Source organism: Leopardus geoffroyi, chromosome D4 (genome assembly GCF_018350155.1).
Source record: "Leopardus geoffroyi isolate Oge1 chromosome D4, O.geoffroyi_Oge1_pat1.0, whole genome shotgun sequence".
In the NCBI taxonomy this organism is placed as follows: Eukaryota; Metazoa; Chordata; class Mammalia; order Carnivora; family Felidae; genus Leopardus; species Leopardus geoffroyi.
The window spans coordinates 22,024-151,709 of record NC_059342.1 but is presented as its reverse complement, the minus strand read 5'-3'; the positions used below and the strand labels follow the sequence as shown (position 1 = coordinate 151,709).

The following is a 129,686-nucleotide window of genomic DNA, read 5'->3' as shown; positions in this document are numbered from 1 at the left end:
TTTTTTTTTCTTTGTGTCTTTTCTTTTTTTTTTTTTTTTTTTTGTCCATTCTGACCCCCTATCCAATGTCTTTTGATTGGAGCATTTAGTCGATTTACATTCAGAGTAATTATTGATAGGTATATATTTAGTGCCCTACTAGTTGTTTTGCCATTGTATCTTGATGTTTTCTCTGATCCTTTCTTGTCTGTAACAATTTTGGTCTTTCATTTCCACTCAAAGAGTCTGATTTAAATATTCTTTTCTTTTGACTGGTAGTACATTTCTTTACTTATTTTTAATATTTCTTCTTTTTTAAAATTTAAGCCCAAGTTAGTTACCTTATAGTGGAATACAGTTTAAGGATTAGAATTTAGTGATCCATCAATCACAAAATATATCCAGTACTCATCCCAAGTTCTGTCCATAATGCCCATCACCCATTTAACCCTTTCCCCTATTCAGTAACCCTCCAGGAACTCTGAGCTTCTTCCCTCTATTTACGGTGTCTTATCATTTGACTCCATCTCTGTTTGTATCTTATTTTTTGCTTTCCTTTCACTACGTTCTTCAGTGTTATGAATTCTCTCATCTGTGGAATTTAATATATGTGTCTTTCTCTGACATATTTTGCTTATCATAATGAAGTCCAGTTCACTCCATGTTGTTGCAAATAGCAACATTTCACTCCTTTTGATGGCCAAGTAATATTCCATTGTATGAATATACCACATCTTCTTTATCCATTCATCTGTCAATGGTCATTTGGCCTCTTTGCATAATGTAGCTATTGTTGATAATGCTGCTATAAACATTGGAGTTCATGTGCCACTTCGAGTCAGCGTTAGTGTATCCTTTGTGTAAATACCTAGTAGTGCAGTTGCTGGGTCCTAGTTCAGTTCTATTTTTGGTTTTTGTAACGAATCTCCATACTATTTTCCAGAGTGGCTCCACCATTTTGCATTCCCACCAGCATTGCAAAACCTTTGCCTTTGCATCCTTGCCAACATCTGTCGTTTCCTGAGATGTTAATTTTAGCCATTCTGATAGGCGTGAGGGGATATCTCATTATGGTTTTGATGTGTATTTCACTTATGAGGAATGAGGTTAAGCATCTTTTCAAGTGTGACCAATCTGGATGTCATGTTTGTTAAAGTGTCTCTTCATGTCTTTTGCCCATTTCTTCACTAGATTATTTGGTTTTTGGGTGTTGAGTGTGATAATTTTTTATAGATTTTGGATACTAACCCTTTATCTGATATGTCACCTGCAAATATCTTCTCCCATTCCATTCACTTGCCTTTTAGTTTTGCTGATTGTGTCCTGTGCTGTGCAGAAGCTTTTTATCTTGATGTCCCAATAGTTTATTTTGGTTTTTATTGCCTTTGCTTCTGGAGACATGACAAGCAAGAAGTTGTTGCGGTCAGGATCAAAGAGGTAGGTTGCCTGTTTTCTCCTCTAGGATTTTGATGGTTTCCTTGCTTATATTTAGATCTTTCATCCATTTTGAGGTGTGTGTGTGTGTGTGTGTGTGTGTGTGTGTGAGAGAGAGAGAGAGAGAGAGAGAGAGAGAGAGAGAGAGAGAGAGAGAAAAGAGAGAGAGAGAAGTTTAAGAACATAGTCCAGGTTCATACTTCTCACTGTCCAGTTTTCCCAGTACCATTTGCTGAAGAGACTTCTTTTTCCTTTGGATATTCTTTCCTGCTTTGTGAAAGATTATTTAGCCATATGTTTGAGGCTCCATTTCTGGGTTCCCTATTCTGGTCCTTTGATCTATGTGTCCGTTTTTGTGCCCGTACCATACTGTCTTGATGATTGTGGCTGTCTAATGCACCATAAAGTCCAGAATTGTAATGTCTCCATCTTTGTTTTTCTATTTCAACATTACTTTAGCTCTTTGGGGTCTTTTCTGGTTCCATACAATTTTAGGATTGTTGTTTCTAGCTCTGTGAAAAATGCTGGTGTTATTTTGATAGGAATTGCATTGAATTTGTCGATTGCTTTGGGTAGAATTGACATTTTAACAGTATTTGTTCTTCTAATCCATGTGCATGGGATGTTTTTTTCATTTCTTTGTGTCTTCTTCAACTTCTTTTATAGACGTTGTATGGTTTGTTCTTTTAATTTTTTTAATGTTTATTTATTTTTGAGAGAGAGTGAGCGAGCAAGCGAGAGAGCATGACCAGGGGAGGGGTAGAGAGAGAGAGAGAGGGAGACACAGACTCTGAGGCAGGCCCCAGACTCTGAGCTGTCAGCACAGATCCGTCGAGGGACTCAATCCCACAAATGCAGGATCATGTCCAGAACTGACGTTCTTAACGCACTTAACCAACTGAGCCACCCAGGAGACCCTCTATTGTTTTAGCTGTATTGATCTTTTCCCTCTTTGGTTGGGTTTATCCCTGGGTATTTTATGGTTTTCAGTGCAGTTATAAATGACATCAATTCCTTGATTTCTCTTTCTGTTGATTCATTACTGGTGTATAGAAATGCAATCAACTTCTGCATATTGATCTTATATTCTGATACTTTCCTGAATTCCTGTATCAATCCTAGAAGTTTTTTGGTGGAGTCGTTTGGATTTTCCATGGAGAGTATCGTGTCTGTGAGCAGGGAAAGATTGACTCATCCTTGCCAACTTGGACACCTTGTATTCTTTTTGAGGTCTGATTGCTGAGGCTAGGACTTCCAACAGTATGGTGAATAATAGTGCTGAGAGTGGACATCCCTGTCGTGTTCCTGACCTTAGGGGGAAAGGTCTCAGTTTTTCGCGATTGAAGATGATATTAGCTGTGGGACTTTCGTATCTGGATATTCTCATGTTGAGGCATGATACTTCTATCCCTCCTTTCATGAGGTTTTTTTTTTTCAGCAAGAAAGGATGCTGCTGCATTTTGTCAAACGTTTATTCTGCATCTATTGAGGAGATCATGTGGTTGTTATCCTTTTTTTTTTATCAATGTGATGTATCACATCAGTTGATTTGCAGATATTGAATCTATTATGCATCCCAGGAATAAAATCCACCTCATTGTGCTGAATAATCCTTTTTATGTATTGTTGGATCCGGTTTGCTACTTTTTGTTGAGAATTTTTGCATCCAGGGTCATCAGGGAAATTGGCCTGTAGTTTTCCTTTCTGGTGGGGTCTTTGTCCAATTTGGACTCAAGGCCATGCTGGCCTCATAGAATGAGTTTGGAAGTGTTCCTTCCATGTCTCTGGCCATGACTTTATCTTGTTCTTTCATTTGGGATGCCTTCCTCTTGTCTTGGCATTTTGGTTGAGTATTTGCCTTCTCTGTTACCAAAGCTCATTATGTTCCCTCCTCTGAGATGAATGGCTTTATGAAGAGGAGATCATCTAGTGTCCAAGGCCTGGCACATCATGGATTGTCTTTGGTGTGTGTTGCATGCACTGTTCTGTGTTCTGGCTGCACTATCCTTCAAGCCAGTTCTATGATCAATGTATGGTCCTTGGCCAGAATGTGGTGAGAATTACCTAGGTCTGCTCCGATTTGCTTGTTAAATGAGACATGAAATGATTGCCACTAGAAGTGAAGCAGAACTGTCTGGTCAAGAGAGGTGGTATGGTCATGGGCTTCCACTGGTGTTCTGGGGAATGGGCCAGCTCCATTGGGACTCTGGCAAGCTTCAATGACCTAGGCCAGTCTCTCCAGAACACAGGAATGTGGGGTTGGTGTAAGCAGCTTAGGCACCCAGTGTGGGGATTGCTTTGTTTCCAGCAGATGGCTCTTTGTGTTTTTTTGCTGGGAGGGGGGTGTGCAGAGCAGTGAAATGGCGCTAGGCAGCTCTTCTGTCCTAGCTCTTTGTCCCCTCATTGTGAACACTGCTTCTCAGGGATGTTCTCCATGATGAGTGTATAATCTCCCCAGTGTGTGCACCAGGCGTTGTACAGATCACTGTTTCAATGCCAGCTGCCTGCAAGTTGTTTGCGCCTTCTCTTCAGGAGTAGGCCAGTGCTATCATGGCTGTATCCCAGCCAAGACTGCTAACCTTTGAAACTCCACATTCTCGGGGTGCCTGGATGACTTGGTTAAGTGTCTGACTCTTGATCCTGGCTCAGATCATAACCTCTTGGTTGTGGGATTCTCTTTCCCTGTTGTCTTGCCCCTCCCTTGCATGTGCTCTCTTTGTCTCTAACTTGAATAAACTTAAAAAAAAAATAGTGGCATGGAATACCTTATTTAGGTAAGACTACCTCTGAGGGGAATCGAAGGGATCTAATCGTTAAATTTCCAGCACTGACTAGGAAATTCTTTGCTGACTGGTTAAAGGTTACATTCCTGCAGGAATGAAATTAGGTTTAGTGACATGTGGCCTTAACATAAGTAACTCCATGATGGGCCTGTGATTTTTCCTAACATTCCAAACCCAAGTTTTTACACATGCATTTTTCATTCAATGTATAGCCCTAAATAATATTTTAGCCATCTACTTCTGGCCCAAAGATCATATCCTGTGAAACTGTGACCATCTCCTAATCATAAAAAAGATCGACTCTGTGGCTCTAAGATCTTCGTGGCTCTAAGCTACTTTGACCTATGTTACTAAGATCTTTGTGAGTATAGGTTACTGCTGGCCTTTTGAAGTCTTTGACGCAGGGACCCCCAGCCAGGCTGCTGAGCCATCACTTAGGCACAGAAGCACCCTTTCCAAGTCACCCCGCCCTAAAGTATTGTCTTTCCCTCTGGTACTTCTGGGACTTACTCTTTGGCAAGTCACATATCCTCATGCAAACATGTCAAATGGGCCCGGAGAAAGCTGCTTGCCTGTGACTCCCCCTTCATGGTCACATCTTATCCTTCTGAAATTCTTTGAACTCCCTATCGTTCTTCCAGTCTTTGAACAGCTCTTTGATTTGGAAATATTTGATTCTCTTGTATTCCTGCTAAAAATATGCGTGAAAATATTAAAGCAGGGGTTCTTAACAATAAGTGAGCCAGTCACAATGCTTCACCTGGCCACGTGTATGTTTTTATTTTTGACAATGTTCAGGCATGATGTGACATACATCCTGTAAAATCTGAGTATCATTCATTATCTAGCATAACCACCTTTATGGAAAGCCATTCAATGACATGCTCGTTCAAGATCAGAAAAACACTTAATTTACGTACCACATAATAGAGTGGTATATACATACGTTATTATCTTAAAATATGTAAAGTAGATGTTTCTATGAAGTGTTTATCATGCATTCAGTTTTCTGTACCATGAATGCTATTATTTAAATTAAACAATAGTAAGAACAACAAGAGTAGGTACATGTCCATCACTAGTAACTAATACTGGAACTAGTTATATAATCTTATGTGTTGAAAAACCATGGTTACTAACAATCTTTTCTTTCATGATGGGTTTCTAGTTACCAAAAAAAATTGGGAAGATAATACTGAGTATCCACATACATTAGACTGTTTTCTCACTATTGATGTCATAATGGTTGGTGCATGATCACAATCAATGTATCAAAGAGATATGGTAGTATGAAGTAAAGTTTATATTTGTATTCAGATTGCTTTGGTTTTAAACTCTCCTAGCCCAGACTCATCCCACCTGGTACATTACAGTCATCCTGTCTCCTTAGGCTCCACTTGGCCATGACAATTTTTAGATTTTTCCATATATTTCATAATCTGCAAAGTTTTGAGGGTACGTTTGTAGAATGTATTTAGTAGAATTATCCTTGGTTGGGATATGTCTAACGTTTGTTCAAATGCTTAAGCCAGAGTTATTGTGTTTTGGAGCAGAAGATCCAGAGGCATAGTGCTGATATGCCCAAATTCGAAAGACCCCCAAGAACAAACCACCAGAGTCCAGAGTCAAAGCCAAGTGGCAAGGGTCGTTTATTGCAGGTTCGAACCCGGACCTCCGCGCACTCGTTACCGGTGACGCTAAGAGGTCCCGAGCAAGGATCTTACAGCTTCTTTTATAGACAGGCACAAACAAGTTAGGGATTTTTTTTTGCGGTTACAGAGCTGTTATTGGTTGACATTTAAATTTGAACACTCAGCAGAACTTGATTGGTTCCCACCTTTTTTTCAAACCACTCAGCAGAACTTGATTGGTTCCCGCCTTTAGGTCAGACCACAACAGGGCACACCCTGGCTGGTTCCAGGAACAGCGGGGCGGGGGGGAGGTCTTTTCTTTGCAGTTGTGAGTACACCTGGTAATTTTTCTCTTAGTCTCTCATTCCCCCCTTTCTTTGGTGCCTTAAGAGCCAATCTTGGATCTTATGTGTCTGACTCAAATGTTTCGGTAATGATAGGTTGGTATTGGGTCCTAAGGACCATCAGTTGGATCGTGTTAACTCGGTCTTTGATAAAGGCAACTAGTTTATTAATAATATAAGGCCCGAAGGTGAGGAGGAGAAGGAGGAGTATAAGGGGCCCAGCTAGAGCAGAAAGGGTGGCTAGCCATGGGGACTGATTGAACCAAGACTCAAACCAGCCTTGTTGTTGTTCTCGTTCATGCTTCCTTTTGGCCAGGCCTTCTCTAACTTTAGCCATGGACTCTTGGACTACTCTGGTGTGGTCAGCATAAAAATAACATTCTTCTCTTAAGGCTGCACATAAACCTCCCTGTTGGAGGAAGACTAGATCTAGCCCCCTTCGGTTCTGTAGGACCACTTCAGAAAGGGAGGTCAGAGATTTTCGAGGTGCGAGATTGAGTCCTCAAGTCTGGCTATATCCTCATCATTGGCTGCCCTTAGGCTATTGAACCCTCAGTGCTGGATGGCTAGTGATGAGATCCCTGTTCCTGCCCCTATGGTACCGAGGCCAAATAAGGTGGCCAAGGTTATGGCCATAAAGGGTTCCTGTTTTGTTCTTATTGACTCTCTCGCTTCTGTCCCTTCTGTCCACAGATCATATACAACATTTTCTCGGTGGTAAATAACCTTTGGAAATACTAATACCATGATATAATATTCGGTTGACGAATTAAAAACATTTCTGCTAACACATGGGGTGAGCCCTGTCTTAGAACAAATCCACCAACTGTCAGGAGCTGGAATTATCCATTTAGATTCATCTATAGAGTAATTAGTCGGGGCACAGAGCTGGATATGGCTAGAGGGGACCTTTCCTATACAAGTCCCATTGCCAGTGACTGCTTGCAGTGTGAGGCCGGGGCCCTTTCGATTCCACTTGCAAGCTGCCGGCGACTCTTCTCCTGATTGTGAAAAAGGGGCAGCTAGACCTCTGGCTTCGTAGAAGGGGGGTTTTATATCATAACATAGCCAGCAGGCCCTTGTTGCCTCAGGGTCCGATCGGTTTAAGGCCTCATACGCTGCTGTTAGCAATTTCCATAGGGAGTCTATGCCTTCTGGGTTCTGATTTTCTTGGACAGCTTGTGCTTTTACTCCTGGGGTAAGGATGGGGGTCTTGCTGGAGGGAGTAGTAGAGATCTGCCCAGGGATAAGCTTATCTGTTTTTTTTTTTTTTCTCCAATACCTGATTTGGCCCCACTGGTTGTACAAGAGGGGAGACTTTTAATTTTATTTGAATGGAAGTCCCAAAGAGGGGATATTGATATAAGTAGAGTCCCCAAGTGAGTCCTGAGACCCATCGCCTGTCTTTTTTTCCTTCCTCTGTAAATCTTACACGAATAAGGTTACAGTTTTCATCATACCTGGTGCAGGTACATGGTCGGACATAGGACATTTCAATAAATTGGGGTTTTACTTCCCACTTCCATTCCCCATCATTGGAGGTGATGCAACTCCAGGCTGCACAATAGAGGGTTTCAAACCCTCCACATGTGCGCCTCATCGCCCCCGTCCTAAATCCCGGACATGCATAAAATCCATTTCTACTTATTGATACCCTCCTTTGCAGTTGCCTCCATTTACCTCCTTCCATTTCTTCTAATGGACTAACTTTTTCTAAATTAAAATATAAATCTGGCCACCAGGTATTTAATGGGGCAGTTCCTAGGGTTTTGTTGTAGATTTCATGAGTCTCTAAGTTAGTAATTTCCCATGTCAAATTATAGGGGGTGTGGGGGTTTGGATTTACAGACAGGATTTGCAGAACAATCAAGAGGAAGGCAAGTACCATAGTTACGGCTCAGTCTGTTGGCGGCGTAGGGTCAATTTTAAAGGATTGTTCTTAGTCCAATCAACAGTCCAGGTTGTCTTTGAAGGTCCGATGAGGTCTGAGAATGGGTCCACTGGTTTGGCGTGGGCGAAATGGATCCAGGTGGCGATTCCATCTACTTTGATGGCAGTAGGTGTTGTCAGGATGACCTGGAAGGGTCTTTTCCACCTGGGCTCCAGAGTTCCCTGCCGATGACATTTGACGAGGACCCAATCCCCTGGCCGGAATTGATGTGGAATAGGTGGGGGTCCAGTCTCATAGAGTTCCTTTAATTTGGGCCATACATCTTCATGTACCCTCTGCAAGCCTTGTATGGAGAACAAGAATTCAAGACTATTATCGTTCTCAGCTTTGACAAGGTTATCTTTTAGGTTAGGGATGATGGGGGGTGGTCTACCATGTATTATTTCATAGGGCGTGAGTCCCAGTCTGTATGGGGTATTATGCACCCTGAACAGAGCATAGGGGAGAAGGACCACCCAATTAGCACCAGTCTCCATGGTCAATTTGATTAGGGTCTCCTTTAATATTCTGTTCATTCTCTCTACCTGTCCTGAGCTTTGGGGTCGGTACGCACAATGTAATTTCCAATCAGCCCCAAGTATGGAAGCCAGTCCCTGACTTACCTTAGAGACGAATGCAGGTCCATTGTCTGACCCTATCATTCCTGGAAAACCATACCTGGGCAGGATTTCTTCTAGGATCTTTTTGGCTACAATCTGCGCCATTTCATTCTTGGTTGGAAAGGCTTCAGTCCATCCTGAAAAGGTATCTACAAAAACTAGCAAATACTTATATCCATATTTTCCTGGTTTTACCTCAGTGAAATCTACTTCCCAATAGGTCCCCGGTCTGCTCCCTCTTTGTCTTACCCCTGTTGTCTGAGGATTGCTACTCGCATTGTTGAGTTGGCACACTGTGCATTTAGTGACTACTTGATCGACCTTATCAGAGACATTTCTGATTTTTAGTCCAGTCTGTCTCAGTAAGTCCAACATTCGCTGGGAACCTAAGTGGGTGCTGCGATGGATCCGCTCTAGAACTTGCCATCCTAGTTTATCTGGGAGTATAATGCTGCTTTTGGAGTCTCTCCACCAGCCATCTTTGATTCGGGTCATAGGAAGTTTACTCATCCATTGAATGTCGCTTTCTGAATACTCAGGGCTGGGGGGCAATTCCCGGGGTCTGGGGTCTGGCAGCTGTAGGGTCAGTAATTGCACAGGGGGCCGAGCTATGTTTTTTGCAGTCTGATCGGCCAAATTGTTGCCCTGGGAAACTGGATTGGTTGTCTTCTGGTGTCCTGGGCAATGCACAATCGTTGGCTTTTTGAGTTCCCATAGGGCTGCTAGCAGGGCTAGAATCTCTTCTTTATTTTTGATGTCTTTCCCTTCAGCTGTGAGAAGCCCCCGTTCTTTGTATATCGCCCCATGTACATGAGCGGTGGCAAAGGCATATCGGCTATCAGTGTACATGGTTAGCTTGCAGTCTCTTCCTAATTTTGGGGCCTGGGTTAAGGCTATTAGTTCAGCCTTCTGGGCCGAGGTTCCAGGGGGTAGGGCTTCTGCCCAAACCACCTCAGTTTCTGGAGTTACGGCCGCCCCCGCATACCTTTGTCCTTGGTAAACGAAGCTGCTTCCATCGGTAAACCAGATGGCGTCCGCATCCGATAATGGTTGGTCTTGCAAGTCCTCCCGGACCCCATAAACTTGAGCCAGTATGTCGGCGCAGTCATGAAGTGGGGTTCCCATGTCTGGGTCTGGCAGCAGTGATGCTGGGTTCAGGGCCATTGGGGGGGGGTGAAGATGACCCTCTGACTTGCAGATCTGAGCCTTCTTTGCTGAGGCGTGGTAGCCTAAGGTTCCCAGAGTTTGCAGGAGACCTTTGGTTCCCTGGATGCAGGCTTTGGGCATCTTGGCAGCTATTAAGAGATCACCAACATACTGTAGAAGAGTTATATTAGGGTGTTGTTGTCTGTACTCAAATCTTCGTGTAGAGCCTCATCGAACAGGGTTGGAGAGTTTTTGAATCCTTGTGGCAGTCTGGTCCAAGTGAGCTGGCCATTTATGCCCCTGGATCTGTCCACTCGAATGCAAATAGCTCTTACTTTTAGGCGCTAGTGGTAAAAAGCTGAAAAAAGGCTAGGCTGAAAAAAGCATCTTTTAGATCCAGAACAGTATACCATTGTTTTTCTGGGCTGAGGGCGCTCAAGAGAGTATAGGGGTTAGGAACGGTTGGATGTATGTCCATCACCCGCTTATTGACTTCTCTCAGGTCCTGCACTGGTCTGTATTCCCCGCTGTTGGGTTTGTGCATGGGCAGCAGGGGGGTATTCCATGCTGAGTTGCAGGTGCGTAGGACCCCGAAGTCAAGGAGGCTGCGGATATGCGGTGTGATGCCATTTTTGGCTTCCGCGGGCATGGGGTATTGGCGCACGTGGACGGGGTCCGTCCCAGGCTTGACTTCTATAAATAGGGCTGGGTGATGTTTTGCTAGCCCCATGCCACCCGTTTCTGCCCACGCATCTGGGAAGCGTTGAAGCCAGGGCTCGATGCCCTGATCCAGAGGAGTGGGTTCCTGATGGAGCCTATTTCATCTTCCAGTTTCACAGTGAGTACAGATATGGGTTGGTTGTGGAAGTCAGTCACTGTGGGTCCCCCCGGTTGGAAATGAATTTGGGCCCCCATTTTGGTAAGCAAATCACTCCCCAACAGGGGGCCGGGGCTGTCGGGAATGACCAGGAAGGAGTGGGTTACCTTCCCAGTTCCTAAGTCCGCAGTCCTCTGAGTTGTCCAGGGGTACTTCTTTATTCCAGTGGCCCCTTGTACCCAGGATGATTTTTCAGATACTTTTCCATGGGGCTTGACCAGAACTGAGTGCTGTGCCCCGGTATCAACTAGGAACCGGACTGGGGTCCCCTCCACTTGCAATGTTACCCTAGGTTCGGGGAGGGGATCCGAACCCCATCCTCCCTATTCTGTATCTTGGGTAAACAGTATGGGGGCTATTTTAGGCTGCCATTGTCCTTGGCTGGGGCGGGGTTGTTTCTTCTTGGGGCATTCTCGTATCCAATGGCCTTTTTCTTTACAATAGGCGCATTGATCTTTATCTAAGTGCCGCCTGGGAGGGCGTGTTGTTTGAGTGCCTTCTGGGGGTGGCTGTTCTTTCTGGACTATAGTGGCCAGGACTTTAGTCATTTTCTCTGTGGCCTTGATCTGTCTCTTTTCTGGGGCGTCCCTGTTGTTGTAGACCTGTTGTGCTATACGGAGCAGATCCTGGATCTGTTTACCTTCTAAATCCTCTAGCCTTTGGAGTTTTTTCTTAATGTCAGGAGCTGCTTGATTTACAAAGGACATAATGACAGCAGCCTGGTTCTCAGGGACTTCTGGATCCATGGGGGTAAACTGCCTAAAGGCTTCCATTAATCTCTCTAAGTAAGCAGCTGGACTGTCTGCCTTTCCCTGTATGACCAAATATACCTTAGCCAAATTGGTGGGCTTGCGAGCTGCAGCCCAGAGACCCCCCCATCAGAGTCTGGCGATAAATGAGTAGCCTTCCCCTGCCTTCTGCCGTGTTGTAGTTCCATTCGTCCTGTGGAGGTCTGGTTAGGGGGAAAGCCACATTAATGAGGTCAGGGTTAGATGTCGGCTGACTGTCGTCTCCGGGAACCAGCTTTCTTGCTTCTAATTGGATCCTCTCTTGCTCCTCAGTAGTGAACAGGATGCGGAGGAGCTGCTGACAGTCGTCCCAGGTAGGCTAGTGGGTGAACATGACACTGTCTAAAAGAGCTATTAGGTCTTTAGGGTCATCAGAGAATCGAGCGTTCTGTGTTTTCCAGTTGTAAAGGTCACTGGTGGAAAAGGGCCAATACTGGAGTCAGGGGTTGCCTGTTTCACCGGGGGATCCTATTTCCCGCAGGGGTAGGGCTACAGTGGAGTCGGGGAGGTGAGGGTTTGGCTCACGCTGGGTGCGCCCTCGGGTTCGGCCGGCTGGCCCCTCGCGGTTGGTTTCGTTTTCAATGGGGCCCCGCGCAGCTGCTGCCTCCCGTCCTCCTGGTCCCAGCGCAGCTGCCGCTTCCCGTCCTCCCAGTTCCCCTAGGGGGGCAACTAGTGGGGCGACTGGTGGGGCGGCTGCTGTGGGCAGGGCCTGGGGTACAAGGGGAGGGGGATGATAGGGTGGAGGGTCTAGGGATAGTAGGTCCTGACTATCGGGCAATATGGGATACAAGGGCGCGGCTGCCGTCCTTGATTTTGGGGGATCTGCAGGCCGCATGGCAAGGACCTTACACGTTCCCGAAGATAGGAAGGGGGCCAACCAAGGGGGTGGATTTTCCACTAAATTCCGCCATACAAGAATGTAGGGAATCTGATCTGGGTGTCCCTCGCGACCCGGTAGAAAAATCTTTGATTTCACCTTAGCAATTATAGGGAGGCAGAAAGTTCCTTTGGTTGGCCATCCAACGCCGAAGATTGGCCATTCGGAGCAGCAGAGGGTTATTAATTTTCCCTGCCAGATGTCTAAACTCAAATTCTGTCCTCTGGTTCTAACATCCCTGAAGTTAGCAATGAGGAGAGAGAGAGGAGTGCTTTGAGATTGGCCCATCTGTATCCTGGAGGTGGAGGAAAGGATTAAAAGGAGAAACAGTAAAGTTATGAGGATTTCTGGCTGGGCGAGGCCAGGTCACCTGTGAAAGAGAAGGAGTTTAACACTTAAAGGTTATAGAATAGAGAACACAACACTTAGATTGCTAGCGCATTTCGGGTGTCCGCCACCCGAACAGAAGAATTCTGATGGGCCCAAAAAGGTGCCCCAGACGGGTGCCAGTGGACGTCTCCTACTGGACCTGACTGACTGCCCTATAGCGCGTCCACCAGGGCTGTGTCAGTCATCGATACAGATCCCGCGCGGGAGAGCCAGAAACGAACAGACAAACAGAAACGGACAGAGCCGGCTCACTTACCGATCGGTCTCAGGGACGACCTGTTGACTTGGGGTCTGGTGGGCTTGGGGGGATCCCGGATGAGCCCCCAAATGATATGCCCAAATTCAAAAGACCCCCAAGAACAAACCACCAGAGTTCAGAGCCAAAGCCAAGCGGCAAGGGTCGTTTATTGCAGGTTCGAACCCGGACCTCTGTGCACTCGTTACCGGTGACGCTAAGAGGTCCCGAGCAAGGATCTTACAGCTTCTTTTATAGACAGGCACAAACAAGTTAGGGATTTTTTTTTGCAGTTACAGAGCTGTTATTGGTTGACATTTAAATTTGAACACTCAGCAGAACTTGATTGGTTCCCGCCTTTAGGTCAGACCGCAACCGGGCACGCCCTAGCTGGTTCCGGGAATGGTGAGGGTGGGGGAGGTCTTTTCTTTGCAGTTGTGAGTACACCTGGTAATTTTTCTCTTAGTCTCTCAGTGCCATCCATAATTATCACTTCACATAAAGTTTGTTTACTCTGAAGATTGGGCTCTTTTTTGGTTCCATACAAATTTTAGGACTGTTCTCATTCTGTGAAAACTGCTGTTGGTATTTTGATGGAAATTGCATTAATTCCGTCAATTGATTTGGGAAGTATAGACATTTTCACTATATTTGTACTTCTGATCCGTGAGTATGGAATGGCCTTCCATTTCTTTGTGTCATCTTGAATTTCTTTCATCACTGTTTTATACTTTTCAGAGTATAGGTCGCTCACCACTTTGGTTAGATTTATTCATAGATATCTTATTTTTGGTGTACGTCTGTAAATGGGACTGTTTTCTTAATGTCTCTTTCTACTGCTTCTGTATTGTCTACAAATGCAACAGATTTCTGTACGATGATGTTGTATCCTGTGACATTGCTGAATTCATTTATCAGTTCTAGCAGTTATTGGGTGGACTTTTTAGGGTTTTCTATATATAGTGTCATGTAATCTGCAAATCGTTTTGTTTCGTGTGTCTGCTGGCTGTGGCTAGGACTTCCAGTAATTTGTTTACTAAAAGTGGTAAGAGTAAACATCCTTGTCTTCTTCATGACCTTACAGGAAAAGCTCTCAGATTTTCCCCATTAAGGTTGATTATAACTGCAGGGTTTTCATAGATAACCTTTATTATGTTAATGTATGTTTCCTATAAACCTACTTTAGGGGGTTACATGCATGAACGGATGTTGTACTTTGTCAAATGTTCCTTTCTGCATGCATTGAAATGACTGTATGCTTCTTTTCTTTTAACGTTTATTAATTTTGAGAGAGACAGAGCGTGAGCAGGGGAGGGGCAGAGAGAGAGGGAGACATAGAATTCGAAGGAGGCTCTTGGATCTGAGCTTTCAGCACAGAGTCTGACGCAGGACTTGAACTCAGGAATCATGAAGTCATGACCTCAACTGATGTCAGACTGTTAAAGGATGAGCCACCCAGATGCCCCGATCATCTGGTTCTTATCCTTTCTCCTGTTGATGTATTGTATCACATTAATTGATTTGCAAATATTGAACTTTTGTAGTTGGGAATAAATCCCACTTAATTGTGGGATATATTTACAGTTGTTATATCTTCTTTTTGGATTGTACCATTTACTGTTGTATACTGTCCTCCTCTGTCTCTTGTTATGTGCTTTTTTAAAGTGTATTTTTTCTGATACAAGTATTGTTACTCCAGCTTTCTTTTGACATTAATTTGTGTGATGTTTCTCTAGCCTCACTATCATTCTTGAGGTGTAAAGTGAGTCACTTGTAGGCATCTGAATCTGTTTTGTTTTTTCATCCATTCTTACTCCCTACATCTCTAGATTGGAGCATTCACTCCATTTCCTTCAAAATTGATTGATATGTATATGTGTATTGTCATTTTATTGCCTGTTTTGTTGTGGTTTCTAATGATTTTCTCTTATCCTTTCTTGCCTTTCTTTCATGTATTGCTTATTTTCTTTAGTGATATATTTTGATTTATCTCTATTCTTAGCATATTTATGACTGGTTTTAATATATGGCTACTGTTAGGTGTTTATATAACCTCTTCTGCATTTAGCAGTCTGTATTAAGTTGATGGTCATTTACCTTTTAACCCATTACTTTCTCCTCCCTAGGTTTTTGGTAGATGTTATTATATTTCAAATCCATTTCTCTGGTTCTTTAACTCATTTTTTCCAGAAATGTTCATTTTTTACTTGAATTGTGTCTTCTACCTCTATACTGTCACTGTTGGTCTCTCCTTTCCACTCAAAGATCCCTCCTAATATTTCTTGCAGGACTGGTTTAGTGGTACAAACTCCTTTAGTTTTTGTTTGGGAAAGTCTGTGTCTCCTTCATCCTGAAAGATAGCCTTGCTGAATAGAGTATTCTTGGCCGCTGATTTTTCCATTCAGCATTTTGAATATGTGATGTCACTCACTTCTGGCTTGCCAAGTTTCTGTTCAGAAATATGTAGCTAGCCTTATGGGTCTTCCAAGTTAAGGACTGTTTTGCTGCTTTTACGAGTTTTCTTTATTCTCACCCTAATTTGTAAGTTTGCTTACAATAGGTTTGTGTGTTGGCCTGATTTTGTTGATTTTGATGGGATTTCTCTAGTCTCCCGGATGTGGATGTTTGTTTCCCTCCCCCTATTAGGGACGTTTTCAGCTATTATTTCCTCAAATAAGTTATCTGCCCCATTCTCTTCCTTCTGGGACCCCTACAATATGAATACTATTATCTTTCCTGTAGTCACTGAGTTCCCTTCGTCTCATCTCACGTTGCAGAATTCTGTTCTCTCTCTTTGGTTCAGTGTGATTAATTTCCATCACTCAGTCTTCGAGGTCACTAGTTTGTTCGGCTGCTTCTTCCATCCCTCTGTTCATTCCAGCAAGCATGTTTCTCCTTTATTGTGTCCTCAGTGTCTAACTGTGTTATATCTTAACTCTGTCAGGGGTCTCACTCTTCTACTCATTCCACAACTCCAGTGAGTATCCTTATGATCATTGCTTTAAATTCTGTATCAGGTATGTTACTTATATCTCTTTGGCTTAGATCTCTGGCTGTGGCTTTGACTAGGTCTTTCATTGTGGATACACATCTCTGTGTGTCCATTTTGTCTGTCTCTCTGGCTCTATTTCTCTGTGTTAAGAAAGTCAGCTGTGCCTTCTGATCTTGAAATTAATGCCGTTATGAAAAAGAGGTCCTGGAGTCCTCAGCAGTGCACGTCTCCATTTATAGGCCCTGGACCTTCAGGAGGATATTGTATGGGTATTGCTCACTCCCTGCTGTTGTGTCTGGGTTACTTTTCCTTTCAGTGCAGGGGTCTGCACTGATTGCGTGTCTGTTGTGGGCTCTGCTTGCTCTCAGTGGTGTCAGTGGGACCCAGGCAGGCCAGCTGAGTCAAGAATCAAGAATCAGCATGAATACATGTGTCTCCTGTGGCCTGGGCATTGTGTAAAATGCCATGTTTACGTTGCCTCTCTACACAGGCAGGGACCTGGCTCTCACTCATCCTTCTGGATCACCCAGTGCTGAGTCAGCTGACCTCCAAAGCGCCAGGATCTAAACTCAAGGGAATTCAGCCCCCCTGGGTTTTAATGCCCAATGTTATGGAGATTAGTCTTCCCTATGTCAGCTCCCTGGTGTGAGGGCTCACTTTCTCTGCTCCTTCTGCAGCATCCAACCTCCACCTTTCTGACTTTCCTAACCTTCCTGCTGCAGCTTCTATTTAGCTGTGGAGTTTGTTGTGCCAGTCTTGGATCCCTCTCTGGTTCATGGACTGGGATGTGGAAGTTATATAGTTGAAAACATGGGACAGGGTGAGCTCAGGGTCTGCTTATTCTGCTATTATTAATTTTTTAAATGTCTTATTATTTTGGATTTTTGAGACATGGGCAGACAGACTCATCTCACCCATGCACTTCAGGATTTGAAAGGAACGTTCCCACATTTGCTTCTAGTATTTTGTGCTTTGAAACTCTCTTTAATGAGGTATAATTTACATATAACAGAGAGCCTCAAATTAAAGGGTATAATTTGATGAGACTTGATCTCATGGATACAGCACCATGAAGTCATATGGCTGCTCTCTAAACCTTAAATCATGATCCCTTTGTGTCTAGCGCTAATGTTGCTTTTGAAGTAAGGACTTTTTTTTTTTTTTTTTTACGTTTTCAGATATTGCCCAGGTGTCTGAAGGCCTGCACTAGGGTACCTACCTCCTTTTCTGATAGACTTTATTCCCGAAAGATTGCAGTCAGTCTACCTTTGGACTTTATCCTACATTGTATCTTTCAGTCTGTTCACTTAATTTTGTTGGAGTACTTTAATGCTGAGGGATGCATAATTGGATTGATTTTCACTAAATGGTACGAGCTGCAGTTCCAATCATGACAGAAAGCACATGCTTCCTGTGTTAGGTACTCAAGAGCAAGGCAGATACCCTGGGCACTTGAGCTGAGTATGTCACTCGGTGTCTTGCCAGCCCTCTTCCCTTCCCTGGCAGACAAGGGTCTCGTTTTGGTCACACAGAAATGTAGGTGAAGTCAGCAGAGAAGGGTCCCTTCTCTTCCGTTTGTCTCTCAAACTCCCTGTCACTACCTTCTGCCTGGCCCTTTCCCTGACTCAATCCCTCAGGCCCACTGCTCCACTCCAGCCATGATCAGGGTGTCCTCCAGCTGCTGGCCTCGGCTCTGGCCATCGCTCAGTGAGGAAACTACAGGAGGATTATGTAGTCCATGGGTCTGATCAAGAAATCTCTGCTCATCAGAGTCCTCCTACACTTGGTGCTGTCTGTGGAGACCTGGCATCCTGGGCGTGGGTCTGACCCTCACTCCTCTACCACAGTCACTGCTGGTCCCTCATCCTTCTCCACCATTAGAACTCAGCCATTTCCTAAGGACAGATACCTCTCTGTCTGACCCCAAGACACCATGGAGTCAGGGAATATTTCCAAAATAATTGATCATAAGCACCCCATCAATCTAGATATAGGAAGTTCCCATCACCCCGGAAAACTCCCTCAGGCTCCTTTGAAGAAAGGGTGATCTTGCTTCTATCCTCCATCACCACCATTTCTGCCACTTTGTTACCTGTGTGTACAGGAACCCCACTGTGTGCACTCAATGGGGAGCGAGAGTAGATGGCCCTAGAAGCAGACGCTGACACAGAGACAAAACGAAAGGTAGATTAGGGGACAGTAGGAAGGACAAAGTGGAGGGGATAGGATGGGCAGGGAAAGCATTCAAGTAGATCTGACACCTTCTTAAAATGTATATACAAACACGATTGTCTGTCACCGTGCACGGTCCTCTTCCAATTTCAAAAGAGTTGTCCTATAAGGCAAAGAGATTTTGGTTTATTTCCCTGTGATCTTATGTTTTCCTACATGCATTCTGTCTTCTGTAGTTTATCTGTGGCCTCAGATGAACACTGCAGTGTGTGGCTGCATCTGTGAGATTATGTGTAATAGAAAATGGTTGTCTTCAGATCTAGGTCTCTGAATGTACACATTCTCATAATTATCTTTTTTTTCATTGTGTGACAGGGCCCGAATTCTAATAGAAAAACGAGGGACATTGTCTTATTTTTTAAAACAGTGATTCCCACTCCCTGGGCTGAGTTGTTAACAGTCTTAGTTTAATGAACTCCCGTGACCATCTTTTTTGGAGGATCATTGTGTGGAGATATCTTAATTGAAACTGTGAGAAGCGTGTTCCCAGAGATTTTGCAGATGCTTTATACACTGAATGTCTTCTTTTTCTCTTGTTCTTAGAAACAAATATTACCCCTGTTTTCACAGATAACACAGCTGAGGCTCTGTGTAGGTCCCACTGAGAACTGTATTAGGGCTGAGACAGCAGGAACACAGGCAAAGCCTCAGGATATTGTGTGAGAAGTTTGAGGAGATGCAAAGCTGTAGTCAGGGTGATGACAGGGGTCCAGCAGTGGTGGCATCTGGCCAGCCCTGAATTGTAGGATGTCTCAGCTGATCTAGACCCTGTCTCCACTTTTAGTCTCACCGAAGGATATGAACTTGGGCATACAGCATTTTCATAACACCAAGTTAAATTCCCATATCTCCAGGGCTCTTTTGCCCCACAAATATCCAGAACCTTCAGGAAAATCCAGGGAGACAACAATCCTTTTAGATGATTACCTGCATGCACTTTGGCAACACACTGACATTTTGGAGTCTTGGCAATCCAACTACAAACTGCCTGAGGACACTGTAGCATATCTCAAGTTTCTCAGGACATACATACAATGGGCGGTGTCATGTCCCCGTAATACAGTGAGCTATACGTTTCTCTTGTGAAATGAAAGAGGATTTTTTACACAAAAGCAGACGTATCAGCAGGACTGGTGCATAAGTTAGAGACACAATGTTTTGGGTTCTGTAATGAATGAGGTGCACCCCTAACTTTTAGAGCATCAGGTGTCCTGTGTGAAAGAGGGACATTCATTAAATGATGCAGACCTGTGATCACCAAAATGGAAACACCAGTGAAGGATCCAGTTCAAAACCGGGGGAACCTTGAATCATACAGGAATAGAAGAGAAGTTGAGCACAGTACACAGAGTTTGAGGAGGTGCAGAGGGGAGGGTGTTGGGGTCAGTGAGATGCAGTTGGAGGTCATTCCTGACCACAGCCTGAGCAGGGAGTGTGAGGCCCATAAGGAACTGCTATTTGGGATCACTCTCAGTGACCTCTGGGGAGTGGAGGATGCCTGGAATCTTGCAGGGGAAGGAGAGTCGTCTGTGAAGAACGAGTTACTTGTGGTGAATGTCTACAAAGCTCAGATGTGTTCATCTTAATTCATAGGGAATTCTGACTTTAAGCATACTACAGGACACAGAGTAATTATGTGCAACAGAAAAAAAGAGGGAGAAATTCACATAACAGATTTCATGCAAGTGTTTTGGTATAAAACTCCTGGTATGAGACTGTATCAGCTCTAACAGTGACTGGGGACACAACCAGAAACTGCTCATAGAAACACAATTGAAGGACACAGTGTTCAAACTAGTTTTACCTAAGGTATAGCTGGAAGGATTCTGGGCAAGTCATTTACTAACAAAGACAGGAAGGTGATGAGTGATTACATTGACTTTATCTAGGACCACTCTAAATGGCACAGGGCACAAAATATAAAGTTGGAGTCATGATGTCGTTTCTAACAGGTTCATCTCCTAGCCAGAATCAAGAAAGGAAGACACAGCAGCCACACTGTTCCCGCAGAGGTGAGGTCTGGAAGGGGTCACCCAGGCCAGGAGACTTCTGTTTGGAGTGTGCAGTATCCTCCTCTCATTATTTCTTGAAACTCACGGAAAAACCTTAAGGCACTCAGTCTCTAAGTGCTTTTGGCTTCTAAACTTACCACAGAAAGCTGACAGACTAAAAACTGAGAAGTCTGTTGGCTCCTGGGTTATGAGTATGCATTTCGAAAACAAAGAAGAAACAGACATATCACACAACACGCAAAATGAGACAAGGCCGGGAGAGCGTGCTGTACATAAAGATGAGGGTTTCCCAAAAGAGTTACAACTGAGAATGGCCCTGGCATTTACCTTGTCCTTGTCTGCATTCTTGGTACAGCCAGAGCCGCTGTAACTCACAGAGGTTTCAGCAGTTTCTCGATCTACTAAAGACCCCAGAAGGGACAGAGGTTTCAGCATTTTCTCGATCTACTAAAGACCCCAGAAGGGACAGAGGTTTATTCTGCTTTTAGAGGACTGTGTGGGACGAAAATCATTCCTCAACTCATTCCTCAAATATCTTAAACTTTTCCCTACAGTGAAGTCCCTGACCAGAGGCAGAGGGTATCCCACATGCCTCAGGTGACCCCCAAGAATAAGGGAGAGAACCATCCCCTCACCTTGATAAAGACCTCACGGTGCCCTAGTTCATGTTGTTTTGTAATTAATCACATAACTGTGAACAGGTCAGGCACAACTAGCAATTTAGAATTCATCAGTAAAACAGTTTTCTCAGTATACATCATGGGAAATCACGATTTCAATCCAGATCAAGAATAAATATGAGGATGCTTGGATTCAGCATCCGACTCTTGATTTTGGCTCAGATCATGATCTCACAGCTTGTGAATTCAAGCCCAGTGTTGGGTTCCTCACTGACAGTGTGGAGCCTGCTTGGCATTCTGTCTCTGCCTCTCTCAAAATAAATAAACTTAAAAAAAAAGAATACTGGTTTGGTGTATATCCTCAATGAGTCCTCAAGAAGGGTGCATTTCTTCAGACTTCAGGCAAATTGTTCAATCTCTCAGCTTATCTACAAGCTGCCTTCCACATGAGAGCAGTTAGTATATGACGAAAGACTAATTTTACACTATTGAGAAAAGAAAAACTGTGAGAAGTTAGCAGTGAAGCTGCAGAGTTGCACTGATACCATCAGAGGACTAAGCTAAGCTTTATGGAACTTGAATTGAGGGATGTAGGGCTACAGTTCCCAAAAACAAAAAGAAAGACCGTTAAAACTAGTGAATAAATGACCTTCTCCTCAAACTAGTCTTCATATTGAGTCCGGGTGGGAAGAAGGATGAGGCCCGTGTCCTGTCATCCTTTCCAGGCTCTTCAGACAGGGGGATGCTAGAGGAGGTGGGAGGGTCACCATCAGAGGAGGGGCATGAGGTCCACCAGTCACAGGGACAAGTGCCTCACTGTCTGCGGCACCAGAGGAGAACACCCTTCTGTCACCCCTTCAGACCACCTGCCGTCCTTAGTGCGTGTGATTCTTTCCAGACCACACGATGATCACCCACAGGAACAGGCTGCACAGCAGAAATTAGACTGCGGCACATCACAACGTGCTCCTTACCTCTCCTTGCAGGGTTCTGCGTCTCTGGTCTTGCAGCCATTAGTTTCTGCCTCGTGTATCCCTCAGGCAGCCTCTTTGCTTCCATCCCATCCAGTCTTGGATACAGAAAAATAATGGACTTCTATAAGAGTTGCAACACCACGTCGTCTCCTAGACAACAAACAGTGCAGGCGTCATCCCTGGAAACACCCATAAAAACACAAGTCAAATGACCACATCTGTATTTCAAGTAAGCGACCTCCCTGCCCTGCTCCGCCATCTCCCTGTCCCAGATCTGAGTCTTGATCTGAGGGAGAAAAAACACATCCACCTTCAGTCGTGCCAGACTGTGCACCAAAGAAAGAGGAGGAAACAAGAAAACACTTACCTAGTTGTCCTGAGCATTCTTCTCATGAACTGCGATCTGAAAAAGCCAACAATGAAAAGCCCGTGTTTAGGGATTCCAAGGGCGACTACACTCACCTGCGTGAGGTGCTAAGAGTTCAGTATGTCAGGAAGAACGCAGGTTACCTGGTGTCTAAAGGGGAGCTCTGCCTGCTGTTCCCATGTTTGTTCAATTTGTTGCCTGTGAGTTACAATTGCTCTTGTCAGATAAGGCCCAATATTGGGTATGATTTTAAATAAGCTGCCCGTGTTCCCAACAACCTCATATCTGTCCCCTGATACAATTTATTATTACACATGAAACACTTTGCACATGATTATCAATGTACAGTAGGATCAAAGCTATTGTTACATCCTTTCATTACTCATTCCATGCCTGTAGGGTTCAGAATTCATAGAATTCCTTCCCATTTTCAATCTTTGCCTAACTCATCATGTGACAAGTGTCTTTTATCATAAAGCTCTATTCTTCTATAACTTATATCGTCACCATGTTTCCCAGGGTTGCAAAGACGAGGGCCATGAAATGGCACTACCACGTTGATGGGTATGATTCATTGTACGACACACTGCTTTCCTACAGATTATGACAATTGACACCACCCCCGAGGAATGTTAGCATGGACAAAGTTTCCACACAGTCTGGCCACTACTTGATATCTGTAAATGTTTAGAATCTTAATTGTTTTATTCTTTCTAAAACTGACCTTTTTTATCTGTTAATACTCTATGCATATGTTGACTTTAAACATTGCAAAAAGATTAAAAACCAAAAAATGAACAGCGGTTTCATGAGCTGCTGGTAATTACTAGCTGAACTCACTTGTACTTGTTTATTTCTTCTGTAGCTATTTTTTTCCTAATGTTTATTTATTTTTGAGACAGACAGAGAGTGAGCACATGCATGAGCGGGGGAGAGACAGAGAGAGATGTAACAGAATCCGAAACAGGCTCCAGGCTCTGACCTGTCAGCACAGAGCCTGACACGGGGCTCAAACTCACGGACTGTGAAATTATGACCTAAGCTGAAGATGCACGCTTAAACGACTGAGCCACCCAGGCGCCCCTTCTGTAGCTATTTTCAAATTTTACCTGCAGCTGCCAGCTGATTCTTTTTTGCCGCCAGTTCACAGTGTCATTTTCAGCTTCCTAAGATGGGAAAGATACATACACAGTCAGGAACAAGGTCCAGAAGTTCCCCCTTTTTACCTCCCAGCACTCTTGAAGGCCTATGCAAATATCCCTTCCCCAACTTCTCCCATAATTGCACAGACTGACAACCCAATCAGAGAAATGAAGTGAACACTCCATTTAAGTCCAAGAAAATTCAACTTCTGTCTGCTGCCACGTCTCTGCTATTGGAACTGTCTTTCTAGTTCTCTTGTTTCCTCTCCTTTATCATAAAGTCATCAAATAACATTGTACTCTGTGCCTTCCCAGAGTTGGTCTTTTGTTTGAGATGGTGAAGACTCATTTCATCAGTGAGTGAAAAACCATATCTGACAAACTGTACCCATTAGGATGAAGCAGGGGATCATCACTAGTCTTACATCTCCATGGGGAGCCCTGATTCTCAGGCCAAAAGTTGTACCATGACACAGACAATCACCTGAAAGACGACCTTCCAGAATATGGTTTCACTAACATTGCAGCTCACTCCCAGACATCGCTAGAGTTCAGGACTGCAACCCCTGCCTCCACCTTCAAAAGGCCAATCTTAGAACAACATCATCTCCTGAAGTACAACCTGATAAGAACTGTCACACAGTCTGGGTTTACTTCCAGGAAACAGATTTCAGATGGAAAACTCCCAACTTCATGGAGCCAAATTTACTTTAACAAGACTCATTCCATTGATAGTGAAGGCAGCAAAAAGCAATGCTTGGCAAGGCTGGGTGGCTGTGTTGCCCTCAGACTATTCTCTTTGTGGTGTTGATTGAGACGGATTCAACTTGACACTTGATGTACTCAAGAATCACATGCAAAATTGAAAATCTCTTAGAAAATGACACGAAAGCACTAGACAGAGAAAGGCACATGCATTTCCTTCTGGCCTCTCAGGCAGTCCTTGGGCAAATGCTTGCTGGAGTGGTTGTAAGGTAGTGGCTCTGTTGTAAGGGGTTGAAGATAGGTGGTCAGGGTGCTGTACCCACTCACAGAAAGAGCTTACCAGTTAACAAAAACAAGATGCCAGTGAGACAGAGCAAGCCCTAACCCCAGCTGTGGGAAGGACAAACATAAGGAGTCTAAAGTCCCCCATCTCCTCCTGAGAACAAAAGGAAATACTGTACAAAGAAGGAAACATGATTGAATGCACCAAATATCTGACAACCCCACGAAGACACACAAGACCAAGATGGAGAAGAAGGAAGCCCAGGACAAAGCCAGGCTGGCAGTTGAACCCAAACTCCCTAGGACTCATCATTGATGTGGGGGGCATACATTTGAATGGTAAAGAAGCTGATCAACTTTATGGGCACAGACTTACAAGTAAACAAGTATAGTTCAGGGGTGGCCAGCAAAGATGAGCCCTAGTGAAGCTGCGGGCTTTGGCCAAGACTCAGAAGAGTTACACTTAAAAAATCAGGGGTCAGGAAACAACTTGACTTTCTTAGGGATTGGGCCTGCAGTGAGCAATCTCACTGGCAGAATGGATGCAGGGATCCAGTACTGCTGGTACCCCTACCCATTTTCCAGAAAGCAACTTCCATTGTTTATGCAGCAAGATAATTCAATTTTTTCCCCACACATTTTTGACCCATGTCTGGTCCTGGACAAAAATTACCTAATTGCTGGGTGACAAAACAGTGTGATGTGATTGAAACCTATAGGACAGTGTAGGTGGATCCAGAGTCATCCAGGTATTAACGTTATTAATGATGATACCTTCCCTCTGCCGCCCCCAAAACATGGCACAATGTGTGACAAGCACTTAGGACAGAAAGGAAAATGCAGGTTACATTACAGAAAGCAAGGTAGGAAGGGAAGGTGCAATTCTACCAAATGCATTGGGCAAAAATACTCTCGACCCAGTTCCAAAAGAAATACAATTATCTCTACTGGCTGCCATGTTCTCCCATACAATCCTGTCCTTGTGACAGTTCTCACATGAACATCTTACTTTTCTAAAATTTTTTTTAACATTTATTCATTTTATGATAGAGACAGAATGCGAGTTGGGTAGGGGCAGAGGAAGATATAGAATCCAAAGCAAGCTCCAGGCTCTGAACTGTCAACACAGAGCCCGACACGGGGCTTGAACTCATGGACCGTGAGATCATGACCTGAGCCGAAGTTGGACGTTCAACCAACTGAGCCACCCAGGCGCCCCCATCTTACTTTTTTGTAGGCACTTATCCTTGTTCATAGAATTCTTCCAGGTTATGTGTTTTCTCCTTCAGCTGTTTGACTTTTGCTTCCTTTGTGGCTTTCACAGACCTCAATGCATCACACTTGTCTTCCAGGGCGTTTTTATTTTCTGGATAAAAAAAAGGTGTTTTCTCGATAAACGTGCACATGACCTGAGTCTTGATTTTGGTGAGACACAAAAAGCGCAAGAACCGTGAAGGCATGAAAGTATTCTTTCCCTTACCAATGCAAAGTCATTGCCATCATATGGGGATTTCTCCCCAACAGAAAATATAACTTCTAGTTGACAGTTATTGGACCTCAAGGCTCTTAGCTCTACATCCTCGAATTCAACATTCGCATCTTGTGGTTAAGGCAGATATGAGGAAAGACTTTCATGGAAAACTGATCACACAACAATTTGTACCTCACACAGCAAGATCGTGCATTGCAATCAACAAACACTTTGAGGCATGAATATAACTATAAGACAGAGATGATGGAAAATAGTTCATGTCTAACAACTCATGGCTTTCTTAGTGGTATACATATGTATGTATGTATGTATGTATGTATGTATGTATGTATGTAATGTATGCCTGTTTATCCCCCCATTCACGTTGAAAATTTACTATTCAGCATTCAGAGAGAAAGAGACTATTGAGCACCTGGGTGGCTCAGTCAGTTGAGCATCGGACTCTTGATTTTGGGTCAGGTCATGATTGTAGGATCATGTGATCCAGACCTGTGTTGGGCTCCTCACTGAGCGTGAATCCTGCTTAAGATTCTCTTTCCCTCTGCCCTCTCCCCCACTTGCATGCCCCCTCACTAAAATTAAAAAACAAAATCATAAAGCATAATTTAAACATATTTTTAAAGGGAAAGGATTATACACTTTGGCTATCACCCTTTCTCTCTCAACTATATTTGGGTATTTTCTACATATCTTGGAGGGCAGAGTTGAATGATGTGATAATTACCTAGTTGTGAAAATAAAAGATAACTCCTAGTCCTTGAAATAGCAAAACTCATCTTGGCAGTCCTAGTAGAATTCCAGCTCATTGGTCAGAAAGAGTTTTGGCTCCCAGAGGCCCACTGTCTACTGTGGTAAATGGCAGGCAAATATGCTGTGCTCACTTCACCCAATGAACAAAAACCCTCCAAAGCCAAATTACGGTAAAACTCAGCAGCCAACTCTTAACCACTTCCGGATTCTTCACATTTCTTTCTCTCTGAGTTTGCAAGGTAGCAAGGGCACTTTGAACGGTGTCATTTAAAATTTCATTAAAGTGGGTGCCTGCGAGGCTCATTCAGTTAAGCATCTGACTTCAGCTCAAGTTGTCATCTCACGGTTTGTGAGTTTGAGCCCTGTGTCGGACTCTGTGCTGAAAGCTCAGAGCCTGAGGCCTGCTTTGGATTTTGTGTCTCCCTCTCTCTCTGCCCGTTTCTCTCTCTCTCTCTCTAAAATAAATAAACGTAAATAATTTTATGTTTACTTGTACTCAACAAGTACAAAAAGATAGAGATCATACCGTGCACAGTTTCAGACCCCAATGCTATTAAACTCTAAATCAACCACAAGAAAAAATTTGGAAAGATAACAAATACTTGTAGACTGAAGAACATCCTATGGAACAATGAATAGTGGAATGCAAGCTGCTACAGCCACTCTGGAAAACAGTACGGAGGCTCCTCAAAAAGCTAAAAAGAGAACTATCCTACGACACAGCAATTGCAATACAAGGCATTTATTTAAGGGATACAGGTGTGCTGTTTTGAAGAGACACATGCACCCCCATGATTATAGCACCACGATCAACAATAGCCAAAGTATGAGTTGGCACTACCTGGATTCTAAAAACAGACAAAGATCCCACTAAAAAGGAGCAGTATAGACCAATTTTCATGATGAACATGGACGCAAAAATCTTCCACAAGATATTAGCCAACCAGATCCAACGATACATTTAAACTTTATTCACCACGACCAAGTGGGATTTATACCTGGACTGCAAAGCTGGATCCATATCCACAAAATAATCAATGTGATTCATCACATCAATAAAAGAAGGGACAAGAACCACATGATGCACTCAATAGATGCAGAGAAAGCATTTGACAAAATACAGCATCCTTTCTTGATAAAAGGATTCCACCAAAAAACTGCTAAAATGATCCATGAATTCAGCAAAGTGGCAGGATATAAAATCAATGCACAGAAATTACTTGCATTCTTGTACACAAAGAAGCAACAGAAAGAGAAATCACAGAATCAATCCCGTTGACAATTGCACCAAAACCCATAAAATACCTAGCTATAAATCTAACCAAAGAGGTGAAAAATCTGTACACTGAAATCTATAGAAAGATTATGAAAGAAATTGAAGATGACAAACACAAAAATGAAAAACATTCCATGCTCATGGATAGGAAGAACAAATATTGTTAAAATGTCAATAGTACCCAAAGCAATCTACATATTCAATGCAATACCTATCGAAATAACACCAGCATTCTCCACAGAGTTACAACAATCCTTCAATTTGTATAGAACCAGAAAAGACCCTGAATAGCCAAAACAATCTTGAAAAAGAAAACCTAAGTAGGAGGTATCACAATCCTGGACTTCCAGCTGTATTACAAAGCTGTAATCATCAAGACAGTACGGTACTGGCACAAGAACAGACACTCAGATCAATGGAACAGAATAGGAACACAGAATTGGACCCACAGATGTATGGCCAACTAATCTTTGACCAAAAGAAAGAAGATCCAATGGAATAAAGACAGTCTCCTCAGCAAGTGTGCTGGGAAAACTGGACAGTGATATGCAGAAGAATGAGCCTGGACCACTTTCTCACACAAAAAGACACTCAAAACGGATGAAAGACCTAAATGTAAGATAGGCAGCCATCAAAATCCTCAAGGGGAAAGCAGGCAAAAACCTCTTAATGTTGGCGTCCACAACTTCTTACTCAACACGTCTCCAGAGGCAAGGGAAACAAAAGCAAAACTGAACTATTAGGACCTCATCAAAATAAAAAGCTTCTGCACAGAGAAGGAAACAATCAGCAAAACTAAAAGGCAACCAACAGAATGGGAGAAGATATTTGCAAACGACATATGAGATAAAGGATTAGTATTCAAAATCTATAAAGAACATACCAAACTCAACACCCAAAAAACAAGTAATCCAGTGAAGAAATGGGCAAAGACATGAGCAAACACTCCTCCAAGGAAGACATCCAGATGGCCAACCGACACATGAAAAAATGCTCAAAATCACTCATCATCAGGAAAATACAAATCAAAACCACAATGAAACACCCCCTCGCCCCTGTGAGAATGGCTAACATTAACAACGCAGGCAACAACAGATGTTGGCGAGGAAATGGAGAAAGAGGAACTCTTGCACTGCTGGTGCAGCCACTCTGGAAAACAGTATGTAGGTTCCTCAAAAAATGAAAAAGAGAACTGTTCTAAAACCCAGCAGGTGCACTAGTAGGTATTTATGCAAGGGATACAGATATGCTATTTCGAAGGGACACGTGAACCCCAAAGTTTATAGCAGTACTATCAACAATAGATAAAGTATGGAAAAAGTCAAATGTCCACCAATAGATGAATGGATAAAGATATGGTATATATACATACATATATATATAGTATGTATATGTATGTGTGTATATGTATGTATGTATGTATATATAAATATGTATATATATTTATACACACACACACACACACAATGGAATATTAGCCATCAAAAAGAATAAAATATTGCCATTTGAAACTACATGGATGGAGAGCCTCCTGGGGCCTAACACTAACCATAACCCTAACCCTAACCATAACCCTCACCCTACACTTAAACCTATGTAGCACATGAAATGTAAACCAATCCACAGCCGCACATGTGCCCTCACTTCAGCCCTCCATGGAATTACAACATTGGTGTCGCTTCGGCTTTAGCGACTTCCCTATACTGAACCCTTACCCTAGCTAAGTGTCTATCTCCATGGGGACCTAATTCCAAAGTCTGACAACAGCACGCAAATGGGTTCGAGAATCGGTGCAACAATACTCGGCATGGAACGTGGAACATCACCATGTCTTTTGCAAAGTGTGATTGCAGCTGCATGACAGGATTCCTGAGGCCTATTCCAAGGGTGGCCCAAACATCTCTCTGGCCTTGGATCCTAAGAAGTGATACTGACCAGCACACTTCCTTCTGTACTGCTCTCAGCCCTTCTGGGAGACAACTGCACTGTTGTGGGTTCAGTGCCTGGAGCCTCCTGGGACCTAAACGTAACCCTAAACATAACCCTCAACTTACACCTAACCCTATCTCTAACTGAACCCTATACTTGACCCCCACCATTGCTAGGGTCCTCAACACAGCCCTCGAGGGAGATAATGAGAGTGGAGTCGCTTCAGCCCAGCCAACATCGTTGGACTGAACCCTAACCCTAGCTAAGGCTTTCTCCCCATGGGGACCCAGTTCTAAAATCTGACAATAGCACCCACAAAGGTTTGAGAATCGGTGCAACAATACTCAGCATGGAACGTGGAACATAACCATGTCATTTCAAAAGCGCGTCTGCAGCTGCACAAGAGGATTCCTGAGGCCTACCCGAAGGGTGGTCCGTACATATGCCTGGCCTTGGAACGCAAAGACTAATCTTGACAGGCACCCTCCTTCTGTCCTACACTCAGCCCTTCGGGGAGACAATTGCTCTGCTGTTTGTTAAGTGCCTGGAGCTTGCTGGGTTAGGACCTAACCCTAAACCTAATCGTAACCCTAATCATAAACTTCAACCTACACCTAACCCTATCTCTAACCCAAACACTACACTTGACCCGCACACTCACATGGGTACTCAATTCAGCCCTCCAGTGAGATCACGAGAGTGGAGTCTCTTCAGCCGTGGCCACACCGCTGGAATGAACTCTAACCCTAGCTAAGGCTCTGTACACATTGGAACCCAATTCCAATGTCTGACAACAGATCACACACTGGTTCAAGAATTGGTCCAGAAATAGTTCACATGGAACTTGGAACATCACCATGTCACTTCCAAAGCGCGACTGCAGCTGCATGGGAGGATTCCTGAGGCCTACCCAAAGGGTGGCCCATACATTTATTTGGTCTTGGAACCCAAATACGAAGACTGACGGGCACCCTTCCTTGTGTACTATACTCAGCTCTTCAGGTTGACACCTGCTCTGTTTGGGGTCAGTGTCTGGAGTCTCGTGGGACCTAAACCTAAACCTAACAGTAACCCTAACCATAAATGTCACCCTACACTGAACCCTATCTATCTCATTAAGTCTACACAAGACCCACAGCTTCGCATGTGCCCTGACTTCAGAGCTCCATGGATTTACAACACTGGAGTTGCTTTGGCCCTGGTGACATTCCTGGACCAAACCCTAAACCTATCTAAGTGTCTCTCCCCATGGGGAACCAAGTCCAAAATCTGACAATACCATGCACAAGGGTTCGAAAATAGGTGTAGAAATACCTGGCATGGAATGTGAATCATCACCATGTTAGTTCCAAAGCACGACTGCAGCTGCATGACAGGATTCCTGAGGCCTATTCGAAGGGTGGCCCATACGTCTCTCTGCCTTTGGATCCTAAAGACTGACACTGACCAGCACCCTCCCTTGTGTATTCCACTCAGCATTTGGGGATACAACTGCTGTGCTGTGGGGTCAGTGCCTGGAGCCTCCGGGGACCTAACCCAAACACTAACTGTAACCTAACCATAACCCTCACACTACAACTAACCTTATCTACCACACTAACTCTAAACCAGATCCACAGCCACGCATGTTCCTAATTTCAGCCCTCCATGGAGTTCACAACAGTGGTGTCGCTTCATTCATGGCCACGTCCCAGGATTGAACCATAACCCTAGCAAGGCTCTATACCATGGGAGCCCAAATCCAAATCTGACAAGAACATGCACACTGGTTCGAGAATCAGTGCAGAAATACTCGGCATGGAAAGTGGAACATCACCATGTCATTTCCAAAGCACGAGTGCAGTTGCACAAGAGGATTCCTGAGGCCTATGGGAAGGGTGGCCCATACATTTCTCTGGACTTGGGCACAAAGACTAATCCTGACTGGCACTCTCCCTTGAGCACTCCAATAAGCCCTTCATGGAGACAACTACATTGTTGTGCGTTCAGAGCCTGGAGCCTCCAGGGACCTAAGCATAACCCTAACCGTACCCCGAACCATTACCCTTACCCTACACCTACCCCTATATATAATCCTACCCTACATTGAACCACACCCTCGCATGTGCTCTCAATTCAGCCCTCCAGGGAGATCATGAAACTGGACTTGCTTCGGCCCTTGCGACTTCCCTGGACTAAACCCTAACGCTAGCTTAAGGCTCTCTCCCAATGGGGACCCAATTCCAAAGTCTGACAACAGTACGCACAAGGGTTTGAGAATCAGTGCAGAAATACTTGGCATGGACTGTGGAACATCACCATGTCATTTCCTAAGCACGACTGCAGCTGCACGAGAAGCTTCCTGAGTCCTACATGAAGAGTGACACATACATTTGTCTGGCCTTGGAAGTTAAAGGCTAATCCTGACCAGCACCCTCCCTTGTGTACTCCACTCAGCCCTTCGGGTTAACACCAGCTCTGCTGTGGGATCAGTGTCTGGAGTCTTCTGGGACCTAAACCTAACCCTAATCCTAAACATAATCCTAAGGCTACACCTAACCCTATTAATCTCAATAAGCTACACCAGACCCATAGCCACGTACAAACCCTCACTTCAGCCCCCCATGGAATTCAAACACTGCTATGGTTTCTGCCCTGGTGACGTTCCTGGACCAAAACCTAACCCTAACTGAGGCTCTGTCCCCATGGGGACCCAATTCCAAAGTCTTACAAGAACACGCACAAGAGTTTGAGTATCGGTGTAGAAATACTCGACATGGAACGTGGAAATTCACTATGTGATTTTCAAAGTGGAACTGCAGCTGAACGAGAGGATTCCTGAGGCCTATGTGAAGCTTGCCCAATATTTGTTTGGCATTGGAACCCAAAGACTAATCCTGATTGGCACATTCCCTTGTGTACTCCACTCAGCCCGTCAGGAAGACAACTGCTCTGCTGAGGGTCAGTGCCTAGAGCCTCCTGGGACCTAACCCTAGCCCTAACATAACCCTAATCATAACCCTCACACTAACCTCACCCTAACATTAACCCAAATCCTACACTTGACCCGAACTCTCACATGAGCCCTCAATTCAGTCCTCGAGGGAGATCATGAAACTGGAGTCGATTCACTCCTGCTGACTTCCCTGGACCTAACCCAAACCCTAGGTAAGGCTCTCTCCCCGTTGGGACCCAATTCCAAGTCTGACAACAGCATGAACACGGTTTTGAGAATTGGTACAGAAATATTCGACATGGAATGTGGAATTTCACCATGTCATTTCAAAAGCGCGACTGCAGCTGCACGAGATGAATGCTGAGGCCTACCCGAAGGGTGGCCCTTACATTTGTCTGGCCTTGGAACCCAAAGACTTGTCCTGACTGACACCCTCCCTTGGGGACACCACTCATCCCTTCATGGAGACAACACCACTGCTGTGGGTTCAGTGCCTAGAGCCTCCTGAGACCTAACCCTAACCCTAATCATAACCCCAACCGTATCCTTCACCCTACACCTAACCCTATCTAGCACACTAACTCTAAACCAGATTCACAGCCGCGCATGTGCCCTCACTTCAGCCCTCCATGGAATTCAAAACACTGGTGTCGCTTCAGACTTGGGGAACTCCCTGTACTGAACCCTGACCCTAACTATGTGTCTTTCCCAATGGGGACTCATCTCCAAAGTCTGCAACAGCACATACATGGGATTGAGAATCAGTGCATAAATACTAGGCATGGAACGTGGAACATCACCATGTCATATGAAAAGCACGACAGCAGCTGCACGAGAAGAATCCTGAGGCCTACCTGAAGGGTGGTCCATATATTTATCTAAAGTTGGAACCCAAAGACTAATCCTGACCACACCCTCCATTGTGTACTTCACGAACCCCTTCGGGGAAACAACTGTTCCCTGTGGATCAGAGCCTGGAACCAGATGGGACGTAACCCTAACCCTAACTGTAAACCTAACCATAAACCTAACCATAAACCTAACCATAAACCTAACCATAAACCTAACCATAAACCTAACCATAAACCTAACGCTACACCTAAACGATCTCTAACCATAACCGACACTTGACCCGCACCCTCGAACAGACCCTCAAGACAGCCCTCGAGGAAGATCACAAAACTAGAGTCGCTGCAGCCCTGGTGACTTCCCTGGACTGAACCCTAACCCTAGCTAAGGCACTCTCCCCATGGGGACCCAATTCCAAAGTCTGACAACAGCACGCACATGGGTTCGAGAATTGGTGCAGAAATACTCAGCACGGAACATAGAACATCACCATGTCATCTGCAAAGTGTGACAGCAGCTGCAAGAGAGGATTCCTGAGGCCTAACCGAAGTGTGGGCCATATGTTTGTCTGGCTTTGGAACCCAAAGACTAATGCTAACAGACACCCTCTCTTCTGTACTGCACTCAGGCCTCAGGGAGAAAACTGCTCTACTGTAGAGTCACTGCCTTCAGTCACCTGGGACCTAACCCTAACCCTGACGGTGAACCGAACCATAATCCTCACCCTAAACCTAACAGTATCTAGCACACTAACTCTACAGCAGACTCACAGCCACACATGCTCCCTCACATCAGCCCTCCACTGAATTTACAACAGTGTTGTTGTTTCAGCCCTGGCGACATCCCTGGATGAAAACCTTACCCTAGCTAAAGCTCTTATCCATGGGCACCCAATACCAAAGTCTGAAAACACCACACGCCTGGGGTCCAGAAGCAGTGCAGGATCACACGGGATAGAACCTGGAACCTCAGCATGTCTTTTCTCAGGCCCAGCTGCAGCTGCCCGAAAGGATTGATGAGGCCTACACTACCAATGGCCCATACAGTTGTCTGCAATTGGAACGGAAAGACTAAACCTGAATGGCATCCTCCCATCCTGCCCTCAACTCAGCCCTTCGGGGAGACAACTGCACTGCTTTGGGCTCAGCACCAGGAGCCTCCTGGACCTAACTCTACCCCTAACCAGAACCCTCAACCAAAACCTAACCCTATGTCGAAACCTAACCCTACACTTGACCCACACCGTCATAGGCCCTCACTTCAGCCCTCGAGGGAGATCACCAGACTTGAGTCACTTTGTACCTGGTGACATCCCTGGACCGAACCCTAACCCTAGCTAGGGCTCTCCAATGCCTGGGGTCCAGAAGCGATGTAAGATCACTCAGCATAGAACCTGGAACGTCACCAAGTCATTTCCAAGGCCCGACTACAGGTGCTCGAGAGAATTCCTGAGGACTAACCAACAAGTGGTCCATAGAATTGTATGGTCTGGGGCCCAAAGACTAATCCTGACTGGCACCCCCCTTGTGCCCTCAACTCAGCCTTTCGGGGAGACAACTGCACTGCTGTGGGTTCAGCGCAGGGAGAATCCTGGGACCTAACCCTAACCCTAACAAGAACTCTCAACAGAAACCTAACCGTATCTCGAACCATAACCCATGACTCACACCGTTGCGTGGACCCTCAATTCAGCCCTTGAGAGAGATCACGAGACTGGAGTCACTTCGGCCCTGGTGTCATCTCTGGACCGAACCCTACCCTAGTTAAGGCTCTCTCCCCATAAGGACCCATAGCAAACTGACAACACCACGTGCCTGTTGTCAAGAAGCAGTGCAGGATCACTCAGCATAGAATCTGGAACATCACCATGTCATTGCCAAGGCACAGTGGCAGCTGTCGAGAGTATTTCTGAGGCCTACCAGAACACTGTCGCACACTGTTGTCGGGCCTTGGAATCCAAAGACTAATCCTGAGGGCACCCTCCCTTGTGCCCTCAATTCAGCCCTTCAGGGAGTCAACTGCACTGCTGTGGCTTCAGCGCCTGGAGCCTGTTGGGACCTAACGCTAACCAGAACCCTCAACCAAAACCTAACCCTATCTCGAAAACTAACCCTACACTTGAGCCACCCTGTCGCATGGGCCCTCACTTCAGCCCTCGAGGGAGATCAGAAGACTGGAGTTGCTTTGGCCCTGGCGATGTCCCTGGACCAAAACCTATCACGAGCTAAGATTCTTTCCCAATGGGGACCCAATACCAAAGTCTGACAACACCAAGTGCCTGGGGTGCAGAAATGGTGCAGGATCACTCACCATATGATCTGGATCATCACCATGTCGTTTCCAAAACCCAGCTGCAACTATCTGAAAGGATTCCTGACGCCTACCCAACCAGTGGCCCATAGAGATGTCTGGCATAGGAACCCAAAGACTATTCCTGACCATCACCCTTCCTTGAGCCGTCAACTCAGCCCTTTAGGTAGACAACCACACTGCTGTGGGTTCAGTGCCTGGCGCCTCTTTGGACCTAACCATAACCCTAACCCCAGCCAGAACTGCCAACCAAAACCTAACCCACTCTCGAACCCTAGCCGTACAGTTGACCTGTACCATCACACAGGCCCTCACTTCAGCCCTCGAGGGAGGTCACTAGACGGGAGTTGCTTCAGCCCTGGTGATGTCCCTGGACCAAACCCTAACCCTAGCCAAGGCTCTCTCCCCATGGGGACCCAATACCAAAATCTGACAACACCACGTGCCTGGGGTACAGAAGCTGTGCAGGATCACTCCACATAGAACCTGGAACATCACTATGTCGTTTCCAAGGCTGGGCTTCAGGTGCTCAAAAGTATTCCTGAGGCCTAATTGACCAGTGGCCCATAGAGTTGTCTGGCCTTGGAACCCAAAGACAAATCCTGACCGGCACCCTCCTTTGTGCCCTCAACTCAGCCCTTTGGAGAGACAAGTGCACTGCTATGGGTTCAGCGCCTTGAACCTCCTGGGAACAAACCCCGAGCCCTACTCCTAACCCTAATCAGAAACCTCAACTGAAACTGAAACCTAACTTGAACCCAAACCCTACAATTGCTCCGCATCGTCCTATTGGCCCTCACTTCAGACCTCGAGGGAGATGAAGAGACTGGTTTCGCTTGGAGCTGGTAACATCACTGGACTGAACCCTAACCCTAGATAAGGCTCTCTTGACATTGGACTCAATAACAACGTATGACAACACCACACGCCTGGGGAACACAAGTGGTACAGCATCACTCTGCATAGAACCAGTAATATACTATGTCCTTTTGAAGGACCGGCTGAAACTCCAGAGAGATTTCTAGAGGGCTACCCGCCTAGTGGCCCATACAGTTGTCTAGCCTTGGAACTCAAAGACTAATCCTAATCAGCACCCTCCATTGTGCCTTCAAATTAGACTTTCGGGGACACAAATGCACTGCTCTGGATTCAGCGCCTGGTGTCTCCTGGAACATAACTTTAAACCTATCCCTAAACCTAACCAGAACCCTCAAGAGAATCCTAACACTATCTCAACCCTAACCCTACAGTTGACACGCACCGTCGCAGGGGTTCTCAATTCGGCCCTGGAGAGAGATCACGAGACTAGAGTCGCTTCGGCCCTGGCAACATCCTGTAACAAACCATAACCCTAGTTAAGGCTCTCTACCCATGGGGACCCAATAGCAAAGTCTGACAAAACCACACACCTGGGGTCCAGAAGCGGTGCAGGATCACTCAGCATAGTACCTGGAACATCATGATGTCAATTCCAAAACCTGGCTGCAGCTGCCTGAGAGGATTCCTGAGGCCTACCAGACCACTCTCCCAAAGAGTTGTCTGGGTTGGAACCAAAAGACTAATCCAGACAGGCACCTGACCTTGGAACCTCAAATAAGCCCTTCGGGGAGACAACTGCAATGCTGTGGGTTCAGCCGCTGCAATGTCCTAGGACCTAATCCTAACTACTAACCCTAACCCTAACACAAACCCTAACCTTAATCCTACCCTAAATCCTATCCCAATCCCAAACCATGACACTAACACTACCCTAGCCCCAACACCAACCGCAACCATAATACTAAACCTAAACCCTACACTGTAACCCTGAACCCTAAACCCCAAATCCTAACCCAAATCCTAACTGTAGCCATAAACTTAAACCGTAAACCTGAACACTAAACTCTAACCCTAATCCCTAAACCATAAATCCTAAACACTACCCCTAAACCAAACACTGACCCTGACCTAAGCCTAAATCCTAACCATTGACACCAAACCCCGAAAACGTAACCCCTACCCCAAACCCTAAATTCCAAACAATAAACCTTAAATCCTAACACCTATCCCCTGACCCTGACACTACCCTGACTGTGACCCTAACCCTGAAGCTAATACACTAACCCTAACACCTAAGCCCTACCCTAACCCTAACCATCACCCCAACCCTAACCCCTAAACCCTAAACCTAACCTTCACCATAATCCTACCCTTTTAACTCTAACCATCTAAACCTAACCCTAACCCTAACCCCTAACTGCTAATCCTAACCCCTAACCCTAACCCTAATCCCATGGACAGTCCTTCATCACCAGTCCTGGGCTATGAACCACCCCCCCCCACCTCCTCTTTTGGGTAGATAACCTGAAGTGGACTAGGGATTTGTAAAGCATATTCATCTACTTCGTGAAATACTTTGTGGGAAAAATGTAGAGATGGTTGTTAGAGCTTGGAATTCAACTGCAAAACTGCCTGAGGACTTTGTAACATATCTCAAGTTTCTCAGGACATATGTTCAACGGACTGTATCATTTCCCTGTAATGAGGTCAGCTTTAGGTTTCTCTTGTCAAAAATAAAGAGGATTTTTACACAAAGACAGATGTATCGGGCGTACTGGTGCATATTTTACAGACACAGTGTTGTGAGTTCTGTGAAGGATGAGATGCACCCCTAAGTGTAGGTGCATTTGGTGTCCTGTGGGAAATGGGGCACATGCATTATATGACACAGACCTTGTGGTGACCATAATGGAAGCACCAGTGAAGGAGTGGGGGAAACTTGAATCACACAGGAATAGAAATTTGAGGAATTTGAGGACAGTAAGCAGAGTTTGAGGAAGTGCAGAGGGGAGGGTCCTGGGTTCAGTGAGATGCAGTTGCAGGCCATTCCTGACCACAGCCTGAGCAGGGAGCATGAGTTCCACATGGAGCTGCTATGTGGGATCACTCTCAGTGCACAATGCAAGGTTCCTCTCCAAAATGTCATATTTGTCAAAGTGCACCTAAGTGATCATCTAAAAAGTTCATTGTCTCCTTGCTGAAGGTTCTGGATATTTATGGGTGAAAAAATGCCCTGGATATATAGGAAATTTAACTTGGTCTTAAGGAAATGCTTGTCTGCCTAAGTTTATATCCTTTAGTGAGACTAAAAGTGAAGACAGGATCTAGATCAGCTCAGTGCCTGCATTGGCCTTCAGCCTGGGTCAACCTGCAATTCAGGGATGCCCAGATGCCACCCCTGCTGGACCCCTGACATCACCCTGACTACAGCTGTGCATCTATCTCCTTAAACTTCCCTCACAATATCCCGAGGGTTTCTTTGTGTTCCTGCTGTCTCAGCCAGGATACCAATTCTCAGTGGGACCTACACAGAGCCTGAGCTGTGTTATTTGTGAAAGAGGGGTAATATTTATTTCTAAGGACAAAATGAAAAGAAGACATTGAATACAGAATGCATCTGCAAAATATCTGGGAAATGTCCACTTACCCTTCTCACAGTTTCAATTAAGATATCTCCACACAAATGATCATCAAAAAAAGATGGTCACAGAAGTTCATTAAACTAAGACAGTTAACGCCTCCGCCCAGGGATTGGGGATCACCACTTTAAAGAAGAAGACAATGACACACTTATTGTATTAAGATTCAGGCCCTACCAGACAAAGAAAGAAAAAGATAATTACGAGAATGTGTATATCAGAGTTCTACATCTGAGATCTGAAGACAATCATATTCCATTACATATAGACTCGCAGATGCATCCACACTAAAGTGTTCATCTGAGGCCACAGATTAAGTACCGAAGAGGGAATGCATGTAGGAAAACATAAGACCATAGGGAAATAACCCCAAATTTCGTAAATCTCACTGCCTTATATGACAACTATTTTGAAATTTGAAGAGGACTGTGTGAGGTGACAGAGTATGGTGATTATCTATCTTAAAAATGTGTCAGATCTGCCTGCATGCTTTCTCTGCCCACCCTGCGCTCTCCACTTTGTTTTTCTTAGTATCCCTTAATAGTACTTTCACTGTTCTCTGTTTCAGTGTTTGCTTCTAGGAGGACCTACTCTCACCCCCCATCGAATGTACACAGTGCGGTTCCTATACACACAGGTAACAAACTAGCAGAAATTGCAGTGATGGAGGATAGTAGCAAGATCGCCCCATTTGCAGAGGAGCCCGAGAGAGTTTTATGGGGTGATGGTAACTTGCTATATCTAGATGCATGGGGTGCTTGTGCTCATTTATTTTAGAAATATTCACTGACTCCTGGTGCTTGGGGTCAGATAGACAGGTACCTGGCCCTAGCATATGGCTGATTTGTAATGGTGGGTAAGGATCAGGGACCAGCAGTGACTGTGGGAGATGAGTGAGGAGGCCACACATGGAGTCAGATCCTCCCTCAGGATGCCATGTCTCCACGGACAGCAACCTTGTGCAGGAGGTCTCTGAGGAGCACATATTTCTTGATCAGTCCTGTGAACTGCATAATCCTACTCCAGATTTCTCACTGAGGGATGGACAGGGCAGAGGCCAGCAGCTGGAGGACACCCTGATCATGGCTGGAGTGGAACAGTGGGCCTGGGAGATTGAGTCAGAGAAAGGGAAAGGCAGAAGATAGTGGCAAGGATTTTGAGAGATAAAGGGAAGAGGAGAGAAGGCAATGTTTTCTACTGACTTCACCCACATTTCTGTGTGAACAAAAGGAGATTCTTGTCTCGCAGGGAAGGGAAGAGGGCTGGCAAAAAGACAGAGTGACATTCTCAGCTCAAGTGCTCAGGATATCTGCCTTGCTCTTGAATACATATCACAGGAAGCCTGTGCGTTCTGTCATAAGTGGAACTGCAGCTCATACCATTTAGTGAAAATTAAAGCAATGATGAAGACCTCATCATTAAAGTAGTGCAACGAAAGTATGTGAACATACAGAGAGATACAATAGAAGCAAAAGTCCAAAGGTAGACCGACTGCAAAACTTATGGGAATATAGACTATCGGAAAAGGAGATACCCCAATGCCAGCTTTCAGACACCTGGGCAATATGTGAAAACGTGGGAAAAAAAAGTAGTCCTTACTTCAAAAGCAACATTAGCATTAGACACAAAGGGATCATGATGGAAGGTTTAGGGAGAAACCATATGATTTCATGGTGCTGTACCCATGGTCCTGTACCCTCAATCTCATCAAATTATACCCTTTAACTTGAGGCTTTGTTATATGTAAGTATACCTCATTAAAGAGAGCTTCAAAACATAAAATAATAGAAGCAAATGTGGGAAAGCTCCTTTCCAATCATAAAGTGCATGTGTGATATGAGTCTGTCTTCCCATGTCTCAAAAATCCAAAATAATAAGACATTTAAAAAAATAATAATAGCAAAGTAAGAGGACCCTGAGCTCACCCTGTCCCATGTTTTCAACTGCATAACATCCACATCCAAGTCCAGGAAGCAGAGAGCGATCCAAAGACTGGCAGAACAAACTCCACACCTAAGTAGAGAGAAGCTGCATCAGAAAGGTTAGGAATGTCAGAAAGGTGGAGGCCGTCTGCCTGCAGAAGGGGCAGAAAAAGTGAGCCCTCACACCAGGGAGGTCACACAGGGAAGACTAATCTCCATAACATTGGGCATTAAAACTTAGAAGGGATGAATACCTTTGTGTTCAGATCCTGGAACTTTGGAGGTCAGCTGACCCAGCACTGGGAGATCCAGGAGGATGAGTGATAGCCAGATCCCTGCCTGTGTAGAGAGGCAATGTAAACATGGCATTTTACACAATGCAGAGGCAACAGGAGACATATGTATTCATGCTGATTCCTAAGTGTGTTGGAGGACTTCTCTAACAATGAGGGAGCTCACAGGCACCATTCTTCTCCAGCTCCCAGAATAAGCATAGAAGCACCCACAAGAGGGTGAGGCTGCACAGACACTTGCTAACTAACCCGTTAGCAGTGCGCCAGTCCCAAGGGTTCACTAGGGGACTCACCAAACCAAGCCTGCTGGTCTCAGGGCAAACAATTTTCAAACCACAAGGGCACCCTGTCTGACAAGCTGCATGCATAGCTGCCACAGCAGACTGTGCACATCTGCACCTCACCCAGCTGTACATATCCAGGCACCCTCATCTGTCTCACTAAGCCACATGTCCCCAGGCACAGACATGCTCTGTGCATATCCTCAAGCCCCTAGCTTCCACCGCTGGTCCACAGCCCCCAGGCACCAAAGGACATAGGGAAATCTGGCATAGGACTAGTAGCCCTGTGCAATTTTGCTAACACTCCTGTCCTGTGCCCAAGTTATCCAGCGGGCATACCACCCCACAGCTGGCCTGCCTGGGTCCCACTAACACCACTGAGACAAAGCACAGCCCACAACAGGCAGACAACTGCAGTGCAGGTGCAGACACCTGCACTAAAAGGAAAAGTAACCCAGACACAGCAGCAGGCCGTGAACAACACCTATACAATAGCCTCCTGAAGGTCCAGGTCCTATAAACGGAGACGTGCACTGCTGAGTTCTCCAGGACCTCTTCTTCATAACGTTATTAGTTTCAAGAGCAGAAGGTACAGCTGACTTTCTTAACACAGAGAAATAGAGACAGAGAGAAAGACAAAATGGACACACAGAGATGTTTTTCCACAATGAAAGACCTAGTCAAAGTCACAGCCAGAGATCCAAGCCAAAGAGATGTAGGTAACATACCTGATACAGATTTGAAAGCAATGATATAAGGATACTCACTGGAGTTGTGAAATGAGTAGAAGAGTGAGACCCCTGACTAGAGATAAGAAATAATACAGTAGACATTGAAGACACAATAAAGGAGAGAGAAGCATGCTGGAACTAACAGAGGGATGGAAGACGCAGAGAAACAAACCAGTGACCTCGAAGACTGAGTAATGGAAATTAATCACATTGAACCAAAGAGAGAGAACAGAATTCTGCAACGTGAGATGAGACTAAGGGAACTCAGTGACTGCAAGAAAGATAACAATATTGATATTGTAGGAGTCTCAGAAGAAAGAGGAAAGGGGGCAGAAAATTTATTTGTGGAAACAATAGCTGAAAAATGCCCTAATTGGGGGAGGAAACAAACATCCTCATCCGGGAGGCTAGAGAATTCACATCAAAATGAACAAAATCAGGCCAACATTCAGACATATTGTAAGCAAACTTGCAAATTACAGTGACAATAAAGAAAAACTCTTAAAAGCAGCAAGACAAAGAGACCTTCACTTAGAAGGGAAGACCTATAAGGCTAGCTACCAGATTTCTGAACAGATACTTGGCAAGCCAGAAGCAAGTGACATCACATATTCAAAGTGCTGAATGGAAAAATCAGCAGCCAAGAATACTCTATCCAGCAAGTCTATCATTCAGAATGGAAGGAGACACAGACTTACCCAAACAAAATCTAAAGGTGTTTGTACCACTAAACCAGTCCTGCAAGAAATATGAAGAGGGACTCTTTGAGTGGAAAGGAGAGACCAAAAGTGACTCTATAGAGGTAAAAGACACAAATCAAGTAAACATGAATATTTTTGTAAAAAATAGTTAAGGAACTCAGAGATATGGATTTGAAATATAATAACATCTACCAAAAACCTAGACAGGAGAAAATAATGGGTTCCAAGGTAAATGACCATCAGCTTAATACAAACTGCTAAATGCAGAAGAGGTTGTATACATAACCCAGCAGTAACCATATATCAGAAACCAGTCACAAATATGGTAAGAATAAAGATAAATAAATTAAAATACTTCACTAAAGAAAATAAGCAAAACATGAAAGACAGACAAGAAAGGATCAGAGAAAATCATTAGAAACTACAAGAAAACAGGTAATATAATGGCAATACATACATACATACCTGGCAATCATTTCTTTGAAGGTAAATGGAATGAATGCTCCAATCTAGAGACATAGGGTGTAAGAACAGATGAAAAAAAAAAAAACTAGAGTAGCAATACTTGTATCAGAAAAAATACACTTAAAACAAAGTACATAACAAGAGACAGAGGAGAACGTTATATAACCGTAAAGGGTACAGTCCAAAAGGAGATATAACAACTATAAATATATCCCACAATTAAGTGGGATTTATTCCCAAGCTGCAAGGGTGGTTCAGTATTTGCAAATCAATCAATGTGATACAATATATCAACAGGAGAAAGGACAAGAACCATATGATCGGGGCACGTGGGTGGCTCAATCCTTTAGCAGTCCGACATCAGCTCAGGTCATGACCCCATGCTTCGTGAGGTCAAGTCCCACATCGGACTCTGTGCTGAAAGCTCAGGGCCAAGAGCCTCCATCGAACTCTGTGTCTCCCACTCCCTTTCTGCCCCTTCCCTGCTCACTCTCTGTCTCTCTCAAAATTAATAAACGTTAAAAGAAAAGAACCATACGGTCATTTCAATACATGAAGAAAAAGCATTTGACATACTACAACATCCATTCATGATTATAACCCCCTAAAGTAGGTTTACAGGGAACATACATCAATGCAATAAATGTTTTCTATGAAAATCCTGCAGCTATAATCAACCTTAATGGAGAAAATCTGAGAGCTTTTCCTATAAGGTCAGGGAAAACACAAGGATGTTTACTCTTACCACTTTTAATAAACATAGCACTGGAAGTCCAAGCTACAGCCAGCAGATAAATCAAACAAAACGAAACGAAACAAAACAACATAAATTAAAGTAAAAGAAAAGAAAAGAAAAAAGAAAAAAAAGAGAAAAGAAAAGAAAAACTAATCCAAATCTGGAAGAAGTGAATCTTTCACACTATGCAGATTACATGACACTATATATAGAAAACCCTAAAGAGTCCACCCAATAACTGCTAGAAGTGATAAATGAATACAGCAATGTCACCGGATTCAAAATCATTGTACAGAAATCTGTTGCATTTCTAGACAATAATGAAGCAGTAGAGAGAGAAATTAAGAAAACAGTCCCATTTAAAGTTGTACACCAGGGGTGCCTGGGTGGCGCAGTTGGTTAAGCGTCCGACTTCAGCCAGGTCACGATCTCGCGGTCATTGAGTTCGAGCCCCGCGTCGGGCTCTGGGCTGATGGCTCAGAGCCTGGAGCCTGTTTCCGATTCTGTGTCTCCCTCTCTCTGCCCCTCCCCCGTTCATGCTCTGTCTCTCTCTGTCCCAAAAATAAATAAACGTTGAAAAAAAAAATAAAAAAAAAAGTTGTACACCAAATAATAAGGTATCTATGATCTATCCAAGCTGGTGAGCGACCTATACTCTGAAAATTATAAAACAGTGATGAAAGAAATACAAGATGACACAAAAAAGTGGAAGGATATTCCATACTCATGGATCGGAAGTACAAATTTCATGGAAATGTCTATACTTCCCACAGCAACTGACACAACTAATGCAATTGCCATCAAAATAGCAACAACATTTTTCATAGAACTAGAACAGTCCTAAAATTTGTACAGAACCAAAAAAGACCCAAATCTTCAGAGTAAACAACCTTTATGTGAAGTGATAATTGTGGATGGAACTATGCCTCTGGATCTTCTGCTCCAAAACACAGTAGTCAGCCTAAGCATTTGAACAAACGTTAGACATATCCCAACCAAGGATCATTCTACAAAATGCATTCTACAAACGTACCCTCAAAACTTTGCAGATTATGAAAAATATGGAAAAATCTAAAAATCGTCATGGCCAAGTGAAGCCAAAGGAGACAGGATGACTGTAATGTGCCAGCTGGGATGAGTGTGGGACAAAAGAGGTTAAAACCAAAGCAATCTGAATACAAATATAAAGTTAGTTAATACTACCACATCTCTTTGGGATATTGATTGTGATCATGTATCAACTTAGAGGACATCAATAGTCAGAAAACACTCTGATGTATGTGGAGACTCAATAGTATCTTCCTAATTTTTCTGGTAACTAGAAACACACCACGATTGAAAAGATTATTAGTAAGCGTGGTTTTATGTTTTCAACACCTAATATTATATGACTAGTTCTAGTATTAGTTACTAGTGATGGCCATGTACCTATTCTTGTTGTTCTTACTATTGTGTAATTTAAATAATAGCATTCATGGTACAGAAAACTCAATGCATGATATACACTTCATAGAAACATCCACTTTATATTTTAAGGTAATAACATATGTAGACACCACTGTATTATGTGGTATGTAAATTAAGTGTTTTTCGGATCTGGAATGAACATGTCATTAAATGGCTTTCCAAAAGGGCGGTTATCCTAGATAATGAATGATACTCAGATTTTACAGGATGTACTTCACATCATGCCTGAACAGTGTCCAAAAAAGAAAACATACGTACACACGGCCAGATGGATCATTGTGACTGGCTCACTTATTGTAAAGAGTCCTTGCTTTAATATTTTCACGCATATTTTTAGCAGGAATACAAGAGAATGAAATATTTTCAAATCGAAGAGATGTTCAAAGGCTGGAAGAATGATAGGGTGTTCAAGGGGTTTCAGAAGGAAAAGATGCGACCATGAAGTGGCAGTCACAGACAAGCAGGTTTCTCTCGTCCACTTTGACAGGTTTTCATGAGGGGATGTCCATCACAGCATGTGATCTGCAAAAGGGTAAGACCCAGAAGTACCAGAGGGAAAGACACACTTTAGGAAGAGATGACTTGGAAAGGGTGCTTCTGTGCCTAAGTGATGGCTCAGCAACCTGGCTGGGTGTCCCTGGGTCAAAGATTTCAGGAGGCCAGCAGTAACCTAGACTCACAAAGACCTTAGTAACATACATCAATGTAATTTAGAGTCACAAAAATCTTAGAGCCACAGAGTTGATCTCCATCTATGATTAGGAGATGGTCACAGATTTACAGGATATGATCATCGGGCCGCCAGTAGATGGCTAAAATATTATTTAGGGTTATGTTTTTTTTTTTTTAATTTTTTTTCAACGTTTATTTATTTTTGGGACAGAGAGAGACAGAGTATGAACGGGGGAGGGGCAGAGAGAGAGGGAGACACAGAATCGGAAACAGGCTCCAGGCTCTGAGCCATCAGCCCAGAGCCTGACGCGGGGCTCGAACTCACGGACCGCGAGATCGTGACCTGGCTGAAGTCGGACGCTTAACCGACTGCGCCACCCAGGCGCCCCGGGTTATGTTTTTAATAAAAAAATTGATGTGCAAAAATATGGGTTTGGAATGTAAAGAAAACTCACAGGACCATCATGGAGTTACTTACGTTAAGGCCTCATGTCACTAACCCTAAATTCATTCCTGTAGGAATGTAACCTTTAACCAGTCAGCAATGAAATTCCTAGTCATTGCTGGAATATTAACTGATAGACCCCTGCCATTCCCTCAAGGAGGAAATCTCGCCTAAATAAGGTATTCCATGCCACTAAATTTGTTTTAAGTTTATTTATTTTGATAGAGAGAGAGAGAGAGAGAGCGAGCGAGTGAGCACAATGCAAGGGAGGGGCAGGAATAGAGGGAGAGAGAGAAGCCCATGACCACGAGGTCATGATCTGAGCCAGGATCAAGACTTGGACACTTAACCAAGTGATCCAGACCCCGAGAATGTGGAGTTTCAAAGGTGAGCAGGCTGGGCTGGGATACAGCCCTGAGGGCACTGGTCTAATCCTTGAGAGAAGGCAGCAAACTACTTACAGGCAGATGGTATGGAAACAGTGACCTGTACATTGCCTGGTGCACACAGTGGGGCAATTATACACTCATCATGGAGAGCATCCCTGAGAGGCAGTGTTCACAACAAGGGGACAAAGGAGGTAGGACAGAGGAGGTGTGTGGGACCATTTTCCTCCTCTTCCTCACAGCATAAACACAGAGCCATCTGCTGGAAACAATGTCATCCCCACACTGGCTGCCTAAGATGCTTACACCAACCCCATATTCCTGTGCTCTGGTGAGACTGGCCTTCTAGGTCAATCAGGCTTGCCTAAGTCCCAATGGACGTGTCCCCTTCCCCAGGAGACCAGCGGAAGCCCATGACCACACCACCTCTCTTGACCAGACAGTTCTGCAGAGCTTCACTTCGAGTGGCAGTCATTTCAAGTCTCATTTAAGAAGCAGATCGGAGCTGACCTATATAAAACTCAGCACATTCTGGCCAAAGACCATACATTGTCCATACAACTGGCCTGAAGGACAGTGCAGCCAGAACACAAAACAGTGTACGCAACACACACCACAGACACTCCCTGATGTGTCAGGCCCTGGACACTAGATGACCTCCATTTCATAAAGCCATTCATCTCACAGGCAGCTAACATAATGAGCTTTTGTAACACAGAGAAGGCAAATACTCAGCCAAAATGCCAAGACAAGAGGAATGCATCCCAAATGAAAGAACAAGATAAGGTCATGGCCAGAGACATGGAAGGAACACTTCCAAACTCATTCTATGAGGCCAGCTTGGCCTTGAGTCCAAACTGGACAAAGATCCCACCAGAAAGGAAAACTACAGACCAATTTACCTGATGAACCTGGATGCAAAAATTCTCAACAAAAAGTAACGAACCGGATCCAACAATACATACAAATAATTACTCACCACAATGAATTGGATTTATTCCTGGGATGCACCACCAATTCAATATCTGCAAATCAACTGATGTGGTACATCACATTAATAAAAGAAAGGATAACAACCATATGATCCTCTCAATAGATGCAGAAAGAGCATTTGACACAATGCAGCATCCTTTCTTGATGAAAAAAAAAGCACGCATGAAAGGAAGGGTAGAAAGGTCTTGTCTGAATATCAGTATGTCCAGATACGAAAGTCCCACAGCTAATATCATCTTCAATGAGGAAAAACTGAGAGCTTTCCCCCTAAGGTCAGGAACACGACTGGGATGTCCACTCTCACCACTGTTATTCCACAAAATGTTGGAAGTCCTAACCTCAGCAAGCAGACAACAAAAAGAAATACAAGGCGTCCAAATTGGCAAGGAGGGTCAAACTTTCCCTCTTTGCAGACATGATACTTTCCAAGGAAATCCAAAAGACTCCATGGAAAAACTGTTAGGACTGATACTGGAATTCAGGAAAGTCTCAGGATATAAAATCAATATACAGAAGTTGACTGCATTTCTATACACCAATAATGAGTCAGCAGAGAGAAATCAAGGATTGATGTACTTTACAACTGCACTGAAAACCATCAAATACCCAGGGGTAAACATAACCAAAGAGGTAAAAGATCAGTACACTTAAAACAATAGAGGGGCGCCTGGGTGGCTCAGTCGGTTAAGTGCCGACTTCATTTCAGGACATGATCCCGCATTTGTGGGTCTGAGTCCGTGATGGGCACTGTGCTGACAGCTCGGAGCCTGGAGCCTGCTTCAGAGTCTGTGTCTCCCTCCCTTTCTCTTTCTGCCCCTCCCCTGCTCATGTGCTCTCTCTTTCTCTCTCTCTCTCTCTCAAAAGTAAACAAAGATAAAAAAAAATAAAGGAACAAACCATACAACATCTATGAAAGAAATAGAAGAAACACAAAGAAACGGAAAAACATTCCATGCTCATGGATGAGAAGAACAAATATTATTAAAATGTCAATACTACCCAAAGCAATCGACACATTCAATGCAATCCCTATAAAAATAACAACAGCATTCCTCACAGAACTAGAACAACCCTAAAATTTGTAGGGAGCCAGAAAAGACCCCAAATCGCCAAAGTCATGTTGAAAAAGAAAACAAAGCTGGAGACATTAAAATCTGGACTTTATGGTGTATTAGAAAACCGCAATCATCAAGACAGTATGGTACGGGCACAAAAACGGACACAGACATCAATGGAACGGAATGGGGAACCCATAAATGGACCCTCAAACATATGGCCGAGTAATCTTTGATAACACTGGAAAGAATATCCAATGGAAAAACAAAAGTCTCTTCAGCAAATGGTACCGGGAAAACTGGACAGTGAGAAGATTGGACCTGGACTATGTTCTTAAACCACACACACATACACACACACACCTCAAAATGGATGAAAGATATAAATGTAAGAAAGGGACCATCAAAATCCTAGAGGAGAAAACAGGCAATCTACCTCCTTGATCCTGGCCACAACAACTTCTTGCTTGTCATGTCTCCAAAGCAAGGGTAATAAAAACCAAAATGAACTATTGGGACCTCAAGATAAAAAGCTTCTGCACAGCAGAGGACACAATCAGCAAAACTGAAAGGCCACTGAATGAAATGGGAGAAGATATTTGCAGGTGACATATCAGATAAAGGGTTAGTATCCAAAATCTATAAAAAATTATCACACTCAACACCCAAAAACCAAATAATCCGGTGAAGAAATGGGCAAAAGACGTGAACAGACACTTTAAGAAAGATGGCATCCAGATTGGTCACACATGAAAAGATGCTCAATCTCACTTGTCATCACTGAAATACAAATCGAAACCACAATGAGATATCCCCTCACACCTATCAGAATGGCTAAAATTAACATCTCCGAAAAAGACAGATGTTGACAAGGATGCAGAGAGGGGGAACGCTTTTGAAATGCTGGTGGGAATGCAAAGTGGTGTAGACACTCTGGAAATAGTATGGAGATTTGTCAGAAAAACTAAAAATAGAACTACACTAGGCCCCAGCAATTGCACTACTACGTATTTATCCAAAGGATACACTAACGCTGAGTCGAAGTGGCACATGCACTGCAATGTTTATAGCAACATTTTCAACAATAACTAAATTATGCAAAGAGCCCAAATGACCATTGACAGATGAATGGATAAAGAAGATGTGGTATATTCATACAATGGAATATTACTCCGCGGTAAAAAAGAATTAAATCTTGCTTTTTGAAGCAACATGGATGGAACCAGACTTGATTATGCTAAGCAAAATATGTCAGAGAAAGACACACTTCATATGATTTCTCTCATCTGTGGAATTTAATACAACTGATGAACGTAGTGAAAGGAAAGCAAAAATAAGATACAAACAGAGAGGGAGTCAAACGATAAGAGACTCTGAAATACAGAGAAGAAACTCAGGGTTCCAGGAGGGTTACTGAATAGGGGTATGGGCTAAATGGGTGATGGGCATTACGGGCACACTTGGGATGAGTATTGGGTATATTTTGTACTTGATGGATCACTAAATTCTACTGCTGAAACTGTATTCCACTATAAAGTAACTAACTTGGGCTTAAATTTAAAAAAAATATTAAAAAGAAGTAAAGAAATGTACTACCAGTCAAAAGAAAAGAATATTTAAAGTCGGTTAAGCGTCCGACTTCAGCCAGGTCACGATCTCGCGGTCCGTGAGTTTGAGCCCCGCGTCAGGCTCTGGGCTGATGGCTCAGAGCCTGGAGACTGTTTCCGATTCTGTGTCTCCCTCTCTCTCTGCCCTTCCCCGTTCATGCTCTGTCTCTCTCTGTCCCAAAAATAAATAAACGTTGAAAAAAAAATTTAAAAAAGAAAAGAATATTTAAATCGGGCTCTTTGAGAGGAAATCTAGGACTAAAAGTGTTACAGACAAGAAAGGATCAGAGAAAACATCAAGAAACAATGGCAAAACACTAGTAGAATGGCACTAAATATATACCTATTAATAATCACTCTAAATGTACATGGACTAAATGCTCCAATCATAAGACATTGAATAGGGCGTCAGAATGACAAAACAAACAAACAAACAAACAAACAAACAAACAAACAAACAAAAACAACACCTATCTAGATGCTGCCTACAAAGCTTTATTTGGACTTAAGTCACCTTCAGATTTAAAGTGAGGGAATGAAGAAACATTTATTATGCCAATAATGTCAAAAGAAAGCCAGTAGCAATACTTATATCAGGCAAAATAACCTTTAAAACCGAGACTCTATTTTGGTACACTTTGGGTAAATACCTAATAGTGACATTTCATGAACCCAGTATTTATAGCAGCATTATCAACAGTAGCCAAATTATAGAGAAAGCCCAAGTATCCATCAACTGATGAAGGTATAAAGAAGTTGTGGTGTGTGTGTGTGTGTGTGTGTGTGTGTGTGTATGTATATGCATATACATATGTACATATGTGTAAGTTCATATATACAAACATATGTATATACAAAGAAATATAACTCAACTTCAAGAAGAATGAAATCTTGCCATTTGCAATGATGTGGATGGAGCTAGAATGTATTATGCTAAGTGAAATATGTCAATCAGAGAAAGACAAATATATGATTTCACTCATGTGGAATTGAAGAAACAAAACAGATGAAAACATGGGAAGGGGGCAGGAAACGAGAAGAGTGGTAACAAACCACATGACTCTCTTAATGTTAGAGGAAAAAAAAAACGAAGGTTGATGGAGGGAAATGGGTCAGCGCTGGGCTAGATGTGGGATGAGTATTAAGGAGAGCACTTGTTGTGATGAGCACTGGGTATTGTATGTAAGGGATGAATCACCAAATTCTACTCCCAAATCCGAGAATGCACTGCATGTCAACTATGACTTAAATTAAAATAAATAAATAAATAAATAAATGAATGAATAAGTAAATAAATAAATAAATAAAGCTATAACAAGAGATGAAGACGGACCCTATCTCATACTAAAGGGGACAATAAAACAAGAAGATCCAATGATTGTAAATTTTGATGCACCCAACATGCGATCACCAAGTATATAAAATATTTAACAACAACCATAAAGGAACTTATTTTTTATAATATAACGATAGTAGAGGACTTTAACACATCGCTCACATTAATGGACAGAAGCTGTAAACAGAAAATCAACAAGGAAACAATGGCTTTGAATGACACACTGGACCAGATGGGTTTAACAGATATATTTAGAACACTCCATACTAAAATGGCAGAGTACATATTCTTTTCAAGTGCACATGGGACATTCTCCAGAATTGATCATATTCTAGGTCACATATCAGAAGAAGAACAGCAGAAGAAAGGAAGTAATAGAGATTCAGACAGAAATAAGGGATATTCAAACCAAAAAGACACTAGACAAAATCAATGAAACCAGGGGCTGGTTCTTTGAAAACAGTAATCAACATGAAAACTTCTAGGCAGACTTTTCAGTAAGAAGAGAGAAAGGACTCCAATAAATAAAATCACAAATAAGAAAGGAGAAATAACAGTCCACACCACAAAAAATACAGTTAGAAGTTAATATTATGAACAACTATATGCAACAAATTGGACACTCTGAGAAAAATGGACAAATTCCTAGAAACACACAAACTACCAAAACTGAAACAGGAAGATACATAAAATCTGAAAACAGAAAGAAATCAAATCAGTAATAAAAAAAAAATCTCCCCCCAACACAAGAGTTCTGGGCCAGACGGTTTAATGAATTCTACCATCCATTTAAGAAAGAGGTAATATGTATTCTCCTCGAATTATTACGAAAAATCAAAAAGAAGGAAAACTTACAAATTCATCTTATGAGGCCATCATTACCCTGATACCAAAACCAGATAAAGCCTCCACTAAAACCGAAAACTGGCGGGGCGCCTGTGTGGCTCGGGGTGTTTACTGTCCAACTCTTAATTTCGGACTAGGACATTATCTTGCGGTGCGTGGGTTCGAGTCCCATGTTGGATCCTGCCATGACAGTGTGGGGCATGGCCAGGATTCTCTCTCTCCCTATCTCTGAGCCCCTCCCTCACTTTTATGTACTCAAAGGAAAGAAATAAACATTTAAAAAATGTTAAAAAAATTTTTAAATAAAACTGCAGCCAAATAGCCTGATGACTATGTATGCAGAAATTCTTATTAAAATACCTTCAAATTAAAGTCAACAATACATTAATAGAATCATTTGCCATAATCAAGTGGGATATATTCCTGGGCTGCAAGGCTGGTTCCACATTCACAGATCAATCAACATGATGCGCCACAGTAATAAGAGAAAGGATAAGAACAATACGATGCTTTCAACAGATGCAGGAAAACTATTTGACAAAATGTCACATCCATTCATGATAAAACCCCTCAGCAAAGTACATTGAGAGTCAACCTACCTGCACATAATAAAGGTCATCTAGGAAAAACCCACAGCTCATCTCATCCTCAATGGGGAAAAATTGAAAAATTTTCCTCCAAGGTCAGCGACAAAACAGGGATGACCCCTCTCACCACTGTTATTCCACATAGTACGGGAAACCCTAACCACAGCACTCAGACAACAAAAAGAAATAAGAGGAATCCAAATCGGCAAGGAAGAAGTAGCACTTTCGCTATTTGGAACTGACATGATGTGTTCTATAAAAAGCATGAAAGATTCCCTTAAAAATTGCTAGAATTGATATATGAATTCCACGAGTCATAATATACAGAAATCAAGCTACATAGATGTATTGCATTTCTAACACAAATCATGAATTAACACAGAGAGAAAGTAAGGGATCAATCCCATTGACAGGCTCACAAATACCACAAGAAACCAGGAATAAACCTTACCAAAGAATTGAAAGACCTGTACTCTAAAGGCTAGGAAACACTGATGAAAGAAATGGAAGAGGACACAAAGAAATGGAATACATTTCATGTTCATGGACGGGAAGCATAAAATACTGTTAAAATGTCTACACTCCTCAAAACAATCTACACATATAATGAAATCCCTATCACACTAACAAAAACATTTGTGACAGAACAAGAACAAATAATCTCAAAATTTGTATGGAATAACAAAAGTCCCCAAACAGCCAAAACAAACTTGAAGAAGAAAAGCAAAGCTGGAGACATCACAATTCCAGACTTTAGGTTATATTACAAAGCTGTACTGATCAGAACAGTATGGTACTGACAAAACAACAACAACAAAACACAGAGGCATAGATCAATAGAATAGAAACGCAGAAATGAACTCACACCTATATGGTCAATTAATTCTCAACAAAGCAGGAAAGAACATCCAATGGAAAAAAAGATAGTCTTGGGACACAGGGGTGGCTCAGTCAACAAAGCATGTGATTGTTAATTCAGCTCAGGTTATGATCTCAGGGCAGTGCAGACCATGCGTGGGATTCTCTGTCTCCATTTCTCTCTGCCCCTCTTCTGCATGCTCTCTCTCAAAAATAAGTAAATAAACTTAAAAAAAGGCTCAACATATGGTTTTGGAAAAACTGGACAGCATCCTGCAAAACAAAACGAAAACAACAATGGACCACTTTCTTACAACATACACAAAAATAAATCCAACATGGATAAAGACCTATATGTGAAACCTGAAACCATAAAAATCCCAGAGGATAACACGGGTAGTATCTTATTTGACATTGCCTGTGCAAATGTCTTTGTAGATATATCTCTAGAGGTAAGGGAAACACAAGCAAAAATAATGAAACTTCATAAAAATTAAAACCTTCCGTCACCTAGGAAATAATCAACAAAACTAAAACACCTACAGAATGATATTTGCAAACGACATCAGATAAAGGGTTAGTGCCCAAAATATATACGGTTATACAGCACCCAAACAATGAGAAATCTGATTTAAAATGGGCAGAAGACACGAATGGACATTTTCCGAAGGAAGACATATACCTGGCCAAGAGACACATGAAAAAATACTCAACAATACTGATCTTCAGGGAAATACAATTCAAAAGTACAATGAGATAACACATCACATCTGTCACAATGACGAAAATCAATGAAGGATGAAACAGCAGGTGTTGCCAAGGATGTGGGGAAAGAATAACCCTCTTGCACTGTGGGTAGGAATGCAAACTGGTGCAGCCAGTCTGGAAAACATTATGGAGATTTCTCAAAAAAAAAAAACAAAACTGGAAATGGAAGTACCTTACGATCCAGCAATTTCACTACAAGGTATTTCCACAAAGAATACAAAATATTCACAGGGATACATGCACCACGATGTTTACAGCAGCATTTTCTAAAACAGCCAAATTACAGAAACTATCCAAGCATCCATCAACTGATGAATAAATTGAGATGTGGTCTATGGAATGTAATATTATTAGGCTGTAAAAACATGAAATCTTGTCATTTGCCATGAGCTTGATGGAGCGAGAGAATGTTATCCTGGGTGAAATAAGCCTTTCAGACAAATACAAATACCAGATGATTTCACTAACACATGGAAATAAAACAAAACAAAGCGGGGGGGGGGGCGGGGGGCGGGGAGACAGTGACAAACAGACTCGAACTGGGAAACAAACTGAAGGCTTCCAGAGCAAGTTGGGGAATGGGTGAAACAGCTGCTGTGATTAAGAAGCGCACCTGGGATGAGCACCGGATGACGTGTGGAAGGGTTGCTTTATATTTTACACCTGAAACTAATACTACACTGTATCTTCACTCACTGCAATTTAAATGAAAGCTAACGTACATTAATGACAGGTATCTACCAGGTTTTCTGTAGTTTGCAATCACTTAATTAGGTTGGAAAAATAACCATGAAACTTTTTAAAAAGCATGTATGATGTGGGGGACAGTTTGTGCCCTTACCTCGGTCACTGGTTCTAGCAGGACTCGGAAAGTGGGTCCCAGCTCATTCTTCTAGGAGTTCCCAAGACGAGCATTTCATGTATTCATGTCCTAACGGAATGCAGCTCCCGTTCTTCTGAATTTCTGTCAGGGTTTCTTCCCGGAAACAAGCCTGAATCTGGAACAAACCATCGACTGCATCGATGAGGTGATGTCGTGGGACTCCGCAATCCACAAGACCTTTAGTAAAATATGTCTTGTTCAAATACTGTCCAGGAAGGGGAGGAATGAAACACGGGAACAGCCCAGAAAATGCAAGGGCCTGTGCATCTCAGCAACCACCTTGCCCAGGGAAGCCACCCAGAGCCCACTCCTCAGCACTCAGTACAATAAGACAAATTCTCTCTGGCGACTCAGGAGATGCCAAGTTGCTACAAAGCTCCCAAGATCTCCTCTGGGGCGGGCGGCACAACCTGCTGGAAATGCAGCTCTGCTCTCTGTACTGAGGCAGCGGCAGAGGCCCTGAGTACTCTGGGAGCAATCAAAGCCCTCCCTGCTCTCAGGTGCCCTGGGTCAGAAAAGCCGATGGTGCGCCTTCTGCTGGCCATCACTGCCTGGGCAGAGGAACCCGCCTCTCCGGGTCTGTGGTCCTCGAGCTCTCTCTGTTGGCCATCATGGGAATTTTTGCAATGTGGAAGGCCCTGGTCGCTCAGCTGAGACACTGAAGGTGCCTGGGCAACTAAACCTGTTCTCCACATTGGGAAAGGTTTTAATGACAGGGCCTGGGACACAAAGAAATCTTTTCCTTCTCCTTTCTTGTGAGTGAAGAATGAAACCGAATTTATTAACGTAATGACATCACTTGTAATGGTTTAAGCAATGTTCACAGAAAAATAGACCGCCAATTTACACTTGCTGAGCAAGTGGTAATTGTGTTTACCACCAAAATACTTAGGTTAGGTAAAGAATGAACACCTATGAGAGAGATACCGGCGACAGCTATGGAATGAATGAGTCCTAGGGATACAAGGGACAGCCAATGTAATGGAGTCAATCCTGTAATAATACTGTTGCATGCTTTCACAGGATAGCTACACTTGTGCTTAAGTACAATATAATTCATAGACATATGGAATGACTACAATGTATGCCTAAAACTCATACAACAAATGTGTGAACAATATTTCAATTAAAAATAGACATCCTTTACACTATTTTTAATTTCTCCTTCTACACTATTTTTAATTTCTCCTTCTTTGCCAATAAACTATCATTCCTGGGGCCCTTGGGTGGCTTAGTCAGTTAAGCGTCCGACTTTGACGCAAGTTGTGATCTTGCAGTCCATGAGTTTGAGCCCCATGTCAGGCTCTGTCCTGAGAGCTCAGAGCCTCGAGCCTGCCTCAGATTGGGTATCTCCCACTCTCTCCCCCCTCCCCAGCTCGGGCTCTCTCAAAAAAAGAAAAAAGAAACATTAAAAATGAAAAATAATTCCTAATTTGGAATCTGTGAAATTCCATTTATACCAGATTCTCTAACATCACCATCTTGATGTGGAGAGCTTATCTGAAAAGTCACTAATAATATCTTTGATGACACATATGTGACAAGGTCAGAATGCAACTTACAGGGAGCTACACATCATTTGTGAATTTACAGTATGTATCCTTGGCTAATATTTCCAATGAAACGTGCTTTAGTGACACGGATGGATGAAATAATGTCCACCAGTCATATAGGTAAATATCCTATAGGACCATTATGCCTTCAATTACTAATTGCCATCTCTTCAGCATTAAAAGAAAGCTGGGACAAGAAAATGTCTTTGAATTTGATGTAAGAGAAGACTAGAGTGTTTTATAGTGTTCACCTACCTTCTGGAATCCTCAGATTAGTTGTGGACAGGAGGATAGCAACCCACGATTGGGATGCACACCGCTAGTCCCAGAGGGAGGATATGGACCTTATTGTCAATTTTTTTTAATCAATATCAGCAGTCCACCTCTGCCAGGTACAGACTTCAGGACCTGGGGACAACATGATGCCTGATGCCTGGGTTCAGAACTTGAGGAAGGCCAACTGGTGGGGGAGGGGGGAAATCCAACAGGGCCTGGGGCAGTGAGAGAGATGGCCCCAGGACACCTCCCCACAGGGCAGACTTGGAGTATACCTGCCAAAGAGCAGCACAATCTCCCTCAAGACATCCCTCTCCATGACAGAACATGAGGCTGAGCCTCACAATTCCAGAAGAAATGAGGGATACCCATCTGTTCAATTCCAATGGCTTCTACAGAGCTTGGACCCAGGGATGTTGGAGTCTTGGGGTCATGGAACTCTGGTGCCCATGGTACAAGCCCTTTCTTCCCCAGCACTCAGAGCCACCTCATACATCCCCTCTCCCCTAACGCATCTAACACCATCCACATACCTCGAGCAGGTGTCTACCTTCCTCTTTGTACTTCCTCTTTGTCACTGTTTCTCTCTAACCACATCTCTCTATGTTTCTTCCTTTCAGTCTTTAGGGAGTGGTGTAACATACGGTGCTAACCTTTATTCTTATACATGTGAATATCCAATTTTCCCAGCACCAGTTATTCAAGAGACTATTCTTCTCCACTGTGTATTTTTGACTCCCTTGTCAAATACGAGTTGACTGTGCATGCATGGGTTTAGATTGGGCTCTCAGTTTCTGTTCCATTGTCTTGTGTGTGTGCTTATGCCAGCGACATAACAGTGACTTCTTTGTCGTAGAATGAAACTTGAAATCAAGAAGTGTGATGCCTCCTATTTTGTCCTTTCTTGCATTGGCTACTTAGGGTCTTTTTGTGGTTCCAAATACATTTGAGGGTATGTGTTTCTAATTGCATAAAAATTACATCGGAGTCTTGATAGAGATAGCACTGAATCTCTAGAGGGCTTTGAGTAGTATGGACATTGTATCTGTATTAATTCCTCGTACAGATGTACATGGGGTGGCTTTTCACTGACTTGTGTGTTCTGTTTCTTCCATGCAAATTGAATTTCTTCCATTTCTGCACACAGGTTTTCTAGTTTTCTGTAGAGATCTTTCACCTCCTTGGCTAAATTTATTCCAATAAATTTTATTGTTTTTGATGCTATTGTAAACGTATGGCAAACTAATCTTTGACAAAGCAGGAAAGACTATCCAATGGAGAAAAGACAGTCTCTTTAACAAATGATGCTGGGAGAACTGGACAGCAACATGCAGAAGATTGTAACTAGACCACTTTCTCACACCATTCACAAAAATAAACTCAAAATAGATAAAGGATCTGAATGTGAGACAGGAAACCATCCAAACCCTAGAGGAGAAAGCAGGAAAAGACCTCTCTGACCTCAGCCATAGCAATTTCTTACTTGACACATCCCCAAAGGCAAGGGAATTAAAAGCAAAAATGAACTACTGGGACCTTATGAAGATAAAAAGCTTCTGCACGGCAAAGGAAACAACCAACAAAACTAAAAGGCAACCAACGGAACGGGAAAAGATATTTGCAAATGACATATCGGACAAAGGGCTAGTATCCAAAATCTATAAAGAGCTCACCAAACTCCACACCCAAAAAACAAGTAATCCAGTGAAGAAATGGGCAGAAACCATGAATAAACACTTCTCTAAAGAAGACATCCAGATTGCCAACAGGCACATGAAAAGATGCTCAACGTCGCTCCTCATCAGGGAAATACAAATCAAAACCACACTCAGATATCACCTCATGCCAGTCAGAGTGGCCAAAATGAACAAATCAGGAGACTATAGATGCTGGTGAGAATGTGGAGAAACGGGAACCCTCTTGGACTGCTGGTGGGAATGCAAATTGGTGCAGCCACTCTGGAAAACAGTGTGGAGGCTCCTCAAAAAATTAAAAATAGACCTACCCTATGACCCAGCAATAGCACTTCTAGGAATTTACCCAAGGGATACAGGAGTACTGATGCATAGGGTCACTTGTACCCCAATGTTTATAGCAGCGCTCTCAACAATAGCCAAATTTTTGAAAGAACCTAAATGTCCATCAACTGATGAATGGATAAAGAAATTGTGGTTTATATACACAATGGAGTACTACGTGGCAATGAGAAAGAATGAAATATGGCCCTTTGTAGCAACATGGATGGAACTGGAGAGTGTGATGCTAAGTGAAATAAGCCATACAGAGAAAGACAGATACCATATGGTTTCACACTTATGTAGATCCTGAGAAACTTAACAGAAACCCATGGGGGAGGGGAAGGAAAAAAAAAAAAGAGGTTAGACTGGAAGAGAGCCAAAGCATAAGAGACTCTTAAAAACTGCGAACAAACTGAGGGTTGATGGGGGGTGGGAGTGAGGGGAGGGTGGGTGATGGGTATTGAGGAGGGCACATTTTGGGATGAGCACTGGAGGTTGTATGGAAACCAATTTGACAATAAACTTCATATATTGAAAATAAAATAAAATAAAATGTATTTATTTAGTTTAGTTTAAATTTATGTATGCATTTCTTTAGTATTTATTTTTTCAAGTTTTTATTTAAATTCCAATTGGTTAACATACAGTGTATGTTAATTTCAGGTATAGAATGTAGTCATCCATCACTTACATACAACACCCAGTGATCCTCACTGCTAGTGCCCTCCATAGCCCATCACCCATTTAACCCATGCCCCTGCCCACCTCACTTATAGTAACCCTCCATTTGCTATTTATAGTTAAGAGTCTGGTTTCTGGTTGATTTTTATTTCATTCAATTTTGTGAGGGGTCACATTTATTGATTTGCATTTCTGAAACATCCTGCCTTTACAGGGAAAAAACCCTTCATCACTGTCAATGATTCTTTTCATGTGATCCTGAATTTGGTTTGCCTGCATGTTACTGGGAATTATTCATCTATATTCATCACGGGGATACTGGCCTATAGATTTCTGTTCAGGTAGTATCCTTTCTGGCTTCTTACCAGGGTAATTCCAGTCTCATGAAATGAGTTTGGTGGTGTTCATTCCTTTTGAATCAGTGAGAGGACTGCTGTTAGTTCTTCTACAAACGTTTGGTTAAATTCACCAATGAATCCACCTGGTCCTGGGGTTTTCTTCCTTGGCAGAACTTCGATTACTGATTCAATTTACTTACATTGGTTATCTTTTTGTATTGATACAGTCTTCCTTTAATGGGTCTGTGCAAACCTTCTATATCTTCCTGATACAATCTTGGTAGGTTGTGTGTTTCTAAGAACCTATCCATTTCTTCTAGGTAGGTAGTTTTCTGTAATCTAATTTGGCCATAGTTGCCACTTTGTCTGCTTTATGTTTCTTTGGTATAAGGCATAGTATCTTCTCTTTTATGTATAATTCTTTTGAATTTGGTCCTCTTTATGTCTTAGCATAGTCTATGTATAGCGCTGACAATTTTGTTTCACTCTTCTGAAAACCCACTGTTGGTCTTCTTCATATTTTCTATTGATTTCATGGTCTGTTTCATTGGTTCCCACTCTCATATGGATTAATTTCTCCCTTTTGAGAACATTGGGCATAGATCGTTTTTTTTTCTTCTAGTTCTTAGAAGTTAAAGGTAGGTTGTTCATTTGAGTCTCAAATCTATTCTCCACGCATGCAAATCCAGTGACTCATCAGAGAACCTTCAATAGGTCTTTTCTGTCCTATTTCTCATTCTCAGAACTCTGAGAAATAGAATCCGAAAATTTATTTGAAGACACAATAAATGAAAACTTCCCTAATGCGCGGAAGGAAACAGATCCAGAGCAGGAGGCACAAAGAACCCCCATTATATTCAACAGAAGCAAGTCGTATAGTTATTAAAACCCAAAATGTCGTGATAAAGAAAACTTTTCACAGCAAGAAAACAAAAGTTGACAGTTACCTACAAGGGAAACCCCATAAAGTTATCACTGGATGTATTTCAGAAGAAACTTTGAAACCGTAAGTGAGCAGCACGGTTTGGTAAAGGTGCCGAATGGAAAACATCTGCAGCCAAAGAGAGTCTATCTAGCAAACTATCATTCAGATGGAAGGAAGATCAAGAGGTTCCCAAATAAATACTAAGCGAGTTCACAATCAACAAACCACCCCTGCAAGAAATGTTAAAGGGGACTCTTTAAGTGGGAAAGAAACACCTAAAGTGACAATATTAAAGTGTGAAACGCAAAAGCAATGAAAATGAGTATATCTGTAAAACATCAGTCAAGGTATTCACAATATGAACGGTTTCGAAATAGGAACACTACATAGCTACAACACGGGGAGGAGAGGAGTAAACAACTGGTTCAAACTTAAACAACTATCAACTTAATATAGACTCCTATATGCAGTAGTGGTTAGGTACAAACCTAATAATACCCACAAATCAAACACTACTAATACATATGCAGTGTATAAAGACAAACAATTTCAACTGTGAAACTGTGAAGAAACCCAGAGAATCAAAAAAAGAGAAAGAGAACAAAGGATCAGAAAAAATCAGAAATAACCAATATCAAGTAATAATAGGACAAGTACATGTCTATCAATTACTTTGAATAGAAACAGAATAAATGCTCAAATCAAAGGCACTGGTGACAGATAGGGGCAACTGGATGGCTCAATCGCTTGAGATTTCGACTCTTGATTTCGGTTCAGGCTATGATCGCAGGATCATGGGATTGAGCCCCAACTGGGCTCTGCACTGAGCATGGAACTTGGTGAGGATTCATTCTCATTCTCTCTCTCCCTCTCTCTCTATCTCTCTCTTCCCTCATTCCCCCCACCCCGCCCTCCCATGCCTGTGCTCTCTCTCTTCATAATAAAAGGCACTGGGTGATAGAATGAGTAAATATATAGGACCCATCTATCTTCTACCTACAAGAGACAAATTAGAGAACTAAGGTTTCAAAAGAAATCTGCAGTAGCAGTACCTTTATCAGACAAAATAGATTTAAAAATAAAACTGTAACAAGAGACAAAGAAGGACACTATAATAATAAAAGATACAACGCAACAAAAAGATAGAACAATTGTAAACATATATGCGCTCACCCTGAGAGCACCCAAATACACAAAGCAGATCAAAACTAAAGAATTGATAGTCCTCCAATAATAGTAGGGCACTTTAACACCCCAATGACATCAATGGAGAGATATTTCCATCAGAAAATCAACAAGGAAGTAGAGACTTTGAATGATAGAGGAGACCAGATGGACTTAGCCGATATATTTTAGACATTCCATCCTAAAACAGCACAATACACATTCTTTTCACGTGCACATAAAAAATTCCCCACACTCGATAAAATATTAGGTCATAAAACAAGCCAAAACAAAATCAAACCGATCGACACCATACCATGTGTCTTTTCAGACCACAATGCTATGAAACTAGAAGTCTACAACAAGAAAAAAGATCTGGAAAAGGCACAAAACCATGGAAGTTAAATAACATGCTACTAAACAATCAATGGCTCAACCAACAAATCAAAGAGAAAATCCAAAAAAACATGGAAACAAATGAAAATGAAAACACAACAATCCAAACTTCTGTAAAGCCGGAAAACTGGTTCTAACAGGGAAGTTTATAACAATACAAGTCTGCCTCAGGAAAACAAAAACAAAAACAAAAACAAACAAACAAACAAAAAAGAGCACTGAAGTAAACTCCATAACTTTATAAAATAAAAACCAGAAAAAAGACAACAAACAAAACTCACAAAGGACAGAATGAAGAAAATAATTAAAATAAAAAAAATGATATAGAGATTAAACTATGAACCCTATGCATCAAAAACGGATGAGGCAATACGTGAAATCCTATCATACCGAGAGAGGCAGGGTCGCGGTGTGAAACATTCCAGAACCAAGCAAGAATGGGGCAAGGCAAAAACAAACTCCAGTGCAGAGATACAGGGGCGAAAAAAATGAACACACTCCCTCCAAGATGCAGGGCGGTGTCCACACATAAACATCTCCCCGCTCCAAGTGGGAGTGCAAACATTACTTACTTCTTGCCCTAGACCTAACCCTAACACTATCCCAAATCCCATTACCTAAACATAACATCTCACCCTAAACATAACCCTGACACTAAACCCTGTCGCTACCCCTACGCCTAAACCCAAACCTAACCCTACCGAACTGAGAAAGAAAACAAACCCTAAACTTACTGTAACCTTGTGCCTAAACCTCTAACCCTAACCCTATAACTCTAACCCTAAAACCCTAACCCTAATACTCTAACTTTACCTGATAACCCTAAAACTATAAAACCTAAAACTAACCCTACCCTAACCATAAAACTCTAACACTAACCCTAACGCTAACCGCTAATCGAATATCCACACCCATAACCCGAACCCAAGTCCTAGACCTAGACCTCACCTTATCCCTAAACCTAATGCAAACCCTAACACTAATGCTATCAACTTACCCTAACCCCACCATCTAACCATTACCCTAACTCTCAAACCCAAACCATAACCCTAAACCTAAGCCTAACCCAAGCCCAAACCTAATGCCAAACCTAACTCTAACTCCAAACCCTAACCCTTAACCATAACACTAAACACTAACCATAACCCTAAACATAATCCTAATGCATAAACCTAACTCTAACCCCTAACACTAACCCCTAACACCAACCCTAACCATAACCCTAACCCCTAACACCAAACCCAATCCCAAACCCTAACCCAACGCACACGACACAAAGGAATGGTGTCACATCCACACTGGTGAAGTCCCTGGTCAGAACATTAACCCTAGTTAAGGATGTTTCTAGATGGGGACCCAATTCCTATCTCTGAGAACACCACAAACAAATGGCCCAAAGCGGTACAGAAATACTTGACATGGAACATTGAACATCATCATGACGTTTCCAATGCCCACATGGAGCAGCACAAGGGGGCTGATGAGGCCCAACTGAAGATGGCACACACATGAGGCTGGTCCTGGAACACAAAGACTAAGCCTGAACAGCCCGTTCTGATGAGGCCCACACACAATCCTCTGGGGAGACCACTACCCTGCGGAGGTTCTGCGCTTGGAGCTTCCTGGGACCTAACCCTAACCTTAACTCTGACACTCACATACCGCTCAAACTAAACCTCACCCCAACTCTAAACCTAACCCTACACATGACCCGCACCCGCGCATGGACCCTCATTCAGCCCTCAGGGTGATCATGACACTGGTGTCGCTTTGGCCCTGGCAACATCCATGGAACGAACCTTAACCTTGGCAAAAGCTTTCTCCTAATGGGGACCCAATTCCTAAGTCTGAGGGCATGACGGACATGGGGCCCAGAAGCGGAGGAGGATTACGTGGCATGGAACCTGGAACATCATCATGTCATTTCCAAAGACCAGAAGGAGCTCCACAGGGGACTTCTTGAGGTCTAACCGAGGAGTGGCACTGGCACCCAAAACTCAGCCTGACTGGGACCCTCCTTAGACCCCTCTACTCAGCCTTGTGGGGTGACAATGGCCCTACTGGGGGTATAGTGCCAGGAGCCTCCTGTGACCAAGCCCTAATCTTAACAGTGACCCACAGTATACACGTGAACCTAAACCTCACCTCATCTTTAACACTCACCCTACACCTGACTCGCACCATGCATGTGCCCTCATATCATCGATTCAGGGAGATCACAGGACTGGTGTCACATCAGCCCTGGAGATTTCCCTGGCCAAAACCCTAACTGTAGCTAAGGCTTTCTGCATATGGAGACCGAATTTCCACAGTCTGACAAGAGCAGGCACAATTGGTTGAGAAGCGGTGCAGGATAATTCTGTGTGAAGCGTGGGACATCACCATGTCATTTCCAAAGCAGGGCTTCAGATGCACAGGAGGATTCCTGAGGCCTATCAAAGAGTGGGGATATAGGTGTGGGGCCGTGGAACGCAAAGACTAATGCTGACTGGTACCCTTCCTTCTGCACTCCAGTCAGCCCTTTGGGGAGACAACTGCACTGCTGTAGGTTCAGGGTCTAGAACCTCCTGGGAACTAATCTCAACCATAAACAGAAACGTAACCCTAACGCTACACCTAAACCTAACACGAACTCTCACACTAACTCTAAACCAGACCCACGCCCGCCCATGTGCCCACATTTCAGCCCTCCATGGAATTCACGAGAATGGTATCGCTTCAGCCCTGGCGATGTCCCTGTACCGAACCCTAACCCTAGCTAAGGCTCTCTCCCCATGGAGACCCAATTCCAAAGTCTGATAACAGCACGTACATGGGTTCCAGAATCGGTGCAGAAATACTCAACATAACATGGAACATCATCATGTCATATCCAAAGCACGACTGCAGCTACAACAGAGGATTTATGAGTACTACACGAAGAGCATTCCATACACTTGTCTGGACTTTGTACCCAAAGACAAATCCTTACTGGAAACCTCCCTTGTGTACTCCACTCAGCCCTTCGGGGAGACAACTTCGGGGAGACAGCTGTACGAGGGGATTCCTGAGCCCCACCAGAAGGGTGGCCCACACATTTGACTGGGCATGGAACCAAAAGACTAATCCTGACCGGCACCCTCCCTTGTGTACTCCACTGAAACCTTCAGGGAGACAACTCCTCTGCTGTGGGTTCAGTACCTGGAGCCTCCTGGGACGTAACCCTAACCCTAACCCTCACCCTACACCTGACCCTATCTATCACACTAACTCTAAAACAGACCCAGAACCAAGAATGTGCCCTCACGTCACCCTCCATGGATACACAACACTGGTATCACTTTGGCCCTGGCAATGTCCCTGGACCGAACCCTAACCCTAGGTAAGACTTTCTTCCCATGGGGACCCAATTCCAAAGTCTGACAACAGCACGCACACGGGTTCAAGAATCGGTGCAGAAATACTCGCCATGGAGTGTGTAACATCACAACATCATTTCCAAGAGCTAAGGCAGCTGCACTAGAGGAATTCTTAGGCCTAACCGAAGGGTGGCCCATATATTTCTCTGGCCTTGGAACTGAAAACTAATCCTGACTGGCACCTTCCCTTGTGTACTCCATTCAGACTTTTGGGGAGACATTGCTCTGCTGTGGGATGTCTAGAGACTCCTGGGACCTAACCCTAACCCTAAACATAACCTTAAACATAACCCTCACCCTATACCTAACCCTATCTGTAACCCTAACCCTACACTTGACCCACACCATCGCATGGGCCCTCACTTCAGCCCTCGAGGGAGATCACAAGACTGGAGTTGCTTCATCCCTGGCAATGTTCCTGGACCAAACCCTAACCCTAGCTAACCCTAGCTAAGGCTCTCTCCCCATGGGGACCCAAAACCAAGTGTGACAACACCACGCACCTGGGGTCCAGAAGCGGTGCAGGATCACTCGGCATAGAACCTGGAACAACACCATGTCCTTTCAAAGACCCGGCTGCGGCATCCCAAGAGGATTCCAGAGGCCTCACTGACCAGTGGCCCAAAGAGTTGTGTGGTTCTGGAAGCCCAAGACTAATCCTGACCAGCACCCTACCATGTGCCCTCACCTAATTCCTTCGGGAAGACAACTGCACTGCTGTGGGTTCAGCGCCTGGAGCATCCTGGGTCCTAACACTACCCTAAACCTAAGCCTAACCAGAACCCTCAACTGAAACCTAATCCTAACTCAATAACTAACCCTCCACTTGACCATCACCGTCGCATGGGCTCTCACTTCATCCCTGGAGGGACATCACGAGACTGGAGTTGCTTCGGACCTGTTAACATCCAGGGATAGAACCTTAACCCTAGCTAAGGCTCTCTCCCCATGTGGACCCAATACCAAAGTCTGACAACACCACATGCCTGGGCTCCAGAAGCGGTGCAGGATCACTCGAGATAGAACCTGGAAGGTCCCCATGTGCTTTCGAAAGCCTGGCTGTAGCTGCCTGATGGGATTCATAAGCCTACTACACCAGTGACCCATAGAGTTGTCAGGCCTTGGAACCAAAAGACTAATCCTGACTAGCACCCTCCCTTGTACACTCAGCCCAGCAGGGAGACAACTGCACTGCTGTGCTTTCAGCGCCTTGAGCCTCCTGGGACCTAATTCTAACCCTAACCCTAAACGTAATCCTAACCAGAACCCTCAACCGAAACCTAATCCTATCTTGAACTCTAACCCTACACTTGACCCGCATCATTGCTGGGCCCTCAATTCAGCCCACGAGGGAGATCACGAACCTGGAGTCGCTTTGGCCCTGCCGACTTCCCTGGACCTAACCCTAACCCTAACCCTGGTTAAGGCGCTAACCCCGTGGGGAACCAATTCCAAAGACTGACAACAGCAAACACACGGTTTCGAGATCAGTGTAGAAATACTCTACACAGAATGTAGAACATCACCACGTCATTTCCAAAGCACGACTGCAGCTGCACGAGAGGATTCCTGAGACCTATCCGAAGTGTCTCCCATACATTTGTCTGGAATTGGAACCCAAAGACTTATCCTGACTGACACCCTCCCTGGGGACACCACTCGGCCCCTCAGGGAGACAATGGCACTCTTGTGGAATCAGTGCTTGGAGCCTCCTGGGACCTAACCTTAACCGAAACCGTAACCCAAACCATATCCCTCAACCTACACTTAACCCTATCTCTAACCCTAACCCTGTACTTCACCTGAAACTTCGCATGGGCCCTCAATCAGCCCTCTAGGAAGATCATGAAACTGGAGTCGCTTCAGCCCTGGTGACTTCCCAGGACCGAACCCTAAACCTAGCTAAGGCTCTCTCCCCACGTGGAATAAATTTTAAGTCTGACAACAGCACGCACACGAGACCGACAATCAGTGCAGAAATACTCGGCATGGAACATGGAAATTCACCATGTCATTTGCAAAGCACGAATGCAGCTGCATTAGAGGATTTCTGAGGCCTACCTTCAGGGTGGCCAATACATTTTTCTGGCCTTAGAACCCAAAGCCTAATGCTGACCGGCACCCTCCTTTGTGTAGTGCACTCAGCCCTTCAGGGAGACAACTGATCTACTGTGGGTTCAGTGCCTGGAGTCTCCTGTGACCTAACCCAAACCCTATCCATGACCCAAACCATAACCCTCACCCTACACCTAACCCTATCTAGCACACTAACTCTACAGCGGACTCACAGCCACACATTTTCCCTCACTTCACCTTCCATGGAATTAACAACACTGGTGTCGCTTCAGCCCTGGCAACTTCCCTGGACCGAATCCTAAACCTAGCTAAGCCTCTCTTCCCATGGGGTCCCAATTCCAAAGTCTGACAATACCACGCAGACAGGTTCGAGAATCGGTGCAGAAATACTCGGTATGGAGCGTGTAACATCACCATGTCGTTTACAAAGCGTGACTCCATCTGCACAAGAGGATTCCTGAGGCCTACCCGAAGGATGGCCCATACGTTCATCTGGCCTTGAAACCCAAAGACTAATCCTGACCAGCACCCTCCCTTGTGATCCCCACTCAGCCCTTTGGGGAGACAAAGGCTCTGCTGTGGGGTCAGTGCCTGGAGACTCCTGGGACCTAACACTAACCCTAAACATAACCCTAAACATAACACTCACCCTACACTTAACCCATTCTCTAACACTAACCATACACTTGACCCGCACCCTCCCACGTGCCCTCATTTCAGCCCTTGAGGGAGATCACAAAACTGGAGTCGCTTGAGCCGGGTCTATTTCCCTGGACCGAATCCTAACTCTCGCTAAGACTCTCTCACCATGGGGACCCAATTCCAAAGTCTGACCACAGCCCGCTCAGGGTTCAAGAATCGGTGCAGAAATACTCGGCATGGAACGTGGAACATCAGTATGTCATTTTCTAAGGGTGACTGCATCTGCAAGAGAGGTTTACCGAGGCCTACCCGAAGGGGGGCCCAGATATTTGTGTGGCCTAGAATCCAAAGGCTAATCATGACCGGCACCCTCCCTTGTGTCTTCCACTCAGCCCTTCGGGGAAACATCTGCACTGCCTTGGGGTCAGTGTCTGGAGGCTCCTGAGACCTAAACCTAACAGAAACTCTAACCAGAAACCTCAGGCGAACCCAAACCCTATCTCGAACTCTAACCCTACACTTGAAGTGCACCGTCACATGGGCCCCCACTTCAGCCCTTCAGGAAGGTCACGAGACTGGTCTTGTCAACACTGGCAATGTCCCTGGATCGAACCCTAGCCCTAGCTAAGGCTCTCTCCCCATGGGTACCCAATACCAAAGTCTGACAACCCCACGCGCCTGGGGCCCTGAAGCGGTGCAGAATCACCTGGCATAGAACCTGGAACATCACTATGTTGTTTCCAAGCCCCACTGTAGCTGCCCCTGAGATTTCCTGAGGCCTACCCGACCAGTGGTCCATACAGTTGTCTGGCCTTTGAACCCAAAAATTAATTCTGACGAGCATGATCCACTGTGCCCTCACTCAGCCCTTCAGGTAGACAACTGCACTGCTGTGTGGTCAGCGTTTGGATCCCCCTGGGAACTAACCCTAACCCTAACACTAGCCAGAACTCTCAACAAATCCCTAACCCTATCTCAATTCAAAGCCTACTCATGACCTGCACCTTCGCATGGGCCCTCACTTCAACCCTCCATGGAGATCACAAGACTGGATTCGCTTCAGCACTGGTGATGTCACTCAATCAAACCCTAAATTTAGCTAAGGTCTCTCCCCATGGGGACCCAATACCAAAGTGTGAAAACACCACATGTCTGGGTGCATGAAGCGGTACAGAATCACTCGGCAAAAAACCTGGAACATCACCATGTCTTTTCAAAGGCCTGGCTGCAGCTGCCCAAGAGGATTCCTGAGGCCTCCCTGAAGGGTGGCCCATACATTTGTCTGGCCTTGGAACTCAAAGACTAATCCTGACCAGCATCCTCCCTGGTGTACTCCACTCAGCCCTTCGGGGAGACAGTTGCTCTGATGTGGGGTCAGTGCCTGGAGTCTCCTGGGACATACCCTAACCCTAACTGTAATCCTAAACCTAGCCCTCAACCTGCTCCTAACCCTATCTATCACACTAACTCTACAGCAGGCCCACAGCTGTGCATGTGCCATCACATCAGTCCTCCATGGAATTCATGATACTGGTGTCGCCTCAGCCCTGTCGATGTCCCGTGGTCCGAACCCTAACCGTAGCTATGGCTCTCTCCCCATGGGACCCAATTCCAAAGTCTGACTACAACACGCACACGGGTTCGAAAATAGGTGCAGAAACACTTGGCATGGAACCTGAAACATCACCATGTGATTTCCAAAGCGCGAGTGTGTCTACAAGAGAGTATTTCTGAGGCCTACCTGAAGAACGTCCCATAGAGTTGTCTGGTGTTGGAACCCAAAGACTAATCCTGACTGGTACCCTCCCTTGTGTACTCCACTCAGCCCTTTGTGGAGACAAGTGCACTGTTGGGGCTTAAGTGCCTGGAGCATCCTGGGTCCTAAATCTAACCCTAACCTTAACCCTAACCCTAACCCTCAACCTACACCTAACCCTGTCTCATTAAAAAGGACAACATCTGAATCAGAGGGCTCCCAGAAGATGAAGAGAGAGACAAAGGGGTAGAAGTGTTAAGTCAGCAAATCATAGCGGATATTTTTTTTTACCTAGGAAAAGGCACAGACATTAAAGTCCAGGAAGCACAGAGGACTCTCATAAGATTCCACAAAAATCCACCAGTAAAAGGAATATCATATTCAAATTCACAAAATACTCAGGCAAGGAAAGAATCATGAATGCAGCAAGGGAAAAAAGTCCTTAACCAACAAGGGAAGACAACCAAGATCAGGTTTGCAGCAGACCTACCCACAGAGGCTTGGCAGGCCAGAAAGGAGTGGCAAGATATACTCTCAATGTGCTGAATCAGAAAACTATGCAGCCAAGAATTCCTTATCCAGCAAGTCTGTCGTCCAAAATAGAAGGACAGATTAAAAGTTTCCCAGACAAATAAAACTTAAAGGAGTTCGTGACCACTAAGCAATTCCTCAAGGAATTTTCAGGGGGGCTCCCTGAGGGGAGAAAAGATTAAAAAAAAAAGAATAAAAAAACACCAAAAGTACCAAAGACTGGATAGCACAAAAAAACACCACCACAAAATCCAACGCTACAAGACACATAATGACAATAATCTCATATCTGTGAGTACTCACTCTAAACGTCAATGGCATAGATGCTCCAATCAAAAGACACAAGGTAACAGGGTGGGGAAAAAAACAAGATCCATCTATATGCTGTTTACAAGAGACCCATATTAGACCTAAAGACACCTTCAGATTGAAAGTAAGGGGCTGCAGAACCATCTATCATGCTAATGATTGCCAAAGAAAGACGGAGTAGCCTTACTCATATCAGACAATCTAGACTTCAAAATAAAGACTGTAACAAGAGATGAATAAGTGTGTTGTATCATAATTGAGGGGGTCTATCCACCAAGAAGACCTAACAATTGTAAACATTTATGCTCCCAATGTGAAAGTACCCAAAGATATAAATCAATTAATCACAAATATAAAGAAGCTCATTGATAATAAAACCATAATAGTATGGGACTTCAACACCCCATTATGACAACAGAAAGATCATTTAAACAGAAAATCAACAAACAAACAATGGATTTGAGTGAGACACTGGACCAGATGGACTTAACAGTTATATTCAGAACATTTCATCCTAAAGCAGAAGAATGTACATTCTTCTCCAGGACACATGGAACGTCTGCAGAATAGATATCATACTGGAAAACAAATCAGCCCTCAACAAGTACAAAAAGTTCGATTCATACCGTGCATATTATCAGACCACAATGCTATAAAACTCAAAATCAACCACAAGAAAAAATTTGGAAAGATAACAAACACTTGGAGACTAAAGAACATACTACTAAAGAATGAATGGTGGAATACAAGCTGGTGCAGCCACTCTGTAAACAGTATGGAGGTTCCTTAAAAAACTAAAAACAGAACTACCCTACGACCCAACAATTGCACTGCTAGGCATTTATCGAAGGGATACAGGTGTGCTGTTTTGAAGGGACACATGCACCACCCCCATGATTATAGCAACACTATCAACAATAGCCAAAGTATGGAAAGAACCCAAATGTCCACCAATGGAAGAATGGATAAAGAAGTGATATATATATATATATATATATATATATATATATACACACATATATACACACACACACATAGTGATATAGTGATATATATAAGTGGTATATATATATATATATATATACATATATATATATCACTTATATTTATATAAGTGATATGTGTGTGTGTATATATATATATATATATATATATATCTCAAAAAGACTGAAATCTTGCCATTTGCAACTACGTGGTTGGAACTGTAGGGTATTAAGTGAAATTAGAGAAAGACAAAAATCATATGACTTCACTCACATGGGGACTTTAAGAGACAAAACATATGAACATAAGGGAAGGGAAACAAAAATAAAATAAAAACAGGGGGACAAAACAGAATGGACTCATAACTATGTAGGACAGACAGAGTGTTACTGGATGGGATGTGGGAGGGGGTTGGGCTAAATGGGTAAGGGGCATTAAGGAATATACTCATGAAATCATTGTTGCACTATATGCTAACTAATTTGGATGTAAATTTTAAAACATAAAAAATAAAATTAATAAAAAAGAATGGATGGGTGAACCAAGAAGTTAAAGAGAAAATTAAAAATTACATGGAAGCCAACGAAACGGATAACACCACACCCCTAAACCTCTGGGATTCAGCAAAGGTAGTCATAAGAGGAAGTTCATAGCAATCCAAGCCTTCCAAAAGAGGTAAGAAGGTCTCAGATACACAGCCCAACTTTATACCTTAAAGAGCTGGAAAAAGAACAACAAATAAAACCAAAACCAGCAGAAGACAAGAAATGATAAAGATTACAGCAAAAATCAATGCTATCGAAACTGAAGACAAAAACAAAAACACACACAGAAAAAAAAAACAACAACAAATAACCCCCTCCACCCACACACAAAACAGTAGAACAGATCAATGAAACCAGAAGCTTGTTCTTTGAAATAATTAATAACATTGATAAACCACTAGCCAGTTGGATCAAAAAGAAAAAGGAAAGGACCCAAAGAAATAAAATCACGAATGAAAGAGGAGAGGTCAAACCAACACAGCAGAAATACAAATAATAGGAGATTATTATCAGCAATTATATGCCAATAAAATTGGACAATCTGGAAGAAAGAGACAAATTCCTAGAAATATATAAACTAACAAAACTGAAACAGGAAGAAATAGAAAATTTGAACAGACCCATAACCAGTAAAGACATTGAATTAGTAATCAAAAATTTCCCAAGAAAAAGAGCCTAGGGCCAGATGGCTTTCCAGGGGAATTCTACCAAACATTTAAGGAAGAGTTATCACCTATGCTCTTGAAGCTGTCCCAAAAAAAGAAATGGAAGGAAAACTTCCAAACATTTTCTCTGAACCCAGCATTACCTTGATTCCAAAACCAGAAAAAGACCCACTAAAAAGGAGAAGTATACACAAATTTTCATGATGAACATGGATACAAAAATCTTCCACAAGATATGAACCAACCAGATCCAACAATACATTTAAACGTTACTCACCACGACCAAGTGGGATTAATACCTGGAATGCAAATCGGGTTCAATATCCACAAAACAATCAATGTGACTTATCACATCGATAAAAGAAAGGACAAGAACCACATGATCCTCTCAATAGATGCAGAGAAAGCATTTGACAAAATACAGCATCCTTTCTTGATAAAATCCCTCAAGAACGTAGGGATAGAAGGATCATACCTCGAGATCATAAAAGGCATATATGAAAGACCCGACGCTAATATCTTCCTCAAAGGGGCAAAACTGAGAGCTTTCCTCCTAAGGTCAGGAACAAGACAAGGATGTCCACTCTCGCCACTGGTATTCAACATAATATTGGAAGTCTTAGCTTCAGCAATCAAAAAACACAAAGAAATAAAAGGCATCCAAATCGTCCAGGAGGAGCTCAACCTTTCACTCTTCATAGATGGCATGAAACTCTATGTGGAAAACCCACAATAGTCAACAAAAAACTGCTAGAAATAATACAGGAATTCAGCAGAGTGGCAGGATATGAAATCAATGCACAGAAATCAGTTGCATTCCTATGCACCAACAATGAAGCAAGAGAAAGAGGGATCAGGGAATCGATCCCATTTAAAATTGCACCAAAACCCATAAAATACCTAGGAATAAATCTAACCAAATAGTTGAAAAATCTATACACTGAAAACTATAGAAAGCTTATGAAAGAAATTGCAGATGGCAAACACAGAAAAGACAAATATTGCATGCTCCTGGATAGGAAGAACAAATATTGTTAAAATGTCAATAGTACCCAGAACAATCTATATGGTCAACACAATACTTATCAAAATAACACCATCATTCTTCACAGAGCTACAACAAAGAATCCTACAATTTGTATGGAACCAGAAAAGACACTGAATAGCCAAAGCTATCTTGAAAAAGAAAACCAAAGTAGGAGGCATCACAATCCTGGACTTCAAGCTGTATTACAAAGCAGTAATCACCAAGACAGTATGCTCTTGGCACAAGAACAGACACTCAGATGAGTGGAAGAGAATATGAACACACAAATGGACCCAGAAACATATGGCCAACTAATCTTTGACAAAAAGGATAGAATATCCAATGAAATAAATACAGTCTCCTCAGCAAGAGTGCTGGGAAAACTGGACAGCGACATACAGAAGAATGAGTCTGGACCACTTTCTCACACTCAAAATGGATGAAAGACACTCAAAATGGATGAAATACCTAAATGTAACATAGGAAGCCATCAAAACCCTCGAGGAGAAAGCTGGCAGAAACCTCTTTGATGTTTGCTTCCACAACTTCTTAGTCAACAAGTCTCCAGAGGCAAGGGAAACAAAAGCAAAAATGAACGATTAGGACCTCATCAAAATAAAAAGCTTCTGCACAGTGAAGGAAACAATCAGCAAAACTAAAAGGCAACCAACAGAATGGGAGAAGATATTTGCAAACGACATATGAGATAAAGGATTAGTATGCAAAATCTATAAAGAACATATCGAACTCAATACCCAAAAAACAAGTAATCCAGTGTAGAAATGAGCCAAGACATGAGCAAACACTTTCCAAGGATGACATCCAGATGGCCAAATGAAACACGAAAAAATGCTCAACATCACTCATCATCATGGAGGTACAAATCAAAAACACAATGAGATAACACCTCACCTCTGTGAGAATGGCTAACACTAACAACTCAGGCAACAACAGATGTTGGCGAGGAAGCGGAGAAAGAGGAACTCTTGCACTGCTGGCGGGAATGCAAACTGGCACAGTCACTCTGGAAACCAGTAGGTAGGTTCCTCACAAAATGAAAAAGAGGACTACCCTACAACCCAGCAGTTGCACTACTAGGTATTTATCCAAATGATACAGATGTGCTATTTTGAAGGGAAAAGTGAACCCCAAAGTTATAGAAGCACCATCAACAACAGCTAAAGTATAGAAAAAACCCAAATGTCCATCGATGGATGAATGGATAAAGAAGATGTGGTGTATACACACACACACACACACACACACACACACACACACACACACACACACTAGAGTGTTGCTTAGCAATCCAAAAGAATAAAATGTTGCCATTTAACCTGCATGGATGGAACTAGAGGGTATTATGCTAAGCGAATTTAGTCAGAGAAAGACAAATATTACAGGACCTCACTCATATAAGGACTTTAAGATACAAAACAGATGAATATAAGGGATGGGAAGCAAAATAATATAAAAAATGGAGGGGGACAAAAACATAAAAAAAAAACTCTTAAATGTGGAGAATAAACAGGGTTACTGGAGGGACTGTGGGAGGGCTGATGTGCTAAATGGGTAAGGGACTTTAAGTAATCTACTACTGAGATCATTTTTCCACATTATGCTAACTTGGATGTAAATTTAAAAAATAAATTAACTAAAAATTAAAAGAAATTAACCCAGTAAATAAAAGACATCCCAACAGAATATTGTTGAAAAGCTGTCAGTCATGAGTCCCCACTAAGGTTTGTACCTAAGTGGCTTTCTTAATTTCCCTAGTTTCTCATAAATACGGACAGTGTGCTCTGACACAAATCTACTTTTGCCCTGCCTCAAGGTGAGCAGAAAGAATATATTCACCTTTGACTTGGCTTGTTAAAAAGAAAAGAGAAAAGCAAATTCATTTGAGATAAAGCAAGTTTTACTCATGATGCAAAATCTGCTTGACTACTTTGGACATAATGTATTGCATTTGTTTATGGCTGACTTTGCATAAATTAGTGAATCTTTTTAAATGACCAAATATTGCACATTTCACTTAGTTTCAAACACACACACACACACACACACACACACACACACACACAAATAGCATGAAACAAAAGTGAATAGGATATAACATAAATGCAGTAAGGACATAAAAGATTAGTTTTCCTATAAAACATAAAATAACTGCTTTGGCAACAGTTTTCCATTTGATAACTTCACAAGCAAATTTATATTGACTTCCAATTTATTAACCATTTTTAGAAATACTATGTTTAATGATAACTCTAAGTACAAATGGGATTATTTTTCAGAAAGAGGGAAACATTTTTTTTCTCCTTAGTATATTAATTAAGCTGAAAACTGAAAGGATATCAGTTTTGTAAAAGACAATCCCAACAGACAACATTGTTGGTATCTGAACCATCATGTCAGTAAAAGTACAGTCAGTGAGGCTGTATCCTTGACTGAAAATCATGCACCATTTGTGGAGGGAACACCAGAAACTCTCCTCCAACATGATGATTGTCATTCAGGAGCTGTATTTTTTTTTATTTGATGAAATGGCATGTTCAAACTATCTTTATCATGACTCCAGTCTCTGGCTTTTTAAGTCCAGGTCAGTTCTAAAATGGTCTTAATTCATTTGCCTTGGGTAACTTTTCTTAATCCTGAATACCCAAATAAAAGAGACCTCAAATCAATTTTTTCATCATTAAAGAAAATAGGTCTACCAAAACGACATATACCAAACCTTACTAGCTATGATAGTATGCTTATCTCTTCCAAGTTACTAAAAGATTTACTGCTTGTATTCAGCTTAATGGTCAACCTGGCATTTAATGGGAGCCTAGGGAAACAACAGTAATGTATTTTTGGAATTTCAGGCTATTTCTTTGTTTCAATCAGCAGTCACTATAAATATGTTATGGTCTACAGATTTATTCTAGACCTATTTTCTATGTTTAAGTTTATATTTGAGAGAGAGAGAAAGAGCATGAGCCAGGGAAGGGCAGAGAGAGGGAACACAGAATCGCAATCAGGCTCCAGGCTCCCAGCTGCCAGCACAGAGCCCAACATGGAGCTCAAAGTCATGAGCAGTGAGATCATGACCTGTGCCAAAGTCAGATGATTAACCAACGGAGCCACACAGATACCCGAAGACCTATTTTAAATTTGCAAATATCAGACTCCAAAAGTACTGACTATTATCTAAGCCTTTAGCTCATTCACAAGTTGCATTGACTTTGAACAAAAGTAATTTTGACAAGATGCGCTAGTCTTCTATTTTTAGGAGCTACACAGACATAGAAGCAGAAAACCAACAGCTTCCTCATACACAACTTAAGAATCATCTCTACACCACTGATGCCAATTTAAAACAACCATTATATGGCCACTTGATCAACATTCATAAGGTCATGGCAATGGTTTGGAAATGCCAAATGAAACCAGAGCTTAACACGTGTAAGGAGTCACACCATGACCCTTAGGATTTCCATCTACATGTCCAAATGACAACTATTAACAGCTGCTTTCCTGTCAATTTAATGATGGTACAACTTGCATGAATGCAAATATAACATACTTTTTAAAACAAAGCTCATTCTGAAATAGACAATCTATGCAGAAAAATCCTAAGTTCTATTTCAAACAATCAGCTGCACCCAAAGAAAGAACGATACTGTCTTAACTATAATAACTGACTTTCAAAATCTACGACGGGTTTTCACCAATACAGCTCAGTCATGTTACCAAGAACACATGGTAAACTCTTACAACAAAGGCAATGACCTTTTCCTCTATATTGTAGGAAAAAATAACAGCTATTATCTTGACATTATGAATTCATTGTATAATTCAGACCTGTTACAAAGGAAACAAACTCTCTCAGTATTCTTACTGGCTAGATTTTGCAAAGGGAAGAATACGTTTATATAATCATTAAGGGTAACAGAAATTGCAGCAGTAAAAAATAAAAGGATGTGATATTGAAATTCAACCTGTGGGTATAATTACTCAGATACTAAACTTAATCCCATTTCCTGAATTGTTACACCAGCTTTACACGTACCATTGCTTATATGATACCAGGCTGAAGTATGGCTTTTCCCCGTTCATCTTGGGGACATATGGTAGATGAAAGAAAGTGGGCTTTGGAGCCCATGAAAACAAAGTTATCCAAAGGACAGCACTTACTAGTACTGTGATCTCAGAAACATGACCTACTCTCTTTTGAGCTTCAGATTGTTGATTTTCAAAATGAAAATAATCATACTTACCTCACCTGGAGGTTATGATGTCCGTGCTAAAGATGTAATTCCAGTGACAGCCAGGAACTTGGAGTATAGAGGTAGAGGGAAGATGCAAGCCTATACAAATAAATAAACAGAGTTATAACTTGGGCTAAGGGCAAACTGGGATTAGCACTGTGTGAGCAAATAATGGGCACAAGGGCATAGAGAAAAAAAAACCCATGTAGGTAGTGACTAGGTACAACAGACAGAAACCTGTTATGGAATGGATTTGCCCCAAAAATCCATAAATTGAAGTCCTAACTACCCATGGGACTGTACTTGGATACCAGATCTTGAAAGGTAAAGTGGAGGTCGAATGAGCTCATTTGCGGGGAGGGACTCTAGTCGGATAACCGGTGTCCTATAGGAAGAGAGTGGGCAACTACACACACAGAAGGAAGACCACGTGAAGACAGTGGGAAGGAGGCCATCCACCAGTCATGGAGAGAGGACACCCACCCTGGCCACACCTTGATCTGAAGTGTGAGAAAATAAATAAATCAATTTCTGTTGCTTAAGCCACCCAGTCTGTGGTACATTGTGATGGCGGGCCCAGCAGAATAATACGAAATCCTAATATTTACTTGCTCAGAAAATGGTGTGTGAGCCTTTGAAGGAGTTAGGCACTGTTCGAGGGCCCTAAGGAACCAGGCCTAAACAAAGCTAGTTTGGTCTTTGGACCCCATGGGGCCGACAATTTGGCAGGGACTGCAGTAGGCGACATCCAGCAAGCAAGAAAGAAAAACAGATGGTGCCAAGGGCCAGGAAGAAAAAGAATGCAGGGAAGGGATATGGGGTGTTCAGGTCAGAGAAGGAACAGTTTTCAGTTTTACATAGAGAGCTAGCAGAGACTCCACTGAGCAGGTGATGTCAGAGCAAAGTTATGACGGAAATGAGGGAGTATGTCTTGTTGGCACGTGGAAGTATATCCCTGACAGAGAGAGGCAAAGTGAGTGCAAAGACCTGAAGCAGGAGTATGTGCCTGACAAGCTCAGGGAACAGGGAGGAGCCAGTGTGGCAGCAGCCCAGTAAAAAAGGGGAGGGGAATAGGAGAGGCCTATAGGGAGGTAGCAGAGTCTGGGGAGGGTAGCACCTGTGTGGTGCACAGCTGGAGTCAGGTGTCTGGAGACATGAACAGCTGTGGGCAGCGCATAAAGACTTAGAGGCCCCAGATGCTGGCATATAGAAGCCTGAGGCTGGCTGAGATCACCCCAGAGTAAGGGCGGATGGAAAGCAGATGGGGGACAGGAAGAAGATAAGGACCTACAACACAAATACTGGTGAGCAGCGGCCCAGACGGTGGGAGGAGGAAGGAAGTAATTTTTAAAGAAAGGGGGTAATCAAGTGAGACTGTAAAATGGTGCCACGTAATCCACATACTGAAGTTTGAGACTTCACTGTGACCTTCAGCGATGTGTGTCATCCATTAAAGAGATGAGAAGTAGGGACGAATGGGAGAGAAAGCCCATTCAGACTCAGCTGACAGAGAAACAAGGGAAGTTCTGCAGGCACCGGCACGTGCACTGCTAGGCATAGGAAGACAAAGCAGGTGGTGCTGCATGGGAAGTGATTGATCCCCATGGACTGGGAGAAACAGCTGCAGGTGCACAGGAAACAATAATGCTAGTATGTGCAACAAGAAATATTTGTACTTGCTTAAGCTCTATCAGAGCAGATAACCATGGATAGTTAACCATGAGATAAAAATAACCTAACTGTAAAGTCAATACCAAACCAATTGTTGACCCAACACAGATAGGCAACCAAGGAAAGATGAAAGGAAGTAAAAGGAACTCAGTGAACACAAACCCCACCTGCTTACCAGTAAAATCACCTCTAGCATTTTTGTTTTAGAGGCCCCGCCTGCCTAGGGACATTCATGAAATGGCCATGGTATCCTGACTGTTCAAAAGTAGCATAATCACTTGTGTCCTAAATAATGACTCATTTGAAAGGCCACACGAGGGTTTTACTGTCTCTTCCAATTGGTGAAATGGACCTTCCCGTGAAGAGGCGGGAATAGGACAAGAAGACAAGTACACTGATGGTGCTGCTTTAAAATGTTTTTAGCTTCACCGTTTTTTGCGAGAGAGAGAGAGAGAGAGACAGACAGACAGAACACACGTGGGGAAGGGGCAGACAGAGAGTGAGACACAGTATTTGAAGCAGGCTCCATGTTCAGAGTCATCAGCACAGAGGTGAAGCGAGGGTTAGAAACCACAAACCGTGAGACTATGACCTGAAGTGGGACACGTAATCCACTGAGCGGCTGAGGCAGTGCAAAATACGTCTGGCCTAAAAGGAACATCAAGGCTACATCGCCGATGAAGAGGTGCAGAAGGGGCACATGCATGATCCCCTCCCGTGCCAAGGTGTAGGAAAGAACATGAGTGACACCCCTCCATCACAGAGACAGTGGCGCAATGGTGACCCCCTCCCTTGATGTGGGAGGGTGCATGTGTTAACCCCCTCCGGTCCAAAGTGGGGGAACGCTAATGCTTGAAAACCTCTTATACCCAGGGTGGAGGAAGTACTACCTAAGCCTTACCCTACACCTTACGTCAGTGCCAACCCTAACACTTACCTTAAGAGATGTGTGTTTCTTCAGCTGTGAAAGTGAAAGAACCATTCGTGAAATATCACATTTAATAGTGACATCACTACTCTCTCTCTAAAAGGTGGCACTGTGCATGGGTGACCATCTCACACACCAACCAGGGGCAAGGCAGAATCCTGAACCACCTCTGGCGTCAAGTGGGGTGGGGCACATGTTTGAACGCCCTCCAATGCTGAGGGGGTTCTGTGCATGTGTGAACACCCTTCCCACCGAGGTGAGTGGGGCCAAGCATGAACACTGTCCCTTGCTGAGGGAGGGTTGTGTGCCTGTACAAATGGTCTGCCTCACAGAGCGGGGGTTGTGGGCATGCCTGAACCCCCTTTGGCAAGGAGGGGGGTGCTTTGCACATGCGTGAACACCATCCTGGCGAGGGTAGCGGGGAGCATACGTCAACGCCCTCCCTGGCCGCATTTCTTCAGCTGTGTTTCTTCAGTTGTGAAAGTGAAAAGAACCATTCATGAAACATCACATTCAATAGTGACATCAGTACTTCCTCCCTGAGGGGTGGCGCTGTGCATGGGTGACCGACTCACATGCTGACAGGAGGCCAGGCGGAAGCCTGAACCACCTCCTGTGCTAAGTGGGGCAGGGCTCATGCACCAACGACCTCCCTGGCTGAGGTGGTGGTTCTGTGCATGCCTGAACACCCTTCCTTGCCCAGGGGAAGGGGGCGCATGTGCAAATGCCTTCCCTCATTGAGGGGAGCAGTGTGCATGCGTGAACATACACCAGTGGGGGGGGGGCTGTGTGCACGCCTGTACAGCCTCCTGCGGTAGTGGGTAAGGAGCAGGCATGCATGCCCTCCCTCACTGATGGGGATTGTGCTCATGTGGAAACGCCCTACCTCTTGGAGCAGGAGTTTTGTGCATGTGTGAACACTCTTCCGCCAGTAGGGAGAGCTGTGCACATGTGTGAATAGCACCCAGTGGTATGGGGCGGGGCCCACGTGCAAATGGCATCCCTCCCCTAGCCGGGGTTGTTCAGAAATGTGAACACATTTCGCCACAATGGGGGCTGTGCACATCTATGAACACCCTCCAGCGCTGAGGGGGTAAGGTGCATAGGTCAACACCCTCCCGTGCCAAAATGGGTATGGGGCACATGCTTGAACCATTCCCTTGTTGAGGGATGCATGTGGCATATGTGAATGCCCTCCTTCATGGAGGGATTGTTGTGCGCATGCATGAATACCATCCCTCACTGACTGGTGGCTGTGCTCATGATTGAACACCCTCCGAGGCAGAGGGGGGCGGGGCAGATGGGTGAATATTCTCCCATACTGACGTGTCACGTCACATAGGTCAACACCTTCCCATGCCAGAGTGGGGGGATGGTGCACATAGGTGAATGCCCTTCTGCCAGAAGCGGGGGGCCTTACACACTCGAGAACAAACTCCCGCACTAATGGGTCAGGGTGTGTGCACAAACGCCCTCCGTCACCAAGGAGGGTTGTGCGTGAGAACATCCTTCTACACGGACAGAGGGCTGTGCCCATCTGTGCCAAGGGGGGCAGGGTGTATTAGTGAAACACCTCTCTTGCAGAGAGGGGGAGCAAGCATGACCTAACCCTTACCCTAAAGCCTAAATGTAATGCTAACCCTAACCGTTACCTTCAGTGATGCATGCTTCTTCAGCTGTGAAAGTGAAAAGAATCATTGATGAAAGGTCACATTTGATAGTGGCAACAGTACTCCCTCTCCGAGGGGTGGCACTGTTCATGGGTGACACCCTCCATCACTGAGGGGATGAGGAGCATGTGTGAACCACCTCTCATGCCAAGGGGGACAGGGCACATGTGTCAACACCCTCCCTCACATTGGGATGGGTGGTGCAAATGTGAGAATGCGTGAGCGCACTTCCAAGCTGAAGAGTTTGGGGCGCATGTGTGAACACCCTCCCATGCTGAAGGGGGTGGGACACATGCATGAATATTCTCACACACTGAGGGGCGGTGCTATTGCGTGAATACACTCTAGAGACGAGGGGGTGGGTGTGGAAGCATGACGTAACCCTTACCCTAACCGTTAATGGTAATGCTAACCCGGACCCTTACCTTAAGAGTTGTCTGCTATTTCAGCTGTGAAATTGAAAATAACCATTCATGAAACGTCACATGTAATAGTGGCATCACTATTCCCTCATTGAAGGGTGGCGCTCTACATGGGTGACCTCCTCCCACACCAAGGTGGGGCTGTGCACATGCGTAAAAACCCTCCCTGCTGAGGTGAGCAAGACACATGCATGAACCATCTCCCATGCAGAGGTGGGGTGTGCCCATGAGTGAACACCCTCCCGACCCGACAGGTGGTCATGCACATATGTGAACAATCTGTCCCGAAGAGGGGATCTACGCATGTGTGAAAGCCCTCCCCAGTGGAAGTGGAGTGGAGCACGTGCTTCAATATTTTACCACTCTCAGGGGGTGGGGTGAAAGGGTGAACACTCTCCATTGCTCAGGATAGCAGGGTAATGCGTGAAACCTTCCCGTGCTGAGGGGGGAGAGCAAGCATGACCTAGCCCTTATCTTAACCCCTAACTGTAATGCTAACCCTACCCCTGACCTTAAGAGATGCATGCTTCTTCAGCTGTGAAAGTGAAAACAGCCGTCCATGAAACGTCAGATTTAATAGTGGCATCACTACTCCCTTGCTGACTAGTGGTGCTGTGCACAGGTGACCCCCTCCAGGGCCTGAGGGGGAGGGCACATGCGTAAACCCCCTCCCACGCTGGGGGGCAGGTTCATGCACATACCTGAACACGTTCCCAAGACAAGGGGGCACTGTGCTCATGCATGAACACCTCCTGAGCCAAGGAGAGCATGGTGCATGGACAAATGCCCTCCCTCACCAAGGGTTGTGGTGTCCATGCATGAACACCCTCGCACACGAGATGGGTGCAGGCGCATACATCAACATCCTCCCCCCCCCCTGCTGAAGGGGACTGGTTCCTATTGGTGAACACCCTCCCGAGATGAGGGGGGGTGTGGCGCATGTGTGAACGCCCTCCCACTCCAAGGGAGGGTGCAGGCATGGCCTATCCCTTACCCTAACCATGAACGGCAATCCTAACCATAACCCTTACCTTAAGAAATGCCTGCTTCTTCAGCTGTGAAAGTGAAAAGAGCCATTCATAAAACAACACGTTAAATAGTGGCATCACTACTCCCTTGTGGAGGGGAGGCAGGGTGCATGCCTGAACACCCTTCCTCAAGGAGGGTGGCGGGGGTCAGGTGTGACCTTCCTCCCTTGCCAAAACGGGGGTGCAAGCGTGACCTAACCCTTACCCTAATCCTCAGGGTAATCCAAACCATAACCCTCATCATAAGAGATGCTGTTTCTTCAGCCATGAAAGTGAAAAGACCCATTCATGAAACGTCCGATTTAATAGTGGCAACACTACTCGCTTGCTGTCTTTTTCAATCAGTGAAAGAACAGGACAAGACCCTATGGAGCTTTAATTCACTGGCCTACAGAGAAAACATCAATACAACCAATAGGGACAACACATCTCCCCATGGGCCAACAATTTAGGTTGGGGTGACCTCAGAGAATATCCCCTCTGAGGGATTTAGATGTACACTTACCAGTCAAAAGTACAACCTCACTTATTGATCCAAAATACATGACCAACACCTTAGGTTCGATACCTGTACCCTGCTAGAGTTTCCTTTTGGGGGTGGGTGGTTTTTGTCTCCACATTTGGTGCAGGGTTCTGAAACGGTGGTGGTGGGTGTTTTCTCTTCGTCCATAAAGAGTTCCAAGGTGACCATTTGTGGGAGCCAAGCGGTAGTTGGTCTGCCGCTGAATCCCTGTGTGTTTCGGGTTCCCTGTTCGGCATCATAGCAGCGGCCTAGTGGAAACATAAGAGATGTCAGAAGACACTCAGGTAACCAAAGATGCGAATGAAGAACCTCCTGAAATACCACCAGAAGACTATGGGACAGTGCTACCATCCACAGTTACAGTCCAGTTTCCGAGAGCATGTGGGATGCGCTAGAGGAATGCAGTGTTACAGTGGATGAGAGGTGTCCGGCTGGTAGAAGAAATGCTGCGCATCCCCAATGCTGTCTGGGGAAATGTTGTATATGTTGTCAGCTATGCCAAAGATAACAAAAGAACAATGAACGAGACAGATGCCTGATTCTTCAGCAATGAAAGTGTAAAGAGCCATCCAGGAAATATTGGATTGAAAATGATTTTCGGTACATTAATTTTTGAAAGACACAAAGAACACAAGTGGGGCATGGGCAGAGAGAGAGAGAGAGACAGATAGTATCTGAAGCAGGCTCCAGATTCAGAGCCATCAACACAGAAGCTACCCAGGGCTCAAAACCAGAAACCGAGAGACCATGAACCAAGACGAAGTGAGACCCTTAACCCAGAGACATCCAGGTTAATTAAAACATCTGAATTAAAACACCTGAATTAAAAGGAACATCACTGTTACATCGAGGATAAAGGGGAGCAGATGGGACACATTCGTGAAGCCATCCCACACCAAGGGGGATTGCACCATGCCCTAAACCTTAACTAACACCTAATATTAATCCTAACCATAAACCTTACCTTAAGAAATGCCTACTTCTTCAGTTGTGAAAGTGAAAATAGATATTCATGATTTAATACTGACATCAGTATCAGATTTAATACTGGTATCAGTAATCCCAATCTAAGGAGCGGTGAGGCTCATTGGTGACACAATCTCATGCAGAGGGTGTGGGGGTCGCATGTGTGAACACAACCCATGCACCAAAAAGGATTGGGTGGTATGTGAAATCCTACCATACCGAGAGAGGGTGGGGTGACAGTGTGAAATACTCCAGAGCAAAGCTGGAATGGGGCGAGGGAAGAACAACCTACAGTGCAGAGAGACTGGGGAGATAGCAAGAACACAATCCCTCGAACATGAACACCTTCCCGCTCAAAGTGGGGGTGCAAGCATGACCTAGTCCTTGCCCAACTCCTAACCCTATCACTAAACAAAATACCACCACCTAAACCTAACACCTAACCCTAACCATAACCCTAATGCTAAATCCTGCCCCTACCCTTCCCCTAACCCTAGCCCTACCTCTAACTAACCGTAAATGTAAACATAACCCGAACTAACCCTAACCTTACCCTAACCCTCTAACCCTAACCCTAAAACCCTCATCCTAACGCTCTAACTCTACCCACTAAATCTAAAACTATAAACCTAAGGCCCTCTCCCCATGGGGATCCATATCGAAAGACTGATAACAGCACACACACTGGGACCAGAAACGGTTCATGAACACTCAGCATGGAATGTGGACATCACCACATATTTCCAAAGCACCGCTTCAGCTGCACAAGAGGACTCCTGAGGCCTAACCGATGGGTGGCCCATACGCTTGTCTGGCCTTGGAACCAAAAGACTAATCCTGACCAGCACCCTCCCTTGTGTACTTCCCTCTGCCCTTTGGGGAGACAACTGCTCTGCTGTGGTTTCAGTGCCTGGAACCTCCCGGGACCTAATCCTAATGCTAACCAGGACCATATGCTAACCCTCAACCTAAATCTAACCCTATCACTCACACTAGACACACCTATCTACACCAGACCAGATACAGTTGTCTGTCCTTAGAACCCAAAGATTAATCCTGACCCGCAGCCTCGTTGTGCACACCACTCAGTCATTCGTGGAGGCAACTGCACTGCTGTGGGTTCAGTGCATGGAGCCTTGGGAATGAAGAAAACCCTAACCATACCCCTAACCATAACCCTTAACCTAATCGTAACCCTATTTCTAACCCTAACCCTAAACTTGAGCCGCACCCTTGCATGGGATCTCAGGTCAGCCCTTGAGGGAGATCACGAGACTGGAGTTGCTTCGGCCCTGGAGACTTCCCTGCACCGATCCCTAACCCTGGCTATGGCTTCTTCCCCATGGGGACCCAATTCAGTCTGACATCAGCACGCACATGGAATTGAGAAGCAGTGCAGGAATACTTGGTGTGGAATGTGGAACATCATCATGTCATTTCAAAATCCCGGCTGCCACTGCACTCGAGGATTCAACAGGCCTAACTGAAGAGTGCCCAATACAGTTGTCTGGCCTTGGAAACTGAAGAGTAATCCTGACTGGCAGCCTCCGTTGTGCACTCCGCTCAGCCCTTCCGGGAGACGACTGCACTGCTGTGGGTTCAGCGCCTGGAGACTCCTGGGACCTAACTCTGAACCTAACCGTAACCCTAACCATAACCCTCAACCTAAATCTAACAGTTTCTATCACACTAGACCCACCTATCTACACCAGACCTTATAGAGTTGTCCGTCCTTGGAACCCAAAGACTAATTCTGACGAGCAGCCTCCATTGTGCACTGACTCAGCCCTTCGGGGAGACGATTGCACTGCTGTGGGTACAGCACCTGGAGCCTTCTTTGACCTACCCTAACCCTAACCCTGACCATAACCCTCAATCTCACCTAACCATATATCTCACAATACCTCTACACCAGACCCACACCAGTGCATGTGCCCTCACTCCAGCCCTCGAAGGAGATCACGAGACTGGAGTCTTTTGGCGCTGGCCACATCCCTGCACTGAACCCTAACCCTAGCTAAAACTCACTCCCCATGGGTACCCAATTCCAATGTCTGACAACAGAATGCACATGGGGTCGAGAAGCAGTGCAGGATCACTTGGCATGGAACGTGGAACATCACCATGTCATTTCCAAAGCCCAGCTGCTGCTGCATAAGAGGATTCCTGAGGTCTCCCCCAAAGAGTGTCCAATACACTTGTCTAGGCTTGGAACCCAAAGACTAATCCTGACCGGCAGCCTCCGTTGTGCCCGAGAGCATTCCTGAGGCTTACCCGAAGAGTGCCAGAAACAGTTGTCTGGCCTGGCAACCGAAAGACTAATCCTGACCCGCAGCATCCATTGTGTACTCCAGTCAGCACTTCGGGCAGACCACTGCACTGCTGTGGGTTCAGCATCTGGAGCCTCCTGGGACCTAACCCCAACCCTAACCAGAACCCTGACCCTAACCCTCAACCTAAACCTAAACCTATCTCTCACGCTAACCCTATACCAGACCTGTACCCTCGCAAGTGTTCTCACTTCAGCCCTCCATGAAATTCACGAGACTGGAGTCACTCTGCCCTGGTGATGTCCCTGCACTGAACCCTAACCCTAGCTAAGTCTCCCTCCTCATGGGAACCCAATTCCAATGACTGACAACAGCACGCTCATGGTGTAAATCACTCAGCTTGGACCCTGGAACATCACCATGTCATTTCCAAAGCTCAGAGGGAGCTGCACAAGGGCGCTGCTGAGGCCCAACTAAGGAGTGTCCTACACCCAAGGAGGGCCTTGAAATCCTAATCCTAAGAAGGAATGGCGCCATCCTTTGCATCCTCCACTCAACCCTCTAGGAGACCATTGCACTACTTAGGTTTCTGGACTTAAGCGCCTCCTGGAACCTACCCCCAACCCTCACCATGACCCTCGCCATATTCCTCAACCTAACCCTCACGCCAATTCTAACACTAACCCTACACCTGAACTGCTACCACGCATGGCCCTCATTCATACTCAATGGAGATAAAGGGATTGTTGTTCCTTCGACCTTACTTATGTCCTGTCCGTGGATCAAACCCTTGCCCTAGCTATGGCTCATTCCCGATGGGGACCCAATTCCTAACTCGGAGAAAACCACACACATGGGGCCCAGATACGGTGCAGGCTTACTTGGCATGGAATGTGGAATATCACCATGCCATTTCCAAAGCCCAGAGGGACCTGCACAAGGGGGTTGCTGAGGACCAACCAAAGAGTGGCCCACACAAGAGGCTGGCCTTAGACCCAAAGAATAAGCATGACCGGCACCCTCCCATGCGCCCTCCCATGCACCCTCCTCTGGGTCCCCCAGGGAAACAACTGCACTGCCTTGGATTCAGCACCTTGGGCCTCCTGGAACCTAGCCCTAACCCCAACCGCGACCCTCCCCATACTACTCAACCTATACCTCACCCCAATGCTAATGCTAACCCTACACCTGACCCTCACCCGTGCATTGGCCCTCATACAGGCCCTCATGGAGATAACGGGACCGGTGTCTCTTCAGCCCTGCTTATGTCCCTGGACAGAACCTCACCCTATCCGTGATTCTCTCCCAATGGGTATCCAGGTCCTAATTCTGAAACACCATGCATGTAGGTCAAAACCCCTGCAGTATTGCTCGGTATGGAATTGGAACATGATCATTTCGTTTCCACTGCTGGGATGGAGCTGCCCCAGGAGGTTACTGAGACCCAAATCAATAGTGGCACACACGGGAGGCTGGCCTTGAAACACAAAGAATAAGTCTGAACTGAAGGCTCCCATGCAGCCACCACTCAGCCTTCCATGGAGACCACTGCAATGCGAGGGGTTCACTGCCTGGAATTTCTTGGGCCGTAACCCTAACACTAACCGTGACCCTCACCATACCCTGAACCTCAAACTCATTCCTACACTAACGCTAACCCTACAACTGACCCTCACCTGCACACTGGCTATCATTCATCATCCCATGTAGGTAAGTGGAATAGGGTAGCTGTGGCCCCCTTATGGCCCTGGTCTGAAACCCAACTCTATCTAAAGCTCTCTCCAGGTGGTGACCCGATTCTTACATCTGAGGATACCTCCCTTCCTGAAGAAGAGGCGGATTCCTCAGCATGGAACGTGGAATATCACCATGTGATATCCAAAGCCCAGATGTTGCTTCAGAAGCGGTTCCTGAGGCTCAACCAAAGTGTGGCCCACAAAGGAGGCTCACCCTGGCTCTCAAAGACTAAGCATGACCTACACCCTCCCATGTGCTCACCACTGAACCCTGCAGGAAGACCAGCACTGCTGGTGCTTCAGCTTCTGGAGGACCTGGGACAAAACCTAACCATTATATTGACCAGAACCATACACATCATCCTCAACCTCACCCCAACTCTAAAGGTAATGCTACACCTGACCTGCACCCCTGCATGGATGCTCATTCAGCCCTCCATCTAGATAATGGGACTGGTGTTGCTTCGGCCCTGCTTATGTCCCTGGACCAAATCCTGACCCTAGCTATGGCTCTCCCCCAAAGGGGATCCAGTTCCTAACTCTGAGAACACCATGCACATAGGGTCCAAACCCCTGCAGTATTCTTCACGATGGAATTGGAACATCATCATTTCATTTGCACTGCTGAGATGGAGCTGCACAAGGAGGTTGCTGAGGCCCAACTGAAGAGTGTCACACATAGGATGCTGCCCTGGCACGCAAAGACTTAGTCTGAACTGTAGACTTCCATGCAGCTTCCACTCAGCCCTCTGTGGAGACCACTGCACTGCTAGGCGTTCACTGCCTGGAACCTCCTGGGACCTAACCCTAACACTGAACTTGACCCTCACCATAAACCTCAACCTCAACTTCACACCAACTCTAAGGCTAACCCTACACATGACCCGCACCCAAGTATGGGCCCTATGGAGTCCTCCAGAACGATCACGGACTCATGTGGATTTGGCCCTATCTACATCCCTGGGCCGGTACCTAACCCTAGTAATGGCTCTCTCCCATTGAGGGACAAATTCCTAAGTCTCAGTCACCACGCATATGGGGCCCAGAAGCGCTGCAGCGTTACTTGCATGGAACGTGGAACATCGACAGGTAATTTCCAAAGCCCAGGGGAAGCTGCAAAAAGGGTTTGCTGAGGCCCATCCAAAGATTGCCCCACAACTGATACTGGCTTCGGCACCCAAAGACTAAGCCTGAGCGGCAACCTACAATTTGCCCTCCACTGATTCCTCCAGTGAGACCACTGGACTGCTTGGGGTACATCACCTCATACCTCCTGGAACCTAACCCAAACCGTAAACATGACCATCAACATACTCCTCAACCTCAACCTCACCCCAACTCCAAGGCTTCACCTGACACCCTACACCTGACCCTCACCCACGCATGGGCCCTCATGCAAACCTCCATGTAGGTAATGGGATTGCTGTTGCTTCGGCCTTGCTTACCTCCCTGGACCAAACCCTAACCCTAGTTGTGGCTGAATCCCGATGGGGATCCAATGCCTAACTCTGAGACACCACACACATGGGGCCCAAAGCTTTGCAGGATTCCTCGGCATGGATCTTGGAGCAAATTGTGTCATTTCCATTACCCACAAGGAGCTGCACAAGGGGGTTCCTGAGGCCCAACAGAAGAGTGACTCACACGAGAGGCTTGATCGGGCACTCAAGGACAAAGCCTGATCAGCACAATCCCATGTGGGATCCACTCAGCCCTTCTGGGAGACCACATCCTTCCTGGGGTTGTTGCACCTAGAGCCTCGAGAGACCTAACAATAACCATGACCTTCAAAGTACCCCTCAACCTAAACATCACCCCTATTCTAAACATAACCTACAACTGACCCACACCCTCACAGGGACCCTCACTTCAGCCCTCCAGGGAGATCACGGGACTGCTGTCACTTCGGCCTTACTTACGTCCCTGGACCGAACCCTAACTCCATTTTAGGCTGTCTCCCCATGGTGACCCAATACCTACTTCTGTGCAAACCACACACGTAGGGTTCAGAAGAGGAGCCGGATTCCTCGGCATGGAACGTGGAACATGACCAGGTAATTTCCAAAGCCCAGAGGGAGCTGCACAAGGGGGTTGCTGAGGTCCAACCAAAGTGTGGTCCATATCCGAGGCTGGCCCTAGCCCCTAAAGACTAAGCCTGGCCGGAACCCTCCAATGAGACCTCCCTCAGCCCTCCAGGGAGATCACTGCACTGCTTGGGTTTCAGCACCTAGGGCCTTCTGGACCCTAACCCTAACCATGACCCTCGCAGTACTCCTCAACCTAAACCTCACTCCAACTCTAACGCTAATCCTACACCAGACCCTCACATGTGCATGGTCCCTCATCCAACACCCCATGTAGATAACGTGAGTAGTGTTGCTTCAGCGCTGCTGATGGTGCTGAAGCAAACCCTAACTCAAACTAAGGCTCTCTCCTGATGGTGACCCAATTCTTTAGTCTGAGGATACCACACATATGGAGTCTAGAGTAGGAGGAGTATTACTCAGCGTGGAAAGTGGAATATCACCATGTAATATCCAAAGCCCAGATGTTGCTGCAGAAGTGGTTGCTGAGTCTCAATCAAAGAATGGCCCACGATGGAGGCTTGCCCTGGCAAACAAAGACTAAGCATGACGGACAACCTGCATTATGCCCTCCACTGAGCCCTCCGGGAAGCTCACTGCATTACTGTTGGTTTATCGCTTGGAGCCACCTAGGACTTAACCCCAAACCCAATAATGAACATAACTATACACACCAACCTCACCATGAACATAACTATGAACAGAACTATAACAATGAACATAACTATACACACCAACCTCACCAACTCTAACCGTAACCCTACATCTGACCTGCACCTGTGCATGCGCCCTATTCAGCCCCCCATGTAGCTCAAGGGACTGGTGTTGCTTCAGCCATGCTTATGTCGCTGGAACATACCCTAACCCTAGCAATGGCTCTCTCCCAATGGGGATCGAGTTCCGAATTCTGAGAACACCACGCCCATAGGGCCCAGACCCCTGAAGTACTATTCGGTATGGATTTGGAACATCATCATGTCGATTCCACTGCTGGCATGGAGTTGCACAAGGAGGGTGCTGAGGCCCAACTGAAGAGTGGCACACATGGGAGGCTGGCTCTGGCATGGAAAGACAAAGCCTGAACTAGAGGCTTTCATGCAGTCTCCATTCAACCCTATGTGGAGACCACTCCACTGCTAGGGGTTTACCGCCTAGAACCTCCTGGGACCTAAACCTAACAGTAACCTTGACCCGCACCATACCCCTCAACCTAAAGTTCACACCAACTCTTACCATAATCCTAAACCTTACACGCATTACTGCATGGGCCCTCACTTCTGCCTTCCAGGGTGATCACAGGTCTCCTGTCCATTCAGCCCTATCTAAGTCCCTGGCCCAAACCCAAACACTAGCTAAGACTCTCTCTCTCTCGATGAGGACAAAATTCCTAAATCTGATATGACCACACACATGTGGGGCCAGAAGTGGTACAGAGTTACTTTCCATGGAAAGTGTCCTGAAGGGCACAGACACTCCCAGTACTCGAAGGCATGCCCCATGCCTGAAGCCGCTCCCCGTACCTGAAGGCGCTCCCCGTGCCTGAAGACAAGCTCTGTGCCTGAAGGCAAGCCCCTTGCCTGAAGCTGCTCCCTGTGCCTGAAGGCATGCCCCATGCCTAAAGACAAGCCCCTTACCTGAAGGCAAGCCCCTTGCCTAAACCATGCCCTGAGCATGAAGCCATGTCCCATGCCTGAAGGCAGGTCCAATGCCTGCAGGCTCGCCCCTTGCCTGAAGGCTCTCCCCTTGCCTGAAGGCTCGCCCCATGCCTGATGGCTCGCCACTTGCTTGAAGGGTTAGGCATGCCCAGTGCCTGAGGGCATACCCAGTGACTGAAGTCAGTCACTTCCAATGTCTGAAGTCATGCCCAGTGAATGAAGTAACTCCCAAAGTCCCAGGGAATGAAGTCAAAGTCATTCCCAGTGACTGAAGACAAAGTCACTCCCAGTGATGGAAGTCTCTCCCAAAGTGACTGCCAGTGAGGGAAGTCACTCCAGATGTCACTCCCAGTGACAGAAGTCATGCCCGAAGTCACTCCCAGTGAGGGAAGTCCCTCTCGAAGTCACTCCCAGTGACTGAAGTCACTCCCGAAGTCACCCCTGACGTCACTCCCCGTGACTGAAGTCAGTCATTCCCTGTGACTGATGTCATAGTCACTCCCAGAGACTCAAGTCAAAGTCACTCTCAGTGTCTGCAGTAACTCCCAGTGACTGCAGTCGTCACTCCCAGTGCCTGAAATTGGCACTCCCAGTGCCTGAAGACACTCCAGGGGAAGGACAGAGTGAGAGGGAGACACAGAATCCCAAGCAGGCTCCAGGCTCTGTGCTATCACCACAGAGCCTCCTGGGGAAGGACAGAGAGGGAGACATAGAATCCCAAGAAGCCCCTCCAGGCTCTGTACTCCCAGCACAGAAACCCCAGGCCCTGATCTCACAGGACAGAGCCTCCAATGCCTGAAGGCACTCCTCTTGTCTGAAGGCACTCCCCTTGCCGGAATGGCACCAGCACTCTCTAAAGGCATACCCCATGCCTGAAGGCATGCACTGAGTCTGACTGAGCTCCCTGTGCAGGATGGGGCATTCCCTGCCTGAAAGGCACAGGCGCTCCCCTTGCCTGAATGGCACAGGACCTCCTCTTGCCTGAAGCCGTGCCCCATGCCTGAAGCCATGCACCATGCCTGAAGCCACTCCCTATGCCTGACTGAGTGCCCCATGCCTAAAGAGCACAGATGCTCCCCTTGCCTGAAGGCGCGCCCCTTGCATGAAGCTGCTCCCTGTGCCTGAAGGTGCTCCCAGTGCCTGAAGACAAGCCGCATGGCTGAAGGTGCACCCCTTGCCTGAAGATGCTCCCTGTGCCTCAGGCCACTCCCTGTTCCTGAACCATGACCCATGCCTGATAGAGCTCCACATGCCTGTAGGCAAGACCACTGCCTGAAAGCAAACCCCTTGACTGAAGCAGCGCCCCATGCATAATGCCTCGCCCAGTGCCTGAAGGCACACCCTCTGCCTGAAGGCATGATCCATGCCTGAAGGCGCTCCCCTTGAATGAAGGGCACAGGCACTCCCTGAAGGCGCATACCATGCCTGACAGCGCACTCCTTGCCAGAGGGCGCCCCGTGCCTGTAGAGCACAGGCTCCCCCCACCGCCACGCCGTGCCTTAAGTCGCGCCCTGTGCATGATGCCGCTCCCTGTACCTAAAGGTGCTCCCAGTGCCTTATGACAGGCCCCATGGTTGAAGGTGCACCACGTGCCTAAAGACGCTCCCTGTGCCTGAAGCTGCTCCCTGTTCCTGAAGGCATGCCTCTTGCCTGAAACAGCTCCAGGTGCCTGTACTCAAGCCCCTTGCCTGAAGGCAAGTCCCGTGCCCCATGCATGAAGCCCCGCCCAGTGCCTGAAGGCACGCCCCTTGCCTGAAGGCATGCCCCATGCCTGGAGGCTTGCCCCATGCCTGAATTCTCACCCTGTGCCTGAAGGCTAGCCCCCTGCCTGAAGGGCACAGGCATGCCCAGTGCCTGTGGACATGCCCAGTGATTGAAGTCAGTCACTCCCAATGACTGAAGTCTTGCCCAGTGAATGAAGACACTCCCAAAGTCACTCCCAGTGACTAAAGTCAAAGTCACTCCCAGTAAATAAAGTTAATCCCAAAGTCACTCCCAGAGAGGGAAGTCTCTCCCGAAGTCACTCCCTGTGACGGCAGTCACTGGCAAAGTCACTCCCAGAAACGGAAGTCCCTTGCGAAGTCACAACCAGTGATAGAAGTCACTCCCGAAGTCACTCCCAGTGACTGAAGTCACTCCTGACGTCACTCCCAGTGACTGAAGTCAAAGTCACTCCCTGTGACTGATGTCATAATCACTCACAGTGACTGAAATCAAAGTCACACTGAGTGTCTGCAGTTACTCCTAGGGACTGCAGTCTTCACTCCCAGTGATTGAAGTCGGCACTCCCAGTGCCTGAAGGAACTGCAGGGGAAGGACACAGAGAAAAGGAGACACAGAATTCCAAGCATCCTCCAGGCTCTGTGGTCTCAGCACAGAGCCTCCCGGGGAAGGACAGAGAGAGAGGGAGACAGAATCCCATGAAGCCTCCAGCCCTGTGCTCGCTGCATAGAGCCTCCACTTCCTGAAGCCACTCACCATGCCCGAAGGCACTACCAGTGCCTGAAGGCACTCCCTTTGCCTGAAAGGCAGAGGTACTCTCTGAAGGTGCACCCCATGCCTGAGGGCATGCTGTGAGTCTCAATGAGCATCCTATGCACGATGGGGCATCCCTTGTTGAAAGGCATATGTGCTCCCCTTACCTGAATGACACAAGAGCTCCCTGTGCCTGAAGACTTGCCCCATGCCTGAAGATGCTCCACATGCCTGAAGGCAAGCCCCATGCCAAAAAACACTCCACTTGACTCAAGGGCACAGGCACTCCCTAAAGGCGCGCCCCATGCCTGAAGGCGCACCCCTTGCTGAGGGCGCCCTGTGCCTGATGGCGAGCCCAGTGCCTGATGGTGCACCCTGTGCCTGAAGAGCACAGAACTCCCCGTGCCTGAAGTCACGCCCTGTGCATGAAGCCGCTCACTGTACCTGAAGGGGCTCCCAGTGCCTGAAGACAAGCCCCATGGTGGAAGGTGCACCGCGTTCCTGAAAACGCTCCCTGTGCCTGAAGGCATGCCTCTTGCCTGAAACACCTCCATGTGCCTGTAATCAAGCCCCTTGCCTGAAGGCAAGCCCCATGCCTGAAGACAAGCCCCATGCATGAAGCCCCGCCTAGTGCCTGAAGGCACACCCCCTGCCTGAAGCCACGCCCCATGCCTGAAGACTTGCCCCATGCCTGAATGGCACAGGCATGCCCAGTGCCTGAGGGCATGCCCAGTGACTGAAGTCAGTCACCCCCAATGACTGAGTCATGCCCAGTACATAAAGTCACTCCTGACGTCACTCCCAGTGACTGAAGTCAAAGTCACTCCCAGTGAAGGAAGTTACTCCCAAAGTCATTCCAAGTGATGGAAGCCTCTCCCAAAGTCACTCCCAGTGACGGAAATCACTCACTATGTCACTCCCAGTGAGGGAAGTCTCTCCCGAAATCTCTCCCCGTGACAGAAGTCACTCCCGATGTCACTCTCAGTGATGGAAGTCATTTGCAAATTCACTCCCAGTGATGGAAGTCACTCTCGAAGTCCCTCTCCCAGTGACGGAAGTCACTCGCGAAGTCACTCCCAGGGATTGAAGTCACTCCCAGGGACTGAAGTCACTCCCAGGGAATGAAGTCAAAGCCACTCCCAGTGGCTGATGTCATAGTCACTTACAGTGACTGAAGTCAAAGTGACACTCAGTGTCTGAAGTTACTCCTAGTGACTGCAGTCGTCACTACCAGTGCCTGCAGTCTTCACTGCCAGTGCCTGAAGTCGGCCCTCCCAGTGCCTGAAGAAATTGCAGGGGAAGGACAGAGAGAGCGAGACAGAGAATTCCAAGCAGCCTCCAGGCTCTGTGGTTTCAGCACAGAAACTCCCAGGGAAGGACAGAGACAGAAGGAGACACAGAACCCCATGCAGCCCCCAGGCTCTGTGCTCTCACCACAGAGACTCCTGGGGAAGGACAGAGAGGGAGACACATCATCCCAAGCAGCCGCTCCAGGACCCAGTGCTCCCAGCACATAGCCTCCAGGCCCCAGTGCTTGCAGCACAGAGCCTCCAGTTGCTGAAGCCACTCACCATGCCTGAAGGCACTCCCTTTGCCTGAGTGTGTTGGGGGACTTCTCCAACAATGAGGGAGCTCACAGACACCATTCTTCTCCCCCAGCCTCCCAGGATAAGCATAGAAGCACCCACCAGAGGGTGAGGCTGCACAGACACTTGCTAACTAACCCGTTAGCAGCACGCCAGTCCCAAGGGTTCACAGGAGGACTCACCACACCAAGTCTGCTGGTCTCGGGGCAAACATTCTTAAAACCACAAGGGCACCCTATCCAACAAGCTGCATGCATAGCTGCCACAGCACACTGTGCACATCTGCACCTCACCCAGCTGCGCCTATCTAGGCAACCTCATCTGTCACACCCAGCCACATATCCCCAGGCACAGACATGCTCTGTGCATATCCTCAAGTCCCTAGCTTCCACCACTGGTTTACAGCCCCCAGGCACCAAAGGACATTGGGAAATCTGGCATAGGACTAGTAGCCCTGTGCAATTTTGCTAACACTCCTGCACTGGTCCCAAGTTATTCAGCGGGCATACTACCTCACAGCTGGCTTGCCTGAGTCCCACTGACACTATTGAGTGTAAGCACAGCCCACAACAGGCACGCAATCAGTGCGGACATCTACACTAAAAGGAAAAGTAACACAGACACAACAGCATGGAATGAGCAATACCCATGCGATATCCTCCTGAAGGCCCAGGTCCTATAAGTGGATACGTGAACTATTGAGGAATCCGGGACCTCTTTTTCATACCGTCGTTAATTTCAAGATCAAGAGGCACAGCTGACTTTCTTAACACAGAGAAATAGAGCCCGAGAGACAGACAAAATGGACACACAGAGATGTTTACCCACAATGAAAGACCTAGTCAGAGTCACAGTGAGAGATCTAAGCCAAAGAGATATAAATAACATACCTGATACTGAATTTAAAGCAATGATCACAAGGATACTCACTGGAGTTGTGAAATGAGTAGAAGAGTGAGACCCCTGACATAGAGATAAGAAATAACACAGTATACATTGAGGACACAATAAAGGGGAAACAAGCTAGCTGGAATGAACAGAGGGATGGAAGAAGCAGCCGAACAAACTAGTGACCTCGAAGACTGAGTGATGGAAATTAATCACACTGAACCAAAGAGAGAGCACAGAATTCTGCAACGTGAGATGAGACTAAGGGAACTCAGTGACTGCAAGAAAGATACTAATATTCATATGGTAGGACTCCCAGAAGGAAGAGAATTTGGGGCTGAAAATTTATTTGAGGAAATAATAGCTGAAAACATCCCTAATTGGGGAAGGGAAACAAATATCCACATCCAGGAGTCTAAAGAACTCCCATCAACATCAACAAAATCAGGCCAACACACAAACATAATGCAACCAAACTTGCAAATTACAGTGAGAGTAAAGAAAAACTCTTAAAAGCAGCAAGACAAAAGACCTTAACTTAGAAGGGAAGACCCATAAGGGGAGCTACCCGGTTTCTGAACAGAAACTTGGCAAGCCAGAAGCTAGTGACATCACATATTCAAAGTGCTGAGTGGAAAATTCAGCCGTCAACAATATTCTATCCAGCAAGGCTATCCTTCAAAATGGAAGGAGACACAGACTTTCCCAAACGAAAACTAAAGGAGTTTGTACCACTAAACCCTTCCTGCAAGAAATATTAAGAGGGATTCTTTGAGTGGAAAGGAGAGACCAACAGTGACAGTCTAGAGGTAGAAGACACAAATCAAGTAAAAAATGAATATGTCTGCAAAAAAATCAGTTAAGGATCTCAGAGAAATGAATTTGAATTGTAATAACGCCTACCAAAAACCTAGGGAGGAGAAAATAATGGGTGCGAAGGTAAATGACCATCAACTTAATACAAACTGCTAAATGCAAAAGAGGTTATATAAACACCTAACAGTAACCATATACTAAAACCAATCATAAATATGCTAAGAATAGAGATAAGGAAATCAAAATATATCACTAAAGAAAATAAGCAAAACATTAAAGAAAGGCAAGAAAGGATCAGAGAAAAACATTAGAAACCACAGCAAAACAGGCAATAAAATGGCAATACGTACATCCATATCAATCATTACTTTGAAGGTAAATGGAGTGAATGCTCCAATCTAGAGACATAGGGTGTAAGAATGAATGCAAAAACAGATTTATATGCCTATAAGTGACCCACTTTACACCTCAAGAATGATAGTGAGGGGATAGGGAAACATCGCACACATTAATGTCAAATGAAACCTGGAGTAGCAATACTTGTATCAGAAAAAAATACACTTAAAAAGAGTACATAACAAGAGACAGAGGAGGACACTGTATAACAGTAAAGGGTACAATCCAAAAAGAAGATATGACAAGTGTAAATATATCCCACAATTCAATGGGATTTATTCCCAAGCTGCAAAGGTGGTTCAATATTTGCATATCAACCAATGTGACACAATACATCAACAGGAGAAAGGATAAGGACCATATGAACGGGGCACATTGGTGGCTCAATCCTTTAACAGTCTGACATCAGCTCAGGTCATGACTTCATAATTCGTGAGTTCGAGTCCCGTGTCAAACTCTGTGCTGAAAGCTCAGAGCCAAGAGCCTCCTTCGAATTCTGTGTCTCCCTCTCTCTCTGCCTCTCCCCTGCTTACACTCTGTCTCTTTCAAGATTAATAAACTTTAAAAGAAAAGAACCATACTGTCATTTCAATACATGCATAAAGGAGCATTTTACAAAGTAAAACATCCACTCAGGATTATAACCCCCTAAACTAGGTTTACAGGAAACATACATCAATGTAATAAAGGTTATCTATGAAAACCCTGCAGTTATAATCAACCTTAATGGGGAAAATCTGAGAGGTTTTCCTGTAAGGTCAGGAAGAAGACAAGGATGTTTACTCTTCCCACTTTTAATAAATTACTGGAAGTCCTAGCTACAGCCAGCAGACAAACTAAACTAAACTAAACTAAACTAATCTAAACTAATCTAAACTAAAATAAAAACAACTCCAAATGTGGAGGAAGTGAAACTTTAACACTTTGCAGATTACATGACACTATATATAGAAAGCCCTAAAGAGTCCACCCAATAACTGATAGAACTGCTAGAATGAATTCAGCAATGTCACTGGATACAAATCACTGTACGGAAATCTGTTGTATTTGTAGAACACAATACTGAAGCAGTAGAAATAGAAATTAAGAAAACAGTCCTATTTACACTTGTACACCAAATAATAAGATATCTATGAATAAATCTAACCAAAGTGGTGAGTGACCTATACTCTGAAAAGTATAAAACAGTGATGAAATTCAAGATGACACAAAGAAATGGAAGGACATTCCATACTCATGGGTCGGAAGTACAAATACAGTGAAAATGTCTATGCTTAGCAAAGCAATTGACACAATTAATGCAATTTCCATCAAAATACCAACAACATTTTTCACAGAACTAGAACAGTCCTAAAATGTGTATGGAACCACAAAAGACCCCAATCATCAGAGTGAACAACCTTTATGTGAAGTGGTAATTATGGATGGCGTTATGCCTCTGGATCTTCTGCTCCAAAACATGGTAACTCTGGCCTAAGCATTTGAACAAACGTTAGACATATCCAAACCAAGGATCATTCTACAAAATATATTCTACACACGTACACTCAAAACTTTGCAGATTATGTAAAATATGGAAAAATCTAAAAATTGTCATGGCCATGTGGAGCCTAAGAGACAGGATGACTGTAACGTGCCAGCTGGGATGAGTCTGGGACAGAAGTTAAACCCGAAGAAATCTGAATACAAATATAAACTTTAGTTAATACTACCATATCTCACAGGATATTGATTGTGATCATGTATCAACTCATATAATATCAATAGTCAGAAAACAGTCTGTTGTATGTAGAGACTCAATAATATCTTCCCAATTTTTCTGGTAACTAGAAACCCATCACAAATGAAAAGATTATTAGTAATCATGGTTTTATGTTTGCAACACATGATATTATATGATTAGTTCTAATATTAGTTACTAGTGATGGACATGTACCTATTCTTGTTGTTCTTACTATTGTTTAAACAACAGCATTCATGGTAGATAAAACTGAATGCATGATAAACACTTCATAGAAACATCTACTTTACATATTTTAAGATAATAATGCATGTGTATACCACTGTATTATGTGGTATGTAAATTAAGTGTTTCTCTGATCTTGAACGAGCATGTCATTGAATGGCTTTCCATAAACGTGGTTATCCTAGATAATGAATGATACTCAGATATTACAGGATATACTTCACTTCATGCCTGAACATTGTGAAAACTAAAAATGTACACATGGCCAGATGAATCATTGTGACTGGCTCACTGATTGTAAAGAATCCTTGGGTTAATATTTTCACACATATTTTTTTATCAGGAATACAAGAGAATCAAATGTTTCCAAATCAAAGAGATATCCAAAGACTGGAAGAACAATAGGGAATTCAAGGGGTTTCAGAAGGATAAGATGTGACCATGAAGTGGCAGTCACAAGCAAGCATATTTTTGTGGTCCACTTTGACAGGTTTGCATGAGGATATGTGACTTGCCAAAGGGTAAGTCCCGGAAGTACCACAGGGAAAGGCAACGCTTTAGGGAGAGGTGACTTGGAAAGTGTGTTTCTGTGCCTAAATGATGGCTCAGCAACCTCGCTAGGGATCCCTGGGTGAAAGACATCGAAAGACCAAGAGTAACATAGACTCACAAAGATCTTAGTAACACAGATCAAAGTAACTTAGAGCCACAAAGATCTTAGAGCCACAGAGTTTATCTTCCTCTATGATTAGGAGATAGTTACAGTTTCACAGGATATGATCACCGGGCCGGCAGTAGATGGCTAAAATATTATTTAGGGCTATACATTTAATAAAAAATGTATACATAAAATTTGGCTTTGGAATGTTAAGAAAAATCACAGGCCCATCATGGAGTTACTTACGTTAAGGCCACATGTCACTAAACCTAATTTCATTCCTGTAGGAATGTAACCTTTAACCAGTCAGCAAAGAATTTCCTAGCCAGTGCTGGAAATAGCTCATAGATCCTTGCCATTCCCCTCAGAGAGGCAGTCTTCCCTAAATAAGGTATTCCATGCCACTAATTTTTTTAAGTTTATTAATTTTGAGAGAGAGAGAGAGAAAGAGAGCACATGCAAGGGAGGGGCAGGACAAGAGGGAAAGAGAGAATCCCACGACCAAGAGGTCATGATCTGATACGGGATCAAGAGCCAGACACTTTACCAAGCCATCCAGGTACCCCGAGACTGTGGAGTTTCAAAGGTTAGAAGCCTTGGCTGGGATACAGCCCTGAGGACACTGGCCTACTCCTGAAGAGAAGGCAGCAAACAACTTGCAGGCAGATGGCATGGAAACAGTGATCTGTACAAAGCCTGGTGCACACAGTGGGGAGATTATACACTCATCGTGAAGAACATCCCTGAGAAGCAGTGTTCACAATGAGGGGACAAAGAGCTAGGACAGCGGAGCTGGGTGGGGCTATTTCCCTGCTCTGCCCCCTGCCCCCTAGCATAAACACAGAGCCGTCTGCTGGAAACAAGGCAGTTCCCACACTGGCTGCCTAAGCTGCTTACACCAACCCCACCTTCCTGTGCTCTGGCAAGACTGGCCTTCTAGGTCATTCAGGGTTGCCTCAGTCCCAATGGAGCTGGCCCCTTCCACAGAAGACCAGGTGAAGCCCATGGAGAGAGGACCACACCACCTCTCTTGACCAAAGAGTTGTGCAGGGCTTCACTTCTAGGAGCAGTCGTTTCAAGTCTCATTTAGCAAGCAGATCAGAGCAGACCTAGATAAGACTCACCACATTCTGGCCAAGGACCCTACCTTTCCCATACAACTGACCTGAAGGATAGTGCAACCAGAACACAAAACAGTGCATGCAACACACACCACAAACACTCCGTGATGTGCCCGGCCCTGGACATTGGATGACCTCCTCTTCATACCATTCAACTCACAGGCAGGTAACACAATGAGCTTTGGTAACACAGAGATGGCAAATACTCAACCAAAATTCCAAGACAAGAGGAAGGCATCCCAAATGAAAGAACAAGATAAGCTCATGGGCATAAAAATGGAGGGAACACTTCCAAACTCATTCTATGAGGCCAGCATGGCCTTGAGTCCAAACTGGACAAAGACCCCACTAAAAAGGAAAACTACAGATCAATTTCCCTGATGACCATGGATGCAAAAAATCTCAAGAAAAAGTGGCAAACTGGATCCAACAACACATAAAAAGAATTATTCAGCACAATGAGGTGGATTTTATTCCTGGGATGCACAACCGATTCGATATCTGCAAATCAACTGATGTGATATATCACATTGATAAAAGAAAGGATAACAACCACATGATCCTCTCAATAGTTGCAGAATAAACGTTTGACAAAATGTAGCAGCAGCCTTTCTTGATTAAAAAAAAAAAAAAAACCTCATGAAAGGAGGGATACAAGGATCGTGCCTCAATGTGAGAATGTCCAGATACGAAAGTCCCACAGCTAATAACATCTTCAATGGGGAAAAACTGAGAGCTTTCCCCCTAAGGTCAGGAACACGACAGGGATATCCATTCTCAGCACTGTTATTCACCATTCTGTTGGAAGTCCTAGCCTCAGCAATCAGACAACAAAAAGAAATACAAGGTGTCCAAGTTGGCAAGGAGGGGTCAAACTTTCCCTCCTCACAGATATACTCTCCGTGGAAAATCCAAACGACTCCACCAAAAAACTTCTAGGACTGATACAGGAATTCAGGAAAGTCTCAGAATATAAAACCAACATACAGAAGTTGATTGCATTTCTATACACCAATAATGAATCAACAGAAAGAAAATTAAGGAATTGATCTCATTTACAACTGGACTGAAATGCATAAAATACCCAGGGATAAATCTAACCAAAGAGGTAAACGATCAGTACATTAAAACAATAGAGGGGTGCCTGGGTGGCTCAGTCGTTTAAGTGCCAACCTCAGTTCAGAACATGATCCCGCGTTTGTGGGTTTGAGTCCTGTGATGGGCTCTGTGCTGACAGCTTGGAGCCTGGAGCCTGCTTCAGATTCTGTGTATCCCTCTCTCTGCCTCTCCCCTGCTCACGGGCTCTTGCTCACTCGCTTACTCTCTGAAAAATAAATAAACATTAAAAAAATTAAAAGAACACACCATACAACATCTATGAAAGAAGTTGAAGAAGACACAAAGAAATGGAAAAACATCCCATGCTCATGGATTAGAAGAACAAATATTGTTAAAATGTCAATCCTACCCAAAACAATGGACAAATTCAATGTAATTCCTATCAAAATAACACCAGCTTTCTTCCAGAGCTAGAACAAACAATCCTAAAATTTGTATGGAACCAGAAAAGACCCCAAAGAGCCAAAGTAATGTTGAAAAAGAAAAAAACAAACCTGGAGACATTACAATTCTAGACTTTATGGTGCATCAGAAAGCCGCAATCATCAAGACAGTATGGGACGGGCACAAAAACAGACACATAAATCAAAGGAACAGAATAGGGAACCCAGAAATGGACCCTCAAAATTATGGCCGACTAAGCTTTGATAAAACAGGAAAGAATATCCAAAGAAAAAAAAGAGTCTCTTCAGCACATGGTACTGGGAAAAATGGACAGTGAGAAGAATGAACTGGACTATGTTCTTAAACCTCTGGGTCTCTCCCTGTCTGTCTGTCTGTCTGTCTCTCTCTCTCTCTCTCTCTCTCTCTGACTCTCTCTCTCTCTCTCTCTCACACACACACACTCAAAATGAATGAAAGATCTAAGTGTAAGACAGGAGACCATCAAAATCCTAGAGGAGAGAAAAGGCAACCTGCCTCTTTGATCCTGACTGCAGCACCATCTTTCTTATCAAGTCTCCAGAAACAAGGGCAATAAAAACAAAAAGGAACTATTGAGACCTCAAGATAAAAAGCTTCTGCACAGGAAAGGACACAACCAACAAAACTAAAAGGAAACTTAACGGAATGGGAGAAGATATTTTCAGGTCACATATCAGATAAAGGGTTACTGTGCAAAATCTATAAAGAACATATCACACTCAACACCCAAAAACCAAATAACCCTGTGAAGAAATGGGCAAAAGACATGAAGAGACACTTTAACAAAGATGACATCCAGATTGGTCATACATGAAAAGATGCTCAACTTCATTCGTCATAAGTGAAATACAAATCAAAACCACAATGAGATGTCCCCTCACGCCTATCAGAATGGCTAAAATTAACATCTCAGGAAACGACAGATGTTGGAAAGGATGCAGAAAAAGGGAACACTTTTGCAATGCTGGTGGGAATGCAAAGTGGTGTAGCTATTCTGGAAAATAGTATGGAGATTCATTACAAAAATCAACAAAAGAACTACACTACGACCCAGCAATTGCACTAATAGGCATTTATCCAAAGGATACACTAACGCAGACTTGAAGAGGCACATGCACTCCAATGTTTATAGCAGCATTATCAACAATAGCTAAATTACGCAAAGAGCCCAAATGACCATTGAGAGATGAATGGATAAAGAAGATGTGGTATATTCATACAGTGGAATATTACTCGGCAATCAAAAAGAGTGGAATCTTGCTATTTGCAACAAGGTGGATGGAACCAGACTTTATTATGCTAACCATAATATCTCAGAGAAAGACACACATCATATGATTTCTCTCATCTGTGGAATTTAATACACTGGTGAACATAGTGAAAGGAAAGCAAAAATAAGATACAAACAGAGAGGGAGTCAAATGATAAGAGACTGTTAAATAGAGGGAAGAAGCTCAGGACTCCAGAAAGGTTTCTGAACAGGGGTATGGGCTAAATAGGTGATGGGCACTCGGGGGGCAGGCACTTGGGATGAGTACTGGATATATTTTGTAATTGATGGATCACTAAATTCTAATCCTGAAACTGTATTCCACTATAAGGTAACTAACTTGGGCTTAAATTTTAACAAAGAAGAAGTATAAAAATAAGTAAAGAAATGTACTACCAGTCAAAAGAAAATAATATTTAAATCGGACTCTTGGAGTGGAAATGAAAGACCAAAAGTGTTACAGACAAGAAAGGATCAGAGAAAACATCAAGAAACAATGGCAAAACAACTAGTAGAATGTCATTAAATATGTACCTATTAATAATTACTCTGAATGTAAACCGACTACATGCTCCAATCAAAAGACAAGGATAGGGTGTCAGAATGGACAAAAAGAAAACAAAGAAACAAACAAACAAACAAAAAAACAAGGTCTATCTAGATGCTGCCTACAAAGCCTTATTTGGACACATGTCACCTGCCTTTTAAAGGAGGGAATGAAAAAACATTTATCATGACAATAATGTAAAAGAAAGCCAGTAGCAATACTTATATTTGGCAAAATAAACTTTAAAACCGAGAGTGTAGTTTGGTACCCTTTGGGTCAATACCTAGTAGTAAAATTGCATACACCCAATATTTATAGCAGCATTATCAACAGTAGCCATACTATGGAGAAAGCCCAAGTATCCATCAACTGATGAAGGTATAAAGAACTTGTGGTGTGTGTGTGTGTGTGTGTGCATGTATACGCATATGTACTCACATGTATGCTCATATATACATACATATATACGTATGTATATACAATGAAATGTAACTCAGCTTCAAAAAGAATGAAATCCTGCCACTTGCCACGATGTGGATGGACCTAGAATGTATTATGCTAAGTGAAATATGCCAATCAGTGAAAGACACATATGATTTCACTCATGTGGAATTTAAGAAACAAAACAGATGAAAACATGGGAAGGGGGCAGGAAAAGAGAAGAGTGGTAACAAGCCACATGAGTCTCTTAACCGTAGAGAAAAAAAGTGAGGGTTGATAGAGGGAGATGTGTCGGCGCTGGGCTAGATGGAGGACGAGTATTAAGGAGAGCACTTGTTGTCATGAGTACTGGGTGTTGTATGTAAGGGATGAATCACTGGATTCTACTCCCCAAACAGAGAATGCACTATATGTCAACTAAGACTTATATTAAAAAAATAAATAAAGCTGTAACAAGAGGTGAAGATAGACACTATCTCATACTAAAGGGGATAACCAAACAAAAAGATCCAATGATTGGAAATTTTGATGCACCGAATATGCAATCACCAATATAAAAGAAATTAACAAAACCACAAAGGAATTTATAATAATATAACGATAATAGAGGACTTTAACACATCAGTCACATCAATGGACAGAACCTGTAAACAGAAAATCAACAAGGAAACAATGGCTCTGAATGACACACTGGACCAGATGCATTCAACAGATATATTCAGAACACTCCATACTAAAATGGCAGAGTACACATTCTTTTCAAGCACACATGGGGCATTCTCCAGAAATGATCACATACTATGTCACAAATTAGGCCTCAACAGGTACCCAAGGACAGATATCAGACCAAGCATCTTTTCTGACCACAAAGCTAGGAAACTTGAAGTTAACCACACTCATACACACACACACACACACACACACACACACACACACACACACACAAAGGGGGAAAGGCCACAAATAAAGGGAGGTTAAATAACATGCTACGAAATGAATGGGTCAAACAGGAAATCAATGAGAAAATACACTGAAACTAATGAAAATGAAAATACACTGGTAAAACCCTTTGGAATGCGGCAAAAGCAATCTAAGATGGAAGTATATAGCAATATAAATCTACCTTAAAGAGCAAGAAAAATCTCAAACCCTCCTAACTTACAACTAAAGGAATGAGAAGAAGAGAAGGAAGGAAACAATAGAGATTAAGGCAGAAATAAGGGATATACAAACCAAAAAGACACTAGACCAAATCAATGAAAGCAGGGGCTGGTTCCTTGAAAACTAATCAACATGAAAACCTCCTAGGCAGAATTTTCATAAAGAAGAGAGAAAGGACTCAAATAAATAAAATCACAAATAAGAAAGGAGAAACAACAGTCAACACTACAAAAATACAGTTAGAAGATAATATTATGAAGAACTATATGCAACAAATTGGACACTGAGAAAAATGGACAAATTCCTAGAAACACAAAAATTACCAAAACTGAAACAGGAAGATATGTAAAATCTGAAAACAGAAAGAAATCAAATCAGTAAGAAAAAAAAAATCTCCCCCCAACACAAAAGTTCAGGGCCAGAGGGCTTCACTGATGAATTCTATCAACCATTTAAGGAAGAGGTAATATGTATTCTCCACGAATTATTACAAAAGATAAAAAAGAAGGAAAACTTCCAAATTCATCTCATGAGGCCATCATTACCCTGATACCAAAACCAGATAAAGCCTCCACTAAAACCGAAAACTTCCGGGGCACCTGTGTGGCTCAGTCAGTTTACTGTCCAACACTTAATTTTGGATTAGGACATTATCTTGCGGTGTATGGGTTCGAGTCCCACATTGGACCGTGCATTGACAGTGTGGAGCATGGCCAGGATTCTCTCTTTCCCTGTCTCTCTACCCCTCCCTCACTTTTATGTACTCTTTCTAAGGAAAGAAATAAACATTTAAAAAAATGTTAAAAAAATTTAAAATAAAACTGCAGACCAAAAGCCTGAGAGTATGTATGCACAAATTCTCATTAAAATACCTTCAAATTAAAGTCAACAATACATTAATAGAATCATTTACCATAATCAACTGGGATATATTCCCGGGCTGCAAGAGTGGCTCCACATTCACAGATCAATCAACATGATGCACCACAGTAACAGAAGAAAGGATAAGAACAATATGATGCTTTTTGCAGATGCAGGAAAACCATTTGACAAAATGTCACACCCATTCATGATAAAAACTCTCAGCAAAGTACATTTGGACTAAACCTACCTACACATATAAAGGTCATCTAGGAAAAACCCACAGCTCAGCTCATCCTCAATGGGGAAAAATTGAAAGTGTTTCCTCCAATGTCAGGGACAAGACAGGGATGACCCCTATCACCACTATTATTCCACATAGTACAGGAAGTCCTAGCCACAGCAATAGACAAAAAAGGAAATGAGGCATCCAAAATGGCAAGGAAGAATTAGAACTTTCGCTGTTTGGAACTGACGTGATGCTCTCTATAAACAACATGAAAGACTCCAATGAAAATTGCTAGGATTGATATATGAATTCGACAAATCACAATATACAGAAATCAATGTACAGAAATCTATGGCATTTCTATAGAAGAGTGATGAATTAACAGAAAGAGAAAGTAAGGGATCCATCCCGTTGACAGTTGCACCAAATACCCCAAGATACCTAGAATGAACCTAACCAAAGAGGTGAAAGACCTGTACTCTAAAGGCTATGAAACACTGATGAAAGAAATGGAAGAGGACACGAAGAAAAGGAAACATACTTCACCCTCATGGATGGGAAGCAGAAAATACTGTTAAAATGTCCACACTCCTGAAAACAATCTACATATGTAATGAAATCCCTATCACACTAACAAAAACATGTGTCACGGAACTACAACAAATAATCCCAAGATTTGTATGGAACGACAAAGACTCCAAACAGCAAAAACAAAATTGAAAAAGAAAACTAAAGCTGGAGGCATCACAATTCCAGACTTCAGGTTATATTAAAAAGCTGTATTGAGCAGAACAGCATGGTCCTGGCAAAAAACAACAACAACGACGACAACAACAACTACACACAAACGCAGAGATCAATAGAACGGAAACACAGAAGTGAACTCAAACCTATATGGTCAATTAATTCTCAACAAAGCAGGAAAGTATATCCAATGGAAAAAAAAAAGATAGTCTTGGGACACATGGGTGGCTGTAAAGCATGTGATTGTGGATTCAGCTCAGGTCATGATCTCAGGGCAGTGCAGAGCATGTGTGGATGCTCAATCCCCATTTCTTTCTGCCCCTCTTCTGCATTCTCCCTGTCTCTCAAAAATAAATACACAAACTTAAAAAAAAATCTCCTCAACATATGGATTTGGAAAAATTAGACAGCAACCTACAAAACAAAACAAGACCAACAACAGACTACCTTACAACATACACAAAAATAAATCCAACATGGATAAAGGCCTATGTGTGAAACCTGAAACCATAAAAATCCCAGAGGATAATTAACACAGGCAGTATCTTATTTGACATTGGCTGTACAAACATCTTTGTAGATATATCTCCTGAGTTAAGGGAAACACAACAAAAAATAATGGGACTTCATAAAAATAAAAAGCTTCTGTCACAAAGGAAATAATCAACAAAACTAAAACACCTACAGAATAATATTTGTAAACGACATCTGATAAAGGTTTACTGCCCAAAATATATAAAGTCATACAGCACCCAAAAAAGGAAAAATCCAATTAAAAATGGGCAGAAGACACGAATGTACATTTTCCCAAGGAAGACATACACACGGCCAAGAAACATATGAAAAGATGCCCAACAATACTGATCTTCAGGAAAATACAATTCAAAAGTACAATGAGATAACACATCGCATCTGTCAGAATGACTGAAATCAATGAATGATGAAACAGCAGGTGTTGCCAAGGATGTGAGGAAAGAGAATCCCTCTTGCACTGTGGGTAGGAATGCAAACTGGTGCAGCCACACTGCAAAACTTCATGGAGATTCATCAAAAAAAAAAAAAATGGAAAAGGAACTACCTTAAGATCCAGCAGTTTCACTACGAGGTATTTACACAAAGAATACAAAAATAATTCCTAAAAGGGATACATGCACCATGATGTTTACAGCAGCATTTTCTACAACAGCCAAATTACGGAAACTTCCCAAGCATCCATCAAGTGATGAATAAGTTGAGATGTAGTATATGGAATGTAATATTATTCAGCCATAAAAACATGAAATCTTGTCATTTGCCACGAGGTGGAGGAGTGACAGTATGTTATGCTGGGTGAAAAAGAGCCTGTCAGAGAAAGACAAATACCAGATGATTTCACTAACACATGGAAATAAAACAAAACAAAGGCGGGGGCAGTGAAGGACACAGCGACAAACAAACAGACTCTTAACGAGGAAACAAACTGAGGGCTTCCACAGTGAGGTGGGGGAATGGGTGAAACAGCTGCTGGGGATTAAGAAGTGCACCTGGGATGAGCTCCGGGTGACGTGTGGAAGGGTTGCTCTATATTGGACACCTGAAACTAATATTACACTGTGTCTTCACTCACTGGAATTTAAATTAGAAGATAACATAAGGTTAATGACACCTACCTACCAGGTTTTCTGTAGTTTTCAATCACTTCACTAGGTTGGAAAAATAACCATGAAATTTTTAAAAAAGCATGTATGATGTGGGGGCAGTTTGTGCCCTTACCTCGGTCTCTGGTTCCAGCAGACTCAGAAACTGGGTCCCAGCTCATTCTTCTAGAAGGTCGTGAGAGGAGCATTTCATGTATTCACATCCTAACGGAATGCAGCTCCCGTTCTTCTGAACTTCTGTCAGGGCTTCTTCCCGGAAACAAGCCTGAATCTGGAGCAAACCATCGACTGCATCGATGAGGTGATGTCGTGGGACCCCGCAATCCACAAGCTCTTTAGTAAAATATGTCTTGCTCAAATACCGTCCAGGAAGTGGAGGAATGAAACACGGGAACAGCCCAGAAAATGCAAGTGCCTGTGCAGCTCAGCAACCAGCTTGCCCAGGGAAGCCACCCAGCGCCCCCTCCTCAGCACTCAGTACAACAAGCAGATACTCTGTGGGCCTCAGGAGATGCCAAGTTGCTGCAAAGCTCCCCAGGTCTCCCCTGGGGTGGGCGGCAGAACACGCTGGAAAGGCAACTCTGCTCTCTGTCCTGAGGCAGCAGCAGAGGCGCTGCGCTCTCTGGAATAAATAGAAGCCCTTCCTGCTCTGAAGTGCCCTGGGTCAGAAAAGCCGATGGTGAGCCCTCTGCTGGCCATCACTGCCTCGGCAGAGGAACCAGCGCCTCCGGGTGTGTGGTGCTCGAGCTCCCTCTGCTGGCCACCATGGGAATTCCTGCAATGTTGAAGACCCTGGTGGCTCAGCTGAGGGACCGAAGGTGCTCTGGGCAACTAAGCCTGTTCTCTACACTGGGAAGGATCTTAGTGACAGGGCCTAGGGCACAAAGAAATCTTTTTCTTCTCCTTTCTTGTGAGTGAAGAATGAAACCAAATTTATTAACATAATGGCATCATTTGTAATGCTTTAAGCAATGTTCCCAGAAAAATAGACTGCCAACTTACACATGCTGAACAAGAGGTCATTGTGTTGACCACCTAAGTGTTTAGGTTAGATAAAGAATGCACACCTTTGAGAGAGAGATACCGGCTTCCAGCTATGGAATGAATGTGTCCTAGGGATACAAGGGACAGCCAATGGAAGAGAGTCAATCCTGTAATAATACTGTTGCATGCTTTCACATGATAGCTACACTTGTGCTAAAGTACAACATAATTTATAGACAAATGGAAGGACTACAATGTATGCCTGAAACTAATACAACAAATGTGTGAAGAATATTTCAATTAAAAGTCGACATCCTTTATACTATCTTTAATTTCTCTTTCTTTGCCAATAAACTATCATTCCTGGGCGCTTGGGTGGCTTACTTGGTGAAGCGTCCGGCTTCCACTCAGGTCATGATCTTGCAGTCCATCAGTTTGAGCCCTGCGTCAGGCTCTGTCCTGACAACTCAGAGCCTGGAGCCTGCCTCAGATTCAGTATCTCCCACTCTCTCCTCCATCCCCAGCTCGGGTTCTCTCATAAAAGGAAAAAAAAAGAGACATAAAAAATGAAAAATCATTCCTAATTTAGAATCTGTGAAATTCCATTTATACCAGATTCTCTAACATGACCATCTTGATGTTTGGAGCTTATCTGAAAAGTCACTAATAATATCTGAAGACACATATGTGACAAGGTCAGCATGTAACTTACAGGGAGCTACACACCTGTTATGTATTTACGACATGTATCCGTGGCTTATATTTCCAATGAAATGTGCTTTAGGGATATGGATGGATGAAATAATGCCCATCAGTCATGTAGGTCAATTTCCTACAGGACCATTATGCCTTCAATGAGTAATTGCCATCATCTCTTCAAAATTAAAAGAAAGCTTGGAAAACAAATTGTCTTTGAATGATGTAAGAGAAGACTATGGTGTGTTAAAGGGTTCACCTACCTTCTGGAATCCTCATATTGGTTGTGGACAGGAGGATAGCAACCCATGATTTAGATGCACACCGCTCATTCCAGAGGGAGAATATGGACCTTATTGTCAAATATGTTTTTTTTTTTTTTTTTTTATCAACAGTCCACCTCTGCCAGGTCCAGACTGCAGAACCTGGAGGCAACACAATGCCTGATGCCTGGGTTCAGAACATGAGGAAGACCAGCTGGTAGGGAGCGGCGGGGAAATCCAACAGGGCCTGGGGCAGTGAGGGAGATGGGTCCGGGTTCCCTCCCCACAGGGCGGCTCTAGTGTTTACCTGCCAAAGAGCAGCACACTCTCCCTCAAGACATCCCTCTCCATGACAGAACATGAGGCTGTGCCCCCACAATTCCAGGAGAAATGAGGGATACCAATCTTTTCAATTGCAATGGCCACTGCAGAGCTTGGCCCCAGGAATGTTGGAGTCTTAGAGTCATGAAACTATGATGCCCATGATATCAGCCTTTTCTGCCCCAGCACTCAGAGCCACTTCATACATCCCCTCTCCCCTGGCCCATCTCACCCCATCCACATACCTGGACCACGTCTTCACTTTTCTCCTTGTACTTCCTCTTTGTCTCTGTTTCTCTCTAACCACACCTCTCTGTGTTTCTTCCTTTCACTCTCTAGGACTTGCCCAATTCCCCTATCACTCATCCAGTTTCTCTCTCCTTACCTGTCTCTTTGTCCACCTCTCCCCAGGCTTCAGGCTATCTGCTCTGTGCATGCAGCCCTGTCCAGGACCACAAGGAACTCCTCTCTCTCTCTCTCTCTCTCTCATATCATGTTTTGCCCCAGGCCCTGATCAAAATGGAGGAGAATCCCCCATACAGCAGCTGCTCATATTGACATTTGCTAAAGCAATGTTGGCAGCAGGTGGACAGCCAGACATTTACCGTTGGTGGCCCAGCCATGACCCAAAAGCTGCTGGAGGGCTGGCTGCTTCCCTAAGCTGGAAGGAAAAAGGGGCTCACAGGGTTGAGGGTCCCTGATGTAGATTGGATTGGCTGATGTAGAAGGAGCCGTATGCTTACACCCAACTCTCCTGGATGATGTCGAAGGAACCTATCTCAGACTATGGACTTCTGCCCTCCCCATGCCTCAATATGGCATCAGGGGGAGCTTTATGGGACACCATGTGACTCGCCACAAAAATTGCGCCATTTGCCCCCTTGGAGGCCACCTGGATTGGTGCTATTGGTGGCAGCTGGTAAGGTGCACGAGGGCACAAGAGCTGAGTTAATGCAGGGCCTCCTTACTGGTCACCTGAATCCATTCCTCATCACTGGAGGAGACCCTGGAGGGACTGCATGGGATTCTGGGTCTCCCATTCCTCGGACCTTCCCCGGGAGTTTCTGAGCTGACACCAAAGGATCTGGAGGCTGTTTGGGATCCTGTGATTCCTTTCTCTCAGGTACAGGGAGGGGCTTCAGCTCCCTGACAGGGAGTGCCGTCACCCATAGTAAGTGACTCAGAACCTGGGGGCCCGGGGCTCGCGGTGTCTGCTTAGGCTTCTGTGTCTGGCATCCCTCGGACCTATCCGGGGAGTTTCTGAGCTGTGACCACAGGGTCTGGAGGCTTTTTGGGATTCTAGCTTGTGTCTCAGTTGGGATTTTGTGCTAGCTGCACAGGCCCTGGAGGGGCTGCTTGGGATTCTGTGTCTCCCATTTCTCAGACATTCCCGGGGAGTTTCTGAGGTGAGAACCCAGGGTCTGGAGGCTGTTTGGGATTCTGTGACACCTTTCTCTCATGTACAGGGAGCGACTTCAGGCATGATGAGGCGTGGTAAGTGACTCAGAGCCTGGAGGCCCGGGGCGAGCAGCCCGGGGCCTGGAGGCCCAGGGCGAGCAGGGGCACTCCACATTCTGTGTCTCCAATCCCTTGGACGTTCCCCGGGAGTTTCTGAACAGAGAACCCAGGGTCTGGCGGGTGTTTGGGATTGTGCGACCCCATTCTCTCAGGTACAGGGATCGGCTACAGCCAAGGAAATTTATGGAAATTGACGCCGTGCCTCGAAGCCGGGGCTCACAGCAGCTGATTGGGATTGTGTGTCTCACAATGATCTGACCTATCCCAGGAGTTTCTGTGCTGAGACCACAGGTTTTTGTGATTCTAGCTCAGGTCTCCCTTGGGATTTTGAGCCTGATGCACATCCCTGGATGGGCTGCTTGGGTTTCTATGTCCCTCTGATTTTTCTGACCATCCCGGGGATATTCTAAGGTTGAACCCAGGTTCTGGAGGATGTTTGTGATTTTGTGACCCCTTGCTCTCAGGTACACGGAGCGGCTTCAGGCATAGGGAGCCATAACGAGGAGCCCCGGGGGTGGAGGCCGGGGGCGAGGGGCCCCGGGGGTGGAGGCCGGGGGCGAGGGGCCCCGGGCGTGGAGGCCGGGGGCGAGGGGCCCCGGGCGTGGAGGCCGGGGGCGAGGGGCCCCGGGCGTGGAGGCCGGGGGCGAGGGGCCCCGGGCGTGGAGGCCGGGGGCGAGGGGCCCCGGGCGTGGAGGCCCGGGGCGAGCAGAGGCACTGTCCATCATGTGTCTCCAATCTGTTGGAACTTCCCCGGGAATTTCTGAGCAGGGAACCCAGGGTCTGGCGGGTGTTTGTGTTTGTGTGACCCCTTTCTCTCAGGTACAGGGAGCGGCTTCAGCCTTAGGGAGCCATAGCGAGCAGCCCCAGGCCTGGAGGCCCCGGGCGAGCAGGGGCACTGCCCATTATGAGTCTCCAGTCTTTCGGAACTTCACCGGGAGTTTCTGAGCAGGGAACCCAGGGTCTGGCGGATGTTTGTGATTGTGCGACCCCATTCTCTCAGGTACAGGGAGCGGCTACAGCCAAGGAAATTCATGGAAATTGACGCCGTGCCTCGAAGGCGGGGCTCACAGCAGCTGATTGGGATTGTGTGTCTCGTAATGATCTGACCTATCCCAGGAGTTTCTGTGCTGAGACCACAGGGTTTTGCGATTCTAGCTCATGTATCCCTTGGGATTTTGAGCCTGATGCACATCCCTGGATGGGCTGCTTGGGTTTCTATGTCCCTCTGATTTTTCTGACCATCCCCGGGATATTCTAAGGTCGAACCCAGGTTCTGGAGGATGTTTGTGATTTTGTGACCCCTTGCTCTCAGGTACACGGAGCGGCTTCAGGCATAGGGAGCCATAACGAGGAGCCCCGGGCGTGGAGGCCCTGGGCGAGGGGCCCCGGGGGTGGAGGCCGGGGGCGAGGGGCCCCGGGCGTGGAGGCCGGGGGCGAGGGGCCCCGGGCGTGGAGGCCCCGGGTGAGCAGCTCCGTGCCTGGAGGCCCGGAGCGAGCAGGGTCACTGCCCATTATGAGTCTCCAATCTTTCGGAACTCCACCGAGAGTTTCTGAGCAGGGAACCCAGGGTCTGGCGGATGTTTGTGATTGTGCGACCCCATTCTCTCAGGTACAGGGATCGGCTACAGCCAAGGAAATTTATGGAAATTGACGCCGAGCCTCGAAGCCGGGGCTCACAGCAGCTGATTGGGATTGTGTGTCTCTCATCCATCTGACCTATTCCACGAGTTACTGTGCTGAGACCACAGGGTTTGTGATTCTACCTTATGTCTCCCTTGGGATTTTGGGCCCGTTGCACCTCCCTGGATGGGCTGCTTGGCTTTCTGTGTCCCTCCGATTTTTCTGACCATCCCCGGGATATTCTAAGGTGAGAACCTAGGTTCTGGAGGCTTTTCGGGATTTTGTGACCCCTTGCTCTCAGGTACAGGGAGCGGCTTCAGCCTTAGGGAGCCATTTCGAGCAGCCCCAGGCGTGGAGGCCCGGGGCGGGGAGCCCCGGGCGTGGAGGCCCGGGGCGGGGAGCCCCGGGCGTGGAGGCCCGGGGCGGGGAGCCGGCCGTGGAGGCCCGGGCGGGGAGGACCGGGGCGAGGAGCCCCGGGCGGGGAGCCCCGGGTGTGGAGGCCCGGGGCGAGCAGGGGCACTGCCCATTATGAGTCTCCAATCTTTCGGAACTTCACCGGGAGTTTCTGAGCAGGGAACCCACGGTCTGGCGTGTGTTTGTGATTGTGCGACCCCATTCTCTCAGGTACAGGGAGCCGCTACAGCCAAGGAAATTCATGGAAATTGACGCCGTGCCTCGAAGCCGGGGCTCACAGCAGCTGATTGGGATTGTGTGTCTCGCAATGATCTGACCTATCCCAGGAGTTTCTGTGCTGAGACCACAGGGTTTTGTGATTCTAGCTGATGTCTCCCTTGGGATTTTGGGCCTGCTGCACATTCCTGGATGGGCTGCTTGGGTTTCTGTGTCCCTCCGATTTTTGTGACCATCCCTGGGATATTCTAAGGTGAGAACCCAGGTTCTGGAGGATGTTTGGGATTTTGTGACCCCTTGCTCTCAGGTACACGGAGCGGCTTCAAACATAGGGAGCCATAGCGAGGAGCCCCGGGGCGAGGAGCCCCGGGCGTGGAGGCCCGGGGCGAGCAGCGGCACTGTCCATCATGTGTCTCCAATCTGTTGGAACTTCCCCGGGAATTTCTGAGCAGGGAACCCAGGGTCTGGCGGGTGTTTGTGTTTGTGTGACCCCTTTCTCTCAGGTACAGGGAGCGGCTTCAGCCTTAGGGAGCCATAGCGAGCAGCCCCAGGCCTGGAGGCCCCGGGCGAGCAGGGGCACTGCCCATTATGAGTCTCCAATCTTTCGGAACTTCACCAGGAGTTTCTGAGCAGGGAACCCAGGGTCTGGCGGATGTTTGTGATTGTGCGACCCCATTCTCTCAGGTACAGGGAGCGGCTACAGCCAAGGAAATTCATGGAAATTGACGCCGTGCCTCGAAGCCGGGGCTCACAGCAGCTGATTGGGATTGTGTGTCTCGTAATGATCTGACCTATCCCAGGAGTTTCTGTGCTGAGACCACAGGGTTTTGCGATTCTAGCTCATGTATCCCTTGGGATTTTGAGCCTGATGCACATCCCTGGATGGGCTGCTTGGGTTTCTATGTCCCTCTGATTTTTCTGACCATCCCCGGGATATTCTAAGGTCGAACCCAGGTTCTGGAGGATGTTTGTGATTTTGTGACCCCTTGCTCTCAGGTACACGGAGCGGCTTCAGGCATAGGGAGCCATAACGAGGAGCCCCGGGCGTGGAGGCCCTGGGCGAGGGGCCCCGGGGGTGGAGGCCGGGGGAGAGGGGCCCCGGGCGTGGAGGCCGGGGGCGAGGGGCCCCGGGCGTGGAGGCCCCGGGTGAGCAGCTCCGTGCCTGGAGGCCCGGAGCGAGCAGGGTCACTGCCCATTATGAGTCTCCAATCTTTCGGAACTTCACCGAGAGTTTCTGAGCAGGGAACCCAGGGTCTGGCAGATGTTTGTGATTGTGCGACCCCATTCTCTCAGGTACAGGGAGCGGCTACAGCCAAGGAAATTCATGGAAATTGACGCCATGCCTCGAAGCCGAGGCTCACAGCAGCTGATTGGGATTGTGTGTCTCGCAATCGTCTGACCTATCCCAGGAGTTTCTGTGCTGAGACCACAGGGTTTTGTGAGTCTAGCTCATGTCTCCCTTGGGATTTTGGGCCTGCTGCACATCCCTGGATGGGCTGCTTGGGTTTCTGTGTCCCTCCGATTTTTGTGACCATCCCCGGGATATTCTAAGGTGAGAACCCAGGTTCTGGAAGATGTTTGGGATTTTGTGACCCCTTGCTCTCAGGTACACGGAGCGGCTTCAGGCATAGGGAGCCATAGCGAGGGGCCCTGGGCGAGGAGCCCCGGGCGTGGAGGCCGGGGGCGAGGGGCCCCGGGCGTGGAGGACGGGGGCGAGGGGCCCCGGGCGTGGAGGCCCGGGGCGAGAGACCCGGGCGTGGAGGCCTGGGGCGAGCAGGGGCACTGCCCATTCTGAGTCTCCAATCTTTCGGAACTCCACCGAGAGTTTCTGAGCAGGGAACCCAGGGTCTGGCGGATGTTTGTGATTGTGCGACCCCATTCTCTCAGGTACAGGGATCGGCTACAGCCAAGGAAATTTATGGAAATTGACGCCGAGCCTCGAAGCCGGGGCTCACAGCAGCTGATTGGGATTGTGTGTCTCGCAATGATCTGACCTATCCCAGGAGTTACTGTGCTGAGACCACAGGGTTTGTGATTCTACCTTATGTCTCCCTTGGGATTTTGGGCCCGTTGCACCTCCCTGGATGGGCTGCTTGGCTTTCTGTGTCCCTCCGATTTTTCTGACCATCCCCGGGATATTCTAAGGTGAGAACCTAGGTTCTGGAGGCTTTTCGGGATTTTGTGACCCCTTGCTCTCAGGTACAGGGAGCGGCTTCAGCCTTAGGGAGCCATTTCGAGCAGCCCCAGGCGTGGAGGCCCGGGGCGGGGAGCCCCGGGCGTGGAGGCCCGGGGCGTGGAGGCCCGGGGCGTGGAGGCCCGGGGCGGGGAGCCCCGGGCGGGGAGCCCCGGCCGTGGAGGCCCGGGCGGGGAGGACCGGGGCGAGGAGCCCCGGGCGTGGAGGCCCGGGGCGAGCAGGGGCACTGCCCATTATGAGTCTCCAATCTTTCGGAACTTCACCGGGAGTTTCTGAGCAGGGAACCCACGGTCTGGCGGGTGTTTGTGATTGTGCGACCCCATTCTCTCAGGTACAGGGAGCCGCTACAGCCAAGGAAATTCATGGAAATTGACGCCGTGCCTCGAAGCCGGGGCTCACAGCAGCTGATTGGGATTGTGTGTCTCGCAATGATCTGACCTATCCCAGGAGTTTCTGTGCTGAGACCACAGGGTTTTGTGATTCTAGCTGATGTCTCCCTTGGGATTTTGGGCCTGCTGCACATTCCTGGATGGGCTGCTTGGGTTTCTGTGTCCCTCCGATTTTTGTGACCATCCCTGGGATATTCTAAGGTGAGAACCCAGGTTCTGGAGGATGTTTGGGATTTTGTGACCCCTTGCTCTCAGGTACACGGAGCGGCTTCAAACATAGGGAGCCATAGCGAGGAGCCCCGGGGCGAGGAGCCCCGGGCGTGGAGGCCCGGGGCGAGCAGCGGCACTGTCCATCATGTGTCTCCAATCTGTTGGAACTTCCCCGGGAATTTCTGAGCAGGGAACCCAGGGTCTGGCGGGTGTTTGTGTTTGTGTGACCCCTTTCTCTCAGGTACAGGGAGCGGCTTCAGCCTTAGGGAGCCATAGCGAGCAGCCCCAGGCCTGGAGGCCCCGGGCGAGCAGGGGCACTGCCCATTATGAGTCTCCAATCTTTCGGAACTTCACCGGGAGTTTCTGAGCAGGGAACCCAGGGTCTGGCGGATGTTTGTGATTGTGCGACCCCATTCTCTCAGGTACAGGGAGCGGCTACAGCCAAGGAAATTCATGGAAATTGACGCCGTGCCTCGAAGCCGGGGCTCACAGCAGCTGATTGGGATTGTGTGTCTCGTAATGATCTGACCTATCCCAGGAGTTTCTGTGCTGAGACCACAGGGTTTTGCGATTCTAGCTCATGTATCCCTTGGGATTTTGAGCCTGATGCACATCCCTGGATGGGCTGCTTGGGTTTCTATGTCCCTCTGATTTTTCTGACCATCCCCGGGATATTCTAAGGTCGAACCCAGGTTCTGGAGGATGTTTGTGATTTTGTGACCCCTTGCTCTCAGGTACACGGAGCGGCTTCAGGCATAGGGAGCCATAACGAGGAGCCCCGGGCGTGGAGGCCCTGGGCGAGGGGCCCCGGGGGTGGAGGCCGGGGGCGAGCATCCCCGGCGTGGAGGCCGGCGGCGAGCATCCCCGGGCGTGGAGGCCCGGGGCGAGCATCCCCGGGCGTGGAGGCCCGGGGCGAGCATCCCCGGGCGTGGAGGCCCGGGGCGAGCATCCCCGGGCGTGGAGGCCCGGGGCGAGCATCCCCGGGCGTGGAGGCCCGGGGCGAGCAGCCCCGGGCGTGGAGGCCCGGGGCGAGCAGCCCCGGGCGTGGAGGCCGGCGGCGAGCAGCCCCGGGCGTGGAGGCCGGCGGCGAGCAGCCCCGGGCGTGGAGGCCGGCGGCGAGCAGCCCCGGGCGTGGAGGCCCGGGGCGAGCAGCCCCGGGCGTGGAGGCCCGGGGCGAGCAGCCCCGGGCGTGGAGGCCCGGGGCGAGCAGCCCCGGGCGTGGAGGCCCGGGGCGAGCAGCGGCACTGTCCATCATGTGTCTCCAATCTGTTGGAACTTCCCGGGAATTTCTGAGCAGGGAACCCAGGGTCTGGCGGGTGTTTGTGATTGTGTGACCCCTTTCTCTCAGGTACAGGGAGTGGCTACAGCCAAGGAAAGGCATGGTAATTGACTCCGGGCTTCGAAGCCACGGCAGCAGCAGCTGATTGGGATTGTGTGTCTCGCATCCATCTGACCAATCCCTGGAGTTTCTGTGCTGAGACCACAGGGTTTTGTGATTGTATCTTATGTCTCCCTTGGGATTTTGGGCCCGCTGCTCATCCCTGGATGGGCTGCTTGGCTTTTTGTGTCCCCCCGATTTTTCTGACCATCCCCGCGTTATTTTAAGGTGAGAACCCAGGTTCAGGAGGCTGTAAGGGATTTTGTGACCCCTTGCTCACAGGTACAGGGAGCGGCTTCAGCTTTAAGGAGCCATAGCGAGCAGCCCCGGGCGTGGAGGCCGGCGGCGAGCAGCCCCGGGCGTGGAGGCCCGGGGCGAGCAGCCCCGGGCGTGGAGGCCCGGGGCGAGCAGCCCCGGGCGTGGAGGCCGGCGGCGAGCAGCCCCGGGCGTGGAGGCCCGGGGCGAGCAGCCCCGGGCGTGGAGGCCCGGGGCGAGCAGCCCCGGGCGTGGAGGCCGGCGGCGAGCAGCCCCGGGCGTGGAGGCCCGGGGCGAGCAGCCCCGGGCGTGGAGGCCCGGGGCGAGCAGCCCCGGGCGTGGAGGCCCGGGGCGAGCAGCCCCGGGCGTGGAGGCCGGCGGCGAGCAGCCCCGGGCGTGGAGGCCCGGGGCGAGCAGCCCCGGGCGTGGAGGCCCGGGGCGAGCAGCCCCGGGCGTGGAGGCCGGCGGCGAGCAGCCCCGGGCGTGGAGGCCGGCGGCGAGCAGCCCCGGGCGTGGAGGCCCGGGGCGAGCAGCCCCGGGCGTGGAGGCCCGGGGCGAGCAGCCCCGGGCGTGGAGGCCCGGGGCGAGCAGCCCCGGGCGTGGAGGCCGGCGGCGAGCAGCCCCGGGCGTGGAGGCCCGGGGCGAGCAGCGGCACTGTCCATCATGTGTCTCCAATCTGTTGGAACTTCCCCGGGAATTTCTGAGCAGGGAACCCAGGGTCTGGCGGGTGTTTGTGATTGTGTGACCCCTTTCTCTCAGGTACAGGGAGTGGCTACAGCCAAGGAAAGGCATGGTAATTGACTCCGGGCTTCGAAGCCACGGCAGCAGCAGCTGATTGGGATTGTGTGTCTCGCATCCATCTGACCAATCCCTGGAGTTTCTGTGCTGAGACCACAGGGTTTTGTGATTGTATCTTATGTCTCCCTTGGGATTTTGGGCCCGCTGCTCATCCCTGGATGGGCTGCTTGGCTTTTTGTGTCCCCCCGATTTTTCTGACCATCCCCGGGTTATTTTAAGGTGAGAACCCAGGTTCAGGAGGCTGTAAGGGATTTTGTGACCCCTTGCTCACAGGTACAGGGAGCGGCTTCAGCTTTAAGGAGCCATAGCGAGCAGCCCCGGGCGTGGAGGCCGGCGGCGAGCAGCCCCGGGCGTGGAGGCCGGCGGCGAGCAGCCCCGGGCGTGGAGGCCCGGGGCGAGCAGCCCCGGGCGTGGAGGCCCGGGGCGAGCAGCCCCGGGCGTGGAGGCCGGCGGCGAGCAGCCCCGGGCGTGGAGGCCCGGTGCGAGGAGCCCCGGGCGTGGAGGCCGGCGGCGAGGAGCCCCGGGCGTGGAGGCCCGGGGCGAGCAGCCCGGGGCGTGGAGGCCCGGGGCGAGCAGCCCCGGGCGTGGAGGCCCGGGGCGAGCAGCCCCGGGCGTGGAGGCCCGGGGCGAGCATCCCCGGGCGTGGAGGCCCGGGGCGAGCATCCCCGGGCGTGGAGGCCGGCGGCGAGCATCCCCGGGCGTGGAGGCCCGGGGCGAGCATCCCCGGGCGTGGAGGCCCGGGGCGAGCAGCCCCGGGCGTGGAGGCCGGCGGCGAGCAGCCCCGGGCGTGGAGGCCGGCGGCGAGCATCCCCGGGCGTGGAGGCCCGGGGCGAGCATCCCCGGGCGTGGAGGCCGGCGGCGAGCAGCCCCGGGCGTGGAGGCCGGCGGCGAGCATCCCCGGGCGTGGAGGCCCGGGGCGAGCAGCCCCGGGCGTGGAGGACAGGGGCGAGGAGCCCCGGGCGTGGAGGACAGGGGCGAGGAGCCCCGGGCGTGGAGGCCCGGGGCGAGGAGCCCCGGGCGTGGAGGCCCGGGGCGGGGAGCCCCGGGCGTGGAGGCCCGGGGCGAGGAGCCCCGGGCGTGGAGGACAGGGGCGAGGAGCCCCGGGCGTGGAGGACAGGGGCGAGGAGCCCCGGGCGTGGAGGCCCGGGGCGAGGAGCCCCGGGCGTGGAGGCCCGGGGCGAGGAGCCCCGGGCGTGGAGGCCCGGGGCGAGCAGCCCCGGGCCTGGAGGCCCGGGGCGAGGAGCCCCGGGCGTGGAGGCCCGGGGCGAGCAGCCCCGGGCGTGGAGGCCCGGGGCGAGCAGCCCCGGGCGTGGAGGACAGGGGCGAGGAGCCCCGGGCGTGGAGGACAGGGGCGAGGAGCCCCGGGCGTGGAGGCCCGGGGCGAGGAGCCCCGGGCGTGGAGGCCCGGGGCGAGGAGCCCCGGGCGTGGAGGCCCGGGGCGAGGAGCCCCGGGCGTGGAGGACAGGGGCGAGGAGCCCCGGGCGTGGAGGACAGGGGCGAGGAGCCCCGGGCGTGGAGGCCCGGGGCGAGGAGCCCCGGGCGTGGAGGCCCGGGGCGAGGAGCCCCGGGCGTGGAGGCCCGGGGCGAGCAGCCCCGGGCCTGGAGGCCCGGGGCGAGGAGCCCCGGGCGTGGAGGCCCGGGGCGAGCAGCCCCGGGCGTGGAGGCCCGGGGCGAGCAGCCCCGGGCGTGGAGGCCCGGGGCGAGCAGCCCCGGGCGTGGAGGCCCGGGGCGAGCAGCCCCGGGCGTGGAGGCCCGGGGCGAGCAGCCCCGGGCGTGGAGGCCCGGGGCGAGCAGCCCCGGGCGTGGAGGCCCGGGGCGAGCAGCCCCGGGCGTGGAGGCCCGGGGCGAGCAGCCCCGGGCGTGGAGGCCCGGGGCGAGCAGCCCCGGGCGTGGAGGCCCGGGGCGAGCAGCCCCGGGCGTGGAGGCCGGCGGCGAGCAGCCCCGGGCGTGGAGGCCGGCGGCGAGCAGCCCCGGGCGTGGAGGCCCGGGGCGAGCAGCCCCGGGCGTGGAGGCCCGGGGCGAGGAGCCCCGGGCGTGGAGGCCGGCGGCGAGGAGCCCCGGGCGTGGAGGCCCGGGGCGAGGAGCCCCGGGCGTGGAGGCCGGCGGCGAGGAGCCCCGGGCGTGGAGGCCGGCGGCGAGGAGCCCCGGGCGTGGAGGCCCGGGGCGAGGAGCCCCGGGCGTGGAGGCCGGCGGCGAGCACCCCCGGGCGTGGAGGCCCTGGGCGAGGAACCCCGGGCGTGGAGGCCCGGGGCGAGGAGCCCCGGGCGTGGAGGCCGGCGGCGAGGAGCCCCGGGCGTGGAGGCCCGGGGCGAGGAGCCCCGGGCGTGGAGGCCGGCGGCGAGGAGCCCCGGGCGTGGAGGCCCGGGGCGAGGAGCCCCGGGCGTGGAGGCCCGGGGCGAGGAGCCCCGGGCGTGGAGGCCCGGGGCGAGGAGCCCCGGGCGTGGAGGCCCGGGGCGAGCAGCCCCGGGCGTGGAGGCCCGGGGCGAGGAGCCCCGGGCGTGGAGGCCCGGGGCGAGCAGCCCCGGGCGTGGAGGCCGGCGGCGAGGAGCCCCGGGCGTGGAGGCCCGGGGCGAGGAGCCCCGGGCGTGGAGGCCCGGGGCGAGCAGCCCCGGGCGTGGAGGCCCGGGGCGAGGAGCCCCGGGCGTGGAGGCCGGCGGCGAGGAGCCCCGGGCGTGGAGGCCGGCGGCGAGCAGCCCCGGGCGTGGAGGCCCGGGGCGAGGAGCCCCGGGCGTGGAGGCCGGCGGCGAGGAGCCCCGGGCGTGGAGGCCCGGGGCGAGGAGCCCCGGGCGTGGAGGCCCGGGGCGAGCAGCCCCGGGCGTGGAGGCCCGGGGCGAGCAGCCCCGGGCGTGGAGGCCCGGGGCGAGCAGCCCCGGGCGTGGAGGCCCGGGGCGAGCAGCCCCGGGCGTGGAGGCCCGGGGCGAGCAGCCCCGGGCCTGGAGGCCCGGGGCGAGGAGCCCCGGGCCTGGAGGCCCGGGGCGAGGAGCCCCGGGCGTGGAGGCCCGGGGCGAGCAGCCCCGGGCGTGGAGGCCGGCGGAGAGCAGCCCCGGGCGTGGAGGCCGGCGGCGAGGAGCCCCGGGCGTGGAGGCCGGCGGCGAGGAGCCCCGGGCGTGGAGGCCCGGGGCGAGGAGCCCCGGGCGTGGAGGCCCGGGGCGAGGAGCCCCGGGCGTGGAGGCCCGGGGCGAGCAGCCCCGGGCCTGGAGGCCCGGGGCGAGCAGCCCCGGGCCTGGAGGCCCGGGGCGAGCAGCCCCGGGCCTGGAGGCCCGGGGCGAGCAGCCCCGGGCCTGGAGGCCCGGGGCGAGCAGCCCCGGGCCTGGAGGCCCGGGGCGAGCAGCCCCGGGCCTGGAGGCCCGGGGCGAGCAGCGGCACTGTCCATCATGTGTCTCCAATCTGTTGGAACTTCCCCGGGAATTTCTTAGCAGGGAACCCAGGGTCTGGCGGGTGTTTGTGGTTGTGTGACCCCTTTCTCTCAGGTACAGGGAGTGGCTACAGCCAAGGAAAGGCATGGTAATTGACTCCGGGCTTCGAAGCCACGGCAGCAGCAGCTGATTGGGATTGTGTGTCTCGCATCCATCTGACCAATCCCAGGAGTTTCTGTGCTGAGACCACAGGGTTTTGTGATTGTAACTTATGTCTCCCTTGGGATTTTGGGCCCGCTGCACATCCCTGGATGGGCTGCTTGGCTTTTTGTGTCCCCCCGATTTTTCTGACCATCCCCGGGTTATTGTAAGGTGAGAACCCAGGTTCAGGAGGCTGTAAGGGATTTTGTGACCCCTTGCTCACAGGTACAGGGAGCGGCTTCAGCTTTAAGGAGCCATAGCGAGCAGCCCCGGGCGTGGAGGCCGGCGGCGAGCAGCCCCGGGCGTGGAGGCCGGCGGCGAGGAGCCCCGGGCGTGGAGGCCGGCGGCGAGGAGCCCCGGGCGTGGAGGCCGGCGGCGAGGAGCCCCGGGCGTGGAGGCCCGGGGCGAGGAGCCCCGGGCGTGGAGGCCGGCGGCGAGCAGCCCCGGGCCTGGAGGCCCGGGGCGAGCAGCCCCGGGCGTGGAGGCCGGCGGCGAGGAACCCCGGGCGTGGAGGCCCGGGGCGAGGAGCCCCGGGCGTGGAGGCCGGCGGCTAGGAGCCCCGGGCGTGGAGGCCCGGGGCGAGGAGCCCCGGGCGTGGAGGCCCGGGGCGAGGAGCCCCGGGCGTGGAGGCCCGGGGCGAGGAGCCCCGGGCGTGGAGGCCCGGGGCGAGCAGCCCCGGGCGTGGAGGCCCGGGGCGAGCAGCCCCGGGCGTGGAGGCCCGGGGCGAGCAGCCCCGGGCGTGGAGGCCCGGGGCGAGCAGCCCCGGGCGTGGAGGCCGGCGGCGAGGAGCCCCGGGCGTGGAGGCCGGCGGCGAGGAGCCCCGGGCGTGGAGGCCCGGGGCGAGGAGCCCCGGGCGTGGAGCCCCGTGCGTGGAGGACGGCGGCGAGGAGCCCCGGGCGTGGAGGACGGCGGCGAGGAGCCCCGGGCCTGGAGGCCCGGGGCGAGTGTCTCCAATCTGTTGTAATTTCCCCGGGAATTTCTTAGCAGGGAACCCAGGGGCTGGCGGGTGTTTGTGGTTGTGTGACCCCTTTCTCTCAGGTACAGGGAGTGGCTACAGCCAAGGAAAGGCATGGTAATTGACTCCGGGCTTCGAAGCCACGGCAGCAGCAGCTGATTGGGATTGTGTGTCTCGCATCCATCTGACCAATCCCTGGAGTTTCTGTGCTGAGACCACAGGGTTTTGTGATTGTATCTTATGTCTCCCTTGGGATTTTGGGCCCGCTGCTCATCCCTGGATGGGCTGCTTGGCTTTTTGTGTCCCCCGATTTTTCTGACCATCCCCGGGTTATTTTAAGGTGAGAACCCAGGTTCAGGAGGCTGTAAGGGATTTTGTGACCCCTTGCTCACAGGTACAGGGAGCGGCTTCAGCTTTAAGGAGCCATAGCGAGCAGCCCCGGGCGTGGAGGCCGGCGGCGAGCAGCCCCGGGCGTGGAGGCCGGCGGCGAGCAGCCCCGGGCGTGGAGGCCCGGGGCGAGCAGCCCCGGGCGTGGAGGCCCGGGGCGAGCAGCCCCGGGCGTGGAGGCCCGGGGCGAGCAGCCCCGGGCGTGGAGGCCGGCGGCGAGCAGCCCCGGGCGTGGAGGCCGGCGGCGAGCAGCCCCGGGCGTGGAGGCCCGGGGCGAGCAGCCCCGGGCGTGGAGGCCCGGGGCGAGCA

General features: G+C 46.8%; 2 long non-coding RNA genes across 8 annotated transcripts; one reads left to right on the top strand and one right to left on the bottom strand.

Annotated features, from left to right (window-relative positions):
- The first annotated feature begins 19,739 nt into the window (after positions 1 to 19,739).
- LOC123592793 lies at positions 19,740 to 22,864 on the top strand. Its single transcript, XR_006709938.1, has 3 exons — positions 19,740 to 20,695; positions 20,742 to 22,093; positions 22,751 to 22,864. It is a non-coding gene; the product is annotated as an uncharacterized LOC123592793 (long non-coding RNA).
- LOC123592791 lies at positions 22,079 to 82,625 on the bottom strand. Of its 7 annotated transcripts, XR_006709934.1 has the most exons (8): positions 82,540 to 82,625; positions 79,941 to 80,030; positions 56,350 to 56,506; positions 41,536 to 41,620; positions 25,588 to 25,726; positions 23,341 to 23,397; positions 22,232 to 22,267; positions 22,079 to 22,150 (listed from the first exon to the last, which is right to left on the bottom strand). It is a non-coding gene; the product is annotated as an uncharacterized LOC123592791 (long non-coding RNA). The 7 variants fall into 7 exon arrangements; XR_006709933.1 differs by lacking the exon at positions 82,540 to 82,625 and having other exon boundaries at positions 79,941 to 80,644; XR_006709937.1 differs by lacking the exons at positions 79,941 to 80,030; positions 82,540 to 82,625 and adding an exon at positions 22,375 to 22,908 and having other exon boundaries at positions 56,350 to 57,105.
- Between the last annotated feature and the right edge of the window lie 47,061 nt (positions 82,626 to 129,686).